This window comes from Rana temporaria, chromosome 8, assembly GCF_905171775.1.
Source record: "Rana temporaria chromosome 8, aRanTem1.1, whole genome shotgun sequence".
Taxonomy (NCBI): Eukaryota; Metazoa; Chordata; class Amphibia; order Anura; family Ranidae; genus Rana; species Rana temporaria.
In genome coordinates this window covers 174292706-174419887 of record NC_053496.1, presented here as the reverse complement: position 1 = coordinate 174419887, position 127182 = coordinate 174292706, and the positions used below count along the sequence as shown (strand labels likewise).

Genomic DNA, 127182 nt, shown 5'->3' with positions numbered 1-127182 from the left:
GGGAAGGATGATGATCTTGGGGCCAGATTCACATAAAATTTGCGGCGGCGTAACGTATCGTAGATTCACCAAGCACTTTCATTCAAAGGGGCGTGTGCCATTTAAATTAGGCGCGTTCCCACGCCGGACCTACTGCGCATGCTCCCTTTTGAATTTCCCGCCGTGCTTTGCGCGAAGTGACGTAATTTTTTCGAACGGCGACGTGCGTAGTGTACTTCCGTATTCCTGGACGTCTTACGCAAGAAGGAAAAATGTTTAAATTTTGACGCGGGAACGACGGCCATACTTTATACAGCACATACGTGTGCTGTGTAAAGTTAGGGCACCTAAAATGACGACTAACTTTGCGACGGGAAACTAGACTAGCAGCGACGTAGCGAACACGAAAAACCATCGTGGATTGCCGTAACTCCTAATTTGCATACCCGACGCTGGTTTACGACGCAAACTCCCCCCAGCGGCGGCCGCGGTATTGCATCCTAAGATCCGACAGTGTAAAACAATTACACCTGTCGGATCTTAGGGCTAACTATGAGTAACTGATTCTATGAATCAGTCGCATAGATAGAAACAGAGATACGATGGCGTATCAGGAGATACGCCATTGTATCTCTTTAGTGAATCTGGGCCTTGGAGTGCAGATAGAGAGCACACAGAGAGGAATCATATGGATGTGAGGGGTGTATATGAAGGGCATTTAGTTACACCATAATAGGGTCAGCTCACGATATGGTACCTCCAGGGGGACTCCGCAGAATGACAGGATGACGATAGGGGGCAGCAATAAAAGGTAAGTGACCCCATATAGCACAAACAGTCCAGATTCCCAGTACAGCAACCTGGAACAGCAAGGGTCAACCACTAGAAACACAGGACGGCAATATGGAACATCAAAGGGACAAGTCCAGAGTTACTGGTTCCAGTTTGAGACACCGCAAAGGCACAGGGAAAACCTCCCAGGACTCAGCCAGGGAGACCAACATGGGACCAGGGAGTCCAACATTGGTTGGGTTGACTTGACAGAGGGAGATTCAGGCAGGGTGCTCTGCAGAGTGATGAGGAGTTCTCCTGGAAGAGGATCGCTGGGCCCTTTTACAGGTGGTGGTCCACGTGGCCTGGCCACAGTGTCAAGTACACCAGGCAGCCCACAGCTAGGAGGAGGGCAGAGTGGCCCCGGGAAGGAGGCTCCTGGTTAAGGTGACCAGATTTCTAAAATGAAATCCGGAGACATATTTTTTTTTTTACGGCAATCAGCGACTTCTGCCCGTCACCGCCCGCCTCATAGCCTGTCAGTTCCTCATCTCTGGGCCCCGGGTCCTACTGGGTGGGGAGTGGAGGAAGATCACTCCGCCAGGGAAGGCATGGAGATAAGCAGGCAGGCAGCTGGCCAGGACTTGAGCCAAGGCAGAAGAACATGCCAGTGGAGCTGAATGGGCATGCACCCGAAACTGAAGAAATATTCCCCCCGCTCCGACCAGCACATTATCATCAGAAAGGGGCACAGATAATGGAAAAAAAATACACCCCACCTAAGATAGTAGGAGCGGCTGAACGGGGGTGTGCAATTCAGATTTTTTTTTTATTATTATTCTGCACTGACTGTCTTTGAAATTGCCCCAGCACCTGTTCCAATCCGGGGACAAAACTAGGGACAGGCTTGGTCTGGGGACAGTGTCCTTAATCCAGGGACTGTCCCTGAAAACCGGGGAAGTCTGGTCACCCTATGGTACAGGTGGTGGTCCGCGTGACCTGGCCACAGTGTCAGGTACACCAGGCAGCCCACAGCTAGGAGCTGGAGGGCAGAGTGGCCCCGGAAGGAGGCTCCTGGGTCAAAGTGAGCAGAAGGAGAAGTTCTGGAGGCCCTCAGCTTTGGACCGGCACAGGCCCACAGACAGGGGAAGATGGGGAGTCTCCATTTCCAGACAGCCGCTCACTGCAAATAAGTAGCTATTAGTCCCTTGCAGGACACAACACAGAAGAACTGTGAAGCCTCATACACACGACCGAGGAACTCGACGGGCGAAACACATCGTTTTCCTCGTCGAGTTCCTTGTTAGGCTGTCAAGGAACTCGACAAGCCAATTTTCTCCATTCCCGTCAAGGAAATGGAGAACATGCTCTCTTTTTGGCTCGTCAAGTTTCTCGACAGTTTCCTCGACGAAAATGTACACACGACCGGTTTCCTCGGCAAAAAATATCTCCCAGCAAGTTTCTTGTTGGTTATGGCCGAGAAACTCGGTCGTGTGTACGAGGCCTGAGTCTCAGCAGACCCCCCGCCCCCCCCCCCCTTCTAGTCTCAGCAGACCTTATCAGTACACAACAAGGAGGGCACCACAAATCCCAGCAGTTCATATCACCTTGCAGTGAGACCCTGCAGCCACGAGATTCTCCATGCTCATCACTGGAGTGAACTCTGGTAAAGTGAAGGCTGGAGTGAAGGCTGGTATATTGTTTGTTTATTTCAGTATTCAGAGGCCTGAGCCCAAATTCCCCGTGCCGAGGTGTCTGGCCATATCCTGCTACAGGATCCCAGCTCAGTCTCCAAAAGGTCCTCTGTGGCTACAGGAACCCATTGTTCAATTATGCTGATCAGCTACCTGACTTTACACACAGTGTGCATGGGAGGGGACAGTTAAGGGTTAAAGTACAGCAAATGGGAGTGGAAGGACAGGGAAGGGTTAATGTAGATCACATGTAGAGGAGGAGTTATGAGTCCCTCACTGTCGGCGGATTTTGTTGGTGACTACAGAGGAGACGAGTAAGGGTCTAGTCTACGCTAGGTAAGAGGGAGCTGCTGCTCATTTCCTACCATTAACATAGTTATTAGAGCACGAGGGAGCCATGACTATTGTATAACAGATGTACTCATTTTCTGCATACCCCACATTCTACCCCATAACCTTACCTATATCTAATTATCGAGACCACACATCCGTACCAGCCTTATTTATTTAAAATACATAGGCCCAGATTCACGTAGGAGATACAACAGCGTATCTCCAGATACGCCGTCGTATCTCTGTGTCTGAGGCGTCGTATCTCTGAGTCTGAGGCGTCGTATCTCTGAGTCTGAGGCGTCGTATCTCTGAGTCTGAGGCGTCGTATCTTGGCGCCTGATTCAAAGAATCAGATACGCCAGAATTTGTCTAAGATACGACCAGCGTAAGTCGCCTACGCCGTCGTATCTTAACTGCATATTTACGCTGGCCGCTAGGGGCGTGTACGCTGATTTACGCCTAGAATATGTAAATCAGCTAGATACGCCAATTCGCGAACGTACGCCCGGCCGTCGCAGTACAGATACGCCGTTTACGTTAGGCTTTTTCCGGCGTAAAGTTACCCCTGCTATATGAGGCTCAGCCAATGTTAAGTATGGACGTCGGGCCAGCGTCGAATTTTCCGTCGTTTGCGTAAGTCGTTCGCGAATAGGGCTGTGCGTCATTTACGTTCACGTCGAAAGCATTAGCTTTTTGTGGGTTAATTTGGAGCATGCGCACTGGGATACTTTCACGGACGGGGCAATGCGCCGTTCGTAAAAAGCGTCATTTACGCGTGGGTCACAATGAATTAACCAAAAAAAACGCCCACATGTTCCACATTTGAATTAGGCGGGCTTGCGCCGGCCTATTTACGTTACGCCGCCGCAACTTTGCTTTGTGAATACTGCACTTGCCTGTCAAACTTGCGGAGGCGTAGCGTAAATAGGATACGTTACGCCCGCACAGTAATACGCGCTCCCTACCTGAATCTACCCCATAATTTATCAAAAATCAACTCAAAACATAACCTGAACAACTGTTCTCAGAAAACCATTGCCTCCTAGCGTTGGTCTCAGAACCCATACCACCGATAGGTCCTGACCACTTGCTTTGAGACCAACACCCGCCACTGCCACGACATGCTGATCACCTGTAAAGACAAAAACACAAAAGACCAAACCACAAACGTAACAGAAATTAGGGAGGGTGGGTGGGAACTTTCCCCCACGCTGTGTAGCCTTAGGGGGAGTGGACTACAACTTTATTAACTCCTGTCCCCTCCCCTTCAAACTCCTAGCCAATCACACCCCTTTTACATTTTCCCTCCTCCTCTGTTAACTCAGTCATGCCAGCCCTTCGTCTATTGCATTCTTTCTTTTGCTCCAGGCTTTTCTAACATGCAGTGCGTTGTGTTGCCATATCTTCTTGTCACCAGGAACAAAGAGGAGACAGGTCAAAGGATGGACAAGAGAAACACGACCAAGAGGATGTTAGAACTCAACCTGGAGATCATCTACCTGCTTACCGGAGAGGTGAGGAGGATTCTGGGAGGTCACATGACATCACTCTTATCTCTATTAATAAAACACAGAGCTAACCGGAGAGGTGAGGAGGATTCTGGGAGGTCACATGACATCACTCTTATCTGTATTAATAAAACACAGACCTGACCAGAGAGGTGAGGAGGATTCTGGGAGGTCACATGACATCACTCTTATCTCTATTAATAAAACACAGAGCTGACCAGAGAGGTGAGGAGGATTCTGGGAGGTCACATGACATCACTCTTATCTCTATTAATAAAACACAGACCTGACCGGAGAGGTGAGGAGGACTCTGGGAGGTCACATGACATCACTCTTATCTGTATTAATAAAACACAGAGCTGACCGGAGAGGTGAGGAGGATTCTGGGAGGTCACATGACATCACTCTTATCTCTATTAATAAAACACAGAGCTGACCAGAGAGGTGAGGAGGATTCTGGGAGGTCACATGACATCACTCTTATCTCTATTAATAAAACACAGAGCTGACCAGAGAGGTGAGGAGGATTCTGGGAGGTCACATGACATCACTGTAATCTCTATTAATAAAACACAGAGCTGACCAGAGAGGTGAGGAGGATTCTGGGAGGTCACATGATATCGCTCTTATCTTTATTAATAAAACACAGACCTGACCGGAGAGGTGAGGAGGATTCTGGGAGGTCACATGACATCACTCTTATCTTTATTAATAAAACACAGACCTGACCGGAGAGGTGAGGAGGATTCTGGGAGGTCACATGACATCACTCTTATCTTTATTAATAAAACACAGACCTGACTGGAGATGTTCCAGGAATGATTGCCACAAATAGGCTTTTACAAGCAATCATTCTCCACGTTTGTGATTATCTTTTAGACTGTTTTTATTAATAAATTGCCTTGCGATAATGCATCTTAGGACCTTATTATCTTTTTTTATGACTGATGTTGGACTAAAAGGCCTGGCTCGCAGTCTAATTCATCCTGAAGGTGTTCTATTGGGTTGAGGTCAGGACTCAGTAATGGTCAGTCAAGTTCCTCCACCCCAAACTCGCTCATCCATGTTTTTATGGACCTTGCTTTGTGCACTGGACCAAATCATTTGGTGGAGGGGGATTATGGTGTGGGGGTTGTTTTTCAGAGGTTGGTCATTACCCCTTTAGTTCCAGTGAAGGGAACTCTTAAGGCGTGAGCATTCCAAGACATTTTATGACAATTTCATGCTCCCAACTTATTGGGAACAGTTTGGGGTTGGCCCTTCCTGTTCCAACATGACTGCCCACCAGTGCACAAAGCAAGGTCCACAAAGACATGGATGAGCGAGTTTGGGGTTTAGGAACTTGACTGGCCTGCAGAGATTCCTGAACTCAACCAATAGAACACCTTTGGGATGGATAAAGCCCTGTACACACGATCGGATATCTGATGGAATCTAATCCGATAGATTTTTTCTTCGGATATCCGATGAAGCTGACTTTCATCAGTCTTGCCTACACACCATCAGTCAAAAATCCAACCGTGCCAAAACGCGGTGATGTAAAACACTACGACGTGCTGAGAAAAAAGTTCAATGCTTCCGAGCATGTGTCGACTTAATTCTGAGCATGCGTGGATTTTTGACCTATGGACTTCCACACAGACGATCGTTTTTTTCTATCGTTTTTTTTATCCATAGGAAAAATTTAAAACGTGTTCTATTTTTTTTCACCAATGGAAAACAAACCGATGGGGCCCACACACGGTCCATCGGTCTAGTTTCATCGGACAAACCAATCGTGTATACAGGGCTTTAGTGTCTGACCTCACAAACGCGCTTCTGGAAGAATGGTCAAACATTTCCATAGACACCCTCCTAAACCTTCAGGACAGCCTTCCCAGAAGAGTTGAAACTGTTATAGCTGCAAAGGGTGGGCCATATTGAACCATATAGACTAAGACTGGGATACCATTAAAGTTCATGTGCGTGTAAAGGCAGATGTCCCAATACTTTTGGTAATTATAGTGTATATAAAAAAACTTGCCCAACAGGACTGTACAGTAATGAAGAAGACATCTAGTGAGCAGGACACTTTGAATACCTCTTCCCATTTGTCAGAAGATTGGAGATGGATCCAGAGACCCATCACTGTGTCTTCACTAGACATCCTGGGACCTGAACAAGTCAAAAAGATTCTAGATGCCATCCAGAAGATCATTGCGTTTCTGACAGGAGAGGTGAGCGGTGCTGGGAATTCTGGGACATTATCCAGTAACAGACAAGGGATGTGTCTGGATGGTGACTGTATCATTGTGTGTGTCAGGTTCCTATAAGGTGTCAGGATGTCACTGTCTATTTCTCCATGGAGGAGTGGGAGTATTTAGAAGGACACAAGGATCTCTACAAGGACGTCATGACGGAGGACCACCAAATCCTGAATTATGTGAAACTAGAAACGAAAAACACTCACCTCAATTATATAATTCTGAATCTCACGCTGGAGATCCTTTACCTGCTGACCGGAGAGGTGAGGAATATTCTAGGAGGTCACATGACATCACTCTTATCTCTATTAATAAAACTCAGACCTGACCAGAGAGGTGGGGAGGATTCTGATAACATAGACAGTAATCATTTTTACCATCTCCTTTTTATGCAGAATTATGAAGTGCTAAAGTCGGTATCTGGTGAACAGAAAACAACCAGCTGTCCCAATGGGTCATCTCACTTTGTGACATCTGAGACGTACAACAAACAGCAATGGAGACCCAGTAGCCTTCTTTATGAGTCATCCCCCATTACAGTGCCTCCACCTCACTGCCTGATAACTAAGGGAACTGTTGAGAAGATTCTAGAAGTCACCAAGAAGATCACTGAACTGCTGACAGGAGAGGTGAGTGGTGCCGGGAATTCTGGGACATTATCCAGTAACAGACAAGGGATGTGTCTGGATGGTGACTGTATCATTGTGTGTGTCAGGTTCCTATAAGGTGTCAGGATGTCACTGTCTATTTCTCCATGGAGGAGTGGGAGTATTTAGAAGGACACAAGGATCTCTACAAGGACGTCAAGGTGGAGAATCGGCAAATGTCAACATTATTGGGTAAGAGGAAACTCGGTTGCTAATGGTGGGTAGAAAATAAGGAACTCCAGTTTTAACTGAAATCAAAACCAACTTCCCTTTGCCCACTTTGAGTCATTTTAAATCATTCCACTGGTACTATGTTATTTTATTTTAAAATCTTTGGAAAAATATTCATACATATGGTAATTTGACTGGAAATTTTATGTGACACGCCATTATAAAATTATGTTTTCTATTACTTTATCTGTTACACAATTTCACATTGTATGCCCTGTGCTATGACAGAAAACATAGTGAATGTCCTTCAGTATAATGATAACACAATTCGGATTTGCTGTCCATAGGAATGTCATTAATGTACTGTCCCCAACACCTAATCGTCCCAACAAATGAGGAGGAGATACAGTAAACCATATGAAAGGTCCATCTCCATTCCTCAATATAATGTCATGTTCCCAACAAATGAGGAGGAGATACAGTAAACCATATGAAAGGTCCCTCTCCATTCCTCAATATAATGTCATGTTCCCAACGAATGAGGAGGAGATACTGAGATTGCAGGCTTTGCTGGCTTAAATCAGGTTTGGTCTCCACCCAGAGACTGGCCACATTAATCACCTTGCAGGTGGACAGACAGACATGGCATTTTTTAATGCTCTTTGTGTAAGATGATTACCCTGTTACCTTTTATAAAATTTATAAAATATGTTTACTCTATATAAAGTGGCCATCAAAGTCCACCTCATTTAAAGTCCCAGGGCTAAATTCTGTTTTGTTGTATATTTATAGGAATAGAGGGGTGTCACTGGCAGCACCAGACCTTTTATATTTTATATATTATATTTTTTATTGTCTTATTAATAATAATAATAATAATAATAATAATAACCATTTCTTTCCAACAAATGGCTATAAAGTTCAAAATACTTCAGAAGGACCAGTTAATTTATCTTCAGATCGTAGCTCAGAAGACCTCCAACAATATTCTACAAATATATACTCCAGACTTCATCCTAGATCAATGAATTCATCTGATCCTGACAAAACTACTAATCGCTCACACAGTGTTCTCTCAGAGGACCACCCAAGTTTTCACAGTGGATCCAAAGATCCTTCTGACTCCGAAGAATCGTGTCCTGGTACATCACCTACTGTAAAGCACAGACGCAAGAAGATATTTCGATGTTCTGAATGTGATAAATGTTATTCAAGAAAGGCACATGTCCTTAGACATCAAGCCGTGCACACCGGGTTGCTCCCCTATACATGTTCGGAGTGTGGGAAATCTTATGCAGTAAAAGCAGATCTCAGTGACCATCTTAGAGTTCACACCGGCGAGAGACCATTTTCTTGCCCAGAATGTGGACAGGGTTACAAGCAGAAAAGAAATCTCAATAGTCATCTTACTGTTCACTCAGGCGAGAAGCCTTTCTTGTGTTCAGAGTGCGGGAAATGTTTTAAATGGAAACCTTCCCTCACTCTACATCTGCAAAATCACACAGGTACAAGGCAACATACTTGTACAGAATGCGGGAAAAGTTTCACACGGAAGAGTATACTCATTAAACACCAACTTACCCACACAGACGAACGGCCATTTTGCTGTACAGAGTGTGGGAAAGATTTCAAACAGAAATTCTCCCTTGACCAACATTGGAAACTTCACATAAATCACTTCTCATGTTCAGTGTGCCAGTTAATGTTTGAATCAAGGCGAGAATTTTATAAACACTGTAAAGAACACAGAACACATAGAAGGAAGAAGGTCTTTTCATGTTCAGAGTGCGAGAAATGTTTTGGAAATAAGTCGCAGCTTGTGAACCACCTGAGAGTTCACACCGGTGAGAAGCCCTTTTCATGTCCTGAATGTGAAAAGTGTTTTAAAGAAAAAGGATCACTTCGTTTCCATTTGAAACTTCACTCCGCTGAGAAGACGTTTTCATGTTCAGAGTGCGGAAAAACGTTCAAAACGAAAGAATATCTAGTTAAACACCAGAGAATTCACACGAGTGAGCATACTTATACCTGCTCGGAGTGTGGGAAAGCATTTAGGTCCAAAAGTTACTTTTCTCAACATCAGAGACTACACACCGGAGAAACCTTCGCATGCTCGGATTGTGAGAAAGTCTTCATCACAAAGTCACTTCTTGCAAAGCACCAAAGAATTCACACGGGTGAAACACCCTATGACTGTTCCAAGTGTGAGCAGTCGTTCGTTACAAAATCCAAGCTCATTAGGCACCAAAGTGTTCACAGCAGTTAAGAGCCATTTTGGAGAGTACAGTTTCAAAAGAAAGAGACAACTTGAGGTCCACCAGAGACTTTACAACCAACAAATCCCCTTTTCATATTCCTAGTGTGACAAATAATTCAGTACTAAAGCAGAATCTACTAGATATTTGACACCAGAGAAAAGACCTATTCATGTTCCTAGTGTGACAGATCATTCACTATGAAATTATAACTTGAGGTCCAACAGAGTCTTCACAACGGAGAAGAGCCATTTTTCATGTTCCTAGACAGACCAGAGACTTCTTGCCAACGAGAAGCCCATTTCATTTTCTATTCTGTTCTAAGCAGATGATTCTCACACGATAGGGATCTCGCTAAACATTAGGAGCTCCAAACATTTGAAAACACTTTTTTTCAACCTGTAAGTAATAAAAACTTAAGGCCCACCAGACTTTTCCCCCCAAAGAAAGGCCCTATTCATGTTTCTAGTGTGACAGATCATTTACTACGAAATCTAAATTTGAGGTCCACCAGAGACTTCACAAATCGGAGAGGAGCCCTAAGCCTCGTACACACGATCAGTCCATCCGATAATAACGGTCAATGGTTAACCGATGAAGCTGACTGATGGTCCGTCGCGCCCACACACCATCGGTTTAAAAACCGATCGTGTCAGAACGCGGTGACGTAAAACACGACGACGTGCTGAAAAAAAACGAAGTTCAATGCTTCCAAGCATGCGTCGACTTGATTCTGAGCATGCGTGGATTTTTAACCGATGGTTGTGCGTACTAACGATCGGTTTTGACCTATCGGTTAGCAATTTAAATTTTAAAGCAAGTTGACATTTTTTTATCTGAAGGTTAAATAACCTATGGGGCCTACACACGATCGGTTTGGACCGATGAAAACGGTCCTTCAGACCGTTGTCCCGTGGTTAACCTATCGTGTGTACGAGGCCTTAGTGTGACAGATCATTCACTAAGGAATAAGAAAATAGGGCCAGATTCTCAAAGGACTTACGACGGCGTATCTCCACGTAGGCTGTCGTAAGTCCGAATGCGAGCCGTCGTATCTATGCGCCTGATTCTTAGAATCAGTTACGCATAGATTTGGCCAAGATACGAGCGGCGTAAGTCTCCTACGCCGTCGTTTCTTGGGTGCATATTTACGCTGCCCGCAAGGGGCGCTTCCGTAGATTTACGCATTGAATATTTAAATTAGGTAGATACGCCGATTCACGAACGTACTTGCGCCCGCTACGCTGTTTACGTTAGGCTTACGTCCGGCGTAAAGTTACCCCTGCTATATGAGGCGCAGCCAATGCAAAGTATGGACGTCGGCAAGCGTATCTTTTTACGTTGTTTACGTAAGTCGTACGTGAATGGGGCTGTGCGTAGGTTACGTTCACGTCACAGACATTGGGCCTGGCGTATATTAGGGTGTAAATTCGACGAGATACTGAGCATGCGCGCTCATGCGCCGTTCGTTAGGCGCGTCATTTACGTGGGGTCACGGCTCATTTGAATGCAACACGCCCACCTGTTCCAAATTTGAATTACGCGGGCTTACGCCGGCCAATTTACGCTACGCCACCGCAACTTACGGAGCAAGTGCTTTGTGAATACTGCACTTGCCTGCCTAAGTTGCGGAGGCGTAGCGTAAATAGGATACGCTACGCCCGCATAAAGATACGCTCTCCTACGTGACTCTGGCCCCTAAGGTCCACCAGAGTCTTCACACAAGAGAAAAGCCCTATTTGTGTTTCTAGTGTGACAAATCATTCACTATGAAATCAGAACTTGAGGACCACCAGAGACTTTACACCTGACAAATCCCCAATTCATATTCATAGTGTAACAAATAATTCATGACAAAATAAGAACGTTGGATACTTCACATCATAGAAAAGCTGTATTGGATTTCCTGGGGTGAAAAATCATTCACTACGAAATCAGAACTTGAGGTTCACCAAAGACTTCACACCGAGAAGAGCTTCGTTCATGTTTCTAGTGTGGCAAATCATTCATTAAAGAATAAGAACGTAAGGTGCACCAGAGACTTTATAATGGAGAAAAGACATATTTGTGTACCCTAGTGACAAATCGTTTGCCAGAGAAATCAGAACTCATTACCGACCAGAGACTTCCTGCCAACGAGAAGCCATTTCATATTCTATTCTGTACTAAGCAGATGATTCTCACACAATAGGGATCTCGCCAAACATTAGGAGACCCCTTTTTTTCAACCTGTAAGGAATAAGAACTTAAGGTCTACCAGAGTTTTCACCCCAAAGAAAAGCCCTATTCATGTTCCTAGTGTGACAGATCATTTACTACGAAATCTGAATTTGAGGTCCACCAGAGACTTCACAAATCGGAGAGGAGCCTTATTCATGTTCCTAGTGTGACAGATCATTCACTAAGGAAAAAGAGCTTATGGTCCACCAGAGACTTTACCCCAGAGGAAAGCCCTACTCCATGCTCCTAGTTTGACAAATTATTCACTATGAAATCAGAACTTGAGGTCCACTAGATTCTTTACACAGGAGAAAAGTACTCATCGTGTTCCTAGTGTGACAAAGCATTCACCAGAGAAATCAGAACTCAATACCCACCGGAGACTTCACACCAACAAAAAAGCACATTTCATATTCTGTGCTCAGCAGATGTTTCTCACATAATAGGGATCTCACAAAACATTCAGACCTCCATACATTGGAAGAACCCTTTTCTTGTCCAGAATGCTGAAAATGTTTCCTGGAGGAATAAATCTAATTCCACATTCAACATCTCAAACCTAGGGGGGGCCTTCATATACAGTATTTCCCCCATCTTCCACCTACAATGCATGGGTTGGGGTGACATTATCATCATTGCACCCCCCCTGTACACCTGGATGGGAGGGGCAGCAGGGGCGGTGGTATATAGAAGAACCAATCCCCTCCATGTTTCTCCTGCAGCCACTGAAAGCTTGCTACTCCCCCTTTCTCTCCAGCAAGAGAAAAATGGAGGGGATTGGTTCTTCTAAATGCCACCCCTCCTATCCAGGTCCTGCTGTCCCCAGGCCCTTGTGTGCTCTCCTGGCCACCCCTTGCCCCCTGCAGCACTTCCGGGTTTCCTCCTCTCCTATCCTGCGGACTTCTGCGGGGGATGCTGCCAGGATAGAGACCGGGTAAGGGGGCTGGTAAATATGTAATTTAGCGCCCCCTTCCTTTTCTGAATGAACAGAGTCAGTGATCGGTATGGTGTCCATTCATAATTGAAGCATAGTACACTGTATTTTCTATGCTTTCGTTTATGAATGAACGAGAAGTTCTGTACAGAGCTATTCCTGTTTATTTATATTGTGCAGATGAGGCTGCGGAGATGGAGATTGAGGGCTGTGTCCTCAATCTCCTTTCTCTGTCTCCAAGGTGAAACAGCAGAGGTCTGTTTAGATCCCTGACCTAACCAAACGGGGCTCCTACATTTTTTTTTATGAGATAATAAAAAATAAATTTGTGGAAAAAAAAACATCAAATGGTAAAAAAATTATTTAAAAAAACAACTGACACTACCAGGGTCCCAAAGGCCGAACTTGTGACCAGGCCCTGGCGTTTTGCCACTGTGGGGGCAGGACAGGTAAAAGGGTCTTGCTGCGGGACTAAAAGGGGATGTGAGTAAAAGGCCCCACGATCAGTGGGAACGGCTCCAACTGGGGGTCAAGGGGCCCCTTAATGGTTTCTTGCTCCGGGGGCTATTAAGGCTCTAGGTACACCTCTGGAAGAAGCATAATATCACCTCCCGCAATACAGAAGGTGGGCGAAAGGTAAGATTGTATACAAAATGTATATATTTTCTTTGGAAGCCTCCGAATGTGAGAAGCCACAATATAACACTCCCCATTTGGTGGCTAGTAAAGCGATTGATCACAATGGCAGGGTTCCTGTAAAAAAACTATCAAGGTTTTGACTACAGGAACAATTCACCCACTTCTGCTGATCTTTTCCCATCACTGACTTACCATGGCATTGTGTCTTTGTATGGAGGCGGCCATCTTGGTAGAGGCAGGGCTTTGCTTCCTCGTGTTAAGACAACAGTGAGCAGCACAACAGTGACATCACTAAAACTCACTTCATATTTCCTACACTGATAGTCAGAGGCTGCAGTGCTTTGGATGATCTCACGCTGCAGATCACCTAAGGCACTGGATATGAGACTACAAAACAGGGACAGGAAGTGCTCTGCTATTTTCAAGAGGAATTAAAGACGAAAGGAAGATTTTGAGGGCACCTCTTAGGCACAATTAACATTTCTGGATGTTCCCTATAACAAAGCAAATCTTCACTTATGGGACCAGATTCTCATACATTAGCGCTGCTCCTGGGCAGCGTAATGTATGAGATCTACGTTACACCGCCGCAGGTCTACAGGTTTACATCCTGATTCTCAGAACACTTACCTGTAAACTTGCGGCGGTGTAGCGTTAGATTGCTCGTCGCAAGCCCGCCCAATTCAAATGGGGCGGGCACCATTTAAATTAGGCGCGCTCCCGCGCCGAGCGTACTGCGCATGCTCCGTCGGGTAAATTACCCGACGTGCATTGCGCTAAATGACGTCGGCCCGACGTCATTTGCCTAGATGTATACGTAAATGGCGTCCAGCGCCATTCACGGACGTCTTACGCAAACGACGTAATTTTTATTGAATTCGACGCGGGAACGACGGCCATCGTTAACATTGGTTGCGCCTGCTAATTAGCAGGGGCAACCTTACGCGTCGGGTACGCTACGCAAACGACGTTAATTCGCTGCGTCGACCTCGCGTATGTTCGGGAATCGCCGTACTTACCTCATTTGCATAGACGACGGGGAAAAGCGACGATGCGACACCTAGCGGCGGGAAAAAAAAAATACTTTTAAGATCTGACAGCGTAACAGCCTTACGCTTGTCAGATCTAATGGGTACCTATGCGCAACTGATTCTGAGAATCAGTTGCATAGATACCCGGGGCCAGATGAGGTGTTACGACGGCGCTAATGGTGTTGCGCCGTCGTAACGCCTTTGAGAATCTGGCCCATAGAGTTTAGAAACACTTTAATATTGCATAAATGTTATATTATGTAATAATTGTATATCTGTATTATATTGTGTGTATATATTTTTGAGTGAATAAAGATATTTTATTACTTTTTCCTTTTCTTCCTTGGAGTCAATACAAAGAATCTTAAAGAATGAGTACACTTTAAAACAAAGCGCCTTTATCCTGTGTGCCCCTGACATAGCCTGACTCGTTGAGCCATACAAGTCTGGTTCAAAGGGAGATGACCCCATATAAGTCTATAGGGCTGTATTCCGGGGCCAAAGGGAGAAGACCCCATAGAAGTCTATGGAACTTTATCCCAGGGCCAAAGGGAGATGACCCCGAAGAAGTCTATGGGGCTGTATTCCGGAGCCAAAGAGAGATGACCACATATAAGCCTATGGGGCTGTATCCTGGGGCCAAAGGGAGATGACCCCATAGAAGTCTACATGGTGGCCATTGCAGAACATGTGACTATTGCAAAACAGGTGGTTATTACAGAACAGGTGGCCATTGCAGAACACGTGACCATGGCAGAACAGGTGTTCATTGCAGAAAAGGTGGCCATTGAAGTACAGGAGGAGGGATGAGCCTGCGGTTCAAGTCAGACGTAGGTTCGACTCCAACATCAAGTGTTCGTTTGCTCGCAAACAAACCGAACATATGGGGCGTTTGCGGCAAATTCGAGCGCCATGGAACACCCCATAATGAACTGCAAGATTGCAGTGCATTAACGTCTGAGGATTGGCCAAAGCATGCACTTGACCTGCATGCTTTGGCCAATCACAGCGCACTCTACTGCGAGAGCCATAATTGGCCATAGGAAGGGTGCCTTTGGCCTATCATGGCTCAGGCGGACTAAGTCCACACCCCACACTATATAAAGCTGCTTTCATAGTGGGCGTGTATAGTGTGTGGATGGAGATAGATTGAGCTAGATTAGGCAGGAACAGGGGCAGACTGACCATTCGCGCACTCGGGCACTGCCCGAGGGCCCCATGCCACTAGGGGGACCCATTATGTTTGCTAGCCTCAGTTAAACCAGGGACAGTATGTAAAAACCTGTGTTTTTAAAAAAATCCCAAGATTATAGCTGACCCGCCTCTCCGGTACCTTTTCAGTGTGTGTATGTAGACTGTGTGTATATTGTGTGTATACTGTGTATGTATACTGTATGTGTGTGTGTGTGTATACTGTGTGGCCCCATAATCTCCTATTGCCCAGGGGCCCCATAATCTCATATTGCCCGGGGGCCCTATAATGTCCTATTGCCCGGGGGCCCTATGAGTTGTCAGTCCGCCCCTGGGCAGGCAGGTTAGTTAGTGGCGTGCAGGCAGTGTATTTAATATATATATACAGTCTAGTGTGTGTGCATATTTATATATATATATATATATATATATATATATATATATTCTTCATTTAGTGTAGACTAGATAATCAGTCAGTGCAGGCAGTGTAGTATATATAACACAGTGTATTGAAATGGTTAAGGGGAACCCTGCGTCAAAATAAAATGGCGTGGGGGTCCCCCTAAAATTTTGGGGGGGACCCCCATTATATTTTTTTTATTTTGGTGCGGGATTCCTCTTAAAATCCATACCAGACCTGAAGGGCAGGGGACAGTAGGGGGGTTCAAGTATAACTAAAGGCAATTGTTTCTCTCTTCATATTTGATAGAGTGGCGATGGATTAGAACCCCTGTCAGGTTTTTATTGCGGTCTGTGTCCCCGGATATGGGAGATCCACCCTCTCTAGCTGTCCTGTTTATCAATTATTGTCGATATATGGAAAATAAAAAAATAAAAAAATTCCAACTGTTGGGTTGTCACCAGAACAGGAAGAAAAGGGAAATCTAGTTCTGGTGACTCCTCTCACTTCCTGTTTTGGCTATGGGACAGGAAGTAAAGGCAAATCTTCCAAATAGGAAAAGAGATGGTAAAATGTTTGCATTTAGTTCTACTTTAATGTACGATCAGTGGTGAGTGGGCAGTAGAGGCATAGGCCCGGATTCAGAGAGATCGGCGTATCTTTAGAGCGGCGTAGCGCATCTGATATGCGCTACACCAACGTAACTTAGAGAGGCTCGTACTGTATTCACAAAGCTCTTGCTCCCTTTCTTGCGCCGGCGTAACATAAAATGGCCGGCGTAAGCCCGCCTAATTCAAAGTAGCAAGGCAGTGGGCGTGTTGTATTAAAATGAACCGTGACCCCATGTAAATCCATGGCCGAACGAACGGCGAATGCGCGCACATGCTCAGAATCACGGCGCATATACTCCCTAACATACGCCGGCTCAATGCCTGTGACGTGAACGTAACCTATGCCCAGCCCCATTCACGTACGACTTACGTAAACGACGTAAAATACGACGCTGTTCCCGCGCCCATACCTTAACATGACTTACCCCTGCTTTATGAGGGGTAAACTTACGCCGGACGTACGCCTTATGTAAACGGCGTAGCTTACTGCGACGGGCGCAAGTACATTCGTGAATCGGCATATCTAGTTCATTTACATATTCGACGCGTAAATTAACGGAAGCGCCCCTAGCGGCCAGCGTAAATATGCACCCTAAGATACGTCGGCGTAAATTGTCTGTGAATCGGGCCATAGTGCACAATGAATGGAGGGGATGCAGTATGGGCTTAATGCACAATGAATGGGAGAGGACAGTAAATGGTTCATGTACAATGAATGGAAGGGGGGGGGGGGGAGTTAAAAAAGAACTAAAGGCTATTTTATTTCATTTTGGATAGAGTAATGGCCGGTTACAAACCCTGACAGTTTTTTTTTTTTTGCCATCTCTGTTCCCATTGGGGAGATTTGCCTTCACTTCCTGTTCCATAGCCAAAACAGGAAGTGAGGGAGTCACCAGAAAAAGTGTCCCCATAGTAAGATTTCCCCTCTGTACTTGTTCCTTGACAACCCAAAATTTGGTATTTAAGCTGGCCATGCATTACACAATTTTCTTATACAATTTCTATTAGGTAGATTCAGGTAGAGTTAGGCCGACTTATCAGTAGATAAGTCGAACTAACTCAGAATCTACGCCGACTTATGTTTAAGCGTATGCTCAAACAGAGATACGCTTAAACATATCTAAGATTGCAATATTTCTGCTGGCCGCTAGGTGGCGCTTCCATTGCGGTCGGCGTAGAATATGTAAATGAGGAGATACGCCGATTCACGAACGTACGCCAGGCCGCCGCAGTACTTTTACGCCGTTTATGTAAGAGATAGGCCGCGCAAAGTTAGAGCTAGGCTCTAGTGGAATAGTAATGTCAAGTATGGCCGCCGTTCCTGCCGCGAGATTTGAATTTTTTACGTCGTTTGCGTAAGTCGTCCGCGAATAGCGATTTACGTCGTTTACGTCCATGTCGAAATCAATAGGCCCGTGCGGCGTACGTTGCCGCAATGCACACTGGGAAATGTAGGCGCCCGGCGCATGCACAGTATAAAAAAAACGTAAAAAACGTGAGGTCAAGCCTCATTAACATTAAACACGCCCCCCCAACACATTTGAATTAGGCGCCCTTACGCCCGCCCGCTTTAGGCTACGCCGCCGTATATTAGCAGGCAAGTATATTGAGAATCATTACTAGCCTAGCTAATTTACGGCGGCGTAGCCTAAACACGCTAAGCTACGCCGCCGTAACTTTAATCCATTGTACCTGAATCTACCTATATACAATCTTCTTTTAGAATCAACTATGCAGTGCAAGGCCTGCCTGATTGGATACAAATTGAAAGTGTTGTTTAGGTTTGACCTCCTATTATATGATTTATGGTAAATCTAAAGGAACATTGTATAATGTATGGCAAGTTTTACTTTCACTTTCCCTTTTGATGACAAGGTAAACAAGATAAATAGAGAGGGTGGATCTTTCTAATGGGGACACAGACCACAAAGAGGTTCTAACCCCTCTCCACACTATCTGGGGAAAAAAAAAAGTTTTGCCTTCTTGGGCGGGGACAATGAAGGGTTAATGTGCAGTGAGCGAGGGAGGGGGTGTGAAGGGCCAATGTAAAGTGAGTGGGGGAGGGGGAAGGAAGATGAACTTGAGTGCAGAGAGAGAGAGCAATCATACGGATGTGAGGAGTGTATATTGAGGGGATTTCAGGAAACATTATAATAGGGGGGTCAGCTCATGGTATTGTACATTCAGGGGGACTCCGCAGAATCACAGGATGAAGATAGGGGTCAGCAACGAAGGGTAAGTGATCCTGCACAGCACAAAAAGTCCAGAGTCCCGGGACAGCAACCTGGGCACAGCAAGGGCCAACCAGTAGAAACATAGAATTACAATATGGAACATCAAAGAGGCAAGTCTCGATTCACACTTTCCGGTTTTGGGGCACAGGGCAGACCTCCCAGAGCAAAACCAGGGAGACCAACATTGGAGGGGTTGGCTTGGCAGGGTGATCCATAGATCAGTGGTTCTCAACCCTGTCCTCAAGTACCCCCAACAGAACATGTTTTGTGAATTTTTCTTGGATAAAATAGCTGTCCAAAATACTAAGTCATTGACTCTGATTTAAAGAGGAACCCTGCAAGAGAAAGGCATAATGAGCTAGTATGCATGGGCGTCCGCTCCATAGGCAAAGAGGGGGCAATTGACCCCCCTAAAAAAAATCGAGAAGGTGTTGAAGAGTCTCGCGGCCATGGGCTGTCTGAGCAGTCCCGGGCCGGATGTCACACAGGCACAGTGAGCATAGTGAACCTGCTGCCTGTGCCGTACTGATGGCTGATCTGAGGTACTGAATGGGAGGGGGTCAGTCTGTGCTGAAGGGGGTTTGTACTGAATGGTGGGTCCATCTATGCTGAAGGAGGGTCTGTACTGAAGGGGGGGTCCATCTGTGCTGAAGGGGGGTCTGTGCTGAAGGGGGGTCCATCTGTGCTGAAGGGGGGTCTGTACTGAAGAATGGTCTGTGCTGAATGGAGGGGTCTGTACGGAATGGGCGGTCCATCTTTACTGAATGGAGGGGTCTGTGCTGAAGGGGGGGTTCCATCTGTGCTGAATGGAGAGGTCTGTGCTGAATGGGGCGGTCCATCTGTGCTGAATGGAGGGGTCTGTGCTGAAGGGGGGTCTGTACATTCTCTAGGCTATATTTATATGGGCATGGAGTGAAGCTGAATTATCTGAAGAGCTATTTCACACTGCCAGCTGGGCGCTTTACCATCATTTTAGCTGTGGTATTCGGCCGCTAGCGGGGCACTTTTAACCCCCGCTAGTGTTTGAAGAAAGGGTTAAATGTGATTGTGTATCGCCGCTGCCGAAGTGCCCCCCCCCCCCTAAAAAAAATTTAGCGGACGCTCATGCTAGTATGCATAGCATATTAGCTCATTATGAATAACTAACCTGAGATCGAAGGCTCCGAAGCGCTCCTCCTTCCCCCTCCGCCGCCATCTCTCCTCCGAATGCCTTCCGGGTAACGCCGCTCCGGCGCTGTGACTGGCCGGAGCGGCGATGACATCACTCCTGCACATGCGCGCGGGACCGGCATGATCCCATTCAGAAATCTGACACTCTTGGCGTGCCTGCGCCGTTGTCACATCAGTGCCTTCTTGTTGGCAAATATCTCTTAAACCATGTGGGTTTAGAAGATATTGCAAACACCTACAAGTAAGCCTTAATCTAGGTTTACCTGTAGGGAAAAGTTGGTTTGGAGGGTTTACAACCACTTTAAAGCACCTCTGCAAGATAAAGGAAAACCTGCAAACATGGCCTGTAGGGGGTACTCCTGGACAGGGTTGAGAACCACTGCCATAGAGTGACAGTCAAACGAAATCCTCCTGGAAGGGATCGCTGGGTGTCACAGTGTTGAGTACATCAGGTAGAATACAGCTGGAGTAGAAGGGCAGAGTGGTCCCGGGAGGAGGCTACTAGGTCAAGATGGGCAGAAGGGAAAGTTCTGGAGGCCCTTAGCTTCAAACACACAGGCCCACAGACAGGGGAAGATGGAGTCTCCGGCCCGGATTCACGAAGCACTTGCGCCGACGTATCTCGAGATACGCCGCGTAAGTGCAAATATGCGACGTCGTATCTGTGCGCCGTGCCCACAAAACTAGATACGCCTGAAAATAGGCTTCATCCGACCGACGTAACTTGCCTACATCGGCGTATCGTGGGCGCATATTTACGCTGGACGTATTTGGCGCTCCCATTGATTTTCTATTCAAATATGGAAATGAGGGAGATACGCCAATTCACGAACGTACGTGCGGCCGGCGCATGCTATACGTGGTTTGCGTAAGTCGTACGTCCGGCGTAAAGTTAAGCCCCATAAAGGAGGTGTAACTCAGCAGCAGACATGCCAAGGTCTGTACCAGGGAACTCAAGCCGTAGGCAGTGATCCGTCGTATCTTAGGCAGTTTTTCCGACGTGATACGCCCACGGGACGGCGCATGCGCAGTTGGCGATACGTATCCGTCTGGCGCTCGGCCCATCGTTTGCATGGGGTCACGCCTCATTAGCATGGCTCACACCCACTTCCACTTACGTCGACTTACGCCTGAGAAACCCAGCGCAGATTTGGGAGGAAGTGCTTTGTGAATCCAGTGCTTGCCTCTCTGCGCTGCATCGGCGTAGCGTAAAGGAGATACGCTGCGGCGGCATAAATATGTGAATCCGGGCCATCATGTCCAGACAGTCGCACTGCAAAAAAGAAGCTACAAGTCCCAGCAGTCCCCTGCAGGACACAACATGGAAGAACTATAAGTCTCAGCAGACCTTATCAGTACACAACAAGGAGGGCATCCAAGCAGTTCATATCACCTTCCAGTGAGACCCTGCAGCCATGAGTTCCTCCATGCTTATCCCAGCTGGAGTAAACAAGTACTTGGACTCTGTTCAAGGCTGGTATATTGTTTGTGGGGTTCAGTATTCAGAGGCCTGAGCCCAAATTCCCGGTGCCGAGGTGTCTGGCCATATCCTAAAACAGGATGTCTGCTCAGTCTTCAAAACGTCTTCTGTGTCTACAGGAACCCATTGTTCAATTATGCTGATCAGCTGCCTGACTTTACACACAGGGAGCAGGGGAGGGGACAGTGAAGGGTTAAAGTACAGTAAATGGGAGGGGAAGGACAGGGAAAGGTTAATCTTGGTCACGTGCAGAGATGAAGGCAGAAGTGCTTCCCTGTGAGTGGGTGTTGTTGGTGACTACAGAGGAGAAGGGGATCAAGTCTACAGTAGGTAAGTGGGAGCTGCTGCTATTTTCTTCCCATTAACATACAGTAGTTGTCAGAACACGAGGGATCACGGGAACCACGAAACAGTTTTTCTTCTAAATGTCTTCCTCAATTCACTAAGGCAATGGACTGGAAAGTCACTGCACTGCAGAGCATTACAACAAACATTTTGCGAAGGTTCTCATTTTTCCTGGTCATGGAATGTCTAGCAGTAGTTATTCATATTGAACTATACTTTGATGAAGATGCTTTGTAACGTCTTCAAGCCACTGAAAAAGTGAAGAAATGGGCTAGACAAGCTACAAAACATCAAAACATTTCTATTCCCATTTATCCAGGTCATGGCATGTTCTACTTGACATGTTCTGTAATGTTATAGACGCTACGTAACTTTTCCAAGCCACTCAAAAAGTGAAGAAGTCGATTGGACAAGCTATGAAACGTCTTCAGTTTTCGTTTACGTTTATCCAGGTCATGGTACTGTATATCTAGTAGTACTTGGGCATGTTCCACTGGATTTGTTCTGCAATGTTGAAGATACTTCGTAACTTCTCCTTGGCACTCAAAAAGTGAAGGTCGCTTGAACAATCTACAAAACATCTTCAATTCCTATTTATCCAGGTCTTGGTATATCTAGTAGTAGTTCGGTACGTTCAACTGGACTTGTTCTGTAATGTTGTAGACGCTTCGTAGCTTCTCCAAGACACTCGCAAAGTGAAGAAGTCGCTTGAACATGCAACAAAACATCTTCAATTCCTATTTATCCAGGTCTTGGTATATCTAGTAGTAGTTCGGTACGTTCAACTGGCCTTGTTCTGTAATGCTGTAGACACTTCGTAACTTCTCCAAGACACTCGCAAAGTGAAGAAGTTGCTTGAACAAGCTACAAAACATCTTCAATTCCTATTTATCCAAGTCTTGGTAAATCTAGTAGTAGTTCGGTACGTTCAACTGGCCTTGTTCTGTAATGCTGTAGACACTTCGTAGCTTCTCCAAAACACTCAAGTGAAGAAGTCGCTTGAACAAGCTACAAAACATCTTCAATTCCTATTTATCCAAGTCTTGGTATATCTAGTAGTAGTTCGGTACGTTCAACTGGACTTGTTCTGTAATGTTGTAGACACTTCGTAGCTTCTCCAAGACACTCGCAAAGTGAAGAAGTCGCTTGAACAAGCTACAAAACAGCTTCCATTTCAATTTCTCCAGGTCATGTTATAACTAGTTATAGTTAGGCATGTTCAACTAGACTTGTTCTGTAATGTTGAAGAAGCTTTGTAACTCTTCCAAGTCAATCAAAAATTGAAGAAGTCACTTGGACAAATAGGTTCCTTTTAAGCTAGTGCATTGTTGGTTCACTTATTTTTCCTTCGATTTCCCTTTTTAAATGTTTTTTTTTGTCTAAATTTCTCACTTCCTGTTACTCAGTAAGCTTGCCCCCGTGCCCTGTCGTTCTGGCAGCGTACTTGCTCCCTCCCTTGGGACTACATCCCTGCAGGGAGATGCTGTGAACTCACAGTGTCTCGCTGTAGGGATGTAGTCCCAAAGGAGGGGACGAGCACCCTGACTAACCCCCAGCCAGAATGGCTCGGATCATGAACAGGAAGTGAGAAATTCAGACAAAGGGAAAAAAAACATTTAGAAGGGAATTTGAAGGAAAAGGTAAGTGAACCAACAATGCACTAGCTTAAAGGGACCTATTTAGAAAATAAAAAACAAACCTTTACAACCCCTTTAAGCTGGGTTGATGCCCCCAGGCTTTGTCTCTGCAACAGCCTTTGTTCCTAGTGCCAGGTCCCCCTGTGACCCTGATTTTCTGAGAAGATTCCTAGTGTTGCCCTGTACTACCTAGTGGAGAAGATTCTTAGTGTCCCCCGGTGCTTCCGATTTGGAGAAGATTTTCCTAGTGTCTCCCAGTGCTTCCAAGTGTGGGAAATTCCTAGTGCCCCCCAGTGTTTCCTAGTGGAGAAAATTCCTAGTGGAGAGGAGGAGTGTGATGTGGATTGGAGTGTTTTTTAGTGCCAGGTCCCCCTGTCACCCTAAATTTCTGAGATTCCTAGTATTGCCTAGCGTTTCCTAGTGGAGAAGATTCCTAGTGTTTTCTAGTGGATAAGATTCCTAGTGTCCCCCAGTGTTTCATAGTGGAGAAAATTCCTAGTGCCACCCCGACGCACGTTTCGTCACACAAATTACGTTGTCTGGGGCACTACACTACCACTACTGATTCTTCTCCAGCTGCTCTACCAGCATGTCTGCTGGGAACTTTCAATTAATGGCACTTCTATGCTTTATAATGACATCCTTGTATTGTGTAAATCTCACCATTGTTCTGATTGGTTGTCTTCAGGAACAAAGAGGAGAAAAACAAGAACATTTGTGGAAGAACTTATGTATAGACATTTCCGGAGATGGACAAGAGTCACACAATCAACAGAATATTAGACCTCACTCTGGAGGTTATACAACTACTGACCAGAGAGGTGAGGATTCTGGGAGGTCACATGACATCACTCTTATCTCTATTAATAATAAAACACAGACCTGATCGGAGAGGGGAGGAGGATTCTGTGAGGTCCATACTGCCAGATTGTAGAATGCTGAAAAATGCCAACTGACCTCTTATTCTATAGTTACGAGAAAATTTTTGTTTGCATAATGGACACATGAGGGATTCTGAGAATGTTAGAGCCAATATCACCATTTGTACTGATATATATTAAACATTTTCCTAACAGGCGTGTGCGATAGTAAAGAAGACATCTGGTGAGCAGGACACTTTGAAGACCTCTTCCCATTTGTCAGAAGAATGGAGACGGATCCAGAGCCCCATCACTATGTCTTCACTGGACATCCTGGGACCTGAACAAATTGAGAAGATGGTGACTTCTACAAAGAAGATCATTGACCTGCTGACAGGAGAGGTGAGCGGTGCCGGGAATTCTGGGACATTATCCAGTAACAGACAAGGGATGTGTCTGGATGGTGACTGTATCATTGTGTGTGTCAGGTTCCTATAAGGTGTCAGGATGTCACTGTCTATTTCTCCATGGAGGAGTGGGAGTATATAGAAAGACACAAGGATCTCTACAAGGACGTCATGACGGAGGACCACCAAATCCTGAATTATGTGAAACTAGAAACGGAAAACGTTCACCTCAATGATATAATTCTGAATCTCACACTGGAGATCATTTACCGTCTGACCGGAGAGGTAAGGAGGATTCTGGGAGGTCACATGACATCACTCTTATCTTAATTAATAAAACACAGAGGAGGATGAGGTGAGGAGGATTCTGGGAACATAGACTTTTATAATTTCTACTGTCTCTATTTATGCAGAATTATGAAGTAGTGAAGTCGGTATCTGGTGAACAGATAACAACAACCAGCTGTCCCAATGGGTCATCTCACTTGGTGACATCTGAGACGTACAACAAACCACAATGGAGACCCATCAGCCTTCTCCTTGAGTCATTCCCCATTACAGTGCCTCCACCTAAGTGCCTGATGACTAAGAGAAATGTTGAGAAGATTCTAGAAGTCGCCAACAAGATGATTGAGCTGCTGACGGGAGAGGTGAGCGGTGCCGGGAATTCTGGGACATTATCCAGTAACAGACAAGGGATGTGTCTGGATGGTGACTGTATCATTGTGTGTGTCAGGTTCCTATAAGGTGTCAGGATGTCACTGTCTATTTCTCCATGGAGGAGTGGAAGTATTTAGAAGGACACAAGGATCTCTACAAGGACGTCATGACGGAGAATCGGCAGATGTCAACATTATTAGGTAAGTGGAAATTTGATTGCTAATGGTGGCTTGAAAATTAGGAATTCCAGTTTTAAAGTGGAACGTTACCAATAACAACTTGATAAAAAATAATGTTCTTTAGCAAGGAATATGCATTCTACTTTATTAATGATGCTACCAAAATTAATGTGTGTCTCCAGGATTGTTCCTGTTGCTGGAGGCTGCCATTTTGCTGAAGCCCAAAGCCGCTGAACAGTAGTAAATTTTTAGGCTGTCAGCAGATCGGCCTCTAGTGGCTCTGATTCTAGGCACAGTGCCAAAAAATAGAGAGCAACTCAACATGTGCAGAACAGGGTGAGACAGTGAATAACTGGATTTTAAACAGTATAGGCACTTATTTTTATTGTTTTACATAGCTATACCGGCAAAAGCGTCCAGCCTGAAGTGTTCATACATATGTTCACCCTATTATAAAATGTTGGTTTCTAGATCTTTATGTTCCACGGTTCCACATTGTATGCCCTATGCTATGCCAAAAAACATACTGTACACCATATGAAAGGTCCATCTCAATTCCTCAATATAATAACATGTTCCCAACAAATGAGGAGGAGATACTGTACATCATATGAAAGGTCCATTTTTCATTCCTCAATATAACGTCATGTTCCCAACAAATAAGGAGGAGATACTGTACACCAGGGATATGCAATTAGCGGACCTCCAGCTGTTGCAAAACTACATGTCCCATCATTTTTCTGCCTCTGGGTGTCATGCTTGTGGCTGTCAGAGTCTTGCTATGCCTCATGGGACTGGTAGTTCTGCAACAGTTGGAGGTCCGCTAATTGCATATCCCTGCTGTACACCATATGAAAGGTCCATCTCCATTCCTCAATATAACGTCATGTTCCCAACAAATGAGGAGGAGATACTGTACACCATATGAAAGGTCCATCTCCATTCCTCAATATAACGTCATGTTCCCAACAAATGAGGAGGAGATACTGTACACCATATGAAAGGTCCATCTCCATTCCTCAATATAACGTCATGTTCCCAACAAATGAGGAGGAGATACTGAGATATTGTACATCATATGAAAGGTCCATCTCCATTCCTCAATATAATGTCATGTTCCCAACAAATGAGGAGGAAATACTGAGATTGCAGGCTGGGATGGCTTAAATCAGGTTTGGTCTCCACCCAGAGACTGGCCACATTAATCACCTTGCAGGTGGACAGACAGACATGGAGAAGGCCATATGAAAGGTCCATCTCCATTCCTCAATATAATGTCATGTTCCCAACAAATGAGGTGGAGATACTGTACACCATATGTAAGGTCCATCTTTATTCCTCAATATAATGTCATGTTCCCAACAAACATGCTTGTAATAATAACCATTTCTTTCCAACAGATGTATATAAAGTTCACAATACTTCAGAAGGACTAGTTAATTTATCTCCAGATCGTAGCTTAGAAGACCTCAAACAATATTCTCCTAATTTAAGCTCCAGAATTTGTCCTAGATCAATGAATTCATCTGATCCTGCCAAAACTTCTGATCTCTCAGAGGACCACCCAAGTTTTCACAGTGCATCTGAAGATCCTTCTGACTCCGAAGAATCGTCTTCTGGAACATCACCTACTGTAAGGCACAGAGACAAGAAGATATTTCGATGTTCTGAATGTGATAAATGTTATACAAGTAAGGAACATGTCATTAGACATCAAGCCGTGCACACCGGGTTGCTCCCCCATACATGTTCGGAGTGTGGGAAATCTTTTGGCGAAAAAGCAGTACTCATCCAACATCTTAGAGTTCACACTGAGGAGAGACCATTTTCTTGCCCAGAATGTGGACAGGGTTACAAGCAGAGAGCCCATCTCACGAGTCATCTTACTGTTCACTCAAGCGAGAAGCTTTTCTCATGTTCAGAGTGTGGGAAATGTTTTAAAAGAAAAGACTCCCTCACTGTACACCAGCGAAATCACACGGGTAAAAAGCAACATACTTGTACAGAATGTGGTAAAAGTTTCACACGGAGGGGTATACTCATTAAACACCAACGTACCCACACAGATGATCGGCCATTTTGTTGCACGGAGTGTGGAAAACTCTTTAAACAGAAGTTCTGCCTTGATCAACATTGGAAAATTCACATACATGACTTCTCATGTTCAGTTTGCAAGCTGATGTTTAAAACAAGGCTAGAACTTACTAAACACTATGGGAAAAATTGTAGCAAGAAGGTCTTTCCGTGTTCCGAGTGCGAGAAATTTTTTGGAAGCAAATCGCATCTCGTGACCCATCTGAGAGTTCACACCGGTGAGAAGCCCTTTTCATGTTCTGAATGTGAGAAATGTTTTAAAGAAAAAGGAGCGCTTAGTAATCATTTGAGACTTCACAACGGTAAGACGTTTTCGTGTTCAGAGTGCGGGAAAAAGTTCACGACTAAAAGATATCTAGTTATACACCAGAGAATTCACACAGGTGAGCCTACTTATACCTGCACGGAGTGTGGGAAAGCATTTAGGTGCAAAAGTTACCTTTTTCAACATCAGAGACTACACACCGGTGAAACCTTCGCATGCTCCGATTGTGAGAAAGTCTTTATCAAAAAGTCACTTCTTGCACAGCACCAGAGAATTCACACGGGTAAAAAAACCCTATGACTGTTCCAGGTGTGAGCAGTCGTTCGAAGCTCATTAAGCACCAAAGTGTTCACAGCGGTTAAAAGCCATTTACCGTGTTTCCCCGAAAATAAGCACGGGTCTTATATTAATTTTGTCAACAAAAGACCCAGTAGGGCTTATTTTTGGGGTAGGTCTTAACATTTTCTCTCTCTCTCCCTGCCTGTTAGGAATTCCCAGTTTGAACAAACTTAAAATGCCCAAATCCTTTATTTTATAGTAGCACACAATACAGAATGTGTGTGTGTGTGTGTGTGTGTGTGTGCCCCTGCAATACAACAGTTCCAAACACCTAAGCTCTCCTCCACCTCTCCCAGCCATCAGCAAGGGACCCCAGCCCCCCTCCCTCTGCAAGGCTCGAAGCAGGGAAGAGAGCACACCAGCATGTGAAGAAAAATAATCTGTGAATACCTTGTGGAGACAGGAGTATCCATGCTGCATACCGAACACAGTATGACATGTTGATAGCAGAGGGTCTGCACCGTACCTTCCGTGACCCGCCGAAGCTCTGCGGAGGGAGGGGGGCCAAGATCCCCCGCAGACAGGCAGGAGAAGAGGAGACCAGCGGGGAGATCAGTTGAGGTGTATCAAACTTGACCTCCTTCTTCCGGTCCTTCTCTTGCGCGGCGGGCCGAGATGGTGAACGTCCCGAAAACGCGCAGAACTTACTGCAAGAAATGTGGGAAGCATCAGCCTCATAAGGTGACCCAGTACAAGAAAGGGAAGGACTCCCTCTACGCCCAGGGAAAGAGGCGATACGACCGTAAGCAGAGCGGTTATGGTGGGCAGACCAAGCCAATCTTCCGTAAAAAGGCCAAGACCACCAAGAAGATTGTACTGAGGCTGGAGTCTGTCGACTCCAACTGCCGATCAAAGCGGATGTTGGCTATCAAGAGATGTAAGCACTTTGAGCTTGGAGGAGACAAGAAGAGAAAGGGACAAGTCATCCAGTTCTAAGCCGCCGCATTACTTTTGAAAATTAAATAAAATATTCAAAATTCAAAGGCACCTGACATCGCTAGACACTAACCGCACACCGCCGTAACAGGATCTGACACCGCTAGGATTTTTACCGCGTTTCCTCAAAAAGCACACAATCACCTCGAACTAGGGCTTATTTTCGGGGTAGGGCTTATATTGCAGCCCTCCTGGAAAATAGCACTAGGTCTTATTTTCGGGGAAACACAGTAGCTGTGGAGAGTGCAGGGATTTAATAAAAAAAAAAAAACTTGAGGTCCTCCCAGAGACTTTACACCCAACAAATCCCCTATTCATATTCCTAGTGTGACAAACGATTCATTACAAAATCAAAAGTTCGGGTCCACCAGATATTTCACACCAGAGAAAAGACCTATTCGAGTTCCCGGGGTGACAAATGATTTTACAAAATTAGAACTTAAGGCCCACTGCAGACTTCACTTATGAGAAAGCCCTATTCATGTTCCCAGTGTGACGAATCTTCAGAACTTGATGTCCACCAAAGACCTCACAATGGAAAAGAGACTTATTCGCGTTCCTATCGGAATAAGAACTTAAAGTGGATGTAAACGCACATTTTTTTTTTTTTTTATGTCACAATGTAGAGTATAAGATTTCCTGTCATCTGTGCCCAGTCTTGCCACACAGAGGTAATCCCAGCTCTGAGCAATCCTCTTTTATTGTTCAGTGAAAATTAACAGACTTCCAGATAAAAACCTGTCTAAATAAAAAGTCCTTTCCTCTCTCCTTGCTTTGAGTGACAGGTTATTTACATACCCAGCTTGGACATGTTTATCATATGTTATGTTATGTTTATCATAATATGAGGTGATCCACAGTATAAAAAGTGAGAAATCCACCCCTCCCCCACATAACACATCCTGGTAATATACAATGAACTGTGGATCACCTCATATTATGATAAACATAACATAACATATGATAAACATGTCCAAGCTAGATATGTAAATAACCTGTCACTCAAGGAGAGAGGAAAGGACTTTTTATTTAGACAGGTTTTTATCTGGAAGTCTGTTAATTTTCACTGAACAATAAAAGAGGATTGCTCAGAGCTGGATTAACTCTGTGTGGCAAGACTGGGCACAGATAATAGGAAATCTTATACTCTACATTGTGACATAAAAAAAAAAAAAAATGTTGGGTTTACATCCACTTTAAGGTCCCCCAGAGTCGTCACACTGGAGAAAAGTCCTATTTGTTTTCCTAGTAGTATATGTGTAGATGTTTCCTATAACAATGTGAATCATCACTTGGTGAGATGTATAGGTGTTATATTATGAAAGATTTATATATTTGTATTATAATGTGTGTATATATATTTTTGGCTAATAAAGATATTTTAATCACTTGTCCACTGGGCCTATTTTGGCACTTCTCTCCTTCATGTAAAAATCTTTTTTTTTTTTTTTTGCTGGAAAATTAATCAGAACCCCCAAACATTATATATATATATATATATATATATATATATATATATTTAGCAGACACCCTAGGGAATAAAATGGTGGTCATTGCAACTTTTTTTTCTCGCACAGTATTTGCGCAATCATTTTTCAAATGCCTTTTTCTGTCCCCGATTCGGAGCAATGTCCCTCTGTCCCTCATTGCTCCTCATGTGTCCCTCATTTTGCTCTGATCTATATAGTTGTATATAAAATGCACTTTTTATCTTTCAAAAAGAGGTTTAGCACTGGGAAACAATCATCCAATTCCTAAATTGCTGCATTTGTAAATAAATCAGGGATGGTTGGGCACTATGTAATAAAAGGGGGGCGGGGACAGTGAAGGGTTAATGTACACAGAGTGGGGGAGAGGCTGTAAAGGTCTCATGTACAGTGGGTGGGAGAGGGGACAGTAAGTGGTTAAATTATAACTTTTTTTCTAGTTTTGGACAGAGTGGAGAGGTACATCATTAGTGTCTGTGGAAGGAATAGTATGGAACAATGTACCCCTACTCATTCACATGAGCCCTTGTTAAAGCCCCCTGCCTGCAAAGAGGCCTTTGTCCCCATTAACATTTTTTTTTTAAGCCTATGGTGTGAAAAACACACCCAAAAACTCCACCCGGTGCAGAAAAAGTGAGTGAAACGCAAAAACGTGCAACGGGTGCTACGTCAAGTGGTCCTCCTGTGAGGAAGGACCTGACCCTGATCCCCCGGGGCGTTCGGCTCCAGACGGGGACTGATGTACTCAAGTGGTCCGAGTAGCCGAAGCCGACACGGACCCATCTTCCTTGGAGGATCTGCTGAAACAGAACCCTCCCAGTACTAGGTGGGGCTTTCCCCGAAGGGAGACCCCATGAGAGCAGGCAAACTAAGCCAGAAGGCCATTTCCAGCCACTCCCAAGACGTTCAGGGCTGGCCCGAGGACCCGCACCCTACTAATCACACACAAGGTGTACAAAACGTGCACCAAACAAAAAAAGACATAGGGCCAAATCCTCAAAATCGTAGCCTAACTTAATTTTTCCCATTTAAGTTACACTGGCGGGAAATTTCTACCTAAGTGCCCGATCCACAAAGCACTTACCTAGAAATTTCACGCAGTGTAACCTAAATTCTCCCAGCGCAAGGCGGTCCTGTTATCCAGGGGGCGATGACAATTTAAATGAGGCGCGCTGCCGCGCCTGCCGTACTGCGCATGCTCGTGACGTCATTTTCCTGACGTGCATCGCGCAAAATTACGTTACGCCGGGCTTTGTGGATTGCGACGGGACAATAAAGTTGCGACGGGTTAAAAAAAAGATACGGCGAAAAAAAAAAATCAAATTTAAAAAAAAATCGAATCGAAAAATAGGTCTGTTTTTACAAGGTGTAAACAGTTTACACCTTGTAAAAGCATCCCTAATTTTACGCATGCAAACATAAACTTACGGAGAAAAAACAAAGCTGAAAAGCTTTGTGGATCTCCGTAAGTCCTCATTTGCATACGCGAAGCGGCATTTCGACACGAAATGCCCCCAGCGACGGATGCGGTACTGCATCCTAAGATCCGACAGTGTAAGTCTCTTACAGATGTCGGATCTTCTGCCTATCTTTGGAAAACTGCTTCTGAGGATCAGTTCCAAAGATAGGCACAGGGATACGCAGGCTGAACAGCAGATCCGCCTGCGTATCCCTTTCGAGGATTTGGCCCAAAGTGACAAACACGGGGGTAAAATAAAAAAGAAAGTGGGGGAGAAGGAAGATGGGAGAGTGAGTGGAGAGTGACCATCGTGCAGTATGATGGCCGGCCCTCTGGCCAGGAAACAAAAATTCCTCTGGTCCCAGCCAAAAGCCTGGCCCTAGAGGCAGCTGCTAGGTTTCTATTACTGTGTAGACATGTGCGTTCCCGTTCGTAACGAATGGATTTTCGTACGAATTTGTTAGTATTCGTACATTCGTATCAATTCGAACATCCGAAAAGCTGAAAGAACCAAAATACGAACATTACGAATAAGCAAAATAACGAACAAGCGAAAATACGAACGTATGATTGGACAATCTTACTAAAATACGAAACACCGAAAAAGCAAAAGAACTAAAATGACATCTATAACAAACAATTTGCATTCCGTATTTTAAATCCTTTGGGGCAGATCCACAGAGCGAGTACGCAGGCGTATCTACTGATACGCCGGCGTACTTTAAAATTTTTCGCGTCGTAACTTTGGTTTGAATCCTCCAACCAAGATACGACTGCATCTGGGTTAGATCCGACAGGCGTATGGCTTCGTACGCCTTCGGATCTTAGATGCAATACTTTGGCGTCCGCTGGGTGGAGTTCTCGTCGTTTTCCGTGTCCAGTATGCAAATTAGCTATTTCAGACGATCCACGAACGTACGCGCGGCCGTCGCATTTTATTTTAATTTTTTTTCTTTTTTTGCGCAAGTCGTCCGTGAATCGGGATGGATAAAATTCATGTCTATGTTAAAAAATATGACGTCCTTGCGACATCATTTAGCGCAATGCACGGCGGGAAATTTAGGGACAGCGCATGCGCAGTTCATTCGGCGCTGGGACGCGCTTCATTTAAATGAAACACGCCCCCTAATCGCCGATTTGAATTCTGCGCCGTTACGCCGCTTGAGATACACTACGCCGCCGTAACTTACGGTGCAATTTCTTTATGGATTCGATTTAAAGCCAGGTAAGGTACGGCGGTGTAGCGTATCTCGGATACGATGCGCCGGGGCAGATCTTTGTGGATCTGCCCCTTTGTCTGTTCGTATTTTCATTTGTGTGTTTTGTAAATCCGTTTCTTTGTCTGTAAATTTGTGTACTTGTATCGTTCTTTCGAATGGGCACTGGGCAGTGTAGGTAGTGAGTGATTATTTAATATCTTAGCCAATCAGCTAATCTCTTTTGTGCCGAGTCACATTGTACAGTGTAAAGCCTCGTACACACGATCGGACTTCAAACAAACTTTTCCGTGGATTTTTGTCTGAAGGGAGTTGGCTGGACTTTTGAAACCGAAAAAGTTTGTCCGATAGAGCGTACACACGGTCAGATTTTTTGGAAAACGCTCATTTTGACGTTTGTTGGCAAAAAGTCCGACCGTGTGTACGGGGCTAAAGAGAAAGTCTATCTTAATATGGATTAGCCGTGTGTTGCTATGTATTTGCGAAAGTACAAAATTACGCATCCATTAAGCGAAAATTATTATCTAACAAAATTACGAATTTCGAATCAACGAAAATAAATTAGACAGAATTACGAATCATTCAGTATAAACGAAAATAAAACTGTTACGAAAATACGAACGGGGCCGAATAGGAAAACTTGAGTCTTACGAAATTACGAATCTTTACGAATCTACGTAACAAGACGAAACTGGATACGAAGTTCGAGCAGTGACAGCAGGGCCGGCCCTACCATGGGACCCGATGGTACCATTGTACCAGGCAGCACTTTCAGGGGGGCAGCAAATTTCCTGCCTGCACGCCATCCCATTCCGCCAGCTTCACTCTCCACTCCACTGTGGGGCTAATTGCCCCCCGACCGCTCCTCCTGTTCCGCTCTCCGCTCCACTGTGGGGTTAATTGCATGAATAGAGCCATAACAGGTCCTTTTTATACTCCTATATACATGTATAGAGCCATGATAGGTCCACTTTAGTTATAATGATATAAAATAATGGATGTGGGGGCATTTTGGTGGGCGTAATTTTTTTTTTGGGGGGGGGGGGGCAGCATTTCATTCTTGGTACCAGGCAGCACAATGTCTTGGGTCGGCACTGAGTGACAGTGTGCCAGTGTGCACATGTCTATAACTGTGTCCCCATTAGGGAGATTTATCCTCTCTATTTGTACTGTGTCCCCATTAGGGAGATTCATCCCCTCTATTTGTCATGTTTACCGTTATCGCAGAGAGTGAACAAAAACCCCCAAATTCTGGGTTGTCACCAGAAAACAGGAGTAGAGCGGAAATCTTCCAATGGGGACACTAGTTCTGGCGATAAACTGGAATTTCCCCACCTTTTTGGAGGTGTCTCCTCTCACTTCCTGTTTTGGGCTATGGGACAGGAAGTGAAGGGAAATCTCCCCAATGGGAACAGAGATGGCAAAAAATAAATACAAAATCTGACAAATGGTCATAACCCTCCCTTATTCTATCCAAATAAAGGAAATAAAAAAAGAGTATTTACTTCTACTTTAATGTACACAGAGTGGGGGGAGGGACAGTAAAGGGTTAATGCAGAGTGAGTGGGGGTGGAGGGGAGGCAGTAAAAGGGTTAATTTACAGTGGGAGGGGGTAAGAGTTCATAGATAGTGAGTGGGGGAGGGGGCAGTGAAGGGTTAATGGATAGTGAGTGGGGGAGGGGGACAGTGAAGGGTTAATGTAAAGTGGGTGGGGCAGGGAGGACAATGATAAACAAGGAAGATAGAGAGAGAGCACAGAAAGAGGAAGTACATGGACTGATGTATATGGAGCTCGCTGTACGGTACATCCAGGGGGACTCCACAGAATCACCGAACCACGATACGGGACAGCAACAAGGGGTAAGTCCAGGGGTGACACAGCAGGAACCAAGGACATTGAGGAGTTAATGTACTGGGGACAGGAGGGGAACAGTAAAGGGTTAAGACCCCTTTCACACCGACGCGGGTTTCGGGCGTTTTATCGCTAAAAACAGCGCCTGTAAAGCGCCTAATGCCTCCCCAGTGGGCTTGCGGGACAGGAAAAAAAAGTCTTGCAAGCAGCATCTTTGGGGCGGTGTAGCTCCTACATTGGAATGAATGGGCAGCGATTCCGAAGTGCCTGAAAAGCGCTTTGGGAAGTGCCGCAACATGGGCAAGCGGCCAAAAAGCGCTGCTTAAACAGCGGTAAAGCGCCGCTAAAACTAGACCAGCTGCCCCAGTGTGAAAGTAGCCAAAGAACCCTTTCACACTGAGGCGGTGCCGGCATTAGCGCTGTAATATCGGTGCTTTTCGGCCACTAGCATGGTGCTTTTAACCCCTACTAGCGGCCAAAGAAAGGGTAAATAGCGCCTGCGTTGCCGAAGCGCTTTGCAGGTACTTCGACAGCACTGCCCATTCATTCCATCGCCCCAAAGATGCTGTTTGCAGGACTCTTTGTCCCGCAAGCGCACTGCCCCCGTGTAAAAGCACTTGGGCTCTCACACTGGGGTGGCTTGAGAGGCGCTTTTCAGGTGCTTTACAGGCGCTGTTTTTAGCGGTTAAAAACGCCTGAAAAGCGCCCCATTGTGAAAGGGGTCTAAATGTTCGCCAGCACACCATGGATCACCAATCGCATCCAAATGTTTATTGAAGAATGATCACATCACAGAAGACATAGTGCAACCTTTCAAGGCCGAGCAGAACCAATTCATCAGGTGATGTGATGGGACAGTAACGAGTTAATGTACAGTGGATGGGGGAAGGGCGGTAAAGGGTTAATGTATGATGGATGGGAGAGGGAATTAAAGGATTAATGTACAGTGGATTGTAGAGGTAATTAAAGGGTTAGGTGGATTGGGGAAGGGCAGTAAAGGGTTAATGTACATAGGAAGAGAGAGGAAAGTAAAGGGTTAATGTACGATGGAAGGGAAAAGGAAAGTAAAGGGTTAATGTATGGAGGATGACAGAGGGAAGTAAGGGGTTAATGTATGATGGATGGGAGAGGGAATTAAAGGGTTAATGTACAATGGATAGGACAGTAATGGGTTAATGTACGGAGGATGGGAGAGGGAAGGAAAGGGTTAATGTACAGTGGATTAGAGAAGGGCAGCAAAGGGTTAATGTACAGTGAATGGGAGAGGGAAGTAAAGGGTTAATGTACGGAGCATGGGAGAGGGAAGTAAAGGGTTAATGTATGGAGGATGGGAGAGGGAAGTAAAGGGTTAAAGTATGATGGATGGGAGAGGGAAGTAAAGGGTTAATGTACGGTGGATGGGAGGAGGACAGTAAAGGGTTAATGTACGGTGGATGGGAGGAGGACAGTAAAGGGTTAATGTACAGTGGATAGGGGCAGGAAAGTGAAGGGTTAATGTACAATGGATAGGAGGACAGTAAGGGGTTAATGTACAATGGATAGGAGGAGGACAGTAAGGGGTTAATGTATGATGGATGGGAGAGGGAAGTATAGGGTTAATGTGCAGTGGCTGGGAAGAGAGCAGTAAAGGGTTAATGTATGATGGATGGGAGAGGGATGTAAAGGGTTGATGGATGGGAGAGGGAAGTAAAGGGTTAATGTACGGAGGATGGGAAGAGAACAGTAAAGGGTTAATCTAAGGTGGATGGGAAGAGAACAGTAAAGGGTTAATGTACAATGGATGGGAAGACAACAGTAAAGGGTTAATCTGGATGGGAGAGGGAGGGATAATGTAATGTGTCCATTGGCTGTTAGCACAGATTGGCTACAAGAAAATGGCCTCCCCCTTATGGCTGGAGGTGATCACGTGACTCTCGGGATCAGGTGGAAAGTTGTTTTCTGGCACTGCTCGAACTTCGTATCCCGTGTCGGTAAAGTTTGAGAAGATTGGACTCCACTGGTCATTAATATTTTACCTCCATGCATCAGCTCTGGTTGTGTTTGAAGATCCTCCATACCACTCCATGTCCATCTTCTGACCTCTCCCCCACCAGACACCCCGATCAACATCTAGTGACTGAAGGACAAAGGTGACCGCCCTGGAGCCAGTGCCAGAGAAAACAAATCAGGAATGGTAAAGTCCATACTTCAGTGCTGACTGGTCCTCTTTAAAGGGGGCACAAACTTTAAAGTTGGGCTGAGGTCAGGGCGGCAGATTCGGGAGGAACGCCATTATTTCCTGTCCTTTTCCTGTACTCCTCATGGACTGGGCTGGGTGAAGCCTGAATACAGCTGGGTATATGAATACGGCTGAATACATGAAACTGAGAGGAGCTGGAGGGCCCTGCGCCTGCGGCTTCTAGAGCTTTGTGGTCTCCATAATCTCACTGGGGTTGAATTACTAAAGGCAAATCCACTCTGCACTGCAAGTGTGCTTGAAAGTGCAGTTGCTGTAGATCTAAGGGGAAGCTCTGCTGATTTTATAATCCTATCAAGTGCAAGCTAAGATGCATTTTTTATGTTCGTGCATGTCACCCCCTCAGATCTACAGCGACTGCACTTCCAAGTGCACTTGCAGTGGATTTGCCTTTAGTAAATAATCCTCTGAATAGAGCTTCTTGGGAACATGCTGTAACGACACAGCCAACCTATAAATGTTCCACAGTAGCTGGAGGGAAGGGGGGCTAAGGCCATCTATGTGAACCTTGGCTCTCATGTTCTCTTTTTTGCCCTCCACTGTTCTCCAAGGGTGGTGGTCGTACGCTGTTCTCCAAAGGTGGTGGTCGTACGCTGTTCTCTAAGGGTGGTGGTCGTACGCTGTTCTCCAAGGGTGGTGGTCGTACGCTGTTCTCCAAGGGTGGTGGTCGTACGCTGTTCTCCAAGGGTGGTGGTCGTACGCTGTTCTCCAAGGGTGGTGGTCGTACGCTGTTCTCCAAGGGTGGTGGTGGTACGCTGTTCTCCAAGGGTGGTGGTGGTACGCTGTTCTCCAAGGGTGGTGGTGGTACGTTGTTCTCCAAGGGTGGTGGTAATGCGCTGTTCTGGAGGGAAGTAGCTGTAGATTACATGCCGACAGCCCCGATAGCGGCTTTGTTTACTTCCGGGTACCGGGTGTGACGTCATAACAACGAGCCCGGTCCTCCGACGGTCATAGAGATGACTGTGACCGTCTGGTCACCAGTCATCTCTATGCTTCACCAACGAGCGCCGGCTGATTCGTTCTCCGGGCCCCCGATGGCACGGGAGAGCCCGGAGAAGTACCAGATGGCGGCGTGGAGGGGGGGGACGTTCCCTCCCGCTGCCTAGAAGAACGATCGAGCGGCGGAACCGCCGCTTTGATCGTTCTTCTGGTGCACAGAATCGGCGGCTGAAGACGGCGATATCTGAATGATGCCTGTAGCTGCCCCCATCATTCAGATATCGCCGCACAAAGCCGAGGACGTCCTACGGGTCTGAAGTGGTTAAAGGGGTTGTAAAGGTTTGTTTTTTATTTTCTAAATAGGTTCCTTTAAGCTAGTGCATTGTTGGTTCACTAACCTTTTCCTTCCATTTCCCTTCTAAATGTTTATTTTCTTTGTTTTTTTGTCTAAATTTCTCACTTCCTGTTCCTCCTCAGTAAGCTGTTCTGGCTGACTATTCACGGTTAGGATTATGGGGCCAGATTCACGAAGAATCACGGCGGCGTAACTTATCCTAGATAAGTTACACCGCCGCAATTTTTCATCGCAAGTGCCTGATTCACCAAGCACTTGCGGCGCAAGGCGGGCCAATTCAAATGGGCGTGTGCCATTTAAATTAGGCGCTCTCCCATGCCGGACCTACTGCGCATGCTCCGTTTCCTAACTCCCGCCGTGTTTTTTTACGCCGTCACGTAATTTTTTTGAACGGCGACGCGCGTAGCGTACTTCCGTATTCCCGGACGGCTTACGCAAACGACGTTGATTTTTAAATTTCGACGCGGGAACGACGGCCATACTTTAGACAGCAATGACTAAAGTTAAGGCACCAAAAAAAAAGTGTAACTTAGTGACGGGAAACTAGACTAGCGGCGACGTAGCGAACGCGAAAAACTGTCGTGGATCGGCCGCAACTCCTAATTTGCATACCCGACGCTGGTTTACGACGCAAACTCCCCCCAGCGGCGGCCGCGGAACTGCATCCTAAGATCCGACAGTGTAAAACTATTACACCTGTCGGATCTTAGGGATATCTATGCGTAACTGATTCTATGAATCAGTCGCATAGATAGAAACAGGGATACGACGTCGTATCCCGTTTGTGAATCTGGCCCACGGTGTCAAGCATAATGAGGAGAAACAGGAAGTGAGAACAATTTAGACAAAGAAAAAAAACATTTAGAAGGGAAATCGAAGGAAAAGGTCAGTGAACCAACAATGCACTAGCTTAAAGGAACCTATTTAGAAAATAAAAAATGAACCTTTACAACCCTTTTAACCCCATAGTTGCTTCCCCTTCTCACACTGTCATGCCAGCCCTGCACTATCTTTCATTTTATTTTCTCTCACTGCGGACCTTACTCTGCTTTCGATGGGTGGTGGTCACACACTGTTCCCCATTGGTGACGATCATACAACGTTCTCCATTCCAGAGCTGGTGACGATCATACGCCGTTCTCCATTCCGGAGCTGGTGACGATCATACGCCGTTCTCCATTCCGGAGCTGGTGACGATCATACACCGTTCTCCATTCCAGAGCTGGTGACGATCATACACGGTTCTCCATTCCAGAGCTGGTGACGATCATACACTGTTCTCCATTCCAGAGCTGGTGACGATCATACACCGTTCTCCATTCCAGAGCTGGTGATGATCATACACTGTTCTCCTTCCAGAGCTGGTGATGATCATACACCGTTCTCCATTCCAGAGCCGGTGATGATCATACACCGTTCTCCATTCCAGAGCCGGTGACGATCATACACCGTTCTCCATTCCAGAGCTGGTGACGATCATACACCGTTCTCCATTCCAGAGCTGGTGACGATCATACACCGTTCTCCATTCCAGAGCCGGTGATGATCATACACCGTTCTCCATTCCAGAGCTGGTGACGATCATACACCGTTCTCCATTCCAGAGCCGGTGATGATCATACACCGTTCTCCATTCCAGAGCCGGTGACGATCATACACCGTTCTCCATTCCAGAGCTGGTGACGATCATACACCGTTCTCCATTCCAGAGCTGGTGACGATCATACACCGTTCTCCATTCCAGAGCCGGTGATGATCATACACCGTTCTCCATTCCAGAGCTGGTGACGATCATACACCGTTCTCCATTCCAGAGCTGGTGACGATCATACACCGTTCTCCATTCCAGAGCTGGTGACGATCATACACGGTTCTCCATTCCAGAGCTGGTGACGATCATACACTGTTCTCCATTCCAGAGCTGGTGACGATCATACACCGTTCTCCATTCCAGAGCTGGTGACGATCATACACGGTTCTCCATTCCAGAGCTGGTGATGATCATACACTGTTCTCCTTCCAGAGCTGGTGATGATCATACACCGTTCTCCATTCCAGAGCCGGTGATGATCATACACCGTTCTCCATTCCAGAGCCGGTGACGATCATACACCGTTCTCCATTCCAGAGCTGGTGACGATCATACACCGTTCTCCATTCCAGAGCCGGTGACGATCATACACCGTTCTCCATTCCAGAGCCGGTGATGATCATACACCGTTCTCCATTCCAGAGCTGGTGACGATCATACACCGTTCTCCATTCCAGAGCTGGTGACGATCATACACGGTTCTCCATTCCAGAGCTGGTGACGATCATACACTGTTCTCCATTCCAGAGCTGGTGACGATCATACACCGTTCTCCATTCCAGAGCTGGTGACGATCATACACCGTTCTCCATACCAGAGCTGGTGATGATCATACACTGTTCTCCTTCCAGAGCTGGTGATGATCATACACCGTTCTCCATTCCAGAGCCGGTGACGATCATACACCGTTCTCCATTCCAGAGCCGGTGACGATCATACACCGTTCTCCATTCCAGAGCTGGTGACGATCATACACCGTTCTCCATTCCAGAGCTGGTGACGATCATACACCGTTCTCCATTCCAGAGCTGGTGACGATCATACACCGTTCTCCATTCCAGAGCTGGTGACGATCATACACCATTCTCCATTCCAGAGCTGGTGACGATCATACACCGTTCTCCATTCCAGAGCTGGTGACGATCATACATTGTTCTCCATTCCAGAGCTGGTGACGATCATACACCGTTCTCCATTCCAGAGCTGGTGACGATCATACACCGTTCTCCATTCCAGAGCTGGTGACGATCATACACCGTTCTCCATTCCAGGGCTGGTGATGATCATACACCGTTCTCCATTCCGGAGCTGGTGATCATCATACACTGTTCTCTATGCGTGGTGGCCTAACACTGTTCTGGATCACTAGCTGTAAAACTGACTCGGATAATGTCAGGGTGAGTCTATGGCAGGCCCCCCTACAATGAAGAAAATTGCCAAATTGAATGTACAAGTTATACACTGGACCTTCATCATTAATGTCTTATGTAATTATTACCGATTTTCAGATTGCTGAAGATATGAGGGAAGCACAAAACTGAAATACGTTACCGCAGCACTAAGGATGGACAAGAGTCACATGACTGAGAGGATATTAAACCTCACCTTGGAGATCATCTACCTGCTGACCGGAGAGGTGAGGAGGATTCTGGGAAGTCCCATGACATCACTCTTATCTCTATTAAAAAAACACAGACCTGACTGGAGAGGTGAGGAGGATTCTAGGAGGTCACATGACATTACATTTTTTTATTTTATTTAAATATAGGGCCCTTCTGTAAAGAATACTGGCCATATGACCATCACACTTCCGCCATTGCAATCACTGCTATCCAAGAGAATCAACATGGAGAAGATTCTAGAAGTCACCAACGAGATGATTGAGCTTCTGACAGGAGAGGTGAGCGGTGCCGGGAATTCAGGGACATTATCCAGTAACAGACAAGGGATGTGTCTGGATGGTGACTGTATCATTGTGTGTGTCAGGTTCCTATAAGGTGTCAGGATGTCACTGTCTATTTCTCCATGGAGGAGTGGGAGTATTTAGAAGGACACAAGGATCTCTACAAGATGGAGGACCTCAACATTTTAAAGGATGTAAAACTAGAGAAGAAGAACATTCACATCAATGATATAATGCTGAATCTCACCCTGGAGATCACCTACCTGCTAATTGGAGAGGTGAGGAGGATTCTGGGAAGTCCCATGACATCACTCTTATCTCTATTAAGAAAACGCAGACCTGACCGGAGAGGTGAGGAGGATTCTGGGAGGTCACATTACATCACTGTTCTTTTGTTTTAAATATAGAGCCCTTCTGTAAAGTCTGTTGACTCCATGACCATCACAGTTCCTGCACTTCAATTACTTCTAACAACGAGAATTGACAAGCAGAAGATTCTAGAAGTCACCCAGAAGATGATGGAACTGCTGACAGGAGAGGTGAGCGGTGCCGGGAATTCTGGGACATTATCCAGTAACAGACAAGGGATATGTCTGGATGGTGACTGTATCATTGTGTGTGTCAGGTTCCTATAAGGTGTCAGGATGTCACTGTCTATTTCTCCATGGAGGAGTGGGAGTATTTAGAAGGACACAAGGATCTCTACAAGGACGTCATGATGGAGAATCAGCCGCCCCTCACATTACCGGGTAAGAGGAGACTGGATTGTATATGGCTAAGCAGAGATACCAATTTTAATTGAAAAGTTAAAATTATACAATACTTTATTCAAGCAACAGCTGAAACTTTTAGTAATTTTATACTTTTGTACACTTCATGGTATATGCTGCATTTGGTTGGAACTTTTGAGTAATTTAATTGTTTCAGATGAGGTGGAGGCACTTTACTCCATATGAACGGTCCATTTCCATTCCTCAATATAATGTTATATTCCCAACAAATGAGGAGGAGATACTGAGATTGCAGGCTTGGCTGGCTTAAATCAGGTTTGGGCTCCATTCAGAGACTGGCCACATTAATCACCTTGCAGGTGGACAGACAAACATGGAGAAGGCCAAGTGAAAGGTCCATCTCCATTCCTCAATATAACGTCATGTTTCCAACAAATGAGGAGGAGATACTGTACACCATATGAAAGGTCCATCTCCATTCCTCCAATATAACGTCATGTTACTAACAAATGAGGAGGAGATACTGAGATTGCAGGCTTGGCTGGCTTAAATTAGGTTTGGTCTACACCCAGAGACTGGCCACATTAATCAACTTGCAGGTGGACAGACAGACATGGAGAAGGCCATATGAAAGGTTCATCTCTATTCCTCCATATAACGTCATGTTCCCAACAAATGAGGAGGAGATACTGTACACCATATGAAAGGTCTATCTTTATTCTGCAATATAACAATGTCATTAATCTATACACACTGTGACCTATTGTTAAAACATTTTTTCCCAGCAGGTTCACATGGCGTCTTAAATTTCTTGGAGGAACATCCTATTTTATCTCCAGATTCCAGCACCGGAGATAATGACTTGGCCCGATATTCTTCAAAAGTGAAGCCCGTTACTCCATACATACAGAGCAGATGTTATCGTGTGGATAAGTCAATGGTTCTTTTAAATCCTAAGGGGTCCTCTGATAGATCCCATGTTGGTTCCCTAAATATCAGTCCAAAAGGTCACACTTCGAATCTTTCAAAAGGCATTTCTAGTTCTAAGGAGCCGTCAAATATCAAGTCAAGTACTGTCAAACATAAAGGCGATAAGATGTTTCCCTGTCCTGAGTGTGATAAATGTTTTAACAGAAAGGCGCATCTTGTTGCACATCAATACCTGCACACTGGCGTGTACCCCCATTTATGTTCAGAATGCCAGATGTCTTTCAGGGACAAAGATGGTCTTGTCCAACATCAAAGAATTCACACCGGCGAGAGGCCTTATTCATGCTCAGAGTGTGGTCAGTGTTTTAAACGGCGTAGTTATGTCACGATACATCTCAGAAGTCACACAGGCGAGTCTCCTTTTTCATGTTCGGAGTGTGGAAAGTGCTATAGAGAGAAAGGAGCACTCCTCAGACACCAGCGCACCCACACTGGTGTGATGCCGTATACTTGTGCAGAGTGCGGGAAAGGTTTTACACGGAGAGGTACACTCCTCAAACATGAGAGGACACACACAGACGAGCGTCCTTTTCCTTGTCCAGAGTGCGGCAAATGGTTCAAGCAGAAATTTTGCCTTGCCCAACATCTTAAACTCCACAAAGACCAGAGTTAATTTTCTGCCTTTTTACACTTGCTAGCTGTTATCTGTACAGACGTCTGAGACATACTTCCCCTGATGAAGCCCTAATGGGCGAAACATGTTGGGACCACGTATGATCTTCTCAGCTGAATATTGCTGCAACCACCACTCTGGGATTACCCTATTGTGAATCTTCAGTGATACTGCTCATATTTTTATCAATTTTGTATAAATTGTTAATAAAATTTACTGTGTATATTTTTACCAAATGGTTATTGAGTCTTCTATTGTGTTTGACACCAATTTATTAGCACCGTTATAGTCCCGTTTTCTTTTTCCTTTGTTTTCTATATTAATTTGGGATGAGGTGCGTTATATTACCCATAGCCAGATCACAAACATACTATGTGTATACATATGTTATTGCTACTGCTTATCAGGGGCAGACTGACAACTCATAGGGCCCATGGGCAATACGAGACTATTGGCGTAAAATGAAGGATGGATGGCCGCACTCCAAACCAAACAGGTTGTCTTTATTTAAACGAACAGCAAAAACATACCAGATCACAGCAACAGAAACAGGATGATAACCGACGTTTCGCACTGACTTAGTGCTTATTCAGCCATGAATAAGCACTAAGTCGGTGCGAAACGTCGGTTATCCTCCTGTTTCTGTTGCTGTGATCTGGTATGTTTTTGCTGTTCGTTTAAATAAAGACAACCTGTTTGGTTTGGAGTGCGGCCATCCATACTTCATTTTACGCCAATGCTTGCCTAGTGCACTGCCAGCACCCTTGGAATCCTACACCTGTGTATGACCCTATAGCAGACCCACCTTGAGCGGTGATTTTCCTTCTTCTATTGCTTTTGGATTTTGCAATACGAGACTATGGGGCCACACAGTATACACACACACACGCAGTATACATACACAGTATAGACACATACAGTATACATACACACAATATACACATACAGTATACATACACAGACACACAATACACACACACACACACTGTATACACATACAGTATACATACACAGACACACAATACATACGCACATACAGTATACATACACAGACACACAATACACACACACACACAGTATACACACACAGACAAACAAAATATACATACACAGTATAGACACACAGTATACACACACATACAGTATACATACACAGACACACAATACACACACACACACTGTATACACATACAGTATACATACACAGACACACAATACATACGCACATACAGTATACATACACAGACACACAATACACACACACACACTGTATACACATACAGTATACATACACAGACACACAATACATACGCACATACAGTATACATACGCAGTATACACACACAGACACAAAATATACATACACAGTATACACACACACATACAGTATACATACACAGACACACAATATACACACACACATACAGTATACATACACAGACACACAATATACACACACACACATACAGTATACATACACAGTATACACACACATACAGTATACATACACACAGAATACACACATACACACAGAATACACATATACAAACACTGAAAAGCTACTGGAGAGGTGGGGCAGCTATAATCTTGGGATTTTTTTTAAAAACACAAGATTTTTTACTGTCCCTGGTTTTACTGAGGCTGGCAACCCTGATGGGGCCCCCTAGTGGCATGGGGCCCATGGGCGGTGCCCGAGTGCATGAATGGTCAGTGCAGCCCTACTGCTTATCAGCCTTAACCCTTCTCAAAGATAACTGCAAGCTCATCCCCTCCCTTATTGTAAAACTGAACTGCAAAGAGTTAAAAAGATTGTGCCTCCTTTCCGAGACTTCACCCAAGACACAACATCAATATGGAAGGAAGTTGCCCTCTATATAGCTATGATCGATCGCTAACCCCCCTATATAGCTATGATCGATCACTAAACCCCTATATAGCTATGATCGATCACTAACCTCCTATATAGCTATGATCGATCACTAACCCCCTATATAGCTATGATCGATCACTAACCCCCTATATAGCTTTGATCGATCACTAACCCCCTATATAGCTATGATCGATCGCTAACCCCCTATATAGCTATGATCGATCGCTAACCCCCTATATAGCTATGATCGATCACTAACCCCCTATATAGCTATGATCGATCGCTAACCCCCTATATAGCTATGATCGATCACTAACCCCCTATATAGCTATGATCGATCACTAACCCCCTTTATAGCTATGATCGATCACTAACCCCCTATATAGCCATGATCGATCGCTAACCCTCTATATGGTTAGAAGTTTACAGATCGTCACAATATTATGTTTTGCATATACTTTGCCCTGTCAAAAAGACACGTCTCCCGCTGCTATTAGAGAAGCCGCAGAAAGAGGAAACAATAAAGAGAAGTAACTTTACACTGAACTAAGTGGCCTGGATTCAAGAAGCAATTGCGCCTGTGTAACCATAGGTTACGGAGCGCAATTGCTTACTTGCCCCGGCGTAACGAATGCTCCTGATTCAGGAACCTTGTTACGCCGACTGCAGCCTAAGATCTGCGCGGCATAAGGCTCTTATGCCCGCATATCTTAGGCTGCATTCTTGCGGTGGACGCTAGGTGGCGTTCCCGTTGTGCTCAGTGTATAGTATGCAAATTGCATACTTATGCCGATTCACAACGTTGCGCGAGCCCTGCGTACGTAATTTACGTCGTTTACATACGGCGGTTTTCGCGCAAGGCTGCCCCTGCTATTAGCAGGGGCAGCCCATGCTACGTATACCCGTCGTTCCCGCATCGCGAAATTTTAATTTTACGTCGTTTGCGTAAGTGAATCGTGAATGGCGCTGGACGCCATTTACGTTCACTTTGAAGCAAATGACGTCCTTGCGACGTCATTTGCCGCAATGTACGTCGGGAAAGTTTCCCGACGGAGCATGCGCTCTACGATCGGCGCGGGGACGCGCCTAATTTAAATGATTCCCGCCCCCTACGGGATCATTTAAATTGCGCGCGCTTACGCCGGGCATTTTGCCGGCGCGCCCACGCAATTTACGGAGCTACTGCTCCGTGAATCAAGGGCAGCGCAGTAAATTTGCGGGGGCGCAGGGCAAAAACATTGCCCTGCGCCTCTGCAAAAAAAGCGCAATTGTACCTGAATCTACCCCAGTGTGTGTGTCAGCGGAAGTCTGCACCCTCCATACTAAATCAGGCCGGGGGCAGATCTAAAGTCCGGACGGTTCGGTCCGATCCAAAACACAGGTACGGCCCACCACAGGCCTGATTCATACTCTAACATTTAATAAGTAAGGCTAAGATCACTGTGTGAGGAGCATAGGAGGGGACACGTGTCCAAAGATATCAGCATCATGGATAGGACACAATGAATGGCAGAGATAGTCTGCAGAGACACAGCCACACCAGTAGAGGAGGAGGGATAGTCTGCAGATACACAGGAGAGAAGTGATAGTCTGCAGCGACACAGTAACAGAAGAGGAGGGATAGTCTGCAGAGACACAGTCACACAGGAGGAGGAGGAGGGATATTCTTCAGAGACACAGTCACACCAGTAGAGGAGGAGGAATAGTCTGCACAAACACAGTCACACAAGAGAGGAGGAGGAGGCATAGTCTTCAGAGACACAGTCACAGATGAGGGGAGGAGGGATAGTCTACAGAGACAGACACACAGGAGGAGGAGGGATAGTCTGCAGAGACACAATCACATAGGAGAGGAGGAGGGATAGTCTGCAGAGACACAGTTACACAGGAGGGGGGGGGATAGTATGCAGAGACACCGTCACACGGGACAGGAGGGGGGATAGTCTGCACAGACACAGTTGCACAGAAGAAAAGGAGGGATAGCCTGCAGAGACACAGTCACATAGAAGGGTAGGAGGGATAGTCTGCAGGGATACATTCAAACAGGAGAGGAGGAGGGATAGTCTACAGAGACAGACACACAGGAGAGGAGTGATAGTCTGCAGAGACACAATCACACCACACAGGAGATGAGGAGTGATAGTCTGCAGAGACACAATCACACCGGAGATGAGGAGGAGGGATAGTCTGCAGAGACAGACACACAGGTGGAGGAGGAAAAGTCTGCAGAGACACAGTCACAGCGGTAGAGGAGGCGGTATAGTCTGTAGAGACAGACACACAGGAGAGGAGTGATAGTCTGCAGAGACACAATCACACCAGAGATGGGGAGGGGGATAGTCTGCAGAGACACAGTTACACAGGAGGGGGAGGAGGAGGAATAGTCTGCAGAGACACAATCACACTGGAGATGAGGAGTGATAGTCTGCAGAGACACAATTACACCAGAGATGAGGAGTGATAGTCTGCAGAGACACAATCACACCGGAGATGAGGAGGAGGGATAGTCTGCAGAGACACCGTCACACGGGTGGGGGGGATAGCCTTCATAGTCTGCAGAGACAAAGTCACACAAATAAGGAGGGATAGTCTGCGGAGACACAGTCACACAGGATAGGAGGAGGAGGAGAGATAGTCTGCAGAGACACAATCACACAGGAGGGGAGGAGGGATAGTCTGCAGAGACACAATCACCTTGGAAATGAAGAGGAGGGATAGTCTGCAGAGACACAGTCACACAGGAGGGGAGGAGGAGAGATAGTCTTCAGAGACAGTGACAGTCCCCTTCACATCTATGCCGTTTCCTGCTGTGCGTTTTTGGGACTATTTTTCATGCAGGAAGTTGCATTTTTTAGGTCCTCAGACTTCAATGGACGCACTTCAAAAACGCATGTATGTGTGTTTTTTGATGTATTCCCCCCCCCCCCCCCACCAAAAAAAAAACGACTGAAGCATTGAAAGGCATCAAAAATGCACTTCAACCCCCGGGTGGGTAGCCGCATTTTTAGCAGGAAAAGGGTCCCTGAACCTTAAACATGAAAACGCATGAAAAACGCATGAAAAGCAAAGGTGTGAACCTTGCCTACTAGATGACCCCCCTGTGTACGCCCTCTCCGCGCTCTGAGTTCATCACAGTCAGTGAGGGGTTAATATACAATGCATGGGGGGGACACTCAAGGGTTAATAGTGGGGGAGGGCTTGGGCAGGTAAGATTCAAACCAATGAGATTTTATTGGCTGTCCCAAAAAATATATATTTATATATCACCAAAACAAGTCGAAGAAAATAAAAAAAAATCATTAAAGGAACGTCGGAAGAGCAACTTTATGTAGAAGTGTGTTCCACCTCTAAGAAGAACTTGGCCACGACAACATGGAGGACGATCACATGACAGGTCACATGGGTTTGTGTAGCTGACCCCCTCCTGAAGCCATGTTGGATACTGGCACCGCCCACACTCAGGAAGGGTTGGTGTTCCATGGTCATGTGCCTGCTGTGGAAGGAGGAACCTGGAAGTCACATGGCAGGAGTGGGCGGGGTGTCTTTACAGGAGGGGTAATGGCTGCACACGCAGAGGACAAAGGTTCCTAATCCCTGTTCCTGGGATCCCCATCCTGTGCTGTGTGTGGAGATAATCCCTACCGCTCTACAGCCATCTCCGGACAACCTTCTAAAGTTCTCCTTCCAGGAAAGACCAGAGGTGGCGTCATCGTCAAGGTGCCTTCGTCTACCTCCCCAACCCAGAGAAACAAGGACGTCGTGATGGAGAATCAGCCGCACCGCTCGTCCCGGGGTAAGAGGAGACTTTATTGTAAAGGAGAGAGCAGTACGGAGGGTCCACCTAGATCCCCCATCGTCTGATAAATGTTGCAACATTACGATGATGGAGATTGCAACCGATAAACAATCGACTCGCAGTGCGTGTCCATGTGGAATGCAACCTGTGCGTCAGACATAGGAAATCTCGCAATTTGAGTATATTTTAGGTGCATGGAATGAGTGCCAAGCAGTAGACTCTTCATGAACTTACTTCTGAGGTCACTGTTTAGGACTTTTTTTTTGGGGGGGGGTCAATTTTCTTGTTGCAATTTTGCACTCTGCACCACCAATAGTTTATCGGACCTTTTGAAGCGATGGTAAAGCCGAGCTCCAGGTAGGTAGACATATTCCATAGCTGTGGGTCTTCTTGGGGAGCGGAGAATCGCTGTTGTAGGAGCTGCTGTCTTCGGGACCCCATGCCGGGCTGGTATCCTGCTGCATAGTAACCACATGGGGGTTCCCTCAGGTATGGCATATGTATACTTTCATTGGTCCCAGCTGGAGTCCATAACTGGAGTTCAGCTTTAAAGGGGTTGTAAAGGTACGTTTTTTATTTTCTAAATGCTAGTGCATTGTTGGTTCACTTACCCTTTCCTTCGATATACCTTGGGGTGGATTCAGTAAGCAATTGCGTCTGCGTAACCATAGTTACGCAGCGCAATTGCTTAGTTGCGCCGGCGTAACGACTTTTCTGTATTCAGAAAGCTTGATACGCCGACTGCAGCCTAAGATATGACTGGCATAAGGCTCTTATGCCGTTGTATCGTAGGCTGCATTCTTACGATGGCCGCTAGGTGGCGTTCCCGTAGTGGTCAGCGTAGAGTATGCAAATTGCATACTCACGCCGATTCACAACCCTACGCACGCCCGCCGTACGCATTTTACGTCGTTTACGTTCGTCGGGTTCCGCGTAAGGCTGCTCCTGCTATTAGCAGGGGCAGCCAATGCTAAGTATACCCGTCGTTCCCGCGTCGCGATGTTTGAAAATTACGTTGTTTGCGTAAGTGAATCGTGAATGGCGATGGACGCCATTTACGTTCACGTTGAAGCAAATGACGTTCTTGCAACGTCATTTGCCGCAATGCACGTCGGGAAAGTTTCCAGACGGAGCATGCGCACTACGTTCGGCGCGGGAACGCGCCTAATTTAAATGATCCACGCCCCCTACGGGGTCATTTAAATTACGCGCCCTTACGCCGGGCAGTTTTAGGGAGTGCCCACGCAAATTACGGAGCTACTGCTTCATGAATGAAGTGTAGCGCAGGTAATTTACGGAGGCGCAGCGTTAAAACGGTACGCTGCGCCTCCGTAAGAGGGCGCAAGTCGTACCTGAATCCACCCCCTTCTAAATGTTTTTTTTTCTTTGTCTGAAATTCTCAGATCCTGTTCCTCCTCAGTAAGCTTGCCCCCGTCATCTGAGCCGATCTGGCTGGGGGTTAGTCAGCGTGCTCGCCTCCTCCCTTAGGACTACATCCCTGCGGGGAGACGCTGTGAACACAGCGTCTCCCCGCAGGGATGTAGTCCCAAGGGAGGGGGCGAGCACACTGACTAACCCCCAACACAGCGTCTCCCCGCAGGGATGTAGTCCCAAGGGAGGGGGCGAGCACGCTGACTAACCCCCAACACAGCGTCTCCCCACAGGGATGTAGTCCCAAGGGAGAGGGCGAGCACGCTGACTAACCCCCAACACAGCGTCTCCCCGCAGGGATGTAGTCCCAAGGGAGGGGGCGAGCACGCTGACTAACCCCCAACACAGCGTCTCCCCGCAGGGATGTAGTCCCAAGTGAGGGGGCGAGCACGCTGACTAACCCCCCAGCCAGGACGGCTCGGATGATGGGGGGAAAGCTTACTGAGGAGGAACAGGAAGTGAGAACTTCGGACAAAGAAAAAAACATTTAGAAGGGAAATCGAAGGAAAAGGTAAGTGAACCAACAATGCACTAGCTTAAAGAAACCTATTTAGAAAATAAATAATTAACCTTTACAACCCCTTTAATGTTAGGGGCCTGATCAATCTTCCTATGGAGTGCATAGCAACCCACAGCTCTCTTTGCTGATTGATTGGTTTGGCTTCAAACAGGAGCACGAGGTGAGAAGTTGATCGGGTCTAAATTGATGGTTAGAACGAGGTAGTAGGTTTAGGAACTTTATCATCAAATTGTAGAAGAATGGTTGCATTGCCTATCATGGGGGAGCACATTGGTGATGGGCATGTTTACCTTGGAGCCTGTCGCCCTACTCCCGATCTGTAGAATTAGTGCTAAAGGGGCAAGCTAACCGTCCGATTGGTTTCAAACCCAAGGAATGCTCCTTGCCATGGCTAGTAGCCGTTAGTTATGTTCAATTGGACTTGTTCCATGATGTTGAAGACATTTCGTAGCTTCTCCAAGCCACTTCTTCGTTAATGCTCCTTGTCCCCGGCTAGTGTTAGGAAGTCACATTCAACTGGGCTTGTTCTGTAATGTTGAAGACATTTCATAGCTTCTCCAAGGCGCTATTAGTGGTTACTTACTTACCTTCAGATGGACTTGTTCCATGATGTTGAAGACATTTCGTAGCTTCCCCAAGGCAATTCTTCATTAATTCTACTTTTCACGGCTAGTGTTAGGTAGTCACATTCAACTGGGCTTGTTCTCGAATGTTGAAGATGTTTTTGTAGCTTCTCGAAGCCACGTCTTCATTGAAGCTCCATGGCATGGCTAGTAGTGGTTACTTACCTTCAGATCATGGACTTGTTCCATGATGTTGAAGACATTTCGTAGCTTCTCCAAGCCACTTCTTCATTAATGCTCCTTGTCCCCGGCTAGTGTTAGGAAATCACATTCAACTGGGCTTGTTCTGTAATGTTGAAGACATTTCGTAGCTTCTCGAAGGCAATTCTTCATTGAAGCTCCATGGCATGGCTATTAGTGGTTACTTACTTACATTCAGATGGACTTGTTCTTCGGTGTTGAAGACATTTCATACCACTACCAGCTTCGACAAACAGCTTTGGTGAAGAAAGGGCTTGGAGAAGTCATGAAACATCTTCAGCTCTATCCATCGGGTTCTTGGTCACCCAGCCATAAGTTTCTGGTAAAAGAATGATATTCAATTAGTCATGAATCTGGGAGAAGTTATTATGCACTATCAGTACGGATTATAACTGGGATGATTGTAACCCCCCCCCCCCCCCTTTCTTCATTAATGCTCCTTGTCCCCGGCTAGTGTTCTCGAATGTTGAAGATGTTTTGTAGCTTCTCGAAGGCACTTCTTCATTGAAGCTCCATGGCATGGCTAGTAGTGGTTACTTCCTTACCTTCAGATGGACTTGTTCCATGATGTTGAAGACATTTTGTAGCTTCTTCAAGCCACTTCTTCATTAATGGTCCTTCTCCCCGGCTAGTGTTAGGAAAACACATTCAACTGGGCTTGTTCTGTAATGTTGAAGACATTTCGTAGCTTCTCGAAGGCACTTCTTCATTGAAGCTCCATGGCATGGCTATTAGTGGTTACTTACTTACATTCAGATGGACTTTTTTTTCGATGTTGAAGAATTTCATACCACTACCAGCTTCGACAAGCAGCTTTGGTGAAGAAAGGGCTTGGAGAAGTCATGAAATATCTTCAGCTCTATCCATCGGGTTCTTGGTCACCCAGCCATATGTTTCTGGTAAAAGAATAATATTCAATTAGTCATGAATCTGGGAGAAGTTATTATGCACTATCAGTACGGATTATAACTGGGATGATTGTACCCCCTCCACTTTATATGTTCATTCAATGTGTGTGTTTCAAACAGGTGGATCCAGTAAGAGAAATCCATCAAAGAGATATCACCGTCCTCGTGGTTCCAAACAGGAAGATGACACCACCTCTGACCATGATCGGGTAGGTGGCTAGAACTCCAAATTTTTTTTTCATCTTGGTCTATACTTTTCTACGTAGTCTCAATCTACGGTCCGTTCATTTTAAAGATGTCATTTGTATCATTCTGTTGGTTTAGCATGAAGAACAAATGTTTTTGAAAATTGAGGTTAAAGAGGAAGAAGAGGAGGTGTGCGTGATGGATTATCAGGATTCGATGGTGGGGACAATCAAACAGGAAGAACCTTCTCTAGATACCGGCACAGGTGAGCAATGAACACTAAATACAGAAACTGTTCTGTTATATGAATTAATGAGTGAGGATATGTAGACCTTCACCTCATCAGGTAAGATGATCTCTACAAGAACGTCATGATGGAGAATCAGCCGCCCCTCACATCACTGGGTAAGAGGAGACTTTATTGTAAAGGAGAGAGCAGTACGGAGGCTCCACCTAGATCCCCCATCATCTGATAAACACATAGAAACAATGTATTCAGTCAGTGTGTGTGTTTCCTACAGATGGATCCAGAGAGAACCCACCAGAGAGATGCCCCCGTCCTCTGTATTCCCAGGATTCCACACAGGAAGATGATCTGGTCAGTAGAGATGAGGGTCCTTGTATACTTATGCTCTTCATTAAGTGTCCAGTTATATATTGATGTTTGTGTCTTATAGGATGATGACCAGATTTGTAAAGTTGAAATTAAAGAGGAAGATACGTACGAGCCTTGTGCTGAGAATGATATATCTCCAGAGAGTAGCATAGGTGAGTATTGGTGAAATGTCTACCTCTTCTAAAGTGTTTCTGTTCTGCTCATTGTCAATTCTCCTGAATAGTAGCGATTTCCATCTGTACAAGGCTGTTGGCATGCAGCTAGCCAGGCTCGAGCTTAAAGGACTAGTGAATATGTTGCTTGGCTATCGAGCACTAGCTGACGAATCGAGTGGCAGTTGGTGTTTTTTTCATTTTTTTTGGGGGGGGGGGGGGGCGTGGCGTGGCAAACAATTTCTTCTTTTTGGGGAGGTGGGAACAATCGCAGAACCTTATGGATCCATCTAACTGATTTTTAAACAATAGTTTTTGGCTATGAGATTACCCATTCCATTCTTCAGGGAGCAAATTATCCCCAAGAAGAAGACCATATATGCACAGGTCGAAACGTGTCGGGGTTGCCACACAGTTAAACATTATATAATGGAATGCTGTGTATTTCTATGTTTGCATTGCTGAATTATGGAATATATACTGTACCTTATAACCAGAATTCACATTTTAACTGTATTATGATATTGTAATTTTTTCAATAAAGGAATTTTTTATATATTTATACTCCTGAAAAAAAAATACCCTTGGGGGAATCTTCCCATTTTTAATACTCTTTATTGTGACCCGTGTAAATTGTTCAAATTAACAGAATATTATTCTCTAACAGATGGACACAACGAGTGGACTACCTTTGAACGGCGTATCATTTCATCTCCAGATTACAATGATAATGATGTGGGAGCATATCTCCCAGAGGAAGACCCTGGGCATTCCCATGCAGATCGATCGCCAAACCCATCCTCTGACTCTTTCACCCATAAAGGGAAAAAGATGTTTCCGTGTCCTCACTGTGAAAAATATTTTAAGGCGAAATCATCTCTCGATAAACATGTCAGAGTGCACACCGGAGAGCGACCATTCTCGTGCCCGGAATGTGGGATTTGCTTTAAATCCAGCTCAAATCTCTTTAGACATCAAAGGCTTCACGCCGGAGTGAAGAGTTTCACATGCGCCGTATGTGGGAAGCCTTGCATAGACAATGCCAACCTTGCCCGACATCTGCTGAACCACACGGGCGAGAGACCTCACGAGTGCACCGAGTGCGGCAAACGTTTCAAAAGGAAATATCAATTGACTGAGCACTTTAGAGTTCACACGGGAGAAACTCCTTTCTCGTGTTCGGAGTGCAATGAAAGTTTTATGCAGAAGTATGATCTCATCGTCCACCAGAAAACGCACATGGACAAAAATCCATACACGTGTACGGTGTGCGGGAAAGGTTTTACATGGAAGCATACCTTCCTCCTGCACCAGCGGACACATACGGGCAAAATGACGCACACGTGCACCGAGTGCGGGCAGTCTTTCCTAACCAAGTCTGAACTTAATGTACACCGGAGGTGTCACATGCACGTGGTGATCTTTCCGTGTTCGGAATGCGAACATTCGTTCAAAACGCGGAAAGAACTCCTAATACACCAGAGAAGTCACACCGGTGAGGAGGTCTTCTCATGTACGGAATGCCAGAAATCCTTCATAAAGAATTCAGAACTTATCAGACACCAGAGAATCCACACCGGCGAGAAGCCCTTTTTGTGCCTCCAGTGCGGCAAACGCTTCATGCAGAAAAAAGGCCTCAATGCCCATATGAAGCTCCACGAAGAGAAGCCCAAGTGATGGAAAATGTTTTAGTAAGAAGACAATCTCATCCCTATCAGAACATTCCCATTGCAAAGAACCGTTTTCTTGTGCGGAGTGTGGGACAAGGCCAAGAAATCTGGACATATTCTTCCTTGGAGAACCAAAAATGTTGGTTAACAAAGCCTACCAAGATACAGACCAGAGGGGTTCTTGGTTGGATGAATCGATAAATCTCTTGGAATGATGGAAGATTTCATCTACAAATATCAATGCAACTGATGGGTCGTCCTTCCCGCAACCCAACGCTTGCTTCTCGTTGGTTTTTGCTGCTGTACAGTTTACTTACACTTAAATGCTTTGATTTAGACAACTGCCTTTTGCGTCAACTAGAGGTTTCGCTTTTTATAACTAAAGGTTTCATTTATAATGATATGTTCTTAGTTATTTTTTGTTGTTTCAATAACTTGTATGAGGATTAAAGGGATGCAGTCCTGGGAGGAATTTCTAGAATGCCATTCTTGACCTCTTCTTTCAAAAATACTAGTTGCCATGATGCTCCCCTGGTTTCTGAACTCTGATATGGAGCAGGTGTACAGGTCTTCTGGCTTTGCTTCCTACATAATTTCTGTAGGTCAGTGACTCAAAAATCTTGGAAGCCAAGGGGTTGGCATTTCTTCCAGGCAGCTAATACTTCTAGCAAGTGTCTGAGAGTGTCAGCCTATGTATTTTTCTGGGGTACTTAAGAGGTGAAGGCCAGCCCTTGGAACATCAGGGCACTCGCAGTGAGAATAAATGATCTACAATCAGGGGCAGGGCTGGACTGGGACAAAAATGTAGTCCTGGACTTCATCCGGACTGGCCCACTTTAATTTTGAGTGTCCTCCCATCAGCATTCCTCTTCACATCAGTGTCTCCCATCAGCATCCCTCTTCACATCCGTGTCCCCCATCAGCATCCCTCTTCATATCCGTGTCCCCCATCAGCATCCCTCTTCACATCAGTGTCCCCCATTAACACCCCTCTTCACATCAGTGTCCCCCGTCAGCAGCCCTCTTCACATCCGTGTCCCCCATCAGCATCCCTCTTCACATCCGTGTCCCCCATCAGCATCCCTCTTCACATCAGTGTCCCCCATTAACATCCCTCTTCACATCAGTGTCCCCCATCAGCATCCCTCTTCACATCCGTGTCCCCCATCAGCATCCCTCTTCACATCAGTGTCCCCCATTAACATCCCTCTTCACATCAGTGTCCCCCGTCAGCAGCCCTCTTCACATCAGTGTCCCCCATCAGCAGCCCTCTTCACATCAGTGTCCCCATCAGCATCCCTCTTCACAACAGTGTCCCCCATCAGCATCCCTCTTCACAACAGTGTCCCCCATTAACATCCCTCTTCACAGTAATCAGTACATTTTTATAGCACTTTTCGCTGTGAAAATGACAATGGTCTCAAAAATGTGTCCAATTTGTCCACCATAATGTCGCAGTCACGAAAAAAATCGCTGATCGCCGCCATTACTAATAAAAAAAAAAAATTATTAATAAAAATGCCATAAAACTATCCCCTATTTTGTAAACGCTATAACTTTTGCGCAAACCAATCAATAAACGCTTATTGCGATATTTTTTTTACCAAAAATAAGTAGAAGAATTTGTATCGGCCTAAACTGAGGAAAAAAAAATGTTTTTATATATATTTTTTGGGGGATATTTATTATAGCAAAAAGTAAAAAATATTGAATTTTTTTCAAAATTGTCGCTCTATTTTTGTTTATAGCGCAAAAAATAAAAACCGCAGAGGTGATCAAATATCACCAAAAGAAAGCTCTATTTGTGGGGAAAAAAGGACGTTAATTTTGTTTGGGAGCCAAGTAGCACAATTGTCAGTTAAAGCGACGCAGTGTGGAATCGCAAAAAGGGGCAAGGTCCTTAGCCTGCATAATGGTCCGGGTCTTAAGTGGTTAATGAAATGTTAAGAAGATAGAAATGCAAACCATGTAATAGCAATGGGGCCCAGCAGTATTGTGTGCCTGTATACAGGTTGTGACAGCCTTTGGAGAAACTGAATATATGTACAATTTTGGAACCTCTAGAACAGTGGTATCCAAAATGTGTATCAGAGGCCAGATGCGGCCTTTTGCTTGCCCTTATTCAGCCCTAGAGGCACTATTCCTCCCACTCACACCAATGATGGGTCACTATTTCTCCCACTCACACCAATGATGGGTCACTATTCCTCCCACTCACACCAATGATGGGACACTATTCCTCCCACTCACACCAATGATGGGACACTATTCCTCCCACTCACACCAATGATGGGACACTATTCCTCCCACTGACATCAATGATGGGACACTATTCCCCTCACTGACACCAATGATGGGGCACTATTCCTCCCACACACACCAATGATGGGACACTATTCCTCCCACTGACACCAATGATGGGACCCACTTCCCCCCACTGACACCAATGATGGGACACCATTCCTTCCACACACACCAATGATGGGGAACTATTCCTCCCTCTCACACCAATGATGAAGCACTATTCCTCCCACTGACACCAATGATGGGACACTATTCTATCCACTAGCATTAATGATAGGGCACTATTCTAGCCCACTGACACCATTGATGTGGCATTGTTATTGACACCAGGATTTTTTTTACAACCATTGGCCACAGTCTGACCCCCCTTAAGTGTGAAGGAGAGTAAACTGGCCCTTTGTTTAGAAAGTTTGGAGACCCCTGATCTAGAGGATTACTATAAAGACTGGATTGCCTTGAGGATGGAGAGTAGAGAGCATGGGGCCCCTTAATAGTCTTGATACCATTCCCAGGTTAGTAATGCAGGTGTGTGAAGTCCACAGCTCTGACCTCAATAAGGGCCACCTTACGCACGATCCAGTCTCTTGGCTCTTGGGTCATGTAAGTTCACCCAAGTGGTCATAATAAAGGATTGTTAACAATGAGTACTTTTACACAATAAAAACTTCCAACGTGCTTTAAAAAGTCTATGAGAAGATTTTTCTATAAACAGGTAAAAAAATATGAGCTGCCTAAACGCATCTTATCTACATGGACGTGTCCCAAACCTCAGGCCAAGTGTAGAGGCCTCACCACCTATCTTCTTAAGGCCCGTACACGCGATCGGATTTTCCGACAACAAATGTGTGATAGCACCAGATCCTGTACTTTTCTGTGCAGCCACACAGAGGCCCGTCTCTGCCTCCCCTCCCCTCCCATCTCAGCAGTTGGCAACAGAAAGAACAGAGCTGGTGGATGCTGTAGGCCAAAACAGTGTTTGGTTGCACTGACAGACACTGATCCTACAAAGACAGAAATATGGCTGAAGACTCCAGGATTGCTATCCTTACCCTACATCTTTTTTTCAGGTGGACCTGGTCAGAAGGTCAATGCATTCCAATGGATAGGCAGGTGTAGACGGACTTGTACCACCAGGCCCACGAAAAAAAAAATAAACGCAAGAGGACAGCGTCTTTGTGGAACTAATCAGAGGTAGCCAGATGTAAGTGGACAGAGGAGTCTGTTTACACCCAACTGTAGGGTTCCCACGTGTCCCAGATTGCTCTGAACTGATCCGCAATTGACATGTCTGTCCCGGGTCCTGGGCACCTTCATTACGGAACAATACAATGTCCCGGAATGAAAGAGAGGACACAGCCACCCCCTACTAACTAATAACTACATTTCTGGAAATGGGTTGCTAGGGCCAGCGCTGCCTGGCATCTTGCAACCAGTGACAATTTACTCTCAGACAGTGAGACTGGGAGCGAGGCCTGCGCCTAGTGCAGCACTGCTGTCCCCACCCACCTCTGCACCTCCTCCTTCTTCGGCAAGCACCAGGGACTGGTGTGATCTTCACTCACCAGATAGTGACGCCACTCCTGTCCTTCTACGCACATGGCTCATGCAGAGGGAGTGACAGCAGCACTGCATCTGGTGGCAGGCTATGGGTGGCAAGTGGCACATTTACCTGACAAATTACCTGCCGCCAAATTGCCCATTAACCCCGAGAGTACATTACCCCCCCTCATCTTTTTTTGGGGAAGTTGAGAGGGGGTGTGTCCCTGAATGGCAGTTTGGAAATGTGGTCACCCTACCCGTCTGGCCACAGAGCAGAACGGGGTCTGTCTGTCCTCTCTGCATAAACTGAGTGGACGCGGATGTGACATCCATCCTGTTCTGCTCCGATCGGCAGGGGATCAGTCTGTGTAAAAGGAACCTAAAACTAATCAGTCACTGGCCCAAAAAAATGATGCAGCCCTTAACATCCAAAGCCCTGATTATATTCAGCAGAGGTGAGGAGGATTCTGGGAGGTCACATGTCATCACTCTTATCTCTATTAATAAAACACAGACCGGAGAGGTGAGGAGGATTCTGGGAGGTCACATGACATCACTCTTATCTCTATTAATAAAACACAGACCTGACCGGAGAGGTGAGGAGGATTCTGGGAGGTCACATGACATCACTCTTATCTCTATTAATAAAACTCAGACATGACCAGAGAGGTGAGGAGGATTCTGGGAGGTCACATGACATCACACGTATCTCTATTAATAAGGTAAAGGGTTAATGAACAGGAAATTGCAGGGATTTATAAAGGGTTCATATACATTAAGTGAAAAGGGGCAGAATTAATTAATGGGAAGTGAATTCAAGTGGTACAATAAAGAGCTAAAAAACACTGAATGAGAGGAGACTGTGAAGGGTTGATGTACATTGAAAAGCGTAGCAAAGGGATGATGTATATTGAATTGGAAGGAGGACAGTAAGGCTTAAGTCTGAGAGTATACAGGAAGTGCTCAGTAACACTTCACTGCCCAGAGTGTGTATTAACTTAATACACACTCTGGGCAGTGAAGTGTTACTGAGCACTTCCTGTATACTCTCAGACTTTGGACAGTGAGGGGGTTAAAGAGCACTTCCTGCATATTCATAGACTTTGTATGGTAAGGGGTTAATGAGCACTTCCTGTATACGCTCAGACTTTGGACAGTGAGGGGTTAATGAGCACTTCCTGTATACTCTCAGACTTCGGACGGTGAGGGGTTAATGAGCACTTCCTGTATACTCTCAGACTTTGGACGGTGAGGGGTTAAAGAGCACTTCCTGCATATTCATAGACTTTGGATGGTAAGGGGTTAATGAGCACTTCCTGTATACTCTCAGACTTTGGACGGTGAGGGGTTAATGAGCACTTCCTGTATACGCTCAGACTTTGGACGGTGAGGGGTTAATGAGCACTTCCTGTATACACTCAAACTTTGGACGGTGAGGGGTTAATGAGTACTTCCTGTATACTCTCAGACTTTGGACGGTGAGGGTTAATGAGCACTTCCTGTAAACTCTCAGACTTTGGACGGTGAGGGGTTAATGAGCACTTCTTGTATACTCTCAGACTTTGGATGGTGAGGGGTTAATGAGCACTTCCTGTATACCCTGACTTTGGACGGTGAGGGGTTAATGAACACTTCCTGTATACTCTCAGACTTTGGACGGTGAGGGGTTAATGAGCACTTCCTGTATACCCTCAGACTTTGGACGGTGAGGGGTTAATGAGCACTTCCTGTATACATTCAGACTTTGGACGGTGAGGGGTTAATGAGCACTTCCTGTATACTCTCAGACTTTGGACGGTGAGGGGTTAATGAGAACTTCCTGTATACCCTCAGACTTTGGACGGTGAGGGGTTAATGAGCACTTCCTGTATACTCTCAGACTTTGGACGGTGAGGGGTTAATGAGCACTTCCTGTATACTCTCAGACTTTGGACATTGAGGAGTTAATGAGCACATCCTGTATACTCTCAGACTTTGGACATTGAGGAGTTAATGAGCACATCCTGTATACCCTCAGACTTTGGACGGTGAGGGGTTAATGAGCACTTCCTGTATACGCTCAGACTTTGGACAGTGAGGGGTTAATGAGCACTTCCTGTATACTCTCAGACTTTGGACGGTGAGGGGTTAATGAGCACTTCCTGTATAAGCTCACTTTGGATGGTGAGGGGTTAATGAGCACTTCCTGTATACACTCAGACTTTGGACGGTGAGAGGTTAATGAGCACTTCCTGTATACTCTGACTTTGGACGGTGAGGGGTTAATGTGCACTTCCTGTAAACTCTTAGACTTTGGACGGTGAGGGGTTAATGAGCACTTCCTGTATACTCTCAGACTTTGGACGGTGAGGGGTTAATGAGCACTTCCTGTATAAGCTCACTTTGGATGGTGAGGGGTTAATGAGCACTTCCTGTATACACTCAGACTTTGGACGGTGAGAGGTTAATGAGCACTTCCTGTATACTCTGACTTTGGACGGTGAGGGGTTAATGTGCACTTCCTGTAAACTCTTAGACTTTGGACGGTGAGGGGTTAATGAGCACTTCCTGTATACTCTCAGACTTTGGACGGTGAGAGGTTAATGAGCACTTCCTGTATACTCTGACTTTGGACGGTGAGGGGTTAATGTGCACTTCCTGTAAACTCTTAGACTTTGGACGGTGAGGGGTTAATGAGCACTTCCTGTATACGCTCAGACTTTGGACGGTGAGGGGTTAATGAGTACTTCCTGTTGGGGTTCTTGGACACTTTGCATCCTGTGCGTTCCACCTCTGAGCAGACATTGGCCACAACAACATGGAGGACGATCACATGACATGTCACATGTGTTTGTGTAGCTGATTCCCCTGAAGCCATGTTGGATACTGGCAATGCCCACAAGCAAGTCTGTTGGTGTTCCATGGTCATGTGTCTGCTGCGAGGGGAGGAAACTGGAAGTCACATGGCAGGAGTGGGCGGGGTGTTTGTAGAGGAGGGGTAATGGCTGCACACACAGAGGACAAAAGTTGCTAATTTGTATCCCGGAGATCCCATCACCCATCCTGTGCTGTGTGCGGAGATAATTCCTACTACTCTACAGCCGTCTCCCGGTGCCTTCTAGAGTTTTCCTTCCGGTAAGACCAGTGCTGGTGTCACCATCAAGGTGCCTTCATCTACCCCTCCAACCCAGAGAAACAAGGACAAGAAGATTCTAGAAGTCACTCCGAAGATCAATGAACTGCTATCAGGAGAGGTGAGCAGTGCCGGGAATTCTGGGAAATTATCCAGTAACAGACAAGGGGTGTGTCTGGATGGTGACTGTATCATTGTGTGTGTCAGGTTCCTATAAGGTGTCAGGATGTCACTGTCTATTTCTCCATGGAGGAGTGGGAGTATTTAGAAGGACACAAGGATCTCTACAAGGACGTCATGATGGAGAATCAGCCGCCCCTCACATCACCGGGTAAGAGGAGACTTTATTGTAAAGGAGAGAACAGTACGGAGGCTCCACCTAGATCCCCCATCATCTGATAAACACATAGAAACAATGTATTCAGTCAGTGTGTGTGTTTCCTACAGATGGATCCAGTAATGGGAACCCACCAGAGAGATGTCCCCGTCCTCTGTATTCCCGGGATTCCACACAGGAAGATCACACCATCCCTCAGGTAGATGTGTAGAACAAAGTGTCTCCAGACTGTATGAGATTACCGGTATACTCTTTTATGTAGTCTCAGGCTATTGGTGATGAGATTTTCATGGTTTTATTTTCCATCTTTTTGTTGGTCTAGCATGAGGAACAGATGTATGTGAAAGTTGAGGTTAAAGAGGAAGAAGAGGAGGTGTGTGTGATGGATTATAAACAGTCTACAGAAGAGTTTGGGATGACGGCAAACATTAAATGGGAGGAATCCCTAAATATAATCACAGGTGAGTATTAAGCACTAAATATAGAAACTGTTTTATTATTGATAACAGAGGATCTGTAGACCTTCACATAATAAGAATTAGTTCTAGAAGTACGTCATGATGGAGAATCAGCCGCCCCTCACATCACCGGGTAAGAGGAGACTTTATTGTAAAGGAGAGAGCAGTACGGAGGGTCCACCTAGATCCCCCATCATCTGATAAACACATAGAATCAATGTATTCAGTCAGTGTGTGTGTTTCCTACAGATGGATCCAGTAATGGGAACCCACCAGAGAGATGTCCCCCTCCTCTGTATTCCCGGGACTCCACACAGGAAGATCACACCATCCCTGATCAGGTAGATGGAGATGAGGGTAACACCTTGTATACTTATACTCTTCATTCAGTTTCTAATATTGTGTTGATTTTGTGTATTTTAGGACGATGACCAGATTTATATCAAAGTTGAAATCAAAGAAGAAGAGACATATGAGATGGGTGATCAGCCCTGTGTGGAGAATGCTATACCTCCAGAGAGCAACACAGGTGATTATTGAATGTTTACTAGTGCTATTGCCAAGCATATATGCCTCTCTCTTTCTAAGTGTTTCTATGCTGTTGTAAAATTATTCTGCATGCTGAATAGCGACTTTAAAATGCCTTATTTAGAAAACCCTTCACATCAAACTCCCAGGAGACTAGTCCTCCTGTTGGTATCGGTAGATAAATGAATGGCCAGTGAAGGGAAATGTACTTGTGGGTGATGAGATGGACATATGTACATATGTACAACATATCAAAAGTCCTTCTCCATTCCTCAATATAACGTCATGTTCCCAACAAATGAGGAGGAGATACTGTACACCATGTGAAAGGTCCATCTCCATTCCTCAATATAATGTCATGTTCCCAACAAATGAGGAGGAGATACTGTACACCATATGAAAGATCCATCTCCATTCCTCAATATAATGTCATGTTCCCAACAAATGAGGAGGGGATACTGAGATTGCAGGCTTGGCTGGCTTAAATCAGGTTTGGTCTCCACCCAGAGACTGGCCTCATTAATCACCTTGCAGGTGGACAGACAGACATGGAGAAGGCCATATGAAAGGCCCATCTCCATTCCTCAATATAACGTTGCATTCCCAACAAATTAGGAGGAGATACTGTACACCATACGAAAGGTCCATCTCCATTCCTCAGCATAACGTCATGTTCCCAACAAATGAGGAGGAGATACTGTACACCATATGAAAGATCCATCTCGATTTCTCATTATAAAGTCATGTTCCCAACAAATGAGGTGAAGACAGTGGAAAGAGAAGGTCATCCAGTGCCCAAGCAAAGATCTCAAACGTCCATCACTGCCACCCTTGTATCGGCATCGCTACGCAGTTCCAGGCCTACCAATCAGGTTTGATGTGAATCTGGAAATGCCCAGTGCCATAGTGGGACCTCCCTGTTGTGTTTTGTCAGCCTCTGATGGTCTTCATGCTGTGCTGTTTGGTCCTTGCTCATTACTGTGAATAACAGTGCAGGGGTCAGGTGTATGTAACATACTGCATGTAGGGGTCAGGACTCAGAGTGTGTTAAGTACACAGTGTGTCAGGAGTTTTTAATATACAGAATTTAGGGGGAAGGGTTGTGGAAAAATTCGGAGTGCAATCTATAACGTAGAGAGAGGGCAGGAGTATAGATTGTACAGCGTGCAAGGGTCAGGAGTAAAAGTATGTATAGCCCAGTGAACAGCATGCAGGGGTCAGGAAATTGTAACATAAAATGTGCAGGAGTTGGGAGTGTATAAAGTATACGTGTACAGTGTTGGGGTCAGGAGTATACACACAGTGCATACAGCACCTCATATGCGTCATTCCACCTCCTTTATTCATGATACAGCAGTACTCTCTATCGGGCTTTTCGACAACACAAATACACATGTACTGTACACAGATGCTCAAACCCACCCACATATGTACACACACCACGCAGAACCCCTACACACACATGAAAACACTGAGCACAGGGAAGCTGCCCCTCCTTGCTCCAGCCCTGGGTGGAGATACTGTACACCAGGGGTGCCCAACCACTGGCCAATTGTGGTTCACGGAGCCCTCCGATGTGGCCACGACCTCCTGCTCTGGGATGGCTTATTGGCAAGCCTGGATGGTGGATTGCAGATCCGTCCTCACAGAGCATCAGTGTTGTTATTGAAGCCGACGGTAGAGAAAGAAATCGGTTGCAGAGCAACATAAGCCAATGCTTCCTGTAAAGTGCTGACTCCTGTCACAGGTGGAGTGATACCAAATGCACTCTGCCTGGGACAGCAACAGCCGGTGATACCTGAATAGAATACTGTTATTAAAGGTAAGTTTATTACTAAAATCACAGTGTATATATGGGCATTTCTGTTCTGCAGTGGTTACTGAGGTGCTTTTAAACTGATCCACAGATGTACCTCCAATCCGATCCGCTAAAAAAAACATAAGGGGATCCATCCCCTTCCGCCTGGGCAGATTGGATCGATCAAAAGGCTCATAGAGTAGAAGGGACAATATCCGTGTCTGCTCTCCATATGCGGGGTGGACACAGACCTGTCATTCCACCCGCTTCACTCATTGTGGCCAGCGACCGGTTACCAAGTCACTTAAAGCAGAGTTCCACCCAAAAGTGGAACTCCCGCTCATCGGATTCCCTCCCCCCTCTTCGGTGCTACAATTGCCTTTCCCACTTCCGGGAGTCTGGGCCGCGGACCGTGACGTCAGCGCGGGGCTCCTTCCTCCTCCTTCCCCCAGTCGCCGGGCCAGTAGGAGAGAGGAGCGGGCCTCGCTCATGTGCAGTAGAGTTTCCGGCATGAAGCCGAAAGGCTATCCTTACCCGCAATGGCGGCGGCAGCACCCGACAGCTGATGGAAACATCAGCTGTGGGTGCCGACATCACTGGACTCCAGGACAGGTAAGTGTCCATTTATTAAAAGCCAGCAGCTACACATACTGTTTTTTTTTGTTGGGCGGAACAAAGCTCTTCCAAAGGTTGGGCCTCCCTGCTGTACACCATATCAAAGTTTCATCTTCGTTTCTCAATAATGTCATGGTAATGTGCACAACATAGCAATTTTGCCAGAGTATGTACACCAAGACCAAGCGATCCATAGTTAGTTTAGTTGTATTTATTAGTGTGTGTTAGTGTTAGTCACACCCAATTCCATGGCAGAGAGAGACTGTTGACCACTAAACAAACATACAGTACACATGACCTCAAAACATGTTAACTTCTCATATTAACTGAATCATTTTCTCTTAACAGATGGGCCAAATGTGTGGAATACTTTTCAACAGCATTTTATTTCCTCTCCGAGTGACGTGGAACCATCTTTGCCTGATCCTAACCCTGAAAGTTCCAATGCAGAGAAGTTAACGGATCTCGCTAATCCTGGGGTATCTTCTGATAAGTCTCATACTGTTCCATCAGATATCCAACTAGGATTTCAGAACGAAGGCCAATCAAATCCACCTTCCTTTGATAATTCAGACTCTGCCACCCATAAAGGTGGGAAGATATTTCCATGTCCTCACTGTGAAAAATGTTTTTCAGCAAAATCATTTCTTGACAAGCATCTAAGAGTGCACACTGGGGAACGTCCATTCTCATGCCCGGAGTGCGGGATCAGTTTCAAGTCCAGCTCAAATCTCTTTAGACATCAAAGACTTCATGCTGGAGTGAAGACCTTTTCTTGTTCGGTATGCGGGAAATCTTGTGCAGACAATGCAAACCTTGCCCGCCATCTACTAAACCACACCGGTGAGAAACCTTTTCCATGCTCGGAATGCGGGAAGCGCTTTAAAAGGAAGTCGCAGTTGACTGAGCATTTTAGGGTTCACACGGGTGAAACTCCTTTCTCGTGTCCAGAGTGTGGAGAAAGTTTTATGCAGAAGTATGATCTCACCGTCCACCAGAAAACCCACACAGAAAAAATTCCATACATATGTACGGTGTGTGGGAAAGGTTTTACATGGAAGCATACGCTCCTCCTACACCAGCGAACCCACACGGGAAAAATGCTATACACGTGTACAGAGTGCGGGCAGGGTTTTATCCGTAAACGCACATTTGTCAACCACCAGCGAAGCCATGTGGATGAACTTCCGATCTCGTGCCTAGACTGCGGCAAACGCTTCACTCAGAAATCCACTCTTGCCGAACATCAAAAACTTCACGTAGATGAAAGCTCCTTGACATGTCTGGAGTGCGGCAAATCTTTTCAAACCAAGTCCGAACTTTACGTACATCGGAGAGCTCACGTCCGCGAGGAGATCTTTCCATGTTCAGAATGTGAAAAATCCTTCAAAACAAAGACAGAACTCCTTCTACACCAGAGAGGCCACACTGGTGAGGTCATCTTCTCTTGCTCGGAATGCCAGAAATCCTTCATAAGAAAATCGGACCTTGTCAGACACCAAAGAGTCCACACCGGTGAGAAGCCCTTTCTGTGCTTCCAGTGCGGCAAACGTTTCTCACATAGAGGAGGCCTCAGAGGCCACCTGAAGCTCCACACTGGAGAAAAACCCTTCTCCTGCCCCGAGTGCGGGAAATGTTTTAGCAGGAAGGACAATCTAATTTCCCATCAGAACACTCACAGGGCAGAGACAGCGTATTCCTGTGCAGAGTGCGGGATAGGGCCTGGAAGTCAGGTCTTGTGTTCGCACAGCGGAGCAGCCATCTTCTTGAATGGAGAGCCAGAAGTGTTAGTTGACAAACATCTACCAAGATAAATTCCAGAGAGGTTCTCGTTGGATTGAATGGACTGACAAATCTATCTAAAACATCTCATGAGTTGTCCTTACCACAACCCAGCACTTGTAGTAAACTGCCTGCTGCTTGGTTGTTGTCTTCTGTACTTTTTGACTTACACTCAAATGCTTTAAATTCAAGACTTTTTGTACCAATTTTTTTTTTTTAACGCAAGGTTTCATTTATAACTGTTTGTTCCCATACATTTTTGTTGGTTATTTTTTTATAAACTTGTGTAGGAAATAAAGGAATTTTCGAAGTCTGGTACACAAGATCAGATTTTTGTCAAAAGGGCGTGTGCCTGGCTTGTCTTGCATACTAACAGCACACAGTTGTCAGCCAACAAAACACGAACGTAGTGACGTACTACGAGGAATTTCAGCTCTTGAGCGCCACCCTTTGGGCTCCTTCTGCTAATTTCGTGTTTGGTGAGCATTGATTCCGAGAATGCGTGTTTGTACTTTCAACTTTTGTGTGACTTTTGTTGGACAACAATTGTCTGAAGGAGCGTACTAATGGTCAGATTTTAGGCCAACAGTCTGTCAACAGACAATCCCTGCCAACAATCTGATCCTGTGTACGAGGCTTTAGAGTGCCATTCCTGAAAACGCTAGTTGTCCAGAAACCGTGGTGAACCTCTGGCTTATGCATTTCCGATTCCTTGACCTGGAGCAATTGTTCTAATCAAGTGTTCTGGTTTCGGTTTCTGCATACGGGTTCGAGGTAAGTGATTTAAAAAGCATGGGGACCACCAGATTGGTGTATCAGCCAATAGAATGTGAAGCTGACAATGGCAGTCTACGGACTTCCTTCAGACGCTTTGGAGGTAAGGGCCAGCTCTCCAAACATTGAACATTCGCTCCAGGAAGCCTTTCTCATGTTCCAAGTGTAGCAGACGTTTCAGGTTTAAAGTGCATTTTAGTTTTTTATTTATAGGGAAGGAATGTTACATGTAATCCTGTGCATATCATGCACTACATGGAAATATATTGAGTTCTAGTAAATAGAAGTAGCATTAAACAGATACCAATGCTTGACCTGACATATTTATAATAAAGAGATGTTAATGCAAATCAGTTTTTTTGCTTCTTTTGAATTTGACCCTATGATATATTATTCCCATGTATATTGATACATGTGGAGTAAATTTCTTTTTTTTTTATCATTTGCTTCATATAACAATTTATACGATGAGAGAGCATTATTTTGGTAACCTTTTCGAGATGGTATGTCCAGATTTTTCCAATGCAAGAAAGACAATCAATTTTTTGGCATGAAGGAGACAAAAGGATAAAAAGGAGGTGAGGGTTGGGACTTTAAATGAGATGCGTTTTAAGCAGTATGCGATAAAAAAAATATATATATATATATATATATATATATATATATATATGGAAGGTAAAAAAAAATTCCATAATAGCCAGGCTCAAAGTTACCAACCAAAAAAAGCACTAAACCAAATGAATCTGTCTAACTGTATGTAATTAAAAACAGAGGTTTATTTGCATGTATTTGCAAATACCTGAATAAGCTGCAGGCCAACGACAAGGCACTCCGTGTACTGCAGGTCCTAACTGTGAATTTGAAGACTCCTAAAAAGGAGGACATAAGAGTTTCAATTGCATTTTCCTTGAACTCACAGCATGCATAGGGCAGGGTTTTCATATGTTTGGAAGTGAGAAGTTATGTGATAAACATTTTGTTTTACTCCAGAGTCGTCTAATTGTAAGATGCTGCCCTATCCAGACGGTGTAAAGCAGGGCTCAAAATGTCAGTCCTGAGGGCCATATTCTCAAACAAGTTACGCCGGTGTATCTACTGATACACCGGCGTAAATCGAATTTCCCGCCGGCGTATCATTATTTTGTATTCACAAAACAAGATACGCCGGATTCGACTAGTGTAAGTCACTTACACTGTCGGATCCTAAATGTAATTCGCCGCCGGCCGCTAGGTGGCGTTTACGTTCAGGTCTAATTTGTTTATGCAAATGAGCCTGATACGCCGATTCCCGAACGAAATTGTGTCGCGTAACCGTCGCTAACGTCGTTTGCGTAAGGTTACCCCTGCTATATGAGGGGTAACCTTACGCCAGTCCCACGTATGCCATGTTAAGTATGGCGTCGGGTCCGCGTCGTCTTTTCCCGTCGGGTACGTCATTCTTGAATACGACTTTACGTCAATGACGCACACGTCGGCGTCATTGACGTTTTCCGCCGAGAACTGGAGCATGCGCACTGGGCTATTTTTAGCCCGGCGCATGCGCAGTTCAATCGAAACGGGGGCGCGCTTAATTTAAATACAAGCCGCTCCCTTGGAATTACGCGGGGATACGCCGGGCCAATTACACTACGCCGCCCCAAACTACGGAGCAAGTGTTTGGGGAATACAGCACTTGCTCCTGTAAGTTGGGGCGGCGTAGTGTAAATGGCTTACGCTACCGCCACAGGAAAACTATGAGAATCTGGCCCTGAGTTACTAGCCAGACCTTAAGAGTTACTCGCTACCAGTTGCCCCACCCAACCTCTACCTCCCTCCTAATTTCACCCCTAAACACGCCCTCATAAATGATCTCATGAAATATCAGTGCAGCATATCAGCGCCCATCAGTGCAGCTTATTAGTGGCCATCAATGCAGCCTTATCAGTGCCTCTCAATGCAGCCTATCACTGCACAGGGAGGAATTGGGAGGTTGAGCCAGCTGGATCACACAGAGAGAGGATCTCCCACTGTGACACAGCTTGGATCTAAAACGCAGCCTGCTGTCAAAGTCTAGCCTCCTGGGCCGGCTCCTATGCTAGGCGTCACACTACTTCAAGTCTAGTCTAGTATAGGAGCCGTTTCCTCTGAGAGGGATGGAGAAAGAGGACATCCTTTTGGGTAGGATGGAAGAAGAGGATATCCCTCTGGGTGCGATAGAGAGAGGTAATGAATAAAAAAGTGATCAGCGCAACTTTCTAAAAGTAAAAAAAAAATCACATGTATGTGCTAAACTGACTAATAGATCACATGCAAAAAGCTACTGTGCAAAATGAGCAATAATCATACTGTGCAAAATAAACAAAATGTCGAAATGCCTGTGCAAATTAGCAATAAAAAGTCCAAAATACTCTGATAAGAAAAGCGCTAAAATAACATCCACAATAGGTAAACAAATAAAGTGCTGAAGTGACTGTGATGAACGTAGTGTCAAAAACAGTGTCATCTATAGGAAATCTTCGTGACTACCACTCAATGGTCTCTGGACTCTTACCTCAGAAAGGAGTATATATAGCCTTGACGATTTCCTTAACTGGTGGATGGGGGTAGATCTCCTAGTCTTTGAATCCAGTAATGGCAGGTGGTGTCTCTCCAGGTTATGGGTTCCAAATAGATAGAAAGAGGACATTCTTCTGGGTAGGATGGAAACAGAGGACATCCTTTTAGGTTCGATGGACAGAGAGGATATTCTTCTGGGTAGGACAAAAAAAAATGACATCCTCCTAAGTGGAATAGAGGCAAAGAACATCCTTCTGTGTGGAAGGGAGGCAGAGGACATCCTTCTGGGTAAGATGGAAATAGAGGACATCCTTTTGGGTGGGATGGAGAAAGAGGACATCATTCTAGGCGAGATGGAGACAAAGGACATTATTCTGGGTGGGACAAAGAGGGACGACATCCTCCTAGGTGATATAGAGGCAGAGGAAATCCTTCTGGGTGGGATGGAAACATGGGTCATCCTTCTGCGTGGGATGGAGAAAGAGGACATTATTCTGGATGGGACAAAAAGAGCTGACATCCTCCTAAGTGGGATAGAGGCAGAGAACATACTTCTATGTGGAAGGGAGGCAGAGGACATCCTTTTGGGTCAGATGGAGAAAGAGGACTTCATTCTAGGTGAGACGGAGGACATTCTTCTGGGAGGGACAAAATCCTCCTAGGCGGGATAGAGGCAGAGCAAATCTTTCTGGGTGGGATGAAGACAGAGGACACCCTTCTGGGTGGGATGAGACAGAGAACATCCTTCTGGGTGGGATGGAGACAGAGGACAACCTTCTGTGTGGAATGGAGAAAGAGGACATCATTCTGGGTGGGACAAAAAGAGATGACATCCCCCTGGGTGGGATGGAGACAGAGGACATCCTTCTGGGTGGGGCAAAGAGAAATGACATCCTCCAGGGTGGGCTAGACAGTGGACCTCACATCACACATAGCTCACTCAAGCCACAACAGTTTCAGGGTCATATGACTTACCAGGTGTGCCTGACTGGCTTTGCAGCCCCTAACAGGCATGCTGGATTTTGATAGTGTCTACAATCTGATTTCCCTAGAGAGGGCACCTGCAGACGTGAAGGGAGGAGTCTAGTATGTATATCTAGAACCTTATCCCAAGAGTCTGTACATCCTCCTCACCAAGTTAATATACTCCCTCCTCATCCCATTCACACACATGCAATCCAAGAGCCTGTATGCCCTCATTAGGATTCACCAGACATCTTTCTCACTCTGTCTCATGCATGATGATAAGGGCATTCAGGCTCTTAAACCTGATGAGGAGGGCGTATGGACCATTTAAGGTGGCAAGGCTGTCTTCACCATCTGACACATCCAGACACTCTTATTACCCTACCATATACATACACTCAGAACTTGCCCATTCACATTCCTTCTCTCAAAGTCATCCTCATCCTTCACGAAATTGTATGCCTGGGAGGGGGGGGGGGTGGATTTCAACAGGGGAAATGGATTTGTACTAGGAGGAGGGAGAATTTATGCTTAGAGGGTAGGTGTGCAGATTAGTGCTCAATTTTTTTTTTTTTGGGGGGGAATAACAGTTTTGCTCACATATCTTGGAGGGTTGCAGTTTGGCATGTTCGTCCTGGGCTCTAGATGACCTTGTCCCAGCACTGTCTATACAAACTAAGTCTTGGTGGGTTCCCACCACTTTAGTACGTCATTTGACTTAAAGTGGTTGTACCGGAGTGATGTCTGCTGCTGTTGTTTAGTTTGCTGCAGGCATCACTTATTAGCCACTTGATTGCTATTACAAGACCCCCCCCCCCCCCCCCCCCCGCTACCATCCATGGATTACTTGGGCTCTACCGTCCCACCAGGACACCTGAGATATCAGCTGGCATGTATGCTGGCCAGTCAGACACCCAAATAAAGCCAGGATCGGCATTGATCAGGTCTCCGAACCGGAATTGATCATATGACATTATTTCCAGTTTTTAAAAAGTGCCAGAAAAGATGACATCCTTCTGAGTGGGATGGAGAAAGAGGACAACTTTCTGGGTGGGATGGAGAAAAAGGGACATTCTTCTGGGTGGGATGGAGAAAGAGGACAACTTTCTGGGTGGGATGGAGAAAGAGGACATTCTTCTGGGTGGGATGGAGAAAGAGGACAACTTTCTGGGTGGGATGGAGAAAGAGGACAACTTTATGGGTGGGATGGAGAAAGAGGACATTCTTCTGGGTGGGATAAAGAAAGAGGACATTCTTCTGGGTGGGATAAAGAAAGAGGACATCCTCCTGGGTGGGATAAAGAAAGAGGACATCCTCCTGGGTGGGATGGAGAAAGAGGACATCCTCCTGGGTGGGATGGAGAAAGAGGACATCCTTCTGGGTGGGATGGAGAAATAGGACATCCCTGGTTTTCAAGTTGTTAAACCTGCCTATGGACTCTTATAAAAATGACGCCTAAAAACCTGATTACTTTTAGCTATGGGATTCTAACTAGGCCAAGGGTGTTCAGCAATGCCACAGGTTAAAACGTATCTTAATAGTACACTAGCAACAATAAGACACAACGAAAAAAAAACTAAGAAAATTAAGCTGGAGACCAGGCCACAGCTGGAGTTCATTATATTTATTCCACTGCAAACATTTTCCCACACACATGATCTGAAAGTGAGTTAACGGGAGTGAACTTTCTGGTGTTTGATAAGATGGGTGGTTTGGGCGAAGGCCTTCCCGCACTCCAAACATATAAATGGTTTTTCCCCAGTATGAAGTCGCTTGTGTCTAATAAAATTTGATCTATCTATGAACTCTTTCCCGCACTCCGAGCAGGCGAAAGGCTTTTCCCCCGTGTGTATCCTCCGATGTCTGTTAAGGTACGACTTGTCCAAGAACTCCTTACCACAGTCAGAGCAGGTGAAGGGTGTCTGGCCTGTGTGTGCTGCCCTGTGTCTCACCAGCGAGGACTTGTCCAGGAACCCTTCGCCGCACTCAGTGCAGGAGAAAGGCATCTCCTCCGAGTGCATTTTCTGATGACTACGGAGCAGCGACGACCAGGCGAATCGCTGACCACACTCTACGCAGGAATATGGCTTCTCCCCTGTGTGAACCCTGTTGTGACTGCTGAGGTCAGTCTTTGTGATGAAACCTTTTCCGCACTCTGAGCAGGTAAATGGTGCCTCACCTGCGTGAATTTTCTGGTGAGCGAGCAGCCGTGACCTTTCCTTAAAACACTTCCCACACTCGACGCATGGAAAAGTCACGCCTTCATGGTTTCTCTGGTGAGCGCGGAGGTGGGAGGACCAGGCAAAACATTGGCCACACTCCAAACACACATAAGGTCTTTCTCCGGTGTGCATCCTGCGGTGCTGTAAAAGCTTGGACCGGAAGGGGAAATGTTTGCCGCAGTCCACACACTCAAATTTCATCTGCCCAGAGTGAGTCAGCTGATGCCTGTCGAGAGAAGCCTGACTTGCAAAGCACCTCCCGCAATCCGCACAAGAATACGGCTTCTCCACGGCAGCCTTCTGTCCAGGACTGGATTCTTGCCCCAAGCTTTCGCCACAGGTGGAGCATGAAAACTGGTTCTGGTCCGTCAAGACGAGCTCTGTTTTTGCTGTGAAACATTTCCCGCACTTGGAACATATCAAGGGACCCTCGTCCATGTGAGTTTCATGGTGGGAGATAAGAGCGGACAATCCTGAAAAACACATTCCGCATTCTGAACAGGAAAACGCGTCCAGCGCTGATTTACCAGGACAAGGTTCCTCAGGGTTACAGTGATCCGGTCCACTTTCTGAAGATTTGTGAATGACAGCGTTCCGTTTACAAACTGGAGATGAAAAAGTTCTCCCTTTCCGAGGTTTCCTACGTACTGCTCTGCCTGCAGGCAAGGAAAAAAAATAAAAATTGAATTATAGAGAAAGCTATGGGAGAATAGTGGAGGCTAAACTAAAACAACATCATTTACATAACAGTACAGTTAAGTTTAAATGAAGGTGCACATTAGGTGCACCTGTTTCTCCACCCTGCATAGACAGGTTCCCTCTGAAGGAGGACCATTCCATTGTAGTATGTTTTACATGCAACTGAAACAATGCTTAGCTTCACCACGCCAAAACGTCCTGAGATATGTAACACGGCGCAAAACAAAAGCTAAACCTCAACCATAACCACAGTAATGTGCCAGAAACAAACCGCCATTGAGGCTGTTTAAAAAAAGGTTAAAAGGCCAGAAGTTCTGAAACAGCCAAAAGCCACATTTTAAGCCAAACCAGAGGCCTTCTGCTAATGAATATGTATGTATTAGGTGCTGAACTACAATACATCTCCCTGATTAATACCAAAAAAATACAAATAGAAGCATATATGTATATAAGCATACATAAGCTCCGGGAGACGTCACAGGGACAAAACACGTTGGGAGGAGCCGCCCACGTCACTTCCGGTAGCTCATTCCTGGTCGGTGGAAAGCAGGATTGTCCCGTACACATGCCTATGTGAATTTTCCTCTGTATCTATGCAAGCCACACATTACTGTAAGTGTATTATTATTTTTAAAAATTGCTTTAATTAAGCAGGGTAACACTACTGGAGGCTGCTTCTCTGGTTCGCTTACATATATATCCCTGGAGCGAGAGAGGAAGGACCGAAGGGATTTCCTATTGCTTGGAGAGGAGTCTTAAAGGGAAGTGTGCATGTTACTCTTGGAAAAAAAACGAGTTAAGTTGGTAAAAAAAAGCGCAATAGACCCATTTACTTACACAAAGGGGTCATGGAACCATTTTTGGTCTCCATAGCGCGGTAATCATTGTATCAAAATAATGGAAAAACTAGTTGTGAAAACTATTGTGGCCTGGTGGCAATGAAAAGGGTCCAAGGCTCCTTCAAGGGTCGTACCTATATACACTGATTAGCCATAATATTATGACAGGTAAAAGAAATAACATTGATTATCTTGTTAGATGGCACTAAAAGTGGGTGGGATATATTAGGCAGCACTTGAACATGTTGTATATTGGGGCTGCAGAGCCGCAGTGCGATCAGGGTTGCTATACTGTCCAACAGAGAAAAGCTCCTACATTCGGCACGTGAGCATCGGAACTGGACCACGGGGCAATGGCCTGGTCTGATGAATTTGAAGAATGGTTTGAGGAACACGAGCATCTGTGGGATGTACTGGAAAAAAAATTCCAATCCATGGAGACCCCACCTTGCAACTTACTTAAAGAATCTGCTACTGACGGCTTGATGCCAGATACCTTAGCATACCTTCAGAGGTCTAGTGAAGTCCATGCCTCAATGCTATGGCTGATCTGTGTATATGTTACGCCGATTGTAACACAAGCTAACCTCTTCTCTTTTAAGGATAAAAGGTGGATATGTGTGGTAGATGGGAAGGTGGTTCCATCTCTGGACTAGCAACACACAATTTAATGACGTGTAGTGGACATGTGGGGATGTGATGAGGTCTTGGACTTGCCTGCTGAGCACATAGCATCCTCATTGCTGAAGTGCTGCAGAGACAGAACTCTGTGAATCTTCTCTGAACGTTATGTTTATTACTCACCTGTGCTGCTCTCTGTAGGAATGTCCTCCTCCTCCTTCACCACCACAGGGATTATAATCTCCTCCTCTTCCGATTCCTCCTTCACCAGAACATTGAGGTCCATCAGGTTTTCAGTCTAAAATTTTAGGAAATGTAAACATAAATATTAGCCTAATGTATACCTGCTCATTGCTAATGTGGTCCTCAAGTCCACCTACCTGATCAGGGTAAGGGGTGGTGTGACCTTCCTGTGTGGAATCAGGACGCAGACATCCCTCTGGTGAGTTCCCATTACTGGATCCATCTGTAGGAAACACACACACTGACTGAATACATTGTTTCTATGTGTTTATCAGATGATGGGGGATCTAGGTGGACCCTCCGTACTGCTCTCTCCTTTACAATACAGTCTCCTCTTACCCGGTGATGTGAGGGGCGGCTCATTCTCCATCATGACGTCCTTGTAGTGATCCTTCTAAATACTTCCACTCCTCCATGGAGAAATAGACAGTGACATCCTGACACCTTATAGGAACCTGACACACACAATGATACAGCCACCATCCAGACACATCCCTTGTCTGTTACTGGATAATGTCCCAGAATTCCCGGCACCGCTCAACTCTCCTGTCACCAGCTCATTGACCTTCTGGGTGCCTTCTAGAATTGTCTTGTCTAAGGAAGTGAGATGGAGGCACTGTGATGCTGATGGCTCCTGCTTAGGTTCTTGGGACGCTTGAGGTCGCCTCTTCTTTCCTCTTCTCTTTTGAAACCTGTGTATGGAAAATTCCGAATGAAGAAAATGTGGATCGCAGAATTGCCATGTTCAGATTTTAAAGAGTTCTTTATCAGTTATTGTCCATGTCGAGCTCTCCTATGATAGGATATAGAGGGGTTCAAATATGTTCCATAAGTAATAAAATACAGCAAAACGTAGTCTGAACTTTTCCTCTACCGCCAGCTAAAGCTGCAGCTGACTGGTCTGAATAGAGTTGTGACTCCAGAAGTGGTGGCCATATTAGAGCTATAACCAGAGGTCATGATCTTAACTATCGTGACCCTGATCTGGCCAGGATTGTGTTGCTTGCAACCCCAACAATGAAGGCCATGATCTAGCCAGACTTGACCAAGTCACAGCACTAAGTATGGTTCCCCTGATCTGGCCAGGGTTGTTATGGTAGTAACTCCAACAATGAAGGCCATGCTCTAACTGGCCCTGTTTGCAGGCCTATCAACTAGTTAGACTTCCCCTGGTTACAGCTTCATCTATGGTTGACCAACTCTGATCAGGCTTTTGTTGGCTGTAACTCCAATGATGGCAGTCATAATCCATCTAGGGTTGTCGGGTCAAAGCTTATGTATGCTGGTCCTTGTCTGCTTAGGGTTGGGTTTCCTCATGCTTCAGCAATGATGGCCATGATCTAGCCAGACTTGCCCAAAATCAAAGCATGGTTCCCCTGATCAGGCCAGGGCTGTGATGGTATTAACTCCAACAATGAAGACCTGGATCTAACTGGCCCTGTTCCCAGGCCTATCTATCTAGTTAGACTTTCCATGGTTACAGCTTGATCTATGGTGGACCAACTCTGACCAGGGTTGTGTTGGCTGTAACCCAAGGATGGTTGCCAATGCCATGATCCATCTAGAGTTTTCTGGTCATGGCCTATCTATGGTGGCTCTCTTCTGTTTAGGGTTGGGTTTCTTGAAGCTCCAGCAATGATGGCCATGATCTAGCCAGACTTTCCCAGCTCATAGCACTAAGTATGGTTCACCTGAACTGGCCAGAGTTGTCATGGTGGTAACTCAACCATTGAAGGCCCTGATCTAACTGGTCCTGTTCCCAGGCCCATCTACATAGCTTGGCCTTCCCTGGTTACAGCCTTATCTAAGGTTGATCAACTCTGGCCAGGGTTGTGTTGGCTGTAACTCTAACAATGGTGGCCTTAATCCAATTAGAGCTGTCTGGTCATGGCCTATGTATGATGGCCCTCGTATGCTTAGGACTGGGTTTCTTGAAGCTCAGCAATGATGGCCATAATCTAACTGGTCCTGTTCCCAGACCCATCTACATAGCTAGACTTCCCCTGGTTACAGCCTTATCTCAGGTGGACCAACCCTGGCCAGAGTTGTGTGGGCTGTAACTCAAACGATGGTGGCCATGATCCAACTAGAGGTGTCTGGTCACAGCCTATATATGGTGGCCCTCGTCTGCTTAGGGTTGGGTTGCTTGTGGCTCCAACAATGATAGCCATGATCTGGCTAGAACAGGCCAAGTCACAGCACTAAGTATAGTTTTCCTGATCTGGACAGGGTTGTGATTGTTGTAACTCCAACAATGAAGGCCATGGTCTAACTGGTCCTGTTTCCAGTCCCATCTACATAGCTAGACTTCCCCTGGTAAAACCTTATCTAAGCTCTGGGGGGGTCGGAGTGAAACATGTTGGGGGCGTGGCCTGGTTGGCATCCAGGCACCCTACTTACCACTAGGACATGTGCAAAAACAATAAGGATATGGACAGCCGCACTCCAGTAACTTGAAAAAAGACGTGCCCTTTATTGGGTACAGGAAAAAATGCACTACAGATATCAGCACACAGTGGGATAAACAGCTAGGACACCTAGGACACCTAGATGTGCAACCTTCAGGGGCCACCCCATTGTTCTCTAAAACCTTATCTAAGGTGGACCAACTCTGGCCAGGGATGTGTTGAATGTAACTCCAACAATAACAATGGCCGCCATGATTCAACCGGTCCTGGTTCCAGGCCTATGAAACCCCAGACCCGGGATGCTGCTGTATCCTTGACTCTGATGGCCCTGACTTGGATTGGCTCCTGCTGGCAAATTCGGTATATCTCTGATCTGCTGGTTCAGAGACCTCGACTGATTGGCAGACAAGAGCAGTGACATCACCATCACTACTGCCAGTCCTCACCGCGGGCTACAGAACAGAACCAACATAGCTGAGGAGAAGAGAACTAGGAAGAGGCGGGGCTGTGATCTCCCCTCCTCCCACTAGAAAAATGTGGGACAGCCTGAAGTCGAAGTGTCGGGAGTAGACTGAGCTGATATGGCCGTCCCTCTACACTTCTTCCATCGTTGTCCATCTGTTGGCCGGACACCATGACTCCGACTTCAGTTTGAGGATCTCCTTCTCCCTATCAGGCCACACCCCCAATCTCCGAATATCTTGGGCCCGCCACCAGTATGCAGTATCTCGGCCCCCCCCTGCCAAGTCTCCGTCTCTCAGGAATCCAACATTCCCCAGCTCTGCGGCTCCAGTAAGCCAGGCCTTGTGTGTTCCTCACTTGGTGAGAATTCCATTCAGTTCTCCCCACCCCCTGTGCATGCGCAGATGTGCAGTATGGCTCGGGTTCCAAAAGAGCTCTGCGGCGCATGCCGTGCACACGTGCCGCGCACACGTGCACGTCGCGCATGCCGTGTGCGGCGCACACGTGCAAAGACGCACCAGGTATCTTCAGTTCCTTTATTTGCGCATGCGTGGAAAATGACCGACACCTGTGTAACGGTGCTGATGGTCTCTCTCTGAGACAAAGGTCGGGCATATGCGCCATAATGGCAGTGCCCGGGAAGGGGGCGGAGCCGCCTGTGAGGTGGACAGAAGCTTATATTAAATAATATTATATATATCATCTCCACCAATAATGGAACCCAACATTCTGCTCCATCATTCCCCGACCCCGACACAATGAACATTGCGCTACATGGAGGAGGTGGGGGGACCAGTAATAATCGTTTCCAGGGACAGAACGCCCCCCGTCCCCACCACCTTTCCTGGGATTGGCACACAGACAGGCCACACTGCAGGGGAATGATTTTTAGGGACAGTCCCACATTACAAAGACCTGTCCCTGGAAAGGAGATACAACCCCGCCCATAATGGGGACAATACACTCACCAACCTCCCCTCTGCTCACTCCACCAGCACAGGAAACATCTGCACCACTTCCGGTGCTCAGCTCCCCACTTCCGGTCGGCGCAGGCGGCCATGATGGAGGTGTCAGGGCCGTGGAACGCACAGACCGGAAGTGAAGGGAGTCCGGGAGAATCCCGGGGAGATCAGTGTAGGGGATGGGGAATTCTCCCCTCCGGGGATGTCCACGAGGTGTAGAAAGAACGGGCTCTTATGAGGGGTTTTCCTATTAGACGGCGACTTCTGGCACCTGGGCGACCATCTTGGTTAGGGCCAAAGTCCTGGCAGGTCCGAATAAGCGTAGAAACACGAATCTATGTCTTTTCCTTCCTCTTCCGGTTCATGCGTTCCACCAACCCATACTTCCTTGCGTTTCACTGAGCTTGCTGTATAGCACAATAGCGCCACCGTGTGCTCATATTTAGAACGGCAATTTCCGCATTACTGATAAAAGCCATCTAGTGGTCATCTTTAGTGCTCGCCAGCTTGTGAAATGCAGCTGTAATTATCAATACGCCACCGTGTGGCCATGTCTAGAACTGCAGTTACTAATATAGTCCTCCGCCTCTGTTAGAGCGCTACTGTGTGGACACTGTTGGAACTGCAGCTGGTAATATTTTTAATACGTGCGCCGCCTTGTGGATATATATTAGGACTGCAGTCAAAAGGGCCAATTTGCAAAAGCGCCACCGTGTGGTCAATGTTGGAACTGTACTAATTATTATTGTTATTATTAATAATACAGTATTAATTATTATCATCATAATTATCATTAATAATTATTATTATTATTAATGATAATTGTTAATAATTATCATTATTAATATTAATAATAAATATTTATTATTATTTGTGCCACCTTCTGGAGGATATCAGAACTACATCCGCTGTTATCAGTAATTATTATTGTTATTATTAATATTACTTTTATTCGCATTAATTACAGTATTATTATCATCGTCGCCATCATTATTATTATCATCAACTATTTTTTAGTGATAATTATTATTATTTGTGCCACCATGTGGTCGATACCAGAGCTACGATTTAAAATGACCATTTTGCAAAAGCGCCACCGTGTGGTCAATGTAAGAACTGTACTAAATATATATTATTGTTATTTTTATTATCAATAATTATCATCATTATTATCACTAATTATTAATATTATTATTTTTATATGTGACATTATTGTGGAAGATGTCAGAACTACAGTAATTAATAATAAATTAATAAAAAATAAATAAAGTAATAATAAATGAGCATGTAAAATAATATTAATAATAATACATTAATTGACCATAATGCAACAGATTACAAAAAAAAAAAAGTGCGGCACCGTGTGGCCTTGCTTGGAACTAATTAGTTACTAATCTAGTCCTCCGCCTTGTGGTGACTATCAGAACTGCAGAAGTAATTACCGTATTTATCGGCGTATATCGCGCACTTTTTTGCCCTGAAAATCAGGGCAAAATCGTGGGTGCGCGATATACGCCGATACCCGCTTTTCCCGCGCCGAGTTTTGAATACTGCGCCGACATATACCGAGCGCAGTACACTTGGGTATAGTCGGCCAGTCTCGGCTTCTTCCGCGCTCACGTACAGGACGTGCAGATCGCCGCCATTTCTAGTAAAAAAAAAAAAATAATAAAAAATAATAATTCTGTCCCCTATTTTGTAGGCGCTATAACTTTTGCGCAAACCAGTCGCTTATTGCGATTTTTTTTTTTCACCAAAAATATGTAGAAGAATACATATTGGCCTAAACTGAGAAAAAAAATGTGTTTTTTTTTTTTAAATTGGGTAATTAATTTAGCAACAAGTAAAAAATATTGTATTTTTTTCAAAATTGTGGCTCTTTTTTGTTTATAGCGCAAAAAATAAAAACCGCAGAGGTGATCAAATACCACCAAAAGAAAGCTCTATTTGTGGGGAAAAAAGGACGTCAATTTTGTTTGGGAGCCCGACCGCGCAGTTGTTAGTTAAAGCGACGCAGTGCCGGAAGCTGAAATTTCACCTGGGCAGGAGGGGGGTATATGTGCCCAGTAAGCAAGTGGTTAAACAATGTCGTTTGTCGGGTTGTAAAAAATGATCGTGTGTGGGCTAAAACGATGTCCCTTTCCCTCCTAGATTCCCCCCAGTGTATAGATTGCATTCATATTTTTGCCACCCAAATGCATTATTTTAAATTTTTCTAAATTAAACCTCATTTACCACGTAGTTGCCCACCCCATTCATTTGTTCAGATCTTCTTGCAAGGTTTCCTGCAGAGAAATTAGGGAAGAAACGCTCAGTTTGAAATTTCCATATCTGAGACCTAAAACTCTGGAGCTGTACACTGAGAGAAGAGAAACGACAGCAGACAGTAATGTGGTCATTCTTGATCTTTATTCCACAACTGATCTACGGCTTTCAGAAAAATGCTGGGCCACCATAAATCACAATCCAGTAATTGCTGCAACTGTGCAATCAGCTTAACTTGATCTGCGTTATCTTCAATCCTCTGTAGGATTTGGGGGACTAGAAGCAATGGGCCAGATTCTCGTAGGAGCGCGTAATTTTGTGCGGGCGTAACGTATCTGATTTACATTACGCTTCCGCAACTTAGACAAGCAAGTGCTGTATTCTCAAAGCACTTGCTCCGTAAGTTGCGGCGGCGCAGCGTAAATCGGCCGGCGTAAGCCCGCCTAATTCAAATGTGGGACAGGGGGGCGTTTTTTATGTTAATGTACTGTGACCCGACGTGACTGACGTTTTTCACGAACGGTGCATGCGCCGCCCGTGGAAATCTCCCAGTGTGCATTGCTCCTAATACGCCACAAGGACGTATTGGTTTTGACGTGGACGTAAATTACGTTCAGCCCTATTCACGGACGAGTTACGCAAACGACTTAACTTTTTTAAATTTCGACGCGGGAACGACGGCCATAATTAACATTAATACGCCGCACTTACGCCACCATATAGCAGGGGTAACTATACGCCGGGAAAAGCCTAACGTAAACGGCTTAAATGTACTGCGTCGGCCGGGCGTACGTTCGTGAATTCGCGTATCTAGCTGATTTACATATTTCAACGCGTAAATCAGTGTACACGCCCCTAGCGGCCAGCGTAAATATGCAGTTACGATCTGACGGCGTAAGAGACTTACGCCTGTCGGATCTAAGGGGAATCTATGCGTAACTGATCCTATGAATCAGGCGCATAGATACGACGGCGTATCTGGAGATGCGCCGTCGTATCTGGAGATGCGCCGTCGTATCTCCACTGAGAATCTGGCCCAATGCCTTCAATTTCACCCATCACTTTGTGATAATCAGCTCATTCTGAGATAAGCATATGGATCCCTGGCCGATGTCTACCTTGGGTCATCCTCAGAGGGACTGCTCCCTCTTGTGCTGTGCAAATACTCATTAGAGAGGCAACAGACCACCGAAAGTGATTGGTGCTTCGAACCAGGCAACGCTCCAGCCTACACTTTCATAAGTTCAGGGCCGTTCTATGGCAGCCGATGGCCTTTAGCTAGTGGGACGGCCAACTGAATGAAAGCAATGTAATATCGAGCTACTCAGCATGGAGGCCACAGTGTCCTCCAAAGTTAGTTTGAATGTAAAACCGCAACATGTATCTGCTGATGCCGAATTAAACTTGATTTATCCGCCAGCTCTCTGCCACACTCCGAACATGCAAATGGTTTAATTCCGCTATGGAGTCGCTGGTGTCTAAGAAAATTGGACTTGCCTATAAATTCTTTACCGCACTCTGTACAGGAAAACGGTTTGAGCCCAGTGTGGAGCGGCTGATGTCTGATTAAACTTGATTTGTCAGCAAACTCTTTGCCACACTCCGAGCACGAGTACGGTTTGATCCCAGCGTGACGCTGCTGATGTTTGATGAAGTTTGACTTGTCCACAAATTCCCTACCGCACAGCGTGCACGAGAACGGCCTCTCGCCGGTGTGGATCCTGTGATGTCGCGAGAGGTACGACCGGTCGGAAAAGCCTTTCCCGCACTCCGTGCAGGTGTAAGGTTTCTTGTTGGCGTGAGTGGCCTGGTGTCGGTTGAGCGTCGCTTCCGCCATAAATCCTCTGCCGCATTCGGAGCAGGAGAACGGCATTTCCACGCCATGAATCTTCATGTGTTTTCGGAGGTGTGAGGACCAGGCGAAGGCTCTGCCGCACTCGCAGCAGGAAAACGGCTTCTCTCCAGTGTGCACCCGTTCGTGGCTGGCGAGATTGTCTTTGGTCATGAAACGTTTTCCGCACTCTGTACACCCATAAGGCTTCTCGCCTCGGTGGATGGCCTGATGGGCGACGAGCCGACACCTCTCTCTAAAACCCTTCCCGCACTCCGGGCAGGGAAATTCTGCATCTGTGTGGGTCTTCTGATGCTTCCGGAGTTGGGCTGCTTCGGCGAAGCACTTCCTGCACTCCGGGCAAGAAAAGGGCTTTAGCCCAGTGTGGTGTCGCTGGTGCCGAATGAGCTTCCGCTTATCGTCAAACTCTCGCCCGCATTCCGTGCAGGAAAACAGCTTGGTGGCGGTCTGACTCTTACTCTGCTGATAGAGATAGGACTGCTCGGAAAGGCCCGGATTGGTCGGATGCCGATAGATATTTGTGTTAAAGGTATCTGACGTACCCTCACAATTAGAGGGGTACACTTGTGAGTTTGCATAGTGATAGCCAGGGTGTATAATTCGATTGAATAAATATTCTCCTGAAGAATCGTCCCTGATGGCATTATCCTCATTGTCGCAATTTTGAGATGATATGACGCCACCCTCCAAAGCGTCCATGCTGGATGGGCCACCTGTTAAGATAAATAAAAATACAATTACAAATGAGTTAAAACGTAATCTAATAAAACCATGTATTTTGTGTGTGTGTTCTTAATGGAGATCGTGAGACTTTCCACCTCCCTGATATCCTCAACCCTTCTCATCCATTGTTGTATCGCCATACTGAAGGCACATTTTTTTTTTTAAATAACAAACATGTTATACTTACCTGCTCTGTAATGGTTTTAGACAGAGCAGCCCCAATCCTCTTCTTCTCAGGTCCCCCGCCGCCGCTCCTGGCTCCTCCCCCCTGCCACCAGAGCAAGCAGCTTGCTGTGGGGGATGCCGAGCTGCTGCTCTGCGTGTGTCCATTCAGGCACAGAGCCACGGCTCAGCCCCACCCCCTCTCTCTGGCTGTGATTGACAGCAGTGGGAGCCAATGGCTTCCGCTGCTGTCTCAGCCAATGAGGAGGGAGAGTCCCTGGAGAGCCAAGGATCTCGTGCACATCACTGGATCGCGATGTGGCTCAGGTAAGCATTAGGGGGGTAACTGAGAAGAAAGCACAAGCGCCAAACTAGGTGTAGCATATATGAATATTTAATGGAGAGAAGACGACTTGTACTCACAAGAGTTAAAACATCATGGGCATTAATCACTGAGGTATAATTACACCAACTTTACTTAAAAGCCCTAAAGAAGGAGCGCATACTCTGCAAACATGTTGCCCACGTTTTCTTGCACATCCGGGAACTGACATCATCATCGGTTTCCTGTGCGTTCCACGTCAGAATCCACCAGGGGTCATCCTTCTGAGTTCATCAAACGCAGAGGCAACCCTGACGCCCCGCTCTGTTGATGTAGATATACCTCAGTGCTCAATGCCCATCATACACTGCTATCTGCAGCTCTCCCTGTGCCCCCACCCCCCTCACCCTCCCTGTACATGTCTCCATCATACACTACTATCTGCAGCTCTCCCTGAGTCTCCTCCCCCCCTCCCCCTCTTTGCCTGTCATCTCTCACTATCCCTGATCTGTTCATCTCCTCTGTCACATAAAAAGCTGCATCCTAGTGCCTGTGCTCTATAGACAAAAAAAAACTCTTGTGAGTACAAGTCTTCTTATCTCCAATAAACATCCATATATGCTACACTTAGTTTGGCGCTTGCTCTTTCTCCTCAGTTGTTCCCAAAGATCCTTCTTGCCCCCCACTGAGCTGCCACTCAAGTAAGCCTATGCATGGACTGTAGATGGACACTGTGGACTATTTTATCGATCCTGATAGAACTCATTTGCATTGATCCTATTTGAGAACTCCAGGCCCTCACAAGTACTTGCATATTTGCGCCGATTCGCCTTGTTTTTTTTTTTATGCATTGGGGGGGGGGCTGCTGCACACCTGCATGAAGGTAAAAAACCTTGAGCCTTTAGAACCACTTTATTGTCTGCATTCAAACTAAGATTTACAGCTGTGAGACCACAGCACATGGTGGGGGACACCCATCTGACACCCCCATTGGAAGTGTCGGATGCTAGCAGCAGAAGGTTGGAGTAGCTACCCGCTGGATGGGTAAGTATAAGGGCTCTTTCACACGGTCCGCCTGTCAGTTTTTTTTGCAGACCTGAACGGGCGCTCCGTGCTTCTCTACGGTGACATCCGCCCCGCTCCAATCCGCCAAAGTGTGACGGAGGAAAAACCTACTTTTCCATCCGTCTGGCGGATCGGATCGGATGAATACGGACAGACGTTCCGTGTTCATCCCATCCCCCCATAGGGGAGAGCGGAGAAAAGACAGGGCGGTCCCTGCACAGTGTGCAGGGACCACCCTGTCATCCGCCGGCTCAACGGGGATCAACGGAGCGATCCCCGCTGAGCAAGCGGAGGTGCACGGGGCGGATCATTACTGATCCACCCCGTGTGAAAGGGGCCTAACTGATCTCCTTTGAAAGGGAGCTTGTGTTGGAGATCAGTTGGCCATTAGTGAACATGAACATGGAATACATGCTACAAATAATTTGTCCTTGTGAAGTAAGATTAAAGAATACAAAGCGGGCCCAAGGTACCAAAATGGAAATATTTTGGCCAGTGGTGAGTCTCAGATGATCCAGTAGAGTCCAACCACTTTATACAGAATAGACATTTGGGTTATTTGAAAGTTCTATCAGGCCAGTGCAGCTCTGGATGACACACTGAGGCCACCTGGGGCATCTACCAAGCTGCGCAGCCCTAGTATACTCGTTTTGAATCCCAACCATGACAATACCTGCATGGAGTTTGCATATTTTCCCGTTGGCTTCCTCCCACATGCTAAAGACATGGTGGTAGGCTAATTGGCTCCTTTCTAAATTGGCCCAAGTATGTGCTCGTATGCATGCAAGATAGGGACCTTAGATTGTAACCTCCTTAACGGCCTTTTAAGGGGTTTCTGATGCCCGGAGGTTGGGTTTATGATCATGTGACATGATTGGACAGCTCCCTATCACAAGCAGTGGTAACTGTGTCTGGAGTGAGCAGGACGCACGCTCTTGGCACAGGTTGGTTCACATTTTGCTGTCTATAGAGGGCGCTGGAGCACCGCCCCCTCTGGTTCCGCACCGCCACTGAAATAACATACATTCATGCATTGCATGAATGTATGTTATTGTTGCCAGCTGCCGCTGGTCTATTCAGATGGCCGGACCTTGAGCACCGACCACCTGAATAACGGCAGCTGGTTGGCTGTGCGGAAGTGCCTATCAGAGCCAGCGGCTCTGATAGGCTTTCCGAGTACAGCCCTCGTCTCCCGGATGCTTATCTTCGGAACGTACGGGAGGTGCGTTCCTTGGATAAGACTGACGGCCGTCTCAGCCAATCAGGTTCACCGATTCTGGTTATCTGTAACCTGATTGGCTGAAGCGTCACCAAGGCGGGAGAAGACATCGAGGGACATAGAAGGAGAAAGGCAAGTGCATTTTACAGGGCACAGCGGCGACAATGGGCACAGAGGCGACAAAGGGCACAGTGGCATCAATGGGCACAGTGGCGACAATGGGCACAGTGGCGACAATTAAAGGGCACAGTGACATGCACAGTGGCAACAATGGGCACAGTGGCGACAATTGAGGGGCACAGTGGCTGCGTTTGATGGCATGGCACAGTGGTGACAATTAATGGAACAGTGGATGTGTTTGATGGCATGGCACAGTGACTGCGTTTGATGGCATGGCACAGTGGTGCGAATTGATGGGCACAGTGACTGCGTTTGATGGCATGGCACAGTGGTGCGAATTGATGGCATAGTGACTGCATTTGATAACATGGCACAGTGGTGATAATTTATGGCACAGTGGCTGCGTTTGATGCATGGCACAGTGGTGACAATTGATGGCACAGTGACTGCGTTTGATGGCATGGCACAGTGACTGCGTTTGATGGCATGGCACAGTGGTGCGAATTGATGGCACAGTGGCTGCGTTTGATGGCATGGCACATTGGCTGCGTTTGATGGCATGGCACAGTGGTGCGAATTGATGGCATAGTGACTGCATTTGATAACATGGCACAGTGGTGACAATTGATGGCACAGTGGCTGCGTTTGATGGGCACAGTGAGGCTGCAATTTTTTTATTTTTCCGTTTGCGCCCCCCCCAAAAATGTTGAGCACCAGCCGCCACTGCAAATATGTGGCCTCTCTGCATCAAGGCCCACCATCTGAAAGGAAGCACATTTGCGTACTATCGCCACTATGAGGTTAAGGGCAGGGACTGATGTGAATATATAATAAGCGTAAATTGTGGGCACTAAATAACTGTAATAATAAAAATAAAAGGGTGCGTCTCTTGGCAACTGGCAATTTAATAATATAAGGCAGAGAGTCCAGCATGGAGTGATGGCTCCTCACACAACACCTACAGAGAACATAGAAGAGGGGAGAAGACGAGATGGTTGTAATGGTGAATACCTACCCGTTGCGGTCTCTAGAGAATCTTCCTCCTCCTTCACAATGACCGGTATCACCAGATCCTCCTCCTTTAAGATCACTGGTGTTCCTTCTTCTTCGCCTTTCACGATTACCGGTATCACATCCTCCTCTCCTTTCACTGTCATTGGTATCACAATCCCCCCCTTTGCCTCTTTTTCAAAAATGTTGATCTTAAAGTCTCCCAGATTCTTCTTCTGTTTTAAAAAAGACATAAAATAAAAAGTCATGGTCCTGGGAGGAGCCAAGAGGTGCAGGCTAACCAGAATGTGATAATGTTAGAATGCTCATCTCCACCTACCTGATGATGGTGAGGGATGGTGTGACCTTCCTGTGTGGAATCCCGGGAATACAGAGGACGGGGACATCTCTCTGGTGGGTTCCCATTACTGGATCCATCTGTAGGAAACACACACACTGACTGAATACATTGTTTCTATGTGTTTATCAGATGATGGGGGATCTAGGTGGAGCCTCCGTACTGCTCTCTCCTTTACAATAATGTGCACCACCCTACAGTTTGGGCCCCAATGTTAGCTGGGAATACAGAGGACAGGGACATCTCTCTGGTGGGTTCCCATTACTGGACCCATCTGTAGGAAACACACACACACTGACTGAATACATTGTTTCTATGTGTTTATCAGATTTATTTAGACAGGATCCGATTGTGGGAGGAAACCGGAGTTCCAGGCACAGGGAGAACATGCAAACTACTGGCAGGCGGCGTCGTGGTCAGGATTTGAACCAGCGACCCTTTTTCCTGTTAGGTGAAGGTGCTAACCACTGTGCTGCCCCACACTTGAGCTCCATCTATATTCAGCGATGCCAAGTGCCTTGTCAGTCTGAGAGTCTCCCTCCTGATTGGATGGCACAGCAGTGGCGCCATTGGCTCCCACTGCTGTCAATTATATATATATATATATATAGATCACGCCTATATATGTAAACCGTGTTCAAATCATACATGTGAGGTATTACCGCGACCATCAGAGTGAGAGCAATAATTCTAGCACAAGACCTCCTCTGTAACTCTAACCTGGTGACCGTAAAAAAAAGTTTATTTAAAGCGTTGCCTATGGAGATTTTTTAGGTAATGTAGTTTGTCGCCATTCCACAAGTGTGCGCAATTTCATATATATATATATTTTCTTTGCTGTGGGAGCACGTGCGGCGTGGGTGCTTTATTTTTTTTTTCTTATTTTTTTTCTACACTGTCCCTTTAAAAAAAAAAAAAATAATAATTCTGATCACTTTTATTGCTGTCACAAGGAATGTACCGTATTTATCGGGGTATAGCGCGCTCCCGCGTATAGCGCGCACCCCTAAAGTTGCCCCCATTCCTGTGGAAAAAAATATTTTTTTTGTACTTACAGTTTTGGTGTCTTGCGCGGCGTCCATCGGCGGGTCCGGCATCCGTCTGCGGCTTCGGGTGTCCTCTTCGTCGGGTCCGGCGTCCTCCTCGCTCATTTCCCGCGCCGAGTTTGAATACTGCGCCGGCATATACCGAGCGCAGTACATTCGGGCAGGCTCGGCAACTGTCGCGCTCATGTCCTGTACGTCCAGGACGTGAGCGCGGAAGAAGCCGAGACTGGCCGACTATACCCGAGTGTACTGCGCTCGGTATATGTCGGCGCAGTATTCAAAACTCGGCGCGGGAAAGCGGGTATCGGCGTATATCGCGCACCCACGATTTTGCCCTGATTTTCAGGGCAAAATAGTGCGCGGTATACGCCGATAAATACGGTAATCATCCTTTGTGACAGTAATAGGCACTGACAGGTACTCTTTATGGAGGGATCTAAAAAGACCCCAAATTCCCTCCTTTGCATTTAAAAGTATTCAGATCGCCAAAATCGGCGATTATGAATACTGTCGTATTTTTTTTTTTTTAAATCGGCGCCATGAAAGTAAATCTGCTTATGGTCGGCGCATAGGGGTTAAAGTAACGGCGCAAAAAATGGCCTGGTCATTAACGGGGTAAAACCTTCCGGGGCTGAAGTGGTTAGTGAATTGTGCCCATTGGGCCGGATTCAAGTAGATTTGCGCATTTATTACGGAGGCGCAGGGCAACGATTTTGCCCTGTGCCCCTGCAATTTTTTTGCGCTGCCCTCGATTCACGGAGCAGAAGCTCCGTAAATTGCGTGAGCGCGCCGGCAAAATGCCCGGCGCAATTTAAATGATCCCGTAAGGGGCGGGAATCATTTAAATTAGGCACATTCCCGCGCCGAGCGTAGAGCGCATGCTCCGTCGGGAAACTTTCCCGACGTGCATTGCGGCAAATGACGTCGCAAGGACGTTTGCTTCAAAGTGAACGTGAATGGCGTCCAGCGCCATTCACGATTCACTTACGCAAACTACGTAAATTTGAAATTTCGCGACGCGGGAACGACGGGTATACGTAACATTGGCTGCCCCTGCCCCAGGGGCAGCCTTACGCAAAAACCGCCGTACGGAAACGACGTAAATTGCGTACGCAGGGCTCGCGCAACGTTGTGAATCGGCGTTAGTATGCAATTTGCATACTATACGCTGAGCACAACGGGAACGCCACCTAGCGGCCATCGCAAGAATGCAGCCTAAGATATGCGGGCATAAGAGCCTTATGCCACGCATATCTTAGGCTGCAGTCGGCGTTACGATGTTCCTGAATCAGGAGCACTCGTTGCGCCGGGGCAAGTAAGCAATTGCGCTGTGTAACCTATGGTTACACAGGCGCAATTGCTTCTTGAATCCACCCCAATGTTTCTACGTATTTATCAGATGATGGGGGATCTAGGCGGACCCTCTGCACTTCTCACTCTGCTACAATAAGGTCTCCTCTTACCCGGTGATGTGAGGGCCGGCTGGCTCGCCATGTTTCCGTGGTCTATCAGAAGCTTTGGGCCAGCGTTCACCTCTGCTCTCGGGATGTGAGGTGAAGGAGCCGTGTTGGGTCTCTGCTCCCGATCGGTGGATGCGGCACACAAGGACGGTTGTTGGACCTCCCGGATACGATTTAATCCTGCTCAGTGAAAATAAAAAAGGAGCCTTGTTAAGGAACATTCCCAGAATCTCTTACATCTTCTAACAAATCAACATAAGAGTGGCTCCGCGGGGCAGTGTAGGCCGGGATTCAGCCGGTCCCATCTTATAGGTCGGACTTGATGTCTTTTTTTTAACCTCACTTACTACGTAACATCTGAAGACTAAACAATCCCACCAAACTCTTCTAGTTATTGGCTACCTGATAGTAAATGCCCGCCCTGGCCGAATCATATCCATCTACTGGGTGGGCAACGGGGTTCAACATCGACATCTGGGTTATGTTTAGATTTAGGCCCGGATTCACATACATCGGCGCATATTTATGCCGCCGTAGCGTATCTCTTTTACACTACGCGGGCGCAGCGCACAGAGGCAAGCACTGGATTCACAAAGCACTCGCTGTTAAAGATACGCTGGGTTTCCTCGGCGTAAGCCAGCGTAGGTGGAAGTGGGCGTGAGCCATGCTAATGAGGTGTGACCCCATGCAAATGATGGGCCAAGCGCCATAAAAGTACTTAAAATGAACGGCGAATGCGCCGTCCCGTGGCCGCATCCCAGTGCGCATGCTCAGAATCGCGTCGAGACAACTGCCTAAGATACGTCGAATTACTGCCTACGACGTGAACGTAACCTACGCCTAGTCATATTCACATACAACGTAAACGACAAAAGATACGACGGCTTGTGTTCCCTGGTCCATACCTTTGCATGAGTTGCGCCTCCTCTATGGGGAATAACTTTACGCCGGAGGTACGAATTACGCAAACCGCGTATATTATGCGCCGGGCGCAACTACGTTTGTGAATCGGCGTATCTCCCTCATTTGCATATCTATGGGAGCGGCAAATGCGCCCAGCGTAAATATGCGCCCACGATACGACGGCGTAGGCAAGTTACGTCGGTCGTAGGAAGCCTATTTTTAGGCGTATCTCAGATTGTGGGCACGGCGCACACATACGACGGCGCATAGTTACACTTACGCGGCGTATCTCGAGATACGTCGGCGTAAGTGCTTTGTGAATCCGGGCCTTAGTATTCAATTATTATGCAGTGTATATATAAATAATAACCCCCGAAGCACGGCGCCACCGTGACCTCACCTCTCTTACGCTCCACATGACGAAATGTACGAATTCCGCAGCTCAGGGGGGTAAATATGTCACCGTGGCCCCCGGCTTGGTGTCACCGCGTCCTTCATCTCCTACAGACGCAAGTCAGAGGCTCCATTCCATCTATCTCTCTGTATATTCCCCAATATATTCCTATGACACCCATTTCATCCCCCTACTTCTCTTCCCTCACCCCCACTCACCAATACCTCCCCTCCTCCTTCTCAGCACCACAATCAGAAACCACATCGCCAGCCAGCCCCCCTCCCTACCATCCACAGACCACTTCCGCTGTATTGCCCTTATCCAACATGGCCGCCCCGCCACCGGAAGTCGCCCTATAAAGCAAAGCGCAGCGTACGTTACGCTTTCACTTTTCCACAGCTGTGTGACCGCCAGGGTGAAGAAAAATACCACCCGTAATCGCCCGCCGGACACCCCGTAAGAAGCCCTGGAGCGCCCGACTTCCGATTCCGCCGCTGCCCGGATCCAACATGGCCGCCGCGTCAGACGTTTCCATAGAAACGGAGCGTTTCACGTTGTAAAATGAATTTCAAAAAGGGGTCATAAACGAACTCCTGGGGAGCGGCAGCAGTGCGAGATTTAAGAATTCGGGGCACTGTTCGGCGTGTGTAATTGTGGACTACAACAAAATGGCCGACAACTATCAACCTCAGAGTTGGAGCTAAATTGGCCTTAGGGGGGCGTGGTTTCCCGCCGTGACTGCAAGCTAGCGATCTCCAGAGGCATAGAATAGGAGGGCAGCCATATTAGGTAAGGGCATGGTGGATAAAGCCGCCATTAAAGATGAGGGCAATGGACACATTGTGAAAAACAAATACAAAACGGAGTAAACTGAGTTTGCTGTGAGGGAGTGTAAGCACACTGTCAGCAGCTCAGTAAATTTACAGCCAGCAAAGTTTATACACTTAAGCTGTCAAACCCCAAAAAATAAAATAGCATTACGCAAAAACCGACCACGCTGCGACCAAAAACGTAGTATGAGGTAACAGACTGTTCTCCTTGCCTGGAAACAGTAGCCCTCGACCTCACTGTTAAATCAACCTTAAAAAAATATAACCCTTGACCTAACCCCCAAACTAGCTCCAAAAACGCAACCCTTGACCTAAAAATCAACACCAAAAGCGTAACCCTTGATCTCACCATCAAACTAACCCCAAAAAATGTTACCCTTGACCTCACTCTCAAATGAACTCCAAAATGTAATCCTTGACCTCGCCATTTAATCAACCCTAAAAACATAACCCCTGACCTCACTCTCAACTCAGCCCCAAAAATGTAACCGTTGATCTCACCCTCCACCTAACCACAACAAATATAACCCTTGACCTCACACTCAAATCAACCCCAAAAACATAACCCTTGACCTTACCCTTCAACTAACCCCCAAAACATAATTTTTAGAGTGAGGTCTAAGGTTAACACCAAAATCAACACCAAAACATAACCCTTGACCTCACCATAAAACTAACCCCAAAAACATAACCCCTGACCTCACTCTCAACTCAGCCCCAAAAATGTAACCGTTGACCTCACCCTCCACCTAACCACAAAAAATATAACCCTTGACCTCACACTCAAATCAACCCCAAAAAGTAACCCTTGATCTCACCATCAAGCTAACCTCAAAAATGTAACCTCTGACCTCACTCTCAAATCAACCCCTAAAACGTAACGACCTCATCCTCCAGCTAACCACAAAAACATAGCCTATGACCCCACTCTCAAATCAACCCCACAAAATTTACCACTTGACCTTACCATCAAACTAACACCAAAAACATAACCCTCGACCTTACCATCAAATCAACCCCACTCTCAGATTAATTACAAAACATAACCCTTGTTCTCACCATCAAATTAACCCCAAAAATGTAACCCCTGACCTCATTCTCAAACCAACCCCAAAAGTGTTACCCTTGACACCACCTTCCAACTAACCCAAAAAACATAACCCTTGACCTTACCCTTTAACCCCCATAACCTTTGATCTCACTCTCAAATCAACCCCAAAAACATAACCCTTGACCTTACCCTTCAACTAACCCCAAAAACATAACCCTTGACCTCACTCTCAAATCAACCCCAAAAACATAACCCTTGACCTTACCCTTCAACTAACCCCCAAAACATAACCTTTGACCTCACTCTAAAAATCAACACCAAAACATAACCCTTGACCTCACCATAAAATTAACCCCAAAAACATAACCCCTGATCTCACTCTCAACTCAGCCCCAAAAATGTAACCGTTGACCTTACCCTCCACCTAACCACAAAAAATATAACCATTGACCTCACTCTCAAATCAACCCCAAAAAGTAACCCTTGATCTCACCATTAAGCTAACCCCAAAAATGTAAATTATGATCCCACTCTCAAATCATCCATGAAAATAACACCAAAAACTTAACCCTCAACCTTACCATCAAACAGGGCTGGTCTGGGACAAATATTTGGCCCTGGACTTCATCTAGACTGGCCCACTTTGACAGGTCTCTCCCATGGCGGCGGGACAATTCCCACACCCCCCCCCCCTCGGCCACCCGCACCCCCTCTCCCCCTTCACTAGCCACTAGCCACTACTTTATTACAGTAGAACGGCTGGTACTGGTACTCTTATAGGCAGTACCAGTGGGGAAGCTAGACATTATTTCACCCGGGGCAAAGAATCAGTTCAGTGTCCCCCCATTATGGGACAAGATTAGGCAGAAGTGAGAAACTCCCAGGCCATAGCTGTTGAGCCAGCTGTCTGTCCCCTCCCCCATGCTCCTCTGTCATCCCCCCTACTCCTCTGGTCCTCCCCCTGCTTCTCTGTTCCCCCAGGTGAGCGCTGTGGGGAGGGAGAGGCGGTGAGCGCTGCGGGAAGGGAGAGACAAAGGAGCAGAGGGGGGCAGCGGTCTGCTGTCACTGAAGCCGGCCCACTGAGCCATCGGCCCACCGGGAAACTCCCTGTAGTCCCAATGGCCAGTCCATCCCTGCCATCAAATCAACCCCAAAGATGTAACCCTTGACCTTACTCTCAGATTAATTTCAAAACATAACCCTTGTTCTCACCATCAAATTAGCCCCAAAAATGTAACCCCTGACCTCATTCTCAAACCAACCCCAAAAATGTTACCATTGACCTCACTCTCAAATCGACCCCAAAAACATAACCCTTGACCTTACCCTTCAACTGACCCCAAAAACATAACCTTTGACCTCACTCCCAACCCCAAATGTAATCCTTGACCTCACCATCAAACTAACCCCAAAACGTAACCCTTGACCTCATTCTCAAATCAGCCCCAAAAATGTAACCCTTGACCTCACCCTAATGTCTAACACAACCCTAACGTTAACCCCACTCTTAATACAAATCCAACTTCAAACCTGCATCAAAACCTCATCGGCCACACAAGCCCAACGAAAACGTGACCCTGAACACAGCCATTCACCTTCTTCTGCCCCCACACCTAACCAATGGACTTGACACAGATGAGGAGACATCTTGTAACTTTGAAAACAGTTTATTGTGTGTTCCAGGAGCCTCGTGAGGGGCACAGAGAAGAACCTTATTGTATCACATGGAGGATAAATAATAATATAATAAAACACTTGAATACAGGTTACTACCTGAGGATGTACCTTAACAGTTCCAATATGGCATCTGGTTATTAACTGGCTGTTCACCATGTTGGGACCCAATGTACCAGAATGTCACGTACCCCCTTTACGCAGGGCCGTTGCGACAGGACAGGCAAACCAAGCAATTGCTTGGGGCCCCAGAGCTGGCCTGGGGCCCCGAGCTGGCATGCTGGGCCCCCCTCCCTCGCAACTCGCTCGCTGCACGGGAGGAGGAAGGAGGATGAGGGAGGAGGAAGAACTAAGAAGCAATTTTCGGTAGCGGCCGAAACCCCCCCACCCCCGCTTCTGAACTTGAAAAGACTCGGATGTCATTTCCGACAGTAGCACATCCCCAAGCTTCTCAACCCCGCCCTGTCGTTGTCCATTTTGCTTGGGGCCCCCAAAATCCTTCAAACGGCCCTGCCTTTACGCTATTGTTGTTTTATGCCAGGAAGTTGATTATACTATCTTGGAAAAAATCGTCAGCACCCTCTTTAGCCGTGTACACATGATCGGTTTGTCTGTTGAAAACAGACCAATGGACTGTTTTCATCGGACAAACCGATCGTGTGTGGGCCCCATCTGTCTTTTTTCCATCGGTGAAAAAAAATGTTTTAAATTTTTCCTTTGGTTAAAAAAAAAAACGGTAGAAAAAAACGATCGTCTGTGTGGAAGTCCATCGGAGAAAAATCCTAGCATGCTCAGAATCAAGTCGACGCATGCTCGGAAGCATTGAACTTAATTTTTCTCAGCACGTCGTAGTGTTAATGTCACCGCGTTTTGGACACGGTCGGATTTTTGACTGATGGCGTGTAGGCAAGACTGATGAAAGTCAGCTTCAGCGGTTATCCGACGAAAAAACCCATCGGATTAGATTCCATCAGATATCCGATCGTGTGTGTACGTGGCTTTTAGCAGCATGGAAATCACTGGTGAACAAAGCTGTCCCTTTGTATAAGGCCACTTATGCAAGTAGAGGTGCATTTACCAAGTTTGATAAAGTGTGGGGTTGATGGTTGTCTTCTACAGACACTGGGGAAGATCCACAAAGAAAGTACGCCGGCGTATCTACTGACACGCCGGCGTACTTTCAAATTTCCCGCGTCGTATCTTTGTTTTGAATCCTCAAGATACAACGGCATCTGGGTTAGATCCAATAGGCGTACGTCTTCGTACGCCTTCGGATCGTAGATGCAATTCTTCGGCGTTCCCGTCGTATTCCGCGTCGAGTATGCAAATTAGCAATTTCCAACGATCCACGAACGTACGAGCGGCCGTCGCATTCTTCTACGTCGTTTCCGTTTGGCTTTTTTCGCCGTATAGTTAAAGCTGCTATTCGGTGGCGTACGCAATGTTAAGTATGGCCGTCGTTCCCGCGTTGAATTTGAAAATATTTTGTTTTTGTTTGCGTAAGTCGTTCGTGAATGGGGCTGGACGTAATTTACGTCCACGTCAAAACAATGACGTCCTTGCGACGTCATTTAGCGCAATGCACGGCGGGAAATTTAGGGACGGCGCATGCGCAATTCGTTCAGCGCGGGGACGCGCATCATTTAAATGAAACACGCCCCCCTACTCGCAAATTTGTATTACACGCCGTTACGCCGCGAGAGATACACTACACCGCCGTAACTTACGGCGCAAATTCTTTCTGGATTCAAAGCTTTGAAAAGTACGTTACAGCGGGGTAGTGTATCTCACATACGCTGCGCCCATGCAATTGTACGTGAATCTGCCCCACTGTTTCTGACTAATTACTGTATGAACTCACTCCCTCAGCTGTATATTTATGGTATATTGTCCTGATGGGAAGTTTGTATGCTGCAAATTTTTGTACACCCTTTAAAATTCAATAAACAGAAGTTTACAATGGACCGGAATGCCAAACCCGCAGTTGTCATGGTGGCAGGGTGAACTTCAGGGCCTCCACATAAAGCTGGTGCCGGAGTGTCACTCAGCATAAAGGAAAGATGTATGTGGGCTTCAGTCATTCTCCATGGATAAAAGAGGGTAGAAGCAACACAGTTGGCAAGTCACATGGATGTGGTAATGGCTGAGTTCAAGAAAGGGCCAACGCCTGTCCTCCTATTGTCCTTGCCAAGGCGTCCTTCTGGCTCCACTGCCCACCGACAAGCAGGGATTGCCTGACATACCTGGTTTTATTGAGACCTGTTCTATACTAATATTACTGCACCATTACTAAATCCCAACTCCAGTCAAAACTTGGGCAACGTCTTATTGCATGTCTCTCAAACTTCTGTGAAGGTCGAATCTCACCAATGGCGATACAGGTAGCGATAAAAAATACATTTGTAGTATAGGGAGGGTTACCTTTATTGGGATTTTTGCTGTGTAGGTGTGATGGATAGGACAAGACAAAACAAGGAGCTCTAATGCCTCGTACACACGATCAGAAATTCGGACAAGAAAAGTCCAATGTGAGCTTTTGGTCGGAAACTCCGACCGTGTGTAGGCCCCATCGGTCTTTTGCTGTGGGAATTTCCGCCAACAAAAGATTGAGAGCAGGTTCTCTATTTTTCCAAAGGAAAAAGTTCCTATCGGAAATTCCGATCGTCTGTATGCACAAAAAATAAACACGCATGCTCAGAATCAAGTAGAAGAGCCAAACTGCCTACTGAACTTCATTGATCTCGGCTCGTCGTACGTCTTGTACGTCACTGCATTCTTGACGGTCAGAATTTCCGACAAGATTTGTGTGACCGTGTGTATGCAACACAAGTTTGAGCCAACATTCCGTCGAAAAAACAAAACAAAAGGTTTTTCTTGTCGGAAATTTTTGATCGTGTGTACACGGCATTAGGCCTGACAGAAGCTTTAACTGTTCTTCAGTCTATCCATAAAAATAAAAAAAGTTTTGCCTGGATAAACTGAAACACTTTTTTAATGGAGAAATAATACCAACATCCAGTATCCCATTTTCAGGAAGGCTCTGGCCAACCGGTAGACCTTTTGAAGTATTCACAGCCTTCTATACCTGGCTAGAAAGCTTTAGAAACTCAACAGAACTGGTCCACCATTGAGGTTAGTGGAAGGCCTTACTCCTGAAAGAGTTTTTTATTTTATTTTATTGGATTCTAATTGGCTAGCAGAGGAAAATCGCTTTATCTTACAGGAAAACTTGCTTCCTCCTTATGAAGGTTCTGATGAGCCTCTACATATGCTTCTGTAGCAAAGTGTTCCCCGCACTCACAGGAGTATGGCTTCTCTTCCAAGTGGACTCTGGCATGGTCAATAAGGAAGGTCATCTCGGAGAAAGACTTTCCGCAATCTGAGCACAAGAAAGGCCGCTCGGCTGCGTGAACCCTCCGGTGTTCAATCAGCTCTGACTCCTTGAGAAAGCACTTCTCGCACTCCAAACACGTGTACGTCTCCAAGCCTTCATGAACCTTCAGGTGGTTCTTCAGTTCTGATTTCGTCACAAAACTTCTCTCACACTGCGGGCAGGTAAAGCTTGCGCGTTTGTGAATCTTACAGTGCTTAGTCATGGCAGACTTCTGGTTGAAGCTCTTCCCGCAGTCCGGACAAGAGAAGGGCCGCTCACCCGTGTGAACCCTTTGGTGTTCGGTCAGGTGTGACTTCTTTAGAAAGCACTTCTCGCACTCCGAGCATGCAAACGTCTTCAAGCCTGTATGAACCTTTAGGTGGTTCCTGAGGTCCATTCTTTGTGGGAAGTATTTTCCGCAGTGCGGGCAGGTAAAGGTTTGACCTTTGTGAGTCTGGCGGTGCTTAGTCAGGGAGGATTTCTGGTTAAAACACTTGCCGCAATCAGGGCAGAGGAATGGCTTCTCCCCAGTGTGAATTAGGACGTGTGCACTAAGGTGAGACTGGCGCAAAAAGCGTTTCCCACATTCCGGACAAGGAAGGCCTTCGCCCGCATGGTGCCTCTGATGTTTAATGATGTAATCTTTACTGACAAAAAATTTTCCACATTCGAGACACTGAAACGGCTTCTTGGCCAAGTCATCTGTCTGGCGGTTGGAAACAGCCAAGTCCTTTGATTTCTGTTGCTTGTGAATTAACTGATGATGATTGAGTTCTGACTGATGCGGAAAACATTGCCCGCAGTCAACGCAAAGTAACAGCTTACTGTCCGCGAGAAACGTGTGCAGCAGGTTCCGATGTTCGGCAAGACCCGACCGGCGTAGAAAACGTTTGCCGCAGTCGGGGCATGGAAAGGGGCGCTCGTCCGAATGAACCTTCTTGTGCTCCTTAAGGTGGGATTGACGGGAGAAGTGTTTACCGCATTTGATGCAAAAAAACGGCTTCTCCACCATGTGAGATCTATAGTGTCTCAAAAGGTCAGTTTGGCTGGTAAAATGTCTCCCACACTCGGAACAAGGAAAGTCTTTTTCATCCGTAAGTTCTGAATCATGGATCCCGGTGTATAATTGACCGGAAAAAGGTCCATCGGGGTTAGAAAGATCTGGTGACCAATCCACACTTTGAAAGCCTGCATTGGATGTACTAGGAGCAGACTCCTCAAGGTTGCAAGGATCAAATGACCTCTCCGACCCATGAAGTCCTTCGTAGAAACTTGAGGGAGCAATATGTGACTCACTGATAGAAGAATCCTCACTATGGAAATCCGGATGGACGCTTGGCAGCATTACGCTTACCACTGGACAGCTTGGCACAACGTTGTCCTGTTGGGGTCCTCCCATGAAATTTTGCCCGTTCGCTGGGAATAAGATGTATGTGATATTTTAACACGAAGGAAAGTCAGTTTGATTCTTATTATAACAAGGAAAAGATTGTAACACCACAAAATTAATACAAATAGAGGAATCTTCAACCACTGTGTTAAATCAATAAGGATTAAAGTTTAACGTTCAGATATGTCCAAGGCAGAATGCACGTCCCCAACCATCTTTACTACCAGACACGTTGTAGCACAATACCAACCCATAACCACTGTATCCATAACAAGGGAGCTTTGTCCTTTATCCAAGAACGTGTGGAATGAAGGGGCCCAGGGTAGCCGGTTACGCACTCACAAATTTATGGTTAGTTAACCTTTAATTATGGCCCTATGTATATGCCATGACAGTCAGATAACAAATACAAATGAGTAATGCTCATGGTGATAATACTGTGTAATTGGTTTTGTAGTACGGGTATTCCTAAGTTGATTTTACATTTTTATTATCTGCATTTGAAGGCACTGACCAGCTTTTGTTTTCTACCTGTATATTATTGTCATGGCTTGGCATTCTACTCCTTGTCTTTGGATCTTAACTTCAATTTATCGGATTCAATAAGCAGTTAGTACAATATAGGAGCATTTAGGAGCCTCGAAAGAGCCAAGTAACGCAAGCATCGATTTCAAAACACAGAAACACCTTAGTAAATCTGGTCACCAGTTATTATTTCTCAAAATACCATGACCTCAAAAGTTCCAACTCTGCTCTCTAGAAAAGGTCCACCCCTGATGTAGTTATAACCCTGCCCTCTGAAATGGGTCCACCTCCGATATAGCTTCAACCCTGCTCTCTAGAATAAGTCCACCCCTGATGTAGTTCTAACCCTGCCCTTTAGAATATGTCCACCCCTGATGTAGTTCTAACCCTGCCCTCTAGAATAGGTCCACCCCTGATGTAGTTCTAACCCTGCCCTCTAGAATAGGTCCACCCCTGATGTAGTTCTAACCCTGCCCTGTAGAATAGGTCCACCCTTGATGTAGCTCCAACCCGGTTCTCTAAAATGGGTCCACCTCTGATATAGCTTCAACCCTGCTCTCTAGAATAGGTCAACCCCTAATGTAGTTCTTACCCTACCCTTTAGAATAGGTCCACCTCAGATGTAGTTCTAACCCTGCCCTGTAGAATAGGTCCACCCTTGATGTAGCTCCAACCCTGCTCTCTACAGTAGGTCCATCACCTGATGTAGCTCCAACCCTGCCCTCTAGAATAGGTCCACTCCTGATGTAGTTATAACCCTGTCCTCTAGAATAGGTCCACCCCTGATGTAGCTCCAAACCTACCATCTAGAATAGATCAACCCCTAATGAAGTCCTAACCCTGCCCTCTAGAACAGGTTTGCACCTGATTACGTTCCAACCCTGCCCTCTAGAATAGGTCCAGCCCAATGAATTTCTAACCCCGTCCTCTAGAATAGGCATACCCCTAATTATGTTATAACCCTGCCCTGTAGAATAGGTCCACCCCATATGTAGATCCATCCCTGCCCTCTAGAATAGATTCAACCCTGATGTAGCTCCAACCTTGCCCTCTAGAATAGGCCCACCCCTGATTAAGTTCTAACCCTGCCCTCTAGAATAGGTCCACTCCTGATGAAGCTCCAACCCTGCCCTCTAGAATAGGTCCACACCTGATGTAGCTCTAACCCTGCTCTCTAGAATAGGTCCAACCCAATTAAGTTCTAACCCTGCCCTCTAGAATAGGTCCACCCTTGATGTAGTTCCAACCTTTCCCTCTAGAATAGGTCCACCCCTGATGTAGTTCCAACCCTGCCCTCTATAATAGATCCAACCCTGCCCTCTAGAATAGGTCCACCCCTGATTAAGTTCTAACCCTGCACTGTAGAATAGGTCCACCCCTGATATAAATTCAACCTGCCCTCTAGAATAGATCCACCCCTGATGAAGTTTCAACCCGGCTCTCTAGAATAGGTCCACCCCCATATAGTTCTAACCCTGCCCTCTAGAATAGGTCCACCCCTAATGTAACTCCAACCCTGCACTCTACAACAGGTCTTCCCTTGATGTAGGTCCAATCCTGCCCTCTAGAATAGATCCATCCAGATCTAATTCCAAACACAAGGAAGTTTTCCATTCATTGTATCCAACCAGCATTCCAGTCGCTATAACCCACCACTGTTACAATCAAAAGCGACAGCTCCGACATAGAGCAAGGAGACACATGTAGACAGTAGAAAGTTCATGAAAGCCAATGCAGGACTGCAGAACCAAGTCTGTTTTAAAAGGAACAAGAAACCAACAGAACCAAGTCTGTTTTGGGTTCAGTACACCCAAGTGCCATATACTGTAAGGGCCAATAACCAAAGTTTTGAGCCAATGAGTCTGTGTTGATCAACTACGTATCTCACCCAGCACTGTTCTGTTTTTAGACCACCATGTTGGTGATTCAGGAAAAAAAGTAAAAAAAAACGTAGGATTGTTGAGTTCCAGTGAGGAGAACCATGTGAAATGTAGAAAAAAAGGCAAGTACACCAAAGAAAGACCAGCAAGTATCAAAAGGCAAATCAGAGAAGAACTGGAGCCCATCAATGTTTGTGTGGAAGCCATCAGATATAAAAAGAAAACAGAGCAAACAAATCACTATGGACAACTTCAGGAAGGATATTTTGGGAAAAGGAACATGATATAGATACAAAACACATGGGCTTTGATAATCCTTTCTGCATTGATTGTTTATCACTCACCTGTGCCGACCTCTGAAGGATCGTCCTCCTCCTTACATCGTTCATCACTCCACATGTACATCTCATCTTCATCTTTAACTTCAATTTTAATATCAATCTGGTCTTCAAACTGCAAAACACAAAGATAACCAGTTTAACATCTAAAAATAAATGTATTGAACAGATGACTAATAGATTATACATTTCTCACAGTTTCTGTACAGATCATACAATGTAGAGTCATACTAACATCTTGGGAAACCAAGTTACTCCTACCTGATCATAGTAAGGGATCTCATGATCTTCCTGTGTGGAATCCCGGGAAGACAGAATATGGGGACATCTCTCTGGTGGGTTCCCATTACTGGATCCATCTGTAGGAAACACACACACTGACTGAATACATTGTTTCTATGTGTTTATCAGATGATGGGGGATCTAGGTGGACCCTCCGTACTGCTCTCTCCTTTACAATAAAGTCTCCTCTTACCCGGTGATGTGAGGGGCGGCTGATTCTCCATCATGACGTCCTTGTAGAGACCCTTGTGTCCTTCTATATACTCCCACTCCTCCATGGAGAAATAGACAGTGACATCCTGACACCTTATAGGAACCTGACACACACAATGATACTGTCACCATCCAGACACATCCCTTGACTGTTACTGGATAATGTCCCAGAATTCCCGGCACCGCTCACCTCTCCTGTCAGCAGCTCCATCATCTTCTGGGTGACTTCTAGAATCTTCTGCTTGATTCTCTCAGGTGTCAAGGAGCAAGGTGGAGGCATCTTGATGGTCACATGGTCACCAGATTTCATAAGGGGAAAACTCTGTATTGAAAGAACAAACACTCAGAATACTCCTCACCTCTCCGGTCAGGTCTGTGTTTTATTATTAGAGATAAGTGTGATGTCATGTGACCTCCCAGAATCCCCCTCACCTCTCCAGTCAGGTGTGTGTTTTAGTAATAGAGATAAGAGTGATGTCATGTGACCTCCCAGAATCCTCCTCACCTCTCCAGTCAGGTGTGTGTTTTAGTAATAGAGATAAGAGTGATGTCATGTGACCTCCCAGAATCCTCCTCACCTCTCCGGTCAGGTCTGTGTTTTATTAATAGAGATAAGAGTGATGTCATGTGACCTCCCAGAATCCTCCTCACCTCTCCGGTCAGGTCTGTGTTTTATTATTAGAGATAAGTGTGATGTCATGTGACCTCCCAGAATCCTCCTCACCTCTCCAGTCAGGTCTGTGTTTTAGTAATAGAGATAAGAGTGATGTCATGTGACCTCTCAGAATCCTCCTCACCTCTCCGGTCAGGTCTGTGTTTTATTAATAGAGATAAGAGTGATGTCATGTGACATCCCAGAATCCTCCTCACCTCTCCGGTCAGCAGGTAGATGATCTCCAGAGTGAGGTCTATTATCCTCTCTGTCATGTGACTCTGGTCATCTTCCATCATTCCCCTAGTACCTTGTTCCTCTGCAGATGGATAGAAGTAAAGAATAAGTAAGATTGGAAAATGTTACACAAATGGTATGGAGAAGTTTTGATGCTATGTGGACATTATTAGGTTCTATGAAGTTAACATTGAAGAACATTCGGCATTTGGGGAGAGGAAATTAGAATGGTCATCTAAGAACTTTATGGATGTCTTTTTCCAATGGTGTGGGATGGGGGATGCGTAAAATTTCGTAATTTTTAGATGCGAACTGTGCCAAAATTCCACCATATTGAGTATTAGGTTTTAGTAACATCCATCAATTACAGATAAACACGTAAAAGTCTCATGAGATCTAAAGACATCATAAACCAACAATTTTCAGGGAACAGTCCTGCAAACTGAACAGAGAACCGAGTATTATAATACACACGATTGGAAAATCCGACATGAAATCCGTGGATTTTTTTCCGACAGAATTTCAGCTCAAACTTTTCTTGCATACACACGGTTACACCGAATTCCGACCGCCAAGAACGTGGTGACGTACAACACTACGACGAGCTGAGAAAAATGAAGTTCAATGCTTCCCAGCATGCAAAGGATTTTTCTCCATTGGAATTGCACACAGACGATCGGAATTTCCGACAAGAACTTTTCCCGTCGGAAAAATTGAGAACTGGCTCTTAATTTTTTCTTGGCGGGAAACCCTGACAGAAAAATCCCGATGAAGCCTACACACAATCGGAATTTCTGACCAAAAGTTCACATAGGACTTTTCCTGTTGGAATTTTCGATCGTGTGTACACGATCGAAATGCGAACTGTGCCAAAATTCCACCATATTGAGTATCAGTTTTTAGTAACATCCTTCAATTACAGATAAACACGTAAAAGTCTCATGAGATCAAAAGACATAAAAAAAACAACAATTTTCAGGGAACAGTCCTGCAAACTGAACAGGAAACCGAGTATTATAATACACACGATTGGAAAATCCGACATGAAATCCGTGGATTTTTTTCTGACGGAATTTCAGCTCAAACTTTTCTTGCATACACACGGTTACACCGAATTCCGACCGTCAAGAACGTGGTGACGTACAACACTACGACGAGCTGAGAAAAATGAAGTTCAATGCCTCCCAGCATGCAAAGGATTTTTCTCCATTGGAATTGCACACAGACGATCGGAATTTCCGACAAGAACTTTTCCGGTTGGAAAAATTGAGAACTGGCTCTTAATCTTTTCTTGGCGGAAATTCCGACAGAAAAATCCCGATGAAGCCTACACACGGTCGGAATTTCCCACCAAAAGTTCACATAGGACTTTTCTTGTCGGAATTTTCGATCGTGTGTACAGGACATTGGTGTGAAATAAGGATGAGCTCCGGCGTGTTCGCATAGAACACGTGCAGAGCCCGCCAGGAAGTCGGCACCCGCGCTGCGCTAATCACAGCCAGGGAGACATTGTCCGATGCTCGACTGCAGAGATCAGGAAATGTCTGCCAGGCTGTGATTAGCGCAGCGCGGGTGCTGACTTCCTGGCGGGCTCTGCACGTGTTCTATGCGAACACGCCGGAGCTCATCCTTAGTGTGAAATATCCCCTCCTTCATGCAGTACTCTTATAAACACATTCAATGATGTAATTCATACATTCTATATGTATTTCTTTGGTTCTTTAAGTATATCCACATGAATAATACCTGATATTATTCCCGTCTTATAAACTAAAACTAGAGTACAGGCTGTAAAAAGAACACCATTACCTGCTGCCAGCAACTTCAATGTCCACTTCCTACTTCCTGTCATGTCACCTTATAACCCGGAACTTCCTTTGCCACAGAGCTTCTACTTCCTGTTTTTAGGCGCTTCACTTCCTGTCTGTGCTTGGGCAGGCTACAACAAAATGGCAGCAGCTGCTGAATGAGTCACATTAATAATTTGTTGTAATTGCTCCCAGCTGTTCCTGATTTTTCCCAGATTTGTTCCTAAAGATTGTTTTAAAAAGCTGCCAAAATGCTAATATTTTTTTCCCATCTCCCCTTTGCACTATTTAGACCAGGGTTTCTCAACCAAGGTTCCATGAAACCCTAGGGTTCCCCCGGAGTTGGCTAGGAATACCATGAGCAGTTTCTGCCTCGCAGAAATAATAATTTTGGTATGACTTTCCCATTTGGCTTGAAAACTGAGGTTAGAGGTTTTACTACTCTTAGGACTCCAACTCTACAGTCTAAAGCAGGGTTTCTCAACCAGGATTTCATGGAACTGTAGGGTTCCTTCAGAGGTTGCTAGGGGTTCCTTGAGCAATATCTGTTCAGATAAGTTCCCACTGACACCATTGATCTTGTTAGCTATCTGTAAGCAGCATTCTCCAGTAGGGTGACCATGTGTCCCGGATTGCCCGGGACAGTCCCCCATTTTGCAGGTCTGTCCCGGGCACATTCATTCCAGGACAATACAGTGTCCCGGAATGAAACTGACACAGCCACTCCCCCGGGCCAATCTGATTCCCCCAAAAAAGGCCGCCACATCAACGCTTTACTCACTGACCGTACTTGTTCTGGCCGGGAATGCCTGGAGGAACACAGCCCCTGCCCCCTGCGTGTGATTGGAGAAATCATAAATCCCGCCTCTTGTGTCCAATCACTGTGTTGTGATTCGTTACAGCACAAGCTGATTTTTGGGAAGGGGGGTGTCCCTGAATTGTAGTTTGGAAATGTGGTCACCCCAACTGGGGAGCTACAGATCATTGAGGGAACCATAAATGCCAACATGCACTGTGACATACTGAAGCAGTGCATGATCTCCTCCCTTCAGAGACTGGGCCGCAGGGCAGTATTCCAACATGATAACGACCCCAAACACACCTCCAAGACGACCACTGCCTTGCTAAAGAAGCTGAGGGTAAAGGTGACAGACTGACCAAGCATGTCTCCAGACCTAAACCCCATCTGTGGGGCATCCTCAAACGGAAGGTGGAGGAGCACAAGGTCTCTAACATCCACCAGCTCCGTGATGTCATCATGGAGGAGGGGTAGAGGACTCCAGTGGCAAGCTGTGAAGCTCTGGTGAACTCCATAAGCAGTCAAAGTAATTCTAAACAATTTTTTTTATATTTTATTCAGCCTAAACAACCAGTGAAAAAAAATAAATACAAATATTATAATTAAAACTTTTTTCTTACACTGAGCAGTCATTTACTTGTCAAAAATCACTGCCGCTGTCGCTACTTCTGTCAGCCTTGTAACAGTAGAAAGGCGCCCCCCATCCCTAAAATAAAGCATTGCACCCAGGGCAGCCGAACCTCCCGCCCACCCCTTGTCCTGGCCCTGCCCCCCGCCCACCCCTTGTCCTGGCCCCGCTTCCTGTTACAGCAATGACATAAATATCTAACAAAAGTAAAAGTAGGACATGTTGTAGCTGTGTAGGTGGAAGGTTATTAATTATAACCAAGGCTTTTTTTTCAGTGGGAACGCAGCACTGAATTCATGTAATGCCAAGGGGTGCTGGATGGTCTATTGATGCTGGCTACTGGGGGATATAGGGATCTATTGTTGCTAGTGAGCAATATATTGGTGCTGGGAAAGATCTACTGTTGCTGACTACTGAATAATTTACAGCTTATAAACGTCGTCAACGTATCTGCATAAAATGTACTAATAAATTAACTGCCCTTCGCCGTACTCTTACGATTTCCACATTCTTGTTCCTTTTCTGATGTTGTTTTTTTATATACTTTTTATTTGAAGACGTTTCAGTGGAAAACATTATCTAGACAAAGACGTGGCCTCCGAAACCCCCAGCTGTTGTAAACATAATTTGGGCATCAGCAAAGTGCAGTATGTTCTCCTACAGCGTGATATCTTTGGTGGACCAGAAGATCGGATTGCTGGGTAAAATATTGGCCGCACCGAGAACAAGGAAATGGCTCCTCCCCTCGGTGAATGTTCTGGTGTATCACAAAGTCCTCATTCGTAAATGCTTTCCCACACTCTGAGCAGATGACAGTCTTTTTATCTCGATGAGTCCTTTGGTGACGGATCAGGTTGGACTTATGGTTGTAAGTTTTATCGCACTCAAGACAACAGAAAGGCTTCTCTCCTGTGTGAGTTCTTTGATGGTCGATCAGACTCGATTTACGGGAGAATTTCTTCCCGCAGTCCGAACAGGTAAGAGGCTTCTCGCCGGTGTGAAGCATCTGATGGCGAAGAAGGTGGGGCTTCTGGCTGAAGCATTTGCCGCAATCTGAACACGAGAACGGCTTTTCTCCCCTGTGCAGTTTCCGGTGTTTGACGAGAACTGACTGATAGGTGAAACACTTCCCGCACTCTAGACAGCGAAAAGGATTCTCCCCAGTGTGAACTCTCTCGTGCTTGATAAACTCCGATCGTCTAAAAAAACATTTCCCGCAGTCGGGACATTTAAAGGGTTTTTTGGCTGATGTAAGGGGCGGGTGATTCTCCATCATGTAGTCCTTGTAGAGATCCTTGTGTCCTTCTATATACTCCCACTCCTCCATGGAGAAATAGACAGAGACATCCTGACACCTTAGAGGAACCTGAGACACACAAAATGACAATGATTCCTATCCAGTCTCCATTCGGTTATTGTGCCAAAATTTCTGGCACTACTCACCTCTCCCGTCAGCAGCTCAGTGATCTTCTTGGTGACTTCTAGAATCTTTCGCTTATTTCTCAAAGATTTTAGAGAAGCAGGTAGAGGCACGTTGATGGTCACGTGGTCACCAGATTTCGTAAGGGGAAAACTCTGCATTGAAAGAGCAACACTGATTTTAGGTGACCCTCCCAGAATCCTCCTCACCTATCCAGTTATCTTTGTGTTTTAGAAGAGTGATGTCATGTGACCTCCCAGAACCCTCCTCACCTCTCCGGTCAGGTCTGAGTTTTATTAATAGAGATAAGAGTGATGTCGTGTGACCTCCCAGAATCCTCCTCACCTCTCCGGTCAGGTCTGTGTTTTATTATTATAGATAAGAGTGATGTCATGTGACCTCCCAGAATCCTCCTCACCTCTCCGGTCAGGTCTGTGTTTTATTAATAGAGATAAGAGTGATGTCATGTGACCTCCCAGAATCCTCCTCACCTCTCCGGTCAGGTCTGTTTTATTAATAGAGATAAGAGTGATGTCATGTGACCTCCCAGAATCCTCCTCACCTCTCTGGTCAGGTCTGTGTTTTATTAAAGGGGTTGTAAAGGTAAAACATTTTTTCCCTAAATAGCTTCCTTTACCTTAGTGCAGTCCTCCTTCACTTACCTCATCCTTCCATTTTGCTTTTAAATGTCCTTATTTCTTCTGAGAAATCCTCACTTTCTGTTCTTCTGTCTGTAACTACACACAGTAATGCAAGGCTTTCTCCCTGGTGTGGAGAAAGCCTCTTGAGGGGGGAGGGGGCGAGCAGGAGTGTCAGGACGCCCACTAACACACAGCTCCTTTCTCTATCTGCAAAGTAGAGAGCGTCCTGACCCTCCTGCTCGCCCCCTCCCCCCTCAAGAGGCTTTCTCCACACCAGGGAGAAAGCTTTGCATTATTGTGTGGAGTTACAGACAGAAGAACAGGAAGTGAGGATTTCTCAGAAGAAATAAGGACATTTAAAAGCAAAATCGAACGATGAAATAAGTGAAGGAGGACTGCACTAAGGTAAAGGAAGCTATTTAGGGATTTTTTTTTTTTTTTACCTTTACAACCCCATTAATAGAGATAAGAGTGATGTTATGTGACCTCCCAGAATCCTCCTCACCTCTCCGGTCAGGTCTGTATTTTATTAATAGAGATAAGTGTGATGTCATGTGACCTCCCAGAATCCTCCTCACCTCTCCGGTCAGGTCTGTGTTTTAGTAATAGAGATAAGACTGATGTCATGTGAAAGAGTGATGTCATTTGATCTCCCAGAAGCCTCCTCACCTCTCCAGTCATCTTTGTGTTTTATAAATAAAGAGTGATGTCATGTGACCTCCTAGAATCCTCCTCACCTCACCAGTCAGCAGGTAGATAATCTCCAGAGTGAGGTCTAATATTCTCTCGGTCATGTGACTCTGTTCCTCCTCCATCATGCCACTAGACGTCCTCTGCAGATGGATAAAAGTAAAGAGTAAACAAGATCGGACGTTGTTCCATAAATGTTATGGGGGAATTCTGATGATATGTGGAGCATTATTGTTGTACGATATCATATGTGGACACTATCAGGTTCTATGAAGGAAATATTGGGGAACATTGGACATTTGGGGAGAGGGACATAGAATGGATGTTTTTTTTTCCGAGTGAAGTGGGATGGGGTAACAGCTAAATTTCGTAGTTATTGGATGTAAACTTTGCCCAAATTCCACCATATTGGTTTTTTTTTCAGCAGCAGAAAAGCATCGCAGGAATGTATGTCTCTAGCTTTTAATAACATTTACAGATGAACATGTAAAAATCTCACAGATCGAAAGAGATCTGAACGCAGCAATTTCTGGGAAATGTTCCTGTTATCTGTTTATTATTTTTTTTCTTCGGGTTCCTGATCCTACAAGTATTTCCCGATGATAAAAACCCAAAAGTATTCCCATATTATCAACTAAAACTACAGTACAAGCTGTTAAAGGGACACCATTACCTGCTGCCAGCAAGTTCAATGTCTGTTTTGTACTTCCTCTTTTGTCTCCCTTTAACCCGGAACTTCCTGTTCCATTAGCTACTACTTCCTGTCCCTCACTTCCTGTCTGCATTTTCTTTTTTTTACAATGGACAGGCTACAACAAAATGGAAGCAGTCAAAAGAGATATATAATGTATTGGCATTAAAGCTTTAAAACTATCTTTGCCAAATATTAAATGTTTGTTTTTACAACCTCCCATATGCACTTTTTTAGGCATAAAGCCCCTTAACCACTTCAATACCGGGCACTTTAGGCCATTCCTGCCAAGGACAATTTTCAGCTTTCAGCGCTGTCACACTTTGAATGACAATTGCGCGGTCATGCAACACTGAACACAAACTAAATTTTTATAATTTTCTTCCCACAAAGAGAGCTCTCTTTTTGTGGTAAGATCACCTCTGGGGTTTTTATTTTTTTGCTAAACAAGACCAACATTAAAAAAAAAAAAAACGTTTTTCTTAGTTTCTGTCATAAAATCTAGTTTTCCCCTTCACTGATGGGCACTGATGAGTTGGCACTGATAAAGTGGCACTGATGAGGAGGCACTGATAAGTAGAATTGATGGGCACTGATAGGCAGCGCTGATATGCAGAACTGATGGGCACCAATAGGCGGCACTGATATGCAGCACTGATGGGCACTGACAGGCAGCACTGATGAGCACTGTGGCTGTGATGGGCACTGACAGGCGGCTGTGATGGGTGCTAATAGGCGGTACTGAGTGGCACTGACAGGTTGCACTGATGATGAGGTACTGATAGATTACTGACAGGTGTTACCAGGGCTGCTGTTAGAAATCATGGGGCCCCGTACAGCCTACCTGACAGGGCCCCCCCAAAATATATCCAAACAATATTTTCACCAACGAAATACACTAAAATCATTCTTAGCGGACACAAACATAACAGAGAACCTGTGTGAATTGGACCTTTTTAAAATAGTTTTTAAAAATCTTTAAACTTTTTTTATATAATTTTTTAAAGAATGTTAAGATATATTAAAATGTATTTTATCTTATAATTTATTTTATACGAGACAGGTAAGCCAGCAGGGGGGGAAGGGGGGGGGGGCGGGGGGGCAGCACAGTGACAGGGGGCACAGAGGGGGGATCAAAAGAAGGCAGAACAGGGAGGGGGATCGGTGCAGGGGAAGTAATTCTGTACTTGCCCCTCCATCCGATCACAATGATTCCCTTTGCTGTCAGGGCCCCCCTTTTTGCCTGGGCCCCCTACAGGAGGGCTGGTGATCCCCCCTTATCAGCGGCCCTGGGTGTTACTGCTGGGCACTGATTGGCACTGTGGTGGGCTCTGATTTGCACTGTGGTGGGCACTGGGAGACTTTATTATTGTGTTTATTGCTTGGCACTGATTGGCAGGTGATTGGAACAACTGAGGTGGTTGTACTGATAATCAACGTTCTGATTATCAGTACAGACCCCCCCCTCTGACAGGGAGAGCCGACGATCGTCTCTCCCTGTCAGTGCGAACCGAGGAATGCCGTTTACCGGCACTTCATCGTTCACGCAATGATCAGCTGTGGTTGGTCACAGCTGATCACGTGGTAAGAAGCCTCTGACAGAGGCTTCTTATCACGATCGAAGATGCAGTGTATCAGATTGACACACCGCACTCGCGATCACCGCACTGTGGGCCCCATGGGTGCGCGCCGGCATGTTATCCTGCTGGACGTCATATGACGACCAGTCAGGATAACAGAACCACTTCCCGGCCGTCATTCTGCATACGGAGGGCAGGAAGTGGTTAGTTCACTTGCTTTTTATAGTGGTTTGTTGAGTCCAGTTTTAAGATAAATACTACACACTGGGATTTATTTTTACTTTCACTTTCAATGATTATAGCAAACGGGGGCACAGATGGCAATACCTCCGGGGCCGGGGGCCTGGGCGCGCTCTCCCCTCCCCACCGGGGTGCGGGGTCAGCCCGGGCTAGTGCGGGAAGGGTCCTGGGTGCCGCCTGGAGCTGGGGCATTTTCTACTAACACTGGCCACAGTCCTTCCCCCTCAAAGTCTGAAGGACAGTAAACTGGCACTTCGTTTAGAAAGTTTGGAGACCCGTGCTGTATAATTTATACAAAATGAATAAATATATGGTGTAGACATTGTGGTAAAACATACAAATAAATTCTGAGATGATTGAAATGTTTAATTCAGTCTAAATAACCAGTGAAAAAAAAAAAAAAAAAATTTATCATTGCTATCTACAAGTATCTAGTCAGGGGCGTTAGCAAAAATAGCTGTTATTGAGCAAAGGTCGTACACTATATTACCAAAAGTATTGGGACGCCTGCCTTTACACAAACATGAACTTTAATGGCATGCCAGTCTTAGTCCGTAGGGTTCAATATTGAGTTGGCCCCGCCCTTTGCAGCTACAACAGCTTCAACTCTTTTGGGAAGGCTGTCCACAAGGTTTAGGAGTGCGTCTATGGGAATGGATTGACCATTCCTCCAGAAGCGTATTTGTGAGGTCAGGCAATAATGTTGGACGAGAAGGCCTGGCTCACAGTCTGCGCTCTAATTCATCCCAAAGGTGTTCTATCGGGTTAAGGTCAGGACTCTGTGCAGGCCAGAGAAGTTCTTCCATCCCAATCTCGCTCATCCATGTCTTTATGGACCTTGCTTTGCACACTGGTGCGCAGTCATGTTAGGAAAGAAAGTGACCATCCCCAAACTCTTCCCACAAAGTTGGGAGCATGAAATTGTCCAACATGTCTTGGTATGCTGACCCCTTAAGAGTTCCCTTCACTGGAACTAAGGGGCCAAGCCCCACCCCTGAAAAACAATCCCCCCTCTAGAAAATGAATTGGAGGGTGGCCCTAAACTTTTGGCAATATAGTGTAGATAAGCAAGTTTGGGGTGGAGGAACTTGACTGTCCTGACCTCAACCCGATAGAACACTAAACAGAATAGAATTAGAGCAGAGACTGCGAGCCAGGCCTTCTTGTCCAACATCAGTGCCTGACCTCACAAATGCGCTTCTGGAAGAATGGTCAAACATTCCCATAGACACACTCCTAAACCTTGTGGACAGCCTTCACAGAAGAGCTGAAGCTGTTATAGCTGCAAAGGGTGGGCCAACCCAATATTTAACCCTTTGGACTAAGACTGAGGCCTCGTACACACGACCGAACATGTCTGCTGAAACTGGTCCGCGGATCAGTTTCCGCGGACATGTTCGGTCGTCTGTACGGCCGACCAGACCGGATTCCCGGCCTAGCGGACAGGTTTCCAGCAGGCAAATGTTTCTTAGCATGGTAAGAAACATGTCCGCTGGAAGCCTGTCCGTCGGACATGTTCGGTCGTCTGTACGACCCACCGGACATGTCCGCTCGGCCGAAAGCCCTCGCATGCGTCAAAGTGATTCGACGCTTGCGTGGAAGCATTGACCTTCCAGGGTCGCGCATGTCGCCGCGTCATCGTCGCGGCCACGTCACCGTGTTCGCTGTCCGCGGGGATTTTGGTCTGATGGTGTGTACACACATCAGACCAAAATCCGGCAGCAGACATGTCCGATGAAAACGGTCCATCGGACCGTCCGACCGTGTGTACAAGGCCTGAGATGCCATTAAAGTTGTAGTGCATGTAAAGGAAGGCGTCCCAATACTTTTGGTAATATAGTATGTATATATATATATATATATATATATATATATATATATATAGATAGATAGATAGATAGATAGATAGATAGATAGATAGATAGATAGAGAGAGAGAGAGAGAGAGAGAAAAACCAAAATAGGCAGAACACAATTTTACAAGGCTTGTGTAAACATGTGGCGCTATATAAATATTCTATACATACAGTACATACAATATTCTACAATACAACACAGTGTTCTTTTTTTCTGTTGTATCTCCCAGATATTTGGGAACAGGACCAAGTTTATAAAAGCCAAATGAAGTCCTCCCATTGCAGTGCTGGTATAAATATCAAAAAAAAAAAAGTAAAATTGGGTGCAGCAATGCTGTGTAGGTGGATGGTAAAGGTGGATAGTGGATGGTCTAAAATGTGTCGTCGATATACCTACACAATGTTTGCTAATAAATTAGGTGTTTCTTCAGTATTTTTAGAATTTCTTTATCCTCTTTCCTTTTCTGATGTTGGTTAAATTTTTATTTCCACCATTGGGAATTATAAAATGTCTCATTGGATGAGGTTTTAGTGGAAAACCCTCTCTGGAGGACTTCCAAAAAGTCACAAAAACATTTTTTTGGTGTCACGAAAGTCCAGTGTGTTCTCCTGCATGACGTCTTTGATGGGCCAGAAGATCGGATTTCTGGGTAAAACATTGACCGCACTGATAACAAGGAAATGGATCCTCCCCTCTGTGAATGCTTTGGTGTATCACAAAGGCCTTATGGGTGAAATATTTCCCACACTCTGAGCAGATGACAGTCTTTTCATCTCGATGAGTCCTTTGGTGACGGATCAGGTTGGACTTCTGGGTGAAACTTTTATCGCACTCAGAACAAGGGAAAGGCTTTTCTCCCGTGTGAGTCCTTTGATGGTCAATCAGACTTGACTTACGCGAGAAGCTTTTTCCGCAGTCAGGACATGTAAGAGGCTTCTCGCCGGTGTGGAGCATCTGATGGCGACGTACATGGGCCTTCTGGGTGAAACGTTTGCCGCAATCCAAGCAGGAGAAAGGCTTTTCTCCCGTGTGGAGTTTCTGGTGTTTCACAAGAACTGACTGATTGGTGTAACTTTTCCCGCACTCCAGACACCGAAATGGTTTCTCTCCAGTGTGAACTCTCTCGTGCTTGATTAATTCTGATTGTTTCGAAAAACATTTCCCGCAGTCAGGACATTTAAAGCGTTTATTAGCGGTCTGAACATTCTGGTGGAAGGATTGACCATTTTCAGAAGATTCCTCTGGAATGGAGGGATCTGGCGATCTCTGCACAATGTGAAGTCCTAGATCGATATTGTGGGTAAGAGTATTTTCTCCAGGGAAATCCCTTATGATGTTCTTACTTTTTGTACTACAGTCTCCATGTTTCCTCAGGGTTATCTTGCTGTTATCTCTGTCTGCTAAAAATAAAATATATATCTCAGAAACAATCAGAGTTTTGTACTTACCATAAAATCTGTTTCTTGGAGTCCATTTGAAGCACACAGGAATTCAGAGACCTAGGGGCAGATCCACATACATCTGCGCTGGGCGCAGCGTATCTAAGATACGCTACGCCGCCGTAACTTATCTTTTTTATTTTGAATCCTCATCGAATCCGCCCGCCGTAAGTTACGGCGGCGTAGTGTATCTCTCGCGGCGTAAGGGCGCGGAATTCAAATGGCTGTGATGGGGGCGTGTTTTATGTTAATACGTCGTGACCCGACGTAAACAACTTTTTTTTTTAACTGCGGATGCGCCGTCCATGGGGGTATTACAGTGCGCATTCTCGAAATTAAACCGGAACCAGCCAATGCTTACGACGGTGACGTCATTCGACGCAAATTCCTATTCGCGAACGACTTACGCAAACGACGTAAAAAATTCAAAATTGTACGCGGGAACGACGGCCATACTTAACATTGAGTACGCCTCATAACAGCAGCTTTAACTATACGCCGGAAAAAGCCGAACTCAAACGACGTAACAAAAAGCACCGGCCGGACGTACGTTCATGGATTGCCGTAAATAGCTCATTTGCATACTCGACGCGGATTTCGGCGGGAACGCCACCTAGCGGCCGCCGAAAAATTGCAGCTTAGATCCAACGGCGTACGAAGACGTACGCCTTTCGGATCTAGCCGAGATGCCGTCTTATCTTGTTTTGAGGATTCAAAACAAAGATACGACGCGGGAATTTTGACATTACGCCGGCGTATCAATTGATACGCCGGCGTAATTTCTTTGTGGATCTGCCCCTGACATTTTATACTTCTGCCTAAAGGAGAACCAGACACTGGCAAACAAATAATTGTGACCCAATCCTGTACATCCCTTCCTATTTCGAGCATGCCTCCATTTTATGGTAAAGCCATACCAAGATCATGATCATAAACACAGGGAAGTTGGGATCTGTGTCCCTCAATGAACTCCAATAGCTGGATTCAAAAAGACGCGCCTAACGTTAGGCAGGCGTAGCCTATCTCATATATACGCTACGCCGCCGTAAGTTAGAGAGGCAAGTGCTGTATTCACAAAGGCACTTGCGTCCTAAGTTACGGCGGCGTAGCGTAAATGTCCCGGCGTAAGCGCGCCTAATTCAAATTGTGAAGAGGTGGGCGTGTTTTATGTAAATAAGGCATGACCCCACGTAAATGACGTTTTGAACGAACTATGCTTCCAGGAGCCATAATTATTCTATACTTCAAAGCCTGTAGGCAGGTGTAGTCTATTCTTTCCACTGCAGGTGGTACTGTTCTGCAATGGCACTGCAATGGGAGAGGAAGCCAAGAGGAATATGGTTTCCTGGGTCACTGGGGAAGCTATCCAAGTAACTCTAGCAGCCATCTTGGGCCAGGCAGAGCCCATTTAAGGCCCCCTGACCCCCACTTGGAAACTGAACTAGAACAGTACTGTAAAGTGAGATGCAGTAATACAGTGAAACATACAGTATGCCTAGAACCAGAGCTATATTTTCCTGAAGGCCAAATCTGCTTTCCATCACTTTACCTGTACAGGTATTTAGGTCTATTTCATTTACCTATGTCGGCCTGTATAGCAATTTCATCCTCCTCCACTTTTATTGCACTCAAACCCTCCTTTTTCTTCTCGGCATGCTGTTGATCATACAATGCATTTTGCTCCTCTTCATCAGTAAATTCAACTTTAATAGTAATCAGATCTTTATCCTAAGCCAAAAAAATAAAAACATAACATTATAGAATTTTTAATCTATGAATAAATAAAATACAGTATATAATTAAAGGCTCCAATTAGCTTCTTCAGAGATCATACAGTGTGGAGCCACTTTAGTATTTTTTGAGGTTCCTCAGTCCCACCCACCTGATGATGGTGGGGGATGGTGTGATCTTCCTGTGTGGAATCCCGGGAATACAGAGGACGGGGACATCTCTCTGGTGGGTTCCCATTACTGGATCCATCTGTAGGAAACACACACACTGACTGAATACATTGTTTCTATGTGTTTATCAGATGATGGGGGATCTAGGTGGAGCCTCCGTACTGCTCTCTCCTTTACAATAAAGTCTCCTCTTACCCGGTGATGTGAGGGACAGCTGATTCTCCATCATGACGCCCTTGTAGAGATCCTTGTGTCCTTCTATATACTCCCACTCCTCCATGGAGAAATAGACAGTGACATCCTGACACCTTATAGGAACCTGACACACACAATGATACAGTCACCATCCAGACACATCCCTTGTCTGTTACTGGATAATGTCCCAGAATTCCCGGCACCGCTCACCTCTCCTGTCAGCAACTCAGTGATCTTCTTAGTGACTTCTAGAATTTTCTGCTCAGGTATCAGGGAGTGAGGCGGAAATATCTTGATGGCCACATGGTCACCGGATATCACTGGTGGATAACTCTATATAAATACAAAAATAAATAAAAAATATGGTATGTGAAATTCACAGAATCCTCCTCACCTCTGCAGTCAGGTCTGTGTTTTATTAATAGAGATAACTGTGATGTCATGTGACTTCCCAGAATCCTCCTCACCTCTCCGGTCAGGTCCTTGTTTTATTAATAGAGAGAAGAGTGATGTCATGTGTCCTCCCAGAATCCTCCTCACCTCTGCAGTCAGGTCTGTGTTTTATTAATAGAGATAACTGTGATGTCATGTGACCTCCCAGAATCCTCCTCACCTCTCCGGTCAGGTCTGTGTTTTATTAATAGAGAGAAGAGTGATGTCATGTGACCTCCCAGAATCCTCCTCACCTCTGCAGTCAGGTCTGTGTTTTATTAATAGAGATAACTGTGATGTCATGTGACCTCCCAGAATCCTCCTCACCTCTCCGGTCAGGTCCTTGTTTTATTAATAGAGAGAAGAGTGATGTCATGTGACCTCCCAGAATCCTCCTCACCTCTCCAGTCAGGTCCTTGTTTTATTAATAGAGATAACTGTGATGTCATGTGACCTCCCAGAATCCTCCTCACCTCTCCGGTCAGGTCCTTGTTTTATTAATAGAGATAAGAGTGATGTCATGTGACCTCCCAGAATCCTCCTCACCTCTCCAGTCAGGTCCTTGTTTTATTAATAGAGATAAGAGTGATGTCATGTGACCTCCCAGAATCCTCTTCACCTCTCCGGTCAGGTTTGTGTTTTATTAATAGAGATAAGAGTGATGTCATGTGACCTCCCAGAATCCTCCTCACCTCTCCGGTCAGGTCTGTTTTATTATTAGAGATAAGAGTGATGTCATGTGACCTCCCAGAATCCTCCTCACCTCTCTGGTCAGGTCTGTGTTTTAGTAATAGAGATAAGAGTGATGTCATGTGACCTCCCAGAATCCTCCTCACCTCTCCGGTCAGGTCTGTTTTATTATTAGAGATAAGAGTGATGTCATGTGACCTCCCAGAATCCTCCTCACCTCTCCGGTCAGGTCTGTGTTTTATTAATAGAGATAAGAGTGATGTCATGTGACCTCTCAGAATCCTCCTCACCTCTCCAGTCAGGTCCTTGTTTTATTAATAGAGATAAGAGTGATGTCATGTGACCTCCCAGAATCCTCCTCACCTCTCCGGTCAGGTCTGTGTATTATTAATAGAGATAAGAGTGATGTCATGTGACCTCCCAGAATCCTCCTCACCTCTCCGGTCAGCAGGTAGATGATCTCCAGGGTGAGGTTTAATAGTATCTCATGCAGATTAAACTTGACATTATCCATCATCGCTGAGGCTGTCATGTGATCTTCGTGGTATTTTTTCTATGCAGAAGTTGAGTGCCATGGAAATATAACAAATGACAGTTGTTGGTACTGCAGAGACATTGTTCTTGTCTGCACTTTCTGGTGGGCTTATCTGTGTCTGAGGATTATGGTCACCAAATCAGAGTTCCTTTGTGAACCCCTTGATGGACTCTGGGGTACATTCCCATCTCTTATAACATAAGGAACATGGTCCTCTCAACTTCCCCTATTATAATGACCAGATGATGGTGATCTACAATATCAGACTGGTCCCCTCAATTCTTATTCTATTTTATAATGAAGGACTTTCCGAGCCCCCAACAGTTCTATCACAGGCTACATCTACATTCACAATTACATACTATAATACATATATCTATATATATATTTAATATATCATAAATATAAATTCTCATATTATGTTAAATGTGCTTCATTAATTTGAAATTTTAATAGAAAACATACAAAAAACACAATACATACATACAATAAAATAGTTACCTGCTGCCAGTAACATTGATGTCTTCTTTACTCCGTCTCAGTTCACCTTTCACCCAGAAGCTGATAATGGATAAAAACATGTGACTTCCTGTCTCTGGAACGCACAAACAGGAAGTGACTCCTGAGACGCTCAGAAAAGGAAATTCTTGGTCAGGGGGGAATGAGAAAGAAGGGGGGGGGGGGGGGTTTCTATCACTGAAGCAGGCAATTATATGTTTAACCACTTAAGGACCAGGCCTATTTTTCAAACTTATTATTTACAAGTTAAAATCAGTTTGTTTTTTTTGCTAGAAAATTACTTGGAACCCCCAAGTATTATATATATTTTTTTCTAACACCCTAGGGAATACAATGTCAGTCATTGCAATACTTTATGTCACACCGTATTTGCGCGGCGGTCTAACAAGCGCACATTTTTTGGGGAAACAAAATGCAAATTTTTGGATAAAAAATTAAGACAAAAATTGTGGCCCGTCGGGCCATGTATGTATTTGGTATGTCAAAAGCAATGAATAAAACTTTAAAAAAAAAATTAAGACAAAAATAAAGTTAGCCCAATTTTTTTATATTGTGAAAGATGATCTTACGCCGAAGAAATCGATACCCAACACGCTTCAAAATTGCTTGTGGAATCGGAATCGGAACAAACTTTGACAAAATCTTAATTGGCAACATTAAAAAATGTCTACAGGTTACCAGTTTTGAGTTACAGAGGAGGTCTAGATGACTAACGATCGCGGCGATACCTCACATGTGTGGTTTGAACACCGTTTTCATATGTGGGTGCGACTTACGTATGCGTTCGTTTCTGCATGCAAGATCGGCGGGACGGGGCGCTTTAAAAAAAAAACTGTGTTTTCCTTATTTTTATTTATTTTTTATTTTTACACTGTTCTTTTTTTTAAAAAAGGGGGTTCATGACAAGACAGGATCTCTTAAATATGAGATCTGGGGGTCAAAAAGACCTCACATCTCATATTTACACTAAAATGCAATAAAAAAAAGAATAAAATAAATGTCATTAAAAAGTTAAATTCGGATTCATTTGTTATGTTATGATTCAGGGATAGATCCACCTCCATTCAACCCAAACACAATGGGCCAGATTCAGAAAGATCAGCGGATCTTTCTGCTGGCGTAACGTAACTCATTTACGTTACGCCGCCGCAAGTTTTTCAGGCAAGTGCTGTATTCACAAAGCACTTGCCTGTAAAGTTGAGGCGGCGTAGCGTAAACTACCCGGAGGAATTCAAATTCGGCAGGTAGGGGGCGTGTATCACTTCTGAGAAACGCACATTATCGTGCGGAGTCCCTCAAGGATCCCCCCTGTCGCCGGTGTTATTCAACATCTATCTTCGCCCTCTTTTTGAGATTATTAGCAGTCAAAAACTGCTCTACCACTCATATGCAGACGACACGCAACTATATTTCCGCATTTGCAATAAAAAGGATCATCACCTCAATCTAGAGACATGCCTCTCTTTGATAGAGGACTGGATGACAAAGAGTTATCTTAAACTCAACGGAGCGAAAACAGAACTTCTCCTGTTTCACGCCAAGCGTATGAATCAACCTGCAACAACTTTGACCCCCCCGCCCATTCTGGGCAAAATCGTCACCCCTTGCGCCAAAGTCAAAAGTCTTGGGGTCATCTTCGAATCCTACATGACAATGGATGCACAAATAGGGTCAGTAGTCAGCAGGTCTCACCATCTGCTGCGCCTACTACGCAAACTCACTCCTTTTATTCCCAAAGAAGACATAGCAGTCATGGTGGGAGCTATTGTAAACTCAAGATTGGACTATGCAAATGCCCTTTACCTCGGACTCCCCAGGTACCAAATCGCTCGTCTACAAGTCGTTCAAAATACGGCCGCTAGACTTGTGACTGGGAAAAAACCCTGGGAATCAATCTCACCTTCACTGAGAACCCTTCACTGGTTACCAGTAAAAGACAGAATCACTTTTCAAGCACTCTGTCTAACGCATAGATGTATCTATGGGAATGCTTCCCATTATCTATGCGAAAAAATAAAAGCTCATAATCCCAATCGCGTTCTGCGATCCACCAATCAAAATCTCCTCCAGATACCGAAAGCCAACTACAAGTCCAAAGGAGAAAGGAGATTCACGGTCCAAGGGCCTAGACTATGGAATGCTTTACCAACCAGCATTCGGTTGGAGGAGAATCACTTAGCATTCAGGAGAAAGATCAAGACTCATCTCTTTTGATACCAAAGGAGACAGGAACAACAAGCGCCCAGAGGCGATTAAGTTCGCATGTGCTGCGCTATATAAGTTTTCATTCATTCAGTCCCCGCGCCAAACGAACTGCGCATGCGCCGGCAGCGAATGAATCCCAGTGCGCATGCTCCAAATGACGTTGGCAACTCGTCATGCTTTCGACGTTTACGCAAATTACGTCCATCCGTTTTCGCGAACGACTTACGCAAACAACGTAAAAAATTCAAATTTAGTCGCGGGAACGACGGCCATACTTAACATTGGCTGCGCCTCATAGACCCAGGGGCATATTCCTCGAGTATACAAACGAAAGCGCCACCTAGTGGACAGTGTGAGATTGCAGCCTAAGATCTGACGGTGTAAGTCACTTACACCTGTCGGATCTTAGGGAGATCTATGCGGAACCTGATTCTATGAATCAGGCGCATAGATCCGACCGATAGAACTCAGAGATACGACCGCGTATCAGGAGATACACCATGGTATCTCTTTGTGAATCTGGCCCAACAAGTAGGAATCATCTTATTTCACTTTTATGACTTATTGTATTTATTGCAATATGTTTCCATTTCATATGGAGGGCATTTTTTTAATAAAAATAATAGGCTGATTATCCAAGACTACGACGCCACTCCCATCCAAATAAAACAAATGAGTCTGAATGAATTCGTATTAATTCATAATGTTATTCAGTTGAATTAATTTACCCATTCCCAACTGACTTTGTTGGGCCCTGCGTGTACAAGTTAAACGACAACCCCGATACAAAAAGAATCGTATTAGGATATTCACTCTACACTCACTGGAATAAAAAAACGAATAGATCTGAATCAATTGGGATTAATCGTTATGACGTTACAATATTTCGGATGCAAACATTATCTATCACATACTGTCATCCTTATTAAACAAATTAATTTGTTATTTTTGTTGTTATCAGGATTTCTCCAGAGCCTCTCTCGTCCTCTGGAATGCTCTACCGCAATCTGTCCGTTTTTCTCCTACTTGAACCATCTCGGTACTCAAGGAATTGACAATGATTCAAAAGCATTAAAAATATCTAATAATTTATTTGTAGAGAGACATTTAAAAAAAAAAAAAAACATATAAGTTCAAAGCCTATGTAAAATCAGTGGTTACAGCCGTGCATCATTATTACTGAATTCAAAGGATCCATAATCCCCAATAAGTACTGGGCATACCAGTATGTATGTAGTAGATCTTGACATGGTCCTCTACATGTTTCTCGGTCTTGACCGCTTCCTCAGGAGGAGTCAATCATTGTCATCCGGATATACCAATAAATTATAGAAGCAGCACAGCAGAGGCACCTGATGGTAGTTCCCCTCATGGCGGACACGGAGGATGTTTAGATGTGTTAGCAACCCGGGGGTAAAAGATAAGAGGCTAAGTTCAAAGTCACCCTGCTGATACCCATATCTTTCCAAGATATTGCTTGTAGTTAGGGATTGCACTGTAAATATTCCCAAGATGAGGGTGTCTCAATGAATTTAAAACCCCATTGATTGCCTCAAACGCCATATACCCCCGGATATATCCCAATCTCTGAATCATTCTAATTTTGTCCAAATTTCAATTCGTAACAAAACAAATCACACATGTCTAGATGGCATGTAGTAGATGTGTAGGTAGAAGGTCATTATTGATAACATTCATATATATTTTCCATATCTTTGGAGGTTTACTTCCTGTTCAGCTTAGCGTCGTCGATGTACCTGCAAATGATTTGCTTATACGTTAGCTGATTTACAGTATTTTTACAAT

General features: G+C 45.6%; 11 protein-coding genes and 3 long non-coding RNA genes across 15 annotated transcripts; 8 read left to right on the top strand and 6 right to left on the bottom strand.

Moving 5' to 3' along the window:
• Positions 1 to 7271: 7271 nt before the first annotated feature.
• LOC120909460 (gastrula zinc finger protein XlCGF26.1-like) lies at positions 7272 to 28335 on the top strand. Its single transcript, XM_040321234.1, has 3 exons — positions 7272 to 7367; positions 8267 to 9573; positions 28282 to 28335. The coding sequence occupies exons 1-3, from the start codon at positions 7283 to 7285 to the stop codon at positions 28318 to 28320; spliced, it is 1431 nt and encodes a 476-aa protein (XP_040177168.1). The 5' UTR covers positions 7272 to 7282; the 3' UTR covers positions 28321 to 28335.
• On the top strand, positions 21737 to 24730 carry LOC120909461. Its single transcript, XR_005741270.1, has 3 exons — positions 21737 to 21841; positions 24182 to 24314; positions 24570 to 24730. It is a non-coding gene; the product is annotated as an uncharacterized LOC120909461 (long non-coding RNA).
• Positions 24865 to 28304, top strand: LOC120909459 (gastrula zinc finger protein XlCGF57.1-like). Its single transcript, XM_040321233.1, has 4 exons — positions 24865 to 25045; positions 25174 to 25410; positions 25497 to 25620; positions 27000 to 28304. Exons 1-4 carry the CDS (start codon positions 24881 to 24883, stop codon positions 28256 to 28258), a joined length of 1785 nt encoding a protein of 594 aa, XP_040177167.1. The 5' UTR covers positions 24865 to 24880; the 3' UTR covers positions 28259 to 28304.
• Positions 28336 to 28862: 527 nt separating the features above from the next.
• On the top strand, positions 28863 to 29280 carry LOC120909458 (60S ribosomal protein L36a-like). Its single transcript, XM_040321232.1, has one exon. It carries the CDS (start codon positions 28913 to 28915, stop codon positions 29231 to 29233), a length of 321 nt encoding a protein of 106 aa, XP_040177166.1. The 5' UTR covers positions 28863 to 28912; the 3' UTR covers positions 29234 to 29280.
• Positions 29281 to 42983: 13703 nt separating this feature from the next.
• LOC120910735 (oocyte zinc finger protein XlCOF19-like) lies at positions 42984 to 44837 on the top strand. Of its 2 annotated transcripts, none has more exons than XM_040322472.1 (2): positions 42984 to 43021; positions 43789 to 44837. In XM_040322472.1, the coding sequence occupies exons 1-2, from the start codon at positions 42988 to 42990 to the stop codon at positions 44604 to 44606; spliced, it is 852 nt and encodes a 283-aa protein (XP_040178406.1). In that variant the 5' UTR covers positions 42984 to 42987; the 3' UTR covers positions 44607 to 44837. The 2 variants fall into 2 exon arrangements, with proteins under 2 accessions (XP_040178406.1, XP_040178407.1); XM_040322473.1 differs by having other exon boundaries at positions 42985 to 43021; positions 43792 to 44837.
• Positions 44838 to 54704: 9867 nt separating this feature from the next.
• On the top strand, positions 54705 to 57057 carry LOC120909456 (oocyte zinc finger protein XlCOF2-like). The gene is made up of 3 exons (XM_040321231.1): positions 54705 to 54739; positions 54819 to 54909; positions 55577 to 57057. The coding sequence occupies exon 3, from the start codon at positions 55741 to 55743 to the stop codon at positions 56584 to 56586; it is 846 nt and encodes a 281-aa protein (XP_040177165.1). The 5' UTR covers positions 54705 to 54739; positions 54819 to 54909; positions 55577 to 55740; the 3' UTR covers positions 56587 to 57057.
• Positions 57058 to 64029: 6972 nt separating this feature from the next.
• Positions 64030 to 64617, top strand: LOC120909455. The gene is made up of 3 exons (XR_005741269.1): positions 64030 to 64070; positions 64194 to 64332; positions 64579 to 64617. It is a non-coding gene; the product is annotated as an uncharacterized LOC120909455 (long non-coding RNA).
• Positions 64618 to 64635: 18 nt separating this feature from the next.
• On the top strand, positions 64636 to 69525 carry LOC120909454 (gastrula zinc finger protein XlCGF26.1-like). Its single transcript, XM_040321230.1, has 3 exons — positions 64636 to 64670; positions 64753 to 64858; positions 67619 to 69525. Exons 2-3 carry the CDS (start codon positions 64807 to 64809, stop codon positions 69082 to 69084), a joined length of 1518 nt encoding a protein of 505 aa, XP_040177164.1. The 5' UTR covers positions 64636 to 64670; positions 64753 to 64806; the 3' UTR covers positions 69085 to 69525.
• A 5387-nt stretch (positions 69526 to 74912) lies between these two features.
• Positions 74913 to 78325, bottom strand: LOC120909453 (gastrula zinc finger protein XlCGF57.1-like). Its single transcript, XM_040321229.1, has 4 exons — positions 78291 to 78325; positions 78089 to 78174; positions 77892 to 78006; positions 74913 to 76205 (listed from the first exon to the last, which is right to left on the bottom strand). Exons 1-4 carry the CDS (start codon positions 78322 to 78324, stop codon positions 74998 to 75000), a joined length of 1443 nt encoding a protein of 480 aa, XP_040177163.1. The 5' UTR covers position 78325; the 3' UTR covers positions 74913 to 74997.
• Positions 78326 to 85037: 6712 nt separating this feature from the next.
• LOC120909452 (zinc finger protein OZF-like) lies at positions 85038 to 90879 on the bottom strand. The gene is made up of 3 exons (XM_040321228.1): positions 90842 to 90879; positions 90527 to 90737; positions 85038 to 86613 (listed from the first exon to the last, which is right to left on the bottom strand). The coding sequence occupies exons 2-3, from the start codon at positions 90666 to 90668 to the stop codon at positions 85403 to 85405; spliced, it is 1353 nt and encodes a 450-aa protein (XP_040177162.1). The 5' UTR covers positions 90669 to 90737; positions 90842 to 90879; the 3' UTR covers positions 85038 to 85402.
• A 20-nt stretch (positions 90880 to 90899) lies between these two features.
• LOC120909451 lies at positions 90900 to 94900 on the bottom strand. The gene is made up of 3 exons (XR_005741268.1): positions 94669 to 94900; positions 93369 to 93545; positions 90900 to 90939 (listed from the first exon to the last, which is right to left on the bottom strand). It is a non-coding gene; the product is annotated as an uncharacterized LOC120909451 (long non-coding RNA).
• Positions 94901 to 101098: 6198 nt separating this feature from the next.
• LOC120909450 (gastrula zinc finger protein XlCGF26.1-like) lies at positions 101099 to 106077 on the bottom strand. Its single transcript, XM_040321227.1, has 3 exons — positions 105985 to 106077; positions 105730 to 105838; positions 101099 to 103006 (listed from the first exon to the last, which is right to left on the bottom strand). The coding sequence occupies exons 2-3, from the start codon at positions 105788 to 105790 to the stop codon at positions 101430 to 101432; spliced, it is 1638 nt and encodes a 545-aa protein (XP_040177161.1). The 5' UTR covers positions 105791 to 105838; positions 105985 to 106077; the 3' UTR covers positions 101099 to 101429.
• Positions 106078 to 110492: 4415 nt separating this feature from the next.
• LOC120910734 (gastrula zinc finger protein XlCGF71.1-like) lies at positions 110493 to 113966 on the bottom strand. The gene is made up of 3 exons (XM_040322471.1): positions 113767 to 113966; positions 113141 to 113236; positions 110493 to 111917 (listed from the first exon to the last, which is right to left on the bottom strand). The coding sequence occupies exon 3, from the start codon at positions 111667 to 111669 to the stop codon at positions 110977 to 110979; it is 693 nt and encodes a 230-aa protein (XP_040178405.1). The 5' UTR covers positions 111670 to 111917; positions 113141 to 113236; positions 113767 to 113966; the 3' UTR covers positions 110493 to 110976.
• A 4079-nt stretch (positions 113967 to 118045) lies between these two features.
• Positions 118046 to 126411, bottom strand: LOC120910506 (gastrula zinc finger protein XlCGF8.2DB-like). Its single transcript, XM_040322264.1, has 4 exons — positions 126403 to 126411; positions 121206 to 121328; positions 120480 to 120627; positions 118046 to 118860 (listed from the first exon to the last, which is right to left on the bottom strand). The coding sequence occupies exons 1-4, from the start codon at positions 126409 to 126411 to the stop codon at positions 118046 to 118048; spliced, it is 1095 nt and encodes a 364-aa protein (XP_040178198.1).
• Between the last annotated feature and the right edge of the window lie 771 nt (positions 126412 to 127182).

What these genes read in the sequence shown, in the direction of transcription:
- LOC120909460 (XM_040321234.1), top strand. Translation starts at nt 7,283, where the DNA reads ATGGAGGAGTGGGAGTATTTAGAAGGACACAAGGATCTCTACAAGGAC. An exon ending in GCAAATGTCAACATTATTGG is followed by an intron (nt 7,368 to 8,266) that starts GTAAGAGGAAAC and finishes ATGGCTATAAAG; the next exon opens with TTCAAAATACTTCAGAAGGA. An exon ending in AGCAGTCGTTCGTTACAAAA is followed by an intron (nt 9,574 to 28,281) that starts TCCAAGCTCATT and finishes GTGAGCAGTCGT; the next exon opens with TCGAAGCTCATTAAGCACCA.
- LOC120909459 (XM_040321233.1), top strand. Translation starts at nt 24,881, where the DNA reads ATGGAGGAGTGGGAGTATATAGAAAGACACAAGGATCTCTACAAGGAC. An exon ending in TTTACCGTCTGACCGGAGAG is followed by an intron (nt 25,046 to 25,173) that starts GTAAGGAGGATT and finishes CTATTTATGCAG; the next exon opens with AATTATGAAGTAGTGAAGTC. An exon ending in GCAGATGTCAACATTATTAG is followed by an intron (nt 25,621 to 26,999) that starts GTAAGTGGAAAT and finishes TCTTTCCAACAG; the next exon opens with ATGTATATAAAGTTCACAAT.
- LOC120909458 (XM_040321232.1), top strand. Translation starts at nt 28,913, where the DNA reads ATGGTGAACGTCCCGAAAACGCGCAGAACTTACTGCAAGAAATGTGGG.
- LOC120910735 (XM_040322472.1), top strand. Translation starts at nt 42,988, where the DNA reads ATGATGGAGAATCAGCCGCCCCTCACATTACCGG. An exon ending in GCCGCCCCTCACATTACCGG is followed by an intron (nt 43,022 to 43,788) that starts GTAAGAGGAGAC and finishes ATTTTTTCCCAG; the next exon opens with CAGGTTCACATGGCGTCTTA.
- LOC120909456 (XM_040321231.1), top strand. Translation starts at nt 55,741, where the DNA reads ATGTTTCCGTGTCCTCACTGTGAAAAATATTTTAAGGCGAAATCATCT.
- LOC120909454 (XM_040321230.1), top strand. Translation starts at nt 64,807, where the DNA reads ATGGGTGATCAGCCCTGTGTGGAGAATGCTATACCTCCAGAGAGCAAC. An exon ending in ACCTCCAGAGAGCAACACAG is followed by an intron (nt 64,859 to 67,618) that starts GTGATTATTGAA and finishes TTCTCTTAACAG; the next exon opens with ATGGGCCAAATGTGTGGAAT.
- LOC120909453 (XM_040321229.1), bottom strand. Translation starts at nt 78,324, where the DNA reads ATGATGGAGAATGAGCCGCCCCTCACATCACCGG. An exon ending in GCCGCCCCTCACATCACCGG is followed by an intron (nt 78,175 to 78,290) that starts GTAAGAGGAGAC and finishes TGTTTCCTACAG; the next exon opens with ATGGATCCAGTAATGGGAAC. An exon ending in TCCTACAGAGAGCAGCACAG is followed by an intron (nt 76,206 to 77,891) that starts GTGAGTAATAAA and finishes CCTTGCCTGCAG; the next exon opens with GCAGAGCAGTACGTAGGAAA.
- LOC120909452 (XM_040321228.1), bottom strand. Translation starts at nt 90,668, where the DNA reads ATGACAGTGAAAGGAGAGGAGGATGTGATACCGGTAATCGTGAAAGGC. An exon ending in TTCTCTAGAGACCGCAACGG is followed by an intron (nt 86,614 to 90,526) that starts GTAGGTATTCAC and finishes TTATCTTAACAG; the next exon opens with GTGGCCCATCCAGCATGGAC.
- LOC120909450 (XM_040321227.1), bottom strand. Translation starts at nt 105,790, where the DNA reads ATGTACATGTGGAGTGATGAACGATGTAAGGAGGAGGACGATCCTTCA. An exon ending in TCCTTCAGAGGTCGGCACAG is followed by an intron (nt 103,007 to 105,729) that starts GTGAGTGATAAA and finishes TCTTATTCCCAG; the next exon opens with CGAACGGGCAAAATTTCATG.
- LOC120910734 (XM_040322471.1), bottom strand. Translation starts at nt 111,669, where the DNA reads ATGGAGGAGTGGGAGTATATAGAAGGACACAAGGATCTCTACAAGGAC.
- LOC120910506 (XM_040322264.1), bottom strand. An exon ending in CTGAGTTGCTGACAGGAGAG is followed by an intron (nt 120,628 to 121,205) that starts GTGAGCGGTGCC and finishes TTTTTGGCTTAG; the next exon opens with GATAAAGATCTGATTACTAT. An exon ending in TGCTATACAGGCCGACATAG is followed by an intron (nt 118,861 to 120,479) that starts GTAAATGAAATA and finishes TTTTATTTTTAG; the next exon opens with CAGACAGAGATAACAGCAAG.